The sequence below is a fragment of the Erpetoichthys calabaricus genome, chromosome 9 (assembly GCF_900747795.2).
Source record: "Erpetoichthys calabaricus chromosome 9, fErpCal1.3, whole genome shotgun sequence".
Classification (NCBI taxonomy): domain Eukaryota; kingdom Metazoa; phylum Chordata; class Cladistia; order Polypteriformes; family Polypteridae; genus Erpetoichthys; species Erpetoichthys calabaricus.
This window is the reverse complement of record NC_041402.2, coordinates 100,777,636-100,921,814: the sequence shown is the minus strand read 5'-3', so window position 1 is coordinate 100,921,814 and position 144,179 is coordinate 100,777,636. Positions and strand designations below refer to the sequence as shown.

The following is a 144,179-nucleotide window of genomic DNA, read 5'->3' as shown; positions in this document are numbered from 1 at the left end:
CATGAAGCTAACATGAAGAATGCACTCCAATGCAGGAAGAGTTCTCCATCTTTAAAGACTTAGTATTATAAAACTCTTCACTGGTTTCAAAATAAATCTGAACTTGAAATTGCCAATAAACAGCCAGCCCCTCCCATGTTACTTATATATATGTTTCTCTGTCTTGCTCCCTGTCTTCTATGTGGATATATACACAGATATATATTTCTATAGTCCTTGTGTTTATCAAGAATTTGTATTATTCTGTTTCTTAAAACAAGCATGCTTTAGTTACCTTAATAAGTTTAATGGACAGACATCCCTTCTATGGAGAAAGGTAAAGAAAATAAAGAGGGAGCCTTACCAAATTATTAAATATATTACTGATTTTGCACAAAGCAAAACTGATAATTAATTAACTGATTAATTAATGTCAATCAACCAATTATTTTTCTCACATCAATACACCATTTCCCACATTCAATTGATATCCCTGGAACGAGAAACAAAAATTTCTCATTTTCCTGCATTAATTTGGTATCTCTGGGCAGGCCAAGTTAAAATCTTTTAGTATTGTACAGTTGAGAGAAATTGCAAAAATGTTCTTATTCTAATAAATAGAAAAAGAGATCATTTACGCTTTTAGAATTATACAATGTAAAATAATTATGAAACTACGAAAATTAAAAACAAGTATTTGTTCCTGTTTTTTTTTTTTTTTTTAAAAAAGCAAAACTAAATGGAACACCTCAGGCAGAAGTAAAAATTAGGACAGTATTTAAAGATTTTAAAATAGTATAGTCAGGAATGATAGTGACCAGGCATGGGATTCAAACCTTAAAATGCTGGATTTATGAGGCAGTAGTTCTTGCCACTGTGCCAACAAGTGTGCAGATATTTACATTCAATCAGTCACTTTAGGTCAAGCATCATTCTTTTATCATTTCCATTCTTCTCTATCTCTTAGAAGATAAGCTTCTTCTTTTCCTTTTTACTTTAAACTCTGTGTATTCTAGATAGTACTTCTGGTAAACCCCAGAATCACATCCGTTGTAAGATGCTGCCTTTCTTCTGCCTTACATACAGTACATCAGCCTAGAACTTTCCTTAGTGTTATAAGTGCTCCTGTAGCACTGAGACCTCAGTGGCATTAAAATGTTCACATTTACAAGGCAGTTCCTCTTAAAGGTCGAACACTGACTTCCCAAACCTTACATTTAAAAGGGCAACTTGGACCAGCTTTTCCAGCTTGGGTCCATGCGGTATACCTTATTAAAGAGGATGTGTTCTGTCCTTTTGACCAGACTCCTTGGCTTCTGATACTCTGTCTTTCATTCTGTTACCTTTGAATTTATTGGTTCTGGGATGAACACTCCATGCACAGGGTAGAACACCCCCAGACAATGACTCCTGTCCTGAATCGTTATGATGATCTGCAACCCCTCTACCACTGTGGTCTTTGTTGTTTAATATGGGAATCCCTGTCTCCAAAGTCCAGATACACCTTGTTTTGTCTTGATAGAGTAATATTTTACTCTACTATCCCCTTTTGTATTATTAATATGTAGCCTCTGTCAGAATGCCTCAAATCTCACAGACTTACCACTGTTTATAAGGTATTATAGTATACAACTTCTCCCCACCTTTCCTTCTACATCTATAACTTCAGGCAATTAGGTGTGAGTAAAAGACAAGCAGGAGTTAAGTTACACATAAAATAATGTATTATTGATAATATTCATAAATAATAACAATATGCAAAGTACATTTGAGTATTGGCAGCCATACAACCTGATTAAATGGTGATGTATAGTTTCAGGCGGCACACAGACTTGTTAGTTACTTAATGTCTCTAGTTAAGGCATCATTTGTGGTCAGCACACCGCATGCCTGTTTCAATATGGCTGCAGAGCTGTGCTCTCCATTGTGTTGTCCTTTCAGTTCATCAGTTTGGTAAGAGAGAGAGATGCTCCTTCATCAGATGTTAGTAAGAGAGAGAGTGTGAGGTTAAGCAAGTAAATTTATAGATTCTCTGTCCAAACCCTAGAGCCAATAGGACATCATGGTACTTAAAAGCTTTTGATACAAGCCAATTCCAAACAGCCACTACTTCAGGCCAATGGGGGAATAGAACATCTTAACACCTGTCACCCCCCAAGACCATATGTTAAGGTAAAGCTTGGCAGTTAGGCAGCCTGGCTTTCTTGCGGGGGTTGAAAGACTTTAGCAGAGAAACACTCGCCAAACTGGTTTAAGGCACATCCTCCCCCAACACTGTCGGAAAATTCAAAGAGACCCATTCCTGGTGGGGGGAGGGGGTTGTGAACATGAATGCTTCTCACTAATGTAACACTAATATTACATTGCTTTGCCTAAGTTACAAATAAAGACATACAAAATATTTATCAATTTATATGCAAAATCTCACATCACAACACACCTGTTCTATTTTTCTAGCGCCATCTGAATGCCAGCCAATCAGCCTTTCAGAGTGTATTTATATAAAATGGCTCACACTGTTTTAGTTTCAATTTGCTTGTTGGTTGTTTCCATACCCCTCTTTTTCCTACATTGTATGTTTTCATCCCAATTTCTCTCTTTCTGTTTCCCTTTCTCCACATTTTGTTCTGCAAAAATGATCCAGAGTAAACTTTACTGTATTTTTAAAAAGTTGGTAATAAATTACCAAGTGATTCCTGGCATAATAATTATTTCAATTTTATGCCACAGTTTTTGTTTGCTGTACACTGTACATTGGTTAATAACTTTGTTGTAATTGTGACTGTTTTGTATATTACACGTGGGCATGACTTACTGTTAACAGATTTAGTATAAATTCATTTTAAACTTTTAATTTCAGAGAAATGGACAACATTTATTTTTATAGCACATTTTCATGCAAATGATGTAGCTCAAAATAAAATAAAATAAAAATAAGTTTAGGCAGTATTAAATAACAAAGAATAAAATAAGGTCCAACGGCCAGGAAGACAGAAGAAAAACAAAAAAAAAAACTCCACAGGCCTGAAGAAAAAAACAAAATCTGCAGGGGTTCCAAGGCCATGAGACTACCCAGCTCCCACTGGGCATTCTACCAAACATAAATAATCTAAATCAGTCCTCATGGTTTTCAGGCTTTACGTGGAAGAATTTGATGATGGTGGTTATGTGGACATCTGGCCTTCAATCCATCAATGTAGGGACTGCATGGCGCCTTGATAAGATGGTGGTGGCTTAGATCGCCAACACAGAAAAAACAGAAAAAGAAGAGCAGAGAAGGTAGGAATTAGTATGGATTGTGAAGCCATGATAAAATGGTAATTCAATGCATTAACAGTATACCAGGGTTACACTAAAATGTAGCTATGAGGAAGCCATGTTAAAATAATGGGTCTTTAGCAGTTTTTTAATGTGCTGCACTGTATTAGCCTGGAGAATTTCTGTATGTAAGCTATTCCATATTTTAGGTGCATAACAGCAGAAGGCTGCCTCACCACTTCTTTTAAGTTTAGCTCTTGAAATTATAAGCAGACATTCATGTGAATATCTAAGGTTACGATTTGAAGTGTAAGGTGGCAGACATTCCGAAATATAGGATGGAATAAGATTATTTAAGGTTTTGTAATCCATAAGCAGTATTTTAAAGTCAATTCTAAATGGTACGGGTAACCAATGTAATGGCATCAAAACTGGAGAGATGTGCTTAGATTTTCTTTTCCTAGTTAAGATTCTGGCAACTGCATTCTGCACTAGCTGCAACTGATTGATGTCTTTTTTGGGTAGTCCTGAGTGTGTTACAGCAATCTAGTCAACTAAAAACAAAAGTATGAACTAATTTTTCAGCTTCTTGGAAAGTTATAAGGGATCTAACTTTAGCTATATTTCTTAAGTGAAAAAATGCTGTCCTAGGACATCACATTAAAACATGGCGTATGGACAAAAGTAGAAATGTGCATACACACAAACAAATTCAAATGCACAAAACCATGCGTAAGCCAACTTCCATGCACTTCAGCTCCAAAAAGTAAAGTAACGGACGTGCATGCACCTGCTGTCCCACCCCACCTTCATCCAGAATTTTGCATATTTTAATATGCCTTGTCTCTTAGAATGTCAGAGGGCTGGGACTCTGAAGTGTGGAATATCCTCAATTGAGGAGGCAAAATGGTGGAGGGGTTGGCTAGGGAGAAGAGAAACAGAGCAAGTTACTTCTAAACTATCCTTTTTACCCCCACAATTGTAAGTGCAAACATAATAATAGGCTCCTTAGCCATAAAACCTTGCAATAGCATAAAATCAAGGTTAAAGTTAATTTATGAAACAATTCACTACTTTTATTTAAAATAAGAAAATGTCCTCAAAAGTTTAGAAGCAGTGTTTCTGCGACCAAATATTGAACTTTGAAGTAAGTTGCAATGTCAAAGGTCTCAATCATGATCTAAAGAGAAAAAAAAAGTATTCTCCTACCTTCTTCTTCTTCTTTCGGCTGCTCCCGTTAGGGGTTGCCACAGCGGATTATCTTCTTCCATATCTTTCTGTCCTCTGCATCTTGTTCTGTTACACCCATCACCTGCATGTCCTCTCTCACCACATCCATAAACCTTCTCTTAGGCCTTCCTCTTTTTCTCTTGCCTGGCAGTTCTATCCGTAGCATCCTTCTCCCAATATACTCTGCATCTCTCCTCTGCACATGTCCAAACCAACACAATCTCGCCTCTCTGACCCTCTAATGTACTCATTTCTAATCCTGTCCATCCTCGTCACACCCAATGCAAATCTTAGCATCTTTAACTCTGCCACCTCCAGCTCTGTCTCCTGCTTTCTGGCCAGTGCCACCGTCTCCAACCCATATAACATAGCTGGTCTCACTACCATCCTGCAGACCTTCCCTTTCACTCTTGCTGATACCCTTGGCCTAAATACTAAGACAGAATGTTTAAAGGAGACTCACTTAACAAGTAAGGACCAGTTTCGATTGCAAAGAAATTGGAGAATCTTTTCACTCCAGGTATATAAAGAAAGAAAGATCCATGAAAATTCTAGTAAAATGGAACATTTTAGTCTGGTCATTGATGAGTCAATTTATATATCAGACATCGCACAGATCATGGTGCGGTGGTGCAGATCTTCTTGAAGAAGTGTTCACACTTCTCCCGCTTAAGAGAAGACCAAACTAGATGAGAGGATATTTGCTTGACTCTGTTTCATGTTTTTAATGGGCTAAGAAATATAATTAACGCAAGTAAACTGGTATTGGTTACTCCATCAATCATTGGGAAGGAAAAGGGTCTTATATGATGCTGAATGAAGAGGCAGAGATAGACAACATTTTTGCATATCATGGCATTCTCCATCAAAAACAGTTATTTGTAAACTGAAAAAATGAAATCTGAAGGTGACAAAGGAAAGCGTAGTTAGAATTGTAAATCACTGTACATCTGAGGGCAAACACTAAAGTACCCACAGTTTCAGTATTTAGTTAAGGAATATGAAATGCACTATCACAACCTCATACTACATGCCAAATTTCAATGATTAAGATGAAGTAGTGTTTTATCAAGGTTTATTAATTTTTCTCCCAATAATCCAGCAGAGGGAGTGCACTGATCTGGCATATGACAATGATCAAAAATTCATACTGAATGTTGCTGTTCTCACTGACATCATAGGGCATGTAAATACACTAAATCTGAAGTTACAATAAAACAAAAATGTTCTCCCTGTTCTTGTTAGTAATGTTTTAGCTTTTCAGGAAAAGCTATTTCACTTTCAAGAACAGCTTCAAGAAGATGATCTTACTCATTCTCCACCCATGAGTTCCTGAGTAGGTCAGCTGTGTAGCACTACTTTCCACCTGGAGGAGTTCACCAATCATCCCAATGATTTGTGTAGTTGAAAATCCCTTTAGTACCATAGTAAAATCTGCTTTGGGGCTCACAGAGATGTTTGGTGTTTCAAAATCCAGATTTGAAAATGAGCTTATTGATTTGCAGAGTAAGTGCATTTTGCAACACAGTTTTGCATCCAGTGACTCATGCAGTATTGCATTTTTAGCAATGTACTGTATATTACAAAGTGCAAACAGCACAATTCCCTCACTGACAAGCACCTCACCGACTGTTTGTGTGCTGCAACACTTGGATATCAACCTGACATAAGGAAACTGGTCAGATGAATACAAACCCAGTCTTCACATTAGACAAGTTTACAGTGTGCGTTTTTCTATAGTATGATATGAAATGCACTTTAATGGGCATACGAGCTATCATTGAAAGTAATTGCAGAGTACATTTTTTCATTAAATTGCCACATGCTGTGAACATAACTAATCATAATTGAATTTTCATCAAGTAAAATATTTTACAGTTGTATAAAAAATTGTTTCAGTTAGACAAGAGGGAATGGTAATAAACATCCTGACTATACAGGGTGAGCCAAAAAAGAAGTAACACATTTCAAACGTTTATTCCACAAAAACACTACAAAAGAAAATCAATATCATTATGACACAAGAAAGGCTATACAAAAGAGATTTTTTTTCCCTATGTTTTAAAAATGATATCTTCAAGATGGTGGCCATCATTAGCTATAAACTCTTTGAGATGATTTCTGAGTGCTCGCATGACTCGTTCAACCATTTCAAGGGGAATAGCAGCGATTTTATGGCGAATAATGTCCTTGAGGGCTTCATGGTTTTGAGGTCGGTGTGTGTACACCTTTGACTTGAGATATCCCCACAAGAAAAAATTGTATGGAATGAGATCAGGCGAACGTGAAAGCCACCCAGCATCGCCACGCAGGGAGATCAGCTTCCCCAGAAACATCTCCCGCAAAACTTGCATAGATCTCTGCACCGTATCAGCTGTTGCTCCATCCTGTTAAAACCAGGCATCCACCACATCCAATTCTTCCAGTTGGGGCTGCAAAAAGTTCTCTAGCATTTCAATGTAACATTCTTAAGTGATGGTGACCATTGCTCCCCCCTCCTCAAAAAAGTAAGGCTTTCAATGCCAAATTCTGCAACAGTGCACCAAACTGTAACACACTTACTGTACAGGGGTGTCTGATGAAGTTCACAAGGGTTGGTTTCAGCTCAACAGCAAAGTTTTTCCTTATTTACGTAACCATTCAAATGGAAATGTGCCTCGTCGCTGCACATGACGATGGCATGTCAATGAACGGTTTGCAGAATATTCACACACAACTCTCTACGGCTCTCCCAGTCTCTCTCATTGAGTTCCTGCACTACCATTATTTTGCATGGATGGAAATTAAGGTTGTCATGCAAAATCCTCCTCAAATACATGTTGGAAATGCCAAAGGCAGAAACATGTTTGCACGCTGTCTAGGAGTGTGCAAAATTTATGCCTTACAGCTTGAATGTTTTCAGGCTTTCATACAGTCCGAGGATGGCCTAGAGATTTTCTGTTCAACTGTTTAAATTTAGCAACCCACTGAAGACTTGTTTTCCCATTTGGGACATCACCATTAGGAGGAAAATACGTTGCATAGTGATGATGGATTCGTTGTTTTTGAAGAATGTTTCAACAGCGAAAGCACAGTGCACACTGGACCAAGGCATGTTGCCAGTTGAAAACTACAAGGGATCGGCTATCAAAGGACGCCCACCCCAACCCACTCAGTTAACTCTGCCTCGCGCAATGACCTTGAGAAATGTGGTACTTCATTTTGGCTCACCCTGTATTAGTTTGGATTTATGGAGAGGCATGGCAGTATTCAAATATTACTTCATATTAGGAGAAATATGCAAGTCATTTAAAGGAGCAAAAGTGGATTGGATAATAAATTGTTAATAAGTCCAAATTACAGTAAAGTCTCAAATAGCTTTCACTATTATTTTAATCTGGATTTTTTCTTTACTCTCCATTTCAGATAAATGTTATTTAATTAAAATTATTCTTATCTAGTGATATGTCATTATTACAACAAGAGAAATCTTATGTTAGCTCACTTTTAAAGAAAGTGCTAATTGCAACACTTATTATCCTCTTCAATTTGGGATTGTTTTTTAAACTTAAGTCTTTAGGAAACAACTAACAAACAAAAATATCAGAAAATGTTTACGTGGTTTGTGTTGCAGCCCTTCAGTCAGGCTAATTCCCTGCTTTCAGCCCCTGAGATACATTAAGTTGAGTAGCACGGCTCTAAAACATATGGACAAAATTTATAATATTTACTTAATTTGGATTTGAGTATAACAATTTAATTCATGTGCATATATTGGGCCCAAACGTTTATTTGCATAGAGTGGTGTTTTTTTCTGCCTCCAAAGACAGAAAGCCTTCAGGAAACTATTTTTCTCCTATAGTGTATATTACATTGAACATATGTCAAAGATTTGATACTAATTGTCTGCATTTAACAAGTACATGGTAATATTCCTGCAACATAACATACAGAAGTGCATTTCCAATTCTATTTGCAAGGACTTTCATCAAAATCAGTGTTTAGCAGTGAGAAAGTCCTGTAGTCTGTACACTGTCTGAAAGACTTATTTTATTCAAAAAATGAAAAGTGATACCTGACATAGCACTATAGATAGGAGTTTCTACTTGAATAAACTAAATTTGCTTTTAAATAAATTTTGCCTTATATGCTTCTAATCCTATATCTTTAAATCTTTATACAGATTTTACAGCATTCAAGTGTGGTAATGTGCCTTACTGGCATTACCTAGGCTTAAATAAAATTTGTCAAGTGTCCTCTGCAGTGTTGACAGGCATTTGTTTGTAATAAAAAGTTAAAGTTTAGAGAAAGGAAACTTGCCTTTTTTCCTTCTGTATAGAATGCAGATGGAAGTCTTCTCTGACCTTATTAGCGCCTTTTGGAGAGTGTCGCGGTAGGTTTCGTGTAACATGGAGAGACAGCCTTGCCATTAACCGGCCGGGATGGCATTAACGGTTTTCCACTCTTGCGTGTGCCTCCTGCGGCCCCATAACTCCAAAAGTGTAAAAGAAAGGGTGAAGCGTCATAATATTAATTTACCGCGGTTTAGAAAAGGGATCCCATGTGTGTAGTTGTCTGGGCAGTAGCTCAGGGGAAGGACGTGGCAATTTAAAAGTGCTTACGGTAACTTAAAGCAGAAGCGCAGTTGCGTCTGAAAAGCCGGCACAGCTATGCGCGGCGCGCGCACGCGCCGGTTGCTTGATCTATTAATAGTGTTTTTGCAGGGCAAGAGACGCCACTTCGCGCCGACGAGTTCTCGTCATCGCGCGGTTATAGGGATGACTTAGTACAGCTTAATTGGTCGGCACAGGGGCGCCGAATATAAAAAGAACTCGTGGCCCCTAGAGCAGTGCTCCGCAACCGGTGTGCCACGGCACACTGGTGTGCCTTGAGCCGATACAGGTGTGACGCGGTCAAATAAGACAATTTTCTAACTAAATAATATTTCAACGGTCCTCCTTAGAAACACAATAACGAGAATACGTGCAATGAAATATTCGCGTAAATAACCTTTTAAAGGTTTCATAATTGTATGTGTCTTTTCTCTGAAATAATAAATCCCATCGCCTGGCGCCTGTCGCCTACGACGTAGGCCCTACGTAGTCGCCAGACAACTCCGTAGTATGCTTTGATAGGCAGAGCGCTCCGTGCCCTCACCTAGATTCAATTCAAGCCGACGTGTTAGTCGTGCTACGTCGCATTCACTCGTCTTGCGACAGTAGTTATCATTCATTACTATTAGTTGTGTTGCTGAATTGTGTATGGTTAACGTTCTTCGTGTGATTCATATTTAGTTTTATACCCCTTTAAATATGGATAAATTTTTACGTGGAAAAGATTCGTCTTCACGTACAGATGATGAAGAACCCAGCACAAGTGTTGCAAAAAAAACAAAGAAGATTGTGAAATGGAAGTACAACGAAGACTACATTCGATATGGATTCTCGTGGCGTGGTGACGAAACGGCTCCAAAGCCACAATGTATCATTTGCGGCGATCAGCTATCAAACGAGGCAATGGCACCCAGTAAACTAAATCGCCATCTAAATTCAAACCATCCCAGTTACGCCAAAAAAGACAAACAACTCTTGTGTTAATTAAAAATGATAAGCGGTCATTCTTAAAAGATCTTGACCAATAACTTCGGGTTGCGCTGTCAAATATTGAGCCGAATATAAAACTTTTGTGTTCATTGAAACAAGCGCAGGTATCACATTAATCAGTCATTATGTTATAATAATTATTAAGATTGCATAAAAGTAAATATAGTATAGTTTTTATGTATGTATACTTATAATAAATGTATACTTATAATAAAAAATGAAAATTTATTGTAAAATTTGTGTATTAAATTAATATCTATATATCGGTAGCGTAGCTGGAGATCATGTTGCCCGGGGCGGTGAAAAATTTGACGGCCCAAAGCTGAAAGCAATTTTTTTTGCGCCTCCTCAAGGAACAAAAAAAAAAAAAGGAATCTACCGTAGTTTGGACGCCCCTAAATAGCTGGCGCTCGGAGCGGACCACACCCCCATACCCCCCCCCCCCAGCTACGCCACTGCTATATATATTGGCTTTTGATGTGCCGCGGAATTCTAGGAAGAACTTTGGTGTGTCGTAGGTGAGAAAAGGTTGCGGAGCACTGCCCTAGAGGTTGGTCCCTTTCTGATTAGATCTTTCTGGAGAAAGGTACTCAGTAGAACAGCTTGGATTTACCAAACATTACGGCTTGTGCTTTGTTTTTTTGTAAATATTTGTTCTTGAAAATATCTCTGGAATATTTTTTATTGGAGGTATTTATTTGGGTTATGGGTTTTGGTGCACTGTTTATTTTTGTATATAGTCACTATTTTTGAACATCATTTATTTACTGTTTTTGTGTGTCTTTTGCGGTATTGAACTGTGTTTTAATATATAAATTCCGCAGGACATTATTTTTGTTGAGTGCACCTGTAAATAAAACTTCACTTTATTTTTAAAAACCCAACCCTTTTTGTGTCCGTGTCTCCCAGTCTACCATTATCATCCTGGTCACGCTCGGTCCCATTTACTAGACATTCAGAGTGTAGGTTGGTGTTTTTATTTCCCACTACACGGGGTGTCACATCAAGATGCCTGGGCACTTTGGAGGTTTGCCCACCTTCTCTATATACTATATTTGGAACTTAAGAGACTATATAGTAAACAAACAAATCTATCCAAGATAACAAATAAATGAGAGCTAGCAGAAAAACAATGGTAAAGCTACTATTTCTTGATAAATAAAGACCTTGAGTTCAATATCACTAATGCTATAAGTACTTCTGTGAAGTTCATAATATAATATATATGTAGGGGTGAAGGCACTGGACTTTAAACCACAAATAATGGTTCAGTTCTTTCTGTTAATACTTGTAACATATCCTTATTTTGTAAGCCCTCTTGGATAACAATTTAGAAAATATATAAGACTAATAATAACACATATTCAAATCTACAATTTTATTATTGTGCATTATTATATACAGCTACACATACACATAGGGATCCTGCAGATGAAGTCTCAGGTGAAAGCTTAATTGTCAGTCACCCCACAATTAGAATTAGAATTCCCTTCGCATTCATACATAGATATCCTTAAATAGATAATGGAGAACACATCTCAGAATATTCTACAGGAGTCTTTACTTACATAAATATCCTTACATAGTCAATGGAAATTTAATATGTCTCACAATATTCTATAGGAGTCTGCATTTATCACCAGTACTGACAAACATATGGGTGTCATTGTGACATAATTAAAAGCTCAACTCTTTTGGTTATGTTACCAACCAAACAATATGCCTTGCTTTTACCGCAGTTCTCTTTTCTTTTGAGTAGCGACTTCTTAGCCTTAATAAATCCTATGGGCAGGTAACGTGGTTGCCCCTATAGTGGTGTCTTAATTTTCAGTTTATTATTTCAATCACTTTAGATATAAAGGCAAAGTATAGAAATTTTAAAGCAACTTGGTATTTATTAAATGAATAATATTATCAAATAGAGCAAGGAATGTTAGAAAATAAGATTGATAGTAAAGTCTTTAGAAAAACCTTATGAAAAATGTCAAAGATTGGATGTGTCCTGGGCAGCTTTTGATCTAACAATCGATATTATTCATGAAATGCTCTCGCAAAAGTTCCAATGTAATGATAATGTTTCTCAGTCTCCGTTTCTGACATCACCCACTTCTGACATTATTTCTGTCATTGCTGCTTTTGGTCCCTTGGATAAGCCATAGTTATCTTAAAATTCCACATGGATTTTCTGGAGAGGTAATACTATACACACCTGATTGGCGAACTGTCAATGTAATGGATGTCTTCACTCAAACTCCTTGATCTTTTTATGCATGTCCATTTCCAATGCTATAAAGTAATCAATACAGCCTGAGGCATCATACTGGTCTTATGATTTCTTTATACAGATGTTTTTAAAGTGAGGTAAAATTTGAGAAGAGGAGAAGCTTTGATAATAATTACTTCCTTAAGTGTTAAGTTCATCCTGTCAATTTGAGCAAAATGTTTGTTTTAAGGTGATACAATTCAGGAAGTGAAGACACTTTGATATTAAGTGTCCTTGTAAAATTATGTTCATCTTGTTTGTGTAAGCAAAAAAATAAAATAAAATATAAAATTTTAAATCCAAGGGCCTCATGTATAACACCATGCTTAGAATTCACACTAAAACATGGCGTCCGGATAAAAGTAGAAATGTGCATATGCACAAAAGAATTCAGATGCATAAAACCATGCATAAGCCAACTTTCACATGCGTCTTCTTCTTCTTTCGGCTGCTCCTGTTAGGGGTTGCCACAGCGGATCATCTTTTTCCATATCTTTCTGTCTTCTGCATCTTGTTCTGTTATACCCATCACCTGCATGTTCTCTCTCACCACATCCTTAAGCCTTCTCTTAGGCCTTCCTCTTTTCCTCTTCCCTGGCAGCTCTATCCTTAACAATCTTTTCCCAATATACTCAACGTCTCTCCTCTACACATGTCCAAACCAACGCAATCTCGCCTCTCTGACTTTGTCTCTCAACCGTCCAACTTGAGCTGACCCTCTAATGTACTCAATTCTAATTCTATCTATCCTCATCACACCCAGTGTAAATCTTAGCATCTTTAACTCTGCTACCTCCAGCCCTGTCTCCTGCTTTCTGGTCAGTGCCACCGTCTCCAACCCATATAACATAGCTGGTCTCACTACTGTCCTGTAGACCTTCCCTTTCACTCTTGCTGATAGCTATCTGTCACAAATCACTCCAGACACTCTTCTCCACCCATTCCACCCTGCCTACACTCTCTTTTTCACCTCTCTTCCACAATCTCCATTACTCTGTACTGTTGATCCCAAATATTTAAACTCATCCACCTTCGCCAACTCTACTCCTTGCATCCTCACCATTCCACTGACCTCCCTCTCATTTACACACATGTATTCTGTCTTGTTCCTACTGACGTTCATTCCTCTCCTCTCTAGAACGTATCTCCACCTCTCCAGGGTCTCCTCAACCTGCTCTCTACTATTGCTACATATCACAATGTCATCAGCAAACATCATAGTCCACGGGGACTTCTGTCTAATCTCGTCTGTCAACCTGTCCATCACCATTGCAAATAAGAAAGGGCTCAGAGCCGATCCCTGATGTAATCCCACCTCCACCTTGAATGCATCCGTCACTCCTACCGCAGACCTCACCACAGTCACACTTCCCTCGTACATATCCTACACAACTCTTACATACTTCTCTGCCACTCCCGACTTTCTCATAAAATGCCGCAACTCCTTTCGAGGCACCCTGTCATATACTTTCTTCAGGTACATAAATATGCAATGCATCTCCTTCTGGCCTTCTCTATACTTCTCAATCAATACCCTCAGAGCAAACATCACATATGTGGTGCTCTTTCCTGGCATGAAACCATAGTGCTGCTCATTAATCATCACCTTCCTTCTTAACCTAGCTTCCACTACTCTTTCCCATAACTTCATGCTGCTTCCACATGTATGTCATCTGGACCAATGGCCTTTCCATTCTTCATCCTCTTCATAGTTGTCCTTTCTTCCCCATTGCTAAACCTTTTCTCTCTCTTTTTGTCTTCATTCATTGTGGACGAAAAAGGCACACTGACAGCAGGCAGATAACATTTCTTTAGTTCTCTTTATTATTTTACTTGGAGTCACAGTGAGCAGGTTTCAGAAGAGCAGGCAATCAATATTACATGACAGCGTCAGGGCTCTCTGAACCATTGTATATTGGGTGGGGCAGGTTTTTATACCCCTAGAATGCGTGATTTAATATTCATTATGAAAATGCAACAGTCAACACTTTATTATACACAATCCTTGAGCCCCTTCAATGCTCCTTTTGCAATTTGATTCCTTGGCTCCGTGTTATGGTATTCAGATGTAAACAAAGGGAGAACGTGATAAGGCAGTCTCAGTGTGGAAGCTTAGACCTTGAGTCCTTCTGACAAATATTTTTTCTGTTAGCTCAGCAAATCATGTTTTTAAAGCTTACTTCTGCTTAACTCCTTAGACAAGGATTAGTACAAGGGAACGAAGAGAACATTCATCTTCCACATTCCCTCCTTTTGAGCAAACAAAAAAAATACTTGATCAGGGGAGAGTTGAGCGGGAAAGGGTACGAGAGGGGGAAGGAGTGGAGTGGGCGGAGGAGTGTGGGGTGGCTGTGCTGATCTGAAGCCACAATCAAGGGTGCCATCTTTTGAAATGTGAGACGTGAATCCAGGCAGGCAGTCCCTCAACTTTAACAGCGTGTGGTGTTGACAGCAGAACTTGGAACGGTCCTCTCCACTGAGGGTGATGCCAATGTTTCCTTCGAGTATCTCTAACCAGGATCCAGGTGCCCAAAGGAATCGGGGAGTCTCTAGATGGGAAACTGGTCCTCCAGGCCTGATTAACCTGCTCGTGGACTTCTTTCAGGGAAGCTCGGAGACCTGTAAGACTAGAGAGAAGATCATTGTCCACGATATGCACTGTAACATTACCTATGACCATGCCGAGTGGCATGGGCTGTCCGGTCAGAATTTCAAATGGCGACAGCCCTAATTGTCGGTGTGTCCTCCCTCTTAATCCCATTAAGGCCAGAGGTAGAGCATCAGGCCAAGTTAAATTTGCTCACAGATTTTAGCCAATTTAGATTTCAAGGTACTATTGCATCTCTCTACTATACCCTCACTTTGAGGATGGTATTTGCAATAATAATGTATGTTAATTTGGAACCAAGTAGTCAATTTATTAATTACAGAATTCACAAAATGACTCCCATTATCAGTCTGCAATTTCTGTGGTATTCCCCATCTTGGAATGATTTCCTTTATCAAAGCTTTTGCCACAGTTTTGGCGGCTGTATGTTTGGAAGGGAAACTTCCACCCATCGGGAGAACACATCAACAATTACTAAACAGTATTGGTACCCCTTTGATGGTGTTAATTCAATGAAGTCCATTTGAAAGTGTTCGAATGGACCCATTGGGTTAGGTGTAACAGCGGGACTTACCTGAATACCCTTTCCTACATTAAATTTCTGACATACTGGACAATGTTTGCAGAATTGCTCTGCGTATCTAGAGAAACCTACTGCTTGCCAATGCCTCTTGAACCATTGCATCCTTTTCAGCGTGATCCAGTACATGTGCAATTCTTGCCATACCTGGAAAAGAAGCTTTTGGGAGGAAAGGTTTGTTATTTTGCTTATGGGTCGAGACTCCATCACAGAGGGATCCTTCTTTGGACCATTTTCTCTTTTCTCTGTCCGTGGCTGCACTCTGTAAAGAGATAATTTGATTGGGTCTTTGTCATCTTTCTGTTGAAATAAAGAGATGGGTGTGTTATTATAAGTAGCCTGTTTAGCAAAGTGATCAGCTAATTCGTTTCCTTTGCTGACAGGGTCCTGTTTCCCAGTATGGGCTTGACATTTAACAATTGCTAATTTTGATGGTTTGGTTATTGCTTCTAAGAGGGATTCTATTAGCTTTTGATATTGGACGGGCTTTCCAGTACTGGTCTGAAATCCCCGTAATTTCCATAATGCTCCATGATCATGGCAGACTCCAAAAGCATATCTGGAATCCGTATAGATTGTTATGATTTTTCCCTCTGACAACTGACAAGCTCGGGTGAGAGCTGTCTGCGCGCTTAAACTGGAAGAAATTCGGTTTGCTTCCAGCAGGTGGTCACCTTTGACCACTGCATAGCTGGTTGAAGATGTTCCATTTTCCAATCGTAGGTTTTATAACCTTAGTTATTTCATCATGACAGTTGTGGGGCTCTCCTTCCTCTTCAGTTGGAAGAAGAGTAGCTGGATTTAAGGTGGAGCACCTTTCTATGGTACCGTTTGACAACATACAGAGTACATTTTGATAGTGTATTGCCCTAGCAGTAGTGAGATGTCAGGTTTTAGCCTGTACTAAAATGGAGTGTACGGCATGAGGCACTTTCACCACTAGGGGGCTCATGAGCAGTATATCTGTACTGGCTAGCACGGCCTTTGTTGTAGCTGCTACAGGTCTGAGACAAGGTGGAACACCTGCAGCCACTGGATCCAATTTTTTCGAAAAATAGGCTATTAGCCTTTTTTTATCTCCATGGAGTTTTTAGAATTGCATTCATTCATAGTTAGAACTGCATTCATTCATATATATTCATATATATCCCTCCTTTTCGTCCACAAACAGAGTGAATGGACGAGAAATAGTCAGGGAGAGTAGTGCACATTTTAAATCACATAGAGCCTTGTCAGCCTGCTATTCCACTGCATGCAGCCAGATGGCAGCGTTAGCAAGATTTTGTAAAGGCTGTGCTCTTCCTGAAAAACTTACAATCAAACAACTTCTCAGGCTGCAAGCTGGTACTACTTTTAAATTAGGAATTCATCTTACCGTGGTGCTATACACGCTAGTTTCCAGATCATGAAAAAGTCTGTGGCGGAACTGGGTCAGCGACAAACAAGGAAACACTCATTTCCGTGGCGACCCAAGTTCCAGCAGCAAACAAAGACAATCCATTTCGGGAAACACACAGCACAACTCCACAACAAGAAAACTTTCCCATCAAAAGCTATGCGGCCACAGAGAATATCCCGACTTAACCTGTTGTTTTGTGACCGGTCTTGGAAGGTTTTGAATGATGGTTATACGGCCGCTAGAGAGAGCTCTTGTATCGCAAGAAATGTCATGACCTAAATATTTAACGGTAGTTTGGACTAACTGCATTTTTTTTTTTTTTTTTTCTCTCGACACTTTTTTTTTTATGGCCATTTTTCTCCTAAACACAATAGCAATTTTCTGAGTGTCATGTGCACTTTTTTCTTTCTTTCTTTTTTCTCAGTAGTACTACACACCATTATATCATCCACATACTGTATCAATATACTATCTTTATCTGGCCAGAATCCTTCTAGATTTCGAGCAACTGCTTGGGCTTCAGTGTATACCTGAGGCAAAACGGTCCATGTCCAACGACGGTTTTGGAAAGTAAAGGCAACAGAAAAGAAAGCTTTAGCAAGGTCAATAACAGAGAAATAATGGGCGGACGGGGGTATCGTAGAAAGAATAGTGGAAAGATTAGGAACGATAGGTGCTCTGGGAAATATTGCAGAATTAACTTGTCGAAGACCTTGGACAAGTCGCCATGAACCATCAGCCTTTTTAACAGGTAAAATGGGGGAGTTGACTGGAGAGTATTTAATTGGAATAATTGCTGCACGTTTCACGAGATCGGAATGCACGGCGGAAATGCCAGCTTCTGCTTTGGGAGACAGAGGATACTGCATACGGTGTGGGCGGAAGGAAGATTTTGGGAAAATCACCAGTGGCTCACAGTGTGCTATCCTTCCATAATCATTTTTCCCTTGGGACCACAGTGCTAAGGAAACATGGGGAACTGAATCTCCTAAATAGAAAACGCTTTGTGAATATGTGAGGTGCACTGAAGCAACAGCTTTAGTAGACAACAAAAATACATGGAATGTGCAAAGTTTCAGGGCATGTGCTGGAGGAAAGAAAAGATTCTAACCAAGGTGTGTCCACTTCTGTAGGGAAATACTGGGCAGTACAAGGCAGGGTGTCCGGGACTTGTAAGTAGGGAAATAGGCATGAGGGGAAAGAATGAAGGGCTTTCAAGAGGAAGGTGTGCGGGGAGATGTTCAGGGTCCAGGCTGCAAAAGAGGGCTTGGGGTGTGTAGTTTTGGCACAGGAGCTTAGGAATGGAGCAGCAAAAATCCTTGTTCAGTTAAAGAAATTGAGACTGACAATTAAGTCATAAGATCCCATCCCAGCAGTTTCACAGGGCACAAATGATTTAACAGAAAGCAACGAGTCAATAATGAAACTGTTAGTGCTGAGCTGTAATTGCAGAGGTTTTAGACCAGCAAAATATGAGGCTGTCCCGAGGCAGTAAGAACTTTTACTGTATCTTTCGAGGCAGGGACCTCTTTCAGCGCGTGTCTCCTGTATCCACTTCAAAGACAGTTTCTTTGCCATTAAAGTCAATAAAAGATCAGTTTCAGCATGACGAGTAAGCAAAGGAAACTGGAAAAAGTGGCTGGGGTCCCTGATAATTCTTAGGACCAAGGAATGTCATTAGGCTCAGGGAGAAGGGGTGACGGAGGCACTTGTGTGGGCAGTTGCGTCTGAAATGTCCAAGTTCACCGCAGCCGTAACAGGCATATGACGCTGGCGTCTGCTCCGAAGGGTTAGGCATCTGAGCGAAAGGATTATTAGGGTTTGATAAATGGAACCCGCATCCTCTTCCGCACCCTTGCCCTCGACCTCCAAAGAATTTTCCGCGTCCTCTCCCCCTAGCCTGGTCAGTTCTTCCAGTATAGTAATTTATTTGTGCAGCCAAAAGTTTAGTCTGTGTCTGACTCTTTTAATTTAGTCTGTCTGTCAGCATGCTCTGCATGACGCTTGACTTCCTCGAACGTTGCGGTCTCCCAGCCTTTTGCAGGATGTGCAGACTTTGCTTTGAATGTCACTTCTCAGTCCCGAGATGAAAGGAGGCACTGCGGCACGAGTTCTATCGTTTGTATTGTCTAGCCCAGAATGATTAGCCATCAGATCTTGCAATCGGTGAGCCCATTAATCCACTGTCTCATCTTTTTTCTGCTTAGCGGCTGAAATTAGTGACCAGTCTGTGCCCTTTTTATATTTTTCTGCCAGGGCTCCTTTCAAAGGCTCTCACTGGGCGAGGAAAGGACCTTCATTCCAACGCCAAGGGGCACCGTTATGATCACCGTGATTTACAGTTGCCCATGTAGTGCTCAGCTGTTGACGGAGCACCTGTGTCCACTCTGCAGCATTTGTTTTATACATGTTATTCAGCTGCTGTAACTGCTTCACAAATTTCAGTCCACCGACTGCTTTGGGATCAGGCAGTTCAGACACCACATCTTTTAATACTTGAATGTCCCAATTTCGGTGAATCATTACAGTAGTGGGATTATTATTGCCTGGAAGTTGTGTGGGATCATGTCGGGGGTTGGGGACTTCAATGAGGGGGCAAGAGAATGTTGAGCCAGAAGGATTAGGGGAGCCGAAGGGGGAAGTAAAACCACTCATTAGGTTAGAGCGGAGGGTCTGACTTCTCGTGCACTGGGAGACAGATGACTCTTCTGGTTTCTGCCATTGCAACCCAGTAGCACCTTGTGAATGATCTGAATTATCTTCCTCAGGGTCAATATGTGAGGACGGGTCATAATGATATTGTTCATCGTAAAAACCTGCTCCAGACGGTTCGTCTGTTAACAGGGGTGCAGTTGGAGGAGAGGGTGCAGGAGGTGGAAGCGGGGGAGTTTGGTAAGGAGGGTGTTGGACAGATTACGGAGTATAGGGGGTCTTTCTTTTTGGTCTGCTTTCTTTTACTTTCAGGCTTGGGCGCTGTCTCTATCTTCATTTTCTGCAACACTAGCAAAAATTCTTCCTTGTCTTTTCGTGTTTTGACTTCAGCAGCCAGCAGGTCGTTACGCCTCTGCACCGCTTGCAAGGTCCTATCTAACGGCCATCTGTCATCACTCTGCTTATTCCACTTCTTACATGCCTTTTTAAAATCCAACCCAGTCTGATTCTCTATTAACTTTCTAGGGGACCCGTCTTTCAATCCCGACGGTGTACTAGGAGCCTGGTGATTCTCTGAAAATAATCCTTCTAACATTAGGTTTTGAGGACCCTGGGGGACCTGTTTGACTGGCTTGCTATTTGTTTTTTCCATAGTGAGCGGCGGGATATCAGCAGAAAGTGACCCAACCCTCGTTTATTCTCCGTTCTACCCACTGTCTGCTCCTATCCCTGGATTTCAACTTCAGGTGACTTCGTGTCCGTTTATTCGAGTCACCTGAGTAACCCGTTGAGACAAGAGTATGACTAGACAGCAGATAGAAAACTCGACCTTCCCTTTTCCAAATTTCACACGTACTCTAACTGCCCCTTTCACCCCTATTCCTCTTTTATTTTAGGAGCGTGCCACTCGCTCCTTTCTACTCCATTTCACAAGGGGTGACTTACTAACATTCACACTGTGCCGTCACTCTCTATGAATCCCTACCCTTCTATGGTTTCGATACAGTATTTTCTCTATTCTTTCTGCATGCTTTTTTTTCTTCTCTTTTTTCTGCGTATACGTCTATTTCTCCCAGCACACCAGTCAAACCTACGGGAATCCCCTGAATCTACTTACCGCGACTCCTTCTGCCTACCTGGAAAAATCCTGTCCAGTTGCTTTTCGTTTCGGTCATGAGGAGGTCAGCGACTCCCCACGCAGGAAAACGCCCGAGGTAGGCCAGTCCTAACTTTTACCGGAGCTGGTCCTCGATCCGCGGAAATCGGTCCACTTGGACGAACCTGCTCAGGGAGTCGTCTGCCCGTCTCTTGCCCCACGGTCGGGCGCCAGAAAACTGTGGATGAAAAAGGCACACTGACAGCAGGCAGACAATATTTCTTTAGTTCTCTTTATTATTTTACTCGGAGTCACAGTGAGCAGGTTTCAGAAGAGCAGGCAATCAATATTACATGACAGCGTCAGGGCTCTCTGAACCATTGTTTATTGGGTGGGGCAGGTTTTTATACCCCTAGAATGCGTGATTTAATATTCATTATGAAAATGCAACAGTCAATACTTTATTATACACAATCCTTGAGCCCCTTCAATGCTCCTTTTACAACTTGATTCCTTGGCTCCGTGTTATGGCGTTCAGATGTAAACAAAGGGAGAACGTGATAAGGCAGTCTCAGTGTGGAAGCTTAGACCTTGAGTCCTTCTGACAAATATTTTTTCTGTTTGCTCAGCAAATCATGTTTTTAAAGCTTACTTCTGCTTAACTCCTTAGACAAGGATTAGTACAAGGGAACGAAGAGAACATTCATCTTCCACATCATCAACCTCTCAAAGTACTTTTCCCATCTGCTTGTGAGTACATTTCCATCTTTATCCTTTATCACCCTAACCTGCTGCACATCTTTCTTAACTTTGTCCATCTGTCTAGCCACTTGGTACAGGTCCTTTTCTCCCTCCCTCCTTAGTGTCCAACCTCTCATACAACTCATCATTCGCCTTTTCTTTGGCCTTCACCACCTCTCTCTTCACCTTACGCCTTATCTCCTTGTACTCTTGTCTACTTTCTGCATCTCTCTGACTATCCCACTTCTTCTTCACCATCCTCTTCCTCTGTATACTCTCCTGTACTTCCCAATTCCACCACCAGGTTTCATTTTCCTCCTTCCTTTGTCCAGATGTCACACCAAGCACCCTTCTTGCTGTCACCCTTACAACTTCTGCTGTAGTTGCCCAGCTATCTGGCAACTCTTCATTGCTAACCAGTATCTGTCTCACCTCCTCCCTAAACTGAACCTTGCAGTCTTCGTAGATCCTTGGCTCTGCCCTCACTCTCCTCCTCTTCTTGATTTCTAGCGACATCCTACAGACCACCATCCTATGCTGCCTAACTACACTTTCCCCTGCCACCACTTTGCAGTCTCCAATCTCCTTCAGATTGACCCTCCTGCATAGGATGGAATCTACCTGTGTGCATCTTCTTCCACTCTTGTTCGTCACCCTATGTTTCGCCCTCTTCTTAAAATACGTATTCACCTCATCCACGTCCATCTTTTTGGCAAAATCCACTATCATCTGACCTTCTTCATTCCTCTCCTGTGACACCATATCTACCCATTACCTTCACATCTCCTCTTTTCCCTTCACCAACATGTCCATTGAAATCCGCTCCAATCACCACTTTCTGTCCCTTGGGTACACTGTCCATCACTTCATCCAGCTCATCCCAGAAATCTTCTTTCTCATCCATCGCACACCCAGCTTGCGGGGCATATGCATTAACAACATTCATCATTAAACCTTTAATTTCCATCTTCATAATCATCACTCTATCTGACGCTCTTTTCACCTCCAAAACACTCTTGACATACTTTTCCTTCAGAATAACCCCTACCCCATTTCTCCTCCCATCCACATCATGACAGAACAATTTGAATCCACCTCCAATCCACCTGGGGCCTCATGTATAAACGGTGCGTACGCACAAAAATGTTGCGTACAAATGTTTCTATGCTCAAACTGCGATGTATAAAACCTAAACTTGGCATAAAGCCACACACATTTTCATGGTAGCTCAAACCCTGGCGTACGCAAGTTCTCTGCTTGGTTTTGCAAATTGGTGGCACCCAGCATCAAGGCAGTGCTACTGTTCCTGTGTGCTTACCCTTTCTTTTTTAGATCCACATCCCTGACATGGCTTTATCATAAACACTGAAACTAACTGCATATTGTTTATTAGTTTAAGGCATCTGATTGTAACTAACCTGTAACAATATAATGGTCCATGGAATAGCCAAATAATTCCAAATACCATAGCTGCTTTAACGTTGTTATTCTCACTGCACCTTCTTTTTCTTCTTTCAGCTGCTCCCGTTAGGGGTTGGCAGAGCGGATCATCTTTTTCCATATTACTCTCACTGCACTACTTGGAGAATTTACATCACTATATCTGAGTGGGGAATCACAGTTCTACAGCAGCTGATCAGAAAGAGAATTATCGGTATACAGCATCAAGCACATGCTGCTTCAGCTATGCTGCCTATTTGAACTGCTCTCACACGGCAAAAGCTTCAAAGGCTTTTCTGTACGGACCTCGCGGTTCAGAAACAGTTTCATCCCAAGAACTATAAATGCACTCAATCAGTCCATCTAGTGTTTCTTATAGAACTGTTTGTACTTATAAGTACAATTACCTCACTGTAAACTTGCACTACAGTTATAATATTGCACAACCTGAGCCACTTTATAAAGCGTGTATTTAAATATGATGACAATATCATTTTTAAGATGAAATGCAGCAAAATATGTTTATTATATTATACAGATAAAACTTTAACTTCATTTAAATAATCTATATTGTTAAAAATGTGAGGACATGGGGCCGCAGCGTTAGCATTCACGGATTGTTACTGCCTCGCACTGTATTCTTGCTGGTGCTGACGCGACACTGGAAGGATAGATGGATAGAATAATTAAACACGTAGTACGAAGATATTTCAATGTTCCTTAAAAGCTTTGAAGAATCAGCATTCTAAGCTTACATATGGCTTAGCGTCTATTACAGAGCTGACTGTGTGGCGATTGGGTATTTGGAGAAAGAAAAGTAAGGACAGGAATTGGGGGTTAGTACGTTTTTCATCGAAGGTCACGCATGGCGCAGCAAGCATCTTGCATGTGACATGAACAATCACTGCGCCACCGTGTTCCCATGTTTAATAATATGCTTTAACTCCTATCATCATGAAAATATCACATATACATCTCAGTATTTTAATAATTCAGAGAGCTGTAATATTATGAATGTAATGGATTCTGTGTCCTGTCAGAGGAAAAGAAAGCCCGGAAGCATGTAGTGATTTACACACATAGAGCACATAGGAGATCAAATATAAAACAAAGCATTTAACGTGCTACTTTAGTTACGATGGGATTTAAGAAACTAGTAAATTATACAATTTTAAGATGAAGTTTATGATGTTCTACTTTAATGACAAAATAAACTGTGATTAAAGTGGAAATTTTGAGATTAAATTTGACATTTCATGCTTTTTTCCCCACTGTGTGCCTTTTTTTCTCTGTACCCTAATATGCTTTCATATGACACTCAGATGGTGGGCTACGACTCGCCTTTCCATGGCGACTTTGATACGTGACAACTTCTTTTTTTATTTTGGGCACTGTGCGACTGTATGAACAGCGCCATCATCTGGGGCAGCAGGAATGAATTAAAGAAAGGAACTTCATTGGATTGTAAGCTTGTCCGTTAAGTTAAAACTTGCAACAAGAGACAAGTTTTGCTTAATATTTGTATTCATGGTTATTCATGTTTTAACACAGTATCTAGGTTTAAAAGAAAGATACAACATTGAAACTTGACAATTTTGTAATGGAGGCCCCTTGAAACTTTCACTAAAATGATCCTTTCTGGAAACTCATTCTTTGTCAAAGTAGGTTGAATATCTCCCAATTCATCCCCATAGTGTATGCCTTACTGTATTAAGCCTCTGTTCTCACAGTTTACAGAGTATTTTATTTGAAATAAATGTTTATTTTTGCTAGTAAATCACATTTGGGGGTGGACAACACACCCAGCTTTGTTCTTTTTCCTTCAGTATGATAGTTTTTATAACTTTGATAGCAGCCTTTTAAGTCCTAAGCTCATCTCAAAATAATAATAACAAGTAAACAAAAAGAAAATCTCTCTATTTATAAAAAAAAAAAATTTGGAAGGTTGGAAGGAGACGTGATTTTCTCAGAGAGACACTTTCATGTCCAGCGAGACGAGTCTTTGTGCCAAGAGATTTAACCACACCCAGGGTCGGAAATAAAACAAAGAGTAGATGACAAAGTAGAATGTATTCACTCATGGGCAGTTATACATTGCATTGTCATGATGTAATTCCAAACAAGGAATCAAAAATCAATGCGATACTGATGAATAGGTAAAAGCAAAAAGAGATTGAATATATGGACATAGGAGATATAACAGAAGTGCACCATGCGAGATGCATATCACGCAGCACGGTAGTAGAAGCAAGCTAGCAGCTGATTGAGCAAAGAGGAGGTAAAAAAAAAAAAACAATTTGTTTTCCATTGTATCACCATTTAAGAGGGGATTTTGGAGGACCGACCACGTCTTCTTGGGGTGCGTTCAGCCCCCCACTCCAAAAACCAAGAGGCAAATTGGCTGGCGCATAGCACAGGCCTAGTGGGGGGGGGGGGGGGGATGGGTCAGGGGGTTGCAAGCGAAGTGAGCAGGGGGCGAAGCCACCTAGTAAAATATTAAAAAATAAGAAAAAGTAATCAGAAATCTTTCTCTTACTGATACCACAAAACTGCACTACTCTCTTCACCTCCCCTTTTTCAGATCTCCATACTCGTCATCAGTGGGCCTTCACCCAAATGTCCTTATGGCCCAATAGATTACAGCACCATCTCTTGTCCTCTGAGAAGCCACTTGATGCACATGGACCTGTAGGGGCTACTGAACACACAGGCAGCAGGATCTATTAGGTGGTCTTCTAGCCTGGTATCCTCAGATGAAAAGAATCAGATGTGATACCATGAGGTGCCTTGGACTTGGAGAAAAATGAATACATAAATGGACAACAAGATTTAATTAAAGAAGCAATCTTTGTTAAATCATTGACCCCACATAGGAATTATTGTGTATGTTTCAATAGATAAAAAATTAAATAGTTTAATAGAGTTTTCTTTTGATCACTCCATACAAATGAAGAAAGAGTAATTTGAAATTTGTCATTACAGCTTCTCTTTCCATCCAACAACTGCTCATTATGTAATACTACAGATGCTGTGTCTAGTTATTCATCATGGTGGTAAGCTGCACTGTCTCACTCATATCTTGGATATCTCGATATCTGTTAATGTATTTGGAATATGAGAAGTGGTGCACATTGGTGGCTTGTATGGCAAGGTATCTATAATAATAAAAGGCAAAGCCCTCACTGACTGACTCACTCACTGACTGACTCACTCATCACTAATTCTCCAACTTCCCGTGTAGGTGGAAGGCTGAAATTTGGCAGGCTCATTCCTTACAGTTTACTTACAAAAGTTAGGCAGGTTTCATTTCGAAATTCAAAGCGTAATGGTCATAACTGGAACATATTTTTTGTCCATACACTGTAATGGAGGAGGCGGAGTCACGTATCGCGTCATCACGCCTCCTACGTAATCACGTGAACTAAAAACAAGGAAGAGATTTACAGCACGAGTCACACGCGGGAACGAAGGTAACTGACGTTGTTCACTGTCTTTTAATACTGTGTAACCATACATATTCACACATGTGCAATTAAACGTGTGCATTTACGGGGTGATTTCTCAGGCTTAAAAGCACGCCTTTTACTAAAAAGGTAAATGCAAAACTATTTTCAATCAGTTTATTGAAACGCTCCCGTTAAGGATTGCAATAACATATTCGCGAGATAAAAGAACGAAGTAGGGGGAAATGGAGGAACAGCCGCAAACAGCGAAGAGCAAAAAATTAATTAAACAATTGAGAACGGAGCGAGTTAAGCATACAAGCATGTTCATAAGGGAAACAAAGCACGGTGTAAAACGTAACTTTTAATTAAGTTTATAGAAACGCTCCCGCTGTGGATTGCAATAACATATTCGCGAGATAAAAGTTTAATGAGAAGACACGAGGTATAAACGAACCACACGCCGTGGCACAACGTTAGGGGCAACAGTTTCAACCATTCTATGATCTGCTTCTCGCAACTGAAAGACGGCACATGGCGGATGTTAGCTGACTTGCTGACCGCAACGTTAGGGGCTTCAACTATGGCGCTGACGCCATATCTCAGTGCCAACACTTTGCAGACTGTACTTAAAAGACACGCCCTCCTCACTGGACAGTTAAAAAGACCAATCAAACTAACGATGACATCAAGTATTACCCAATCAAAAGTAGGAAAGGAGGCATCTTCATAAAATGCGTGTGGGATGATTTGCATGAGACGCTGCGTTAAAAAAAAAATGATAAAAAAAATACGAGATAAATCCCGTCCAGTATTGATTCAAAACAGGACGCGCAATTTCATTCTCAAACGCGGCACGATTCCGTATTTTAAAGGACGGGTGGCAACCCTACAGTGCCAGGTAACCACCCATACAATCACATTGTGATTCAGACTAGGAATGCAATGAATGTAATTACCCCGATCTACATACAAGGCGAAAGTCTTGCAACATTCAAAGATGATGGTTTGGGATAAGTACACCATACAACATAAAAGAGCTTATGAAGCCTTGAACCGAAAAAAGCAAGATCTCAGAGATCGTAAAAAAAAAAATAGGAGGTAATGTCGTTTTACTCGCTGTACATTTTAGTCAAACATTACCAGTTATTCCACGAGGGAGACCAGCAGATGAACTCAACGCGTGTTTAAAATCCATGCTTCTCCCACGCTCGGTTATATGTCGCGTGTTCTCCGGTAGGTGCACCAAAAAATGTATACATTTAACCATGTAATGGGCAAACAAAAAATGAGGTATACCCGAAGGCACTGCAGTAGTACTTAATGTAACTTTACTTCTTAAATGTTAATGTTTTACTGTTTCATAATTTATACGCTTCTTATATGTTGTTCAAATTCTTTTATCAAAATACCAGTGACAGCGCAATGCACGATAACATGGAGTGAATACACCATACGCATCCGCCCACGGCTGCCCTGCTGTGCGCAGATACGAGTTGATTCTACAATAAAATAAAATAAACATAAAAAGAGTAAAACAATCATCACCCATAAAGCGTGTGTGTGTGTATATATGTGTATATATATATATGTTGATATGTGGATGTGTATATTTATATATCACCCATAAAGCGGATAGTACACGTGACGTACTATTTGTGTACCACATTTCAAGTGTATAGGTGAAACGGTTTGCGAGCTACAGGTCATTTAAAATCCTGGACAGACACACAAATTGCCACGGTAGCAAATTACAGAAGAAGATTTTACTGTTTAATAATTTATATTGGCCGGCACGGTGGTGCAGTGGATAGTGCTGCTGCCTCGCAGTTGGGAGACCTGGGGACCTGGGTTCGCTTCCCGGGTCCTCCCTGCGTGGAGTTTGCATGTTCTCCCCGTGTCTGCGTGGGTTTCCTCCGGGCGCTCCGGTTTCCTCCCACAGTCCAAAGCCATGCAGGTTAGGTGGATTGGCGATTCTATATTGGCCCTAGTGTGTGCTTGGTGTGTGGGTGTGTTTGTGTGTGTCCTGCGGTGGGTTGGCACCCTGCCCAGGATGGGTTCCCTGCCTTGTGCCCTGTGTTGGCTGGGATTGGCTCCAGCAGACCCCCGTGACCCTGTGTTTGGATTCAGCGGGTTGGAAAATGGATGGATGGATGGATAATTTATATTTATATGAAATGTGCTTCTTATATATTACTTCATATTCTCATATGATAATGATGTTAATGTTTATATTGATTTCTGTGTTATTAAAACTGCATGTATGTGTGTATATGTATGTATGTATATATATATATATATATATATATATATATATATATATATATACTAGCAAAATACCCGCGCTTCGCAGTGGAGAAGTAGTGTGTTAAAGAGGTTATGAAAAAAAAAAGGAAACATTTTAAAAATAACGTAACATGATTGTCAATGTAATAGTGTTGTCATTGTTATAACTGTTGCTGTCTTTTATATATATATTATATATATATAATATACACACACACATAAACATTTATATACATATACATATATATACATATCTACATATACACATCTACATATATATACACACATACATAAACACACACATAAGACTTACTGACTGAAACGGGCTTTCATTGACAATCATGTTACGTTATTTTTAAAATGTTTCCTTTTTTTTTCATAACCTCTTTAACACACTACTTCTCCGCTGCGAAGCGCGGGTATTTTGCTAGTTTTAGTATAAATGTAAAAGCGTGCTCAAAGTAAGTACTCCCGAAACAGAAGACCTGCAATGTGGGAGCCTGCAAATGAAAAAGGAAATTACATTTTCTGATTCCAAAAATTTAGTAATATACAGCCTACAAAGAAAGTTGTCAAGATTTTAAAATGTACAAAGGACCTTTATCTTTTTTGTATCTCAAATACTTTTGTTGTCATGCCTATGGAAGATTATTAGTATCAAAATTAACTGAAATCCGAAATGTTAACTACTCTGCAATGCAATGTATATGCATGTGGTGTATTTAATTTTGGCTTGGCCTTGTCAAGTCATAATTGAAGTTATATCAACAAAATAATCAATTGGTTTTCACTACAGCATGCAATTTTTGTTAAGTAAGACTCAAACCAATTTAAGACACTGCCAGAGAGTCCCACCCATTAACTAAGGCAATTTATAATAATATTGTGATCAATGGTATCAAATGCGGCACTCGAATCTAAGAGGATGATAACAGATAAACGGTCTCTGTCTGCATTTACTCACAAGTCATTTACTACTTTAACCAGTGCAGTTTCTATACTGTGATTTGTTCTAAAACCAGACCGAAGCCTCTCAAGAATAGCATATTTATTCAAGTGATCATTTAGCTGCGTAATGATGGACTTTTCTAGAATGTTGCTGAAAAAAGGCAGGTTAGAAATAGGTCTAAAATTGACAAAAACAGAGGAGTCAAAATTATTTTTCTTGATCAAGGGTTTAACAACAGCAGTCTTAAGCCAGTCTGGGAAGATCCCCATATCTAATGACGAGTTTATTATGTCAAGAATACTGTCAATTAGTATGTGAGATACTTCTTTGAAAAAGCTTGTTGGTATTGGGTCAAGGAAACATATGGAATGTTTCAGTTGATAAATTATTCTGTATCAGGGGTCTCCAACTCCAGTCCTGGAGAGCTACTGTGGCTGCATGTTTTCATTCTAACCCTTTTCTTAATTAGTGACCAGATTTTTCTGCTAATTAATTCTTTGCCTTAATTTTAATTGATGCACATCTTAAGACTCAGGCCCCTTAATTATTTCTTGTTTCCTTAATTAGCAACCAAACAAAAGGAAGACACAAAATGTACCAACACATAAACAACAACCTGCGTCCATCACACAATAACTAAAAATAAAGAAAGGTGAAGGCCTTAGTAATGTTGATCTGCTCAGGTCCACAAAACATTTTGACAGCGCTCTTAAAAAAGAAAATCAACAGTTTTGGAAATGTCTGTCATGGCAGAATGAGCAGCATGGAATTAAATAACGAGTTTAATTAGCAATGAGAATTGGCTTCAAATTAAGAAACTGAATGAAGTGAAGTTGGTTGGAGTTTGAGGCCCCAACTTAGTTGGTCATCTGTTGGCTCACTTCACATCAAATTTATGTTTAGGTGCCGTTTAAGGAAAAAAGAATCAATTCAGTGGCCAGAGTCTCAAGAAAAGTCAATCAAAATAAAGGGAAATAGTTAATTAGCAGCAAAAAAACCCAGCCACAGGGGGTGCACAAACCAGTGTATTTCTTCGTGCCAGTCCCATGCCCGGATAAATGCGGAGGGTTACGCCAGGAAGGGCATCCGGTGTAAAATTTTGCCAAATCAATATGTGGACAACAATACAAATTGGCCAGGTGGATCGGAGGTGGATTCAAATTGTTCTATCATGGTGTGGATGGGAGGAGAAATGGGGTAGGAGTTATTCTGAAGGAACAGTATGTCAAGAGTGTTTTGGAGGTGAAGAGAGTGTCAGGCAGTGTAATGATTATGAAGTTGGAAATTGGAGGTGTGATGATGAATGTTGTTAGTGCATATGCACCGCAAGTTGGGTGTGCAATGGGTGAGAAAGAAGATTTTTGGAGTGAGTTGGATGAAGTGATGAACAGTGTACCCAAGGAACTGAAAGTGGTGATTGGAGCGGATTTCAATGGGCATGTTGGTGAAGGGAACAGAGGAGATGAGGAGGTGATGGGTAGGTATGGTGTCAAGGATAGGAATGAAGAAGGTCAGAGGATAAAGGATTTTGGCAAAAGGATGGACATGGCTGTGGTGAATACGTATTTTAAGAAGAGGGAGGAACATAGGGTTATGTACAAGAGTGGAGGAAGATGCACACAGGTAGATTACATCCTATGCAGCAGAGTTAATCTGAAGGAATTGATGACTGCAAAGTGGTGGCAAGGGAAAGTGTAGTTAAGCAGCATAGGATGGTGGTCTATAGGATGACGTTGGAGATGAAGAGGAAGAGCGTGAGAGCAGAGCCAAGGATGAAATGGTGGAAGTTGAAAAAGGAAGACTGCAAGGTTGAGTTTAGGAAGGAGGTGAGACAGGCACGGGGTGGCAGTGAAAGTTACCAGACAGCTGGGCAACTACAGCAGATGTAGTAAGGGTGACAGCAAGAAGGGTGCTTGGCGTGACATCTGGAAAGAGGAAGGAGGAAAAGGAAACCTGGTGGTGGAATGAGGAAATACAGGAGAGTATACAAAGGCAGAGGATGGCAAAGAAGAAGTGGGATAGTCAGAGAGATGCAGAAAGTAGACAAGAGTACAAGGATATAAGGTGCAAGGTGAAGAGAGAGGTAGCAAAGGCTAAAGAAAAGGCGTTTGATGAGTTGTATGAGAGGCTGGACACTAAGGTGGGAGAAAAGGACCTGTACCGATTGGCTAGACAGAGGGAGTGAGCTGGGAAAGATGTGCAGCAAGTTAGGGTGATAAAGGATAAAGATGGAAATATACTCGCAAGCGAGGAGAGTATGTTGAGCAGAAGAGTACTTTGAGAGGCTGATGAATGAAGAGAACGAGAGAGAGAGAGAAGAGGTTGGATGATGTGGAGATAGTGAATCAGGAAGTGCAACAGATTAGCAAGGAGGAAGTAAGGACAGCCATGAAGAGGATGAAAAATGGAACGGCCGTTGGTCCAGATGACATAACTGTGGAAGCATGGAGGTGTTTAGGAGAGATGGTAGTGAAGTTTTTAACCAGATTATTTAATGGAATCTTGGAAAGTGAGAGGATGCCTGAGGAGTGGAGGAGAAGTGTACTGGTGCCGATATTTAAGAATAAGGGGGATGTGCAGGACTACAGTAACTACAGGGGAATAAAATTGATGAGCCACAGCATGAAGTTATGAGAAAGTGTAGTGGAAGCTAGGTTAAGAAGTGACATGATGATTAGTGAGCAGCAGTATGGTTTCATGCCAAGAAAGAGCACCACAGATGCAATGTTTGCTCTGAGGATGTTGATGGAGAAGTTTAGAGAAGGCCAGAAGGAGTTGCATTACGTCTTTGTGGACCTGGAGAAAGCATATGACAGGGTGCCACGAGAGGAGCTGGGGTATTGTATGAGGAAGTCGGGAGTGGCAGAGAAGTACGTAAGAGTTGTACAGGATATGTACGAGGGAAGTATGAGAGTGGTGAAGTCTGCAGTAGGAGTGATGGATGCATTTCAGTTGGAGGTGGGATTACATCAGGGGTCAGCTCTGAGCCCTTTCTTATTTGCAATGGTGATGGACAGGTTGACAGACGAGATTAGACAGGAGTCCCCATGAACTATGATGTTTGCTGATGATATTGTGATCTGTAGCGATAGTAGGAAGCAGGTTGAGGAGACCATGAAGAGGTGGTAATATGCTCTAGAGAGGAGAGGAATGAAGGTCAGTAGGAACAAGGCAGAATACATGTGTGTAAATGAGAGGGAGGTCAGTGTAATGGTGAGGATGCAAGGAGTAGAGTTGGTGAAAGTGGATGAGTTTAAATACTTGGGATCAACAGTACAGAGTAATGGGAATTGTGGAAGAGAGGTGAAAAAGAGAGTGCTGGCAGGATGGAATGGATGGAGAAGTGTGTCAGGAGTAATTTGTGAAAGACAGATATCAGCAAGAGTGAAAGGGAAGGTCTACAAGACAGTAGTGAGACCACCTATGTTATATGGGTTGGAGACAGTGGCACTGACCAGAAAGCAGGAGACAGAGCTGGAGGTAGCAGAGTTAAAGATGCTAAGATTTACACTGGGTGTGACGAGGATGGATAGGATTAGTAATGAGTACATTAGAGGGTCAGCTCAAATTGGATGGTTGGGAGACAAAGTCAGAGAGACGAGATTGCGTTGGTTTGGACATGTGCAGTGGAGAGATGCTAAGGATAGAGCTGCCAGGGAAGAGGAAAAGAGGAAGGCCTAAGCGAAGGTTTATGGATGTGGTGAGAGAGGACATGCAGGTGATAGGTGTAACAGAACAAGATGTAAAGGACAGAAAGATATGGAAGAAGCTGATCCACTGTGGCAACCCCTAATGGGAGCAGCCGAAAGAAGAAGTTAAGCAAAAACTGGTCACTAATTAAGAAAAGAGAATAAAAACTTGCAACCACAGTAGCTCTTCAGGACTGGAGTTGGAGACCCCTGTTCTATATAGATTGGGTAAATCTATCCTGGTGAAAACCTTTAATTCGCTTAAAATGGAATACTGGGTTTAATAGGATCAGTATTGGGGGATGTACTATACTATTTCTAATATAATTAATTTTGTGATTAAAAAATATAGCAAAAGCCTCACACGTTTCACTGGAAGTTTTTGGAGGCATTCCATTAAGTGACCTTGTTTTAGCAGACGATTAATAGTAGTGAGTAAAATTCATGGATTATAAGCATTATTTATAATTTTAGAGAAGCAGCACCGCCTCTCAAGATGGACTATGTTGTTGTGTTCTGTTATTTCAGCCTTCAATATTTCATAGTGAAATGTCAATTTAGTTTTTCTCCATTTACTCTTAGCTTCATCCATCCATTATCCAACCCGCTATATCCTAACTACAGGGTCACGGGGGTCTGCAGGAGCCAATCCCAGCCAACACAGGGCACAAGGCAGGAAACAAACCCAGGCAGGGCGCCTACTCTTAGCTTTCTGGCATGTTTTCTTTAAATCAGACACTCTTTCGGTCTTCCATGGTATAACAGTGGAGGAGGATTTTTTAACTGTCTTTTAAGGAGCAACTATGTCAGCAGCAGCTCTCATTTTACCACTAAAATTTCCCACCTTACTATTTACATTATTATCACTATTGTAGTAAGCTCTACAAACAGACTGGTTGCTTAAAATGTCAGCAAACTTTGAAGCTGCAGAAAAATCTAAGAATCATTTTTAACTATACACTTTTAATTAATTGTAGCTATCAGTATTTCTACATTATATAGTAAGAGAAAATGGTCTGATAAAGCAGCATTCATGATCTGCCTCACATTAACTTTTAATTCTTTAGTAATCACTAAATTAAAATGTGTGACCCCCTCGTGTGTTGGCTGACTAACATGCTGGCTCAAATCAAAAGAATGCAGGAAGTTCATTAATTCTTTTGCTTGTATTAACGATATGAAAATTAAAGTCTCCAACAATTAGGAACCTGTGATAGTTATTATAATTGACGCTAATTCTGAGAATTCCTCAAAGAAAGGCTCATTATATTTAGTAGGTCTATAGTGTCGAATAATGGGGCAAAGGGTATCAACAGGTGGAGTAAATATTTAATACATTGACATTACTTTGTTTGCATCCTTTGAACAATTTATTGTACTCACAACAACATATTTCTTGAACTATATGCAAATTAGAAACTTTGCAAAAACAAATTGGTTCAACTAACCTAATCTTTCATCAGTTTCTGTGATTGAAACTCTATTATCTAGTAAAAATGATGATTCAGGCAGCATCTCCAGACTTTATAATTTTATTGCAAAGAGTATACCCCTACATCTGGGGTGTCCAACTTCTAACCCCTTTCCTAATTAGTGACCAGTTTTCACTGCTAATTACCTTCTTTTCCTTACATTTTAATAGCCATGTTTTTAAGATTTTAGTCCTCTGAATTGATTCTTTTCTTCATTAAACAACAGCCAAACAGAAATGAGATGTGAAATAAGCCAACAGATGACCAGCTAAATTGGATCATCAAACTCTAACCAATTTGAGTCTAACCAGTTTCTTAATGAGAATGCAATTCTTGTTCTTAATTAAATCTGCTATTTAATTCCATGGCTTGTTGTTACTCTCATTCTGCCACAGCAGACATAGAAAAAACAGAAAATCAAAAGTTTTGTAAAAGTACACCATCAAATGTTTTGGTTACCTGAGCAGGTCATTTTTTCTGAGACCTTTACCTTACTTTATATTCAGACATTGTTATTTACTGGTCATGTGGTAGCTCATTTTGTGTCTCATTACTGTTTGGCTGCTAATTAAGGAAAAAGAAACAACTAAAGGGTCCCAGTCAAGTTAATGAAAACTAAGGAAAAAAATAATAATTAGTAGCAAAAACTGGTCACTAATTAAGAACAGGGTTTGAATGCAAACCTGCAACCACTGCGGCCCTCCAGGACTGGAGTTGGACACCACTGCCTTAAATGGTCTGAAGTAACTAGAATCGCAGATAAAGAACAGAATCCAGCTACTGAGGAGATCCACTCCTTGTCACCCTATGCAAAGCATGGTGTAATTCAGCTAACACTGTACATTGCACTCACTTAACTAGGACTATCTAAATAGGACAAGTCTAGAATTGTGAATAATGTTATCAGACAACTGTTTCACTTTTGGAAGTGCCCTACTCAGATCACACTGGGGAAAAATCTTTTGACTTACAACAATTCCAAATCCTTGAACAGCATTACTGATGCCTAATAGGACAAACATTTTGTCAGAATATCTTTTTGATATATTACACTACATTGCTCACTCAGTATCTTATTTTATCCTGGAAAATCCTAACCCACTTTCCACATTTTAGTAGGAAAGGATGTGTTACTTTACCTAATATTAGAAAAAATAAAAAAACATCTCTTCTCTACGAGGAGTGATCCAAAGGTTTTTAAAATCTAGCCAAATATTATTAATATTATAAAATTCACATGTTGGGCCTTGGTTAAACCCTTGTCATGTCTTAATATCCAAATATCTTTGTGGGATTTCTTCTTATTAATCACACAGTTCTCCGACTTGGGTAAAGGAGGGGTATGGAGATTGATTTCAAACACAAATGCCATAATAATGATAGTTAAATTAATCCTGTCTTATTGATTTTGTAAAATTACACTGCAGAAAATTACAGTTAAAGTAATGACAATTGATCTGTAAGGAAACTGATACTACAAAGTACCAAATTACAAAAGTAAATACTTCCTGTAACTTGTGAAATCATCTCCAATACAGAATAGCTAAAGTAAGGTGTTTCCTCAGCCAAGAAATCAGTAACAAGACCCTTTACTTTAATTCTTCCTTTGAATTGAATTACTAAACAGTTGAGCACTACAAGGTGCATTGCTGCCTCTTTGTGGATAGGAGAGAGAATTGCACCACTATCTGAAATAATTGTGGATCACGGATACAGCATTGATTGTATAATTCAAGCAACACGGCATTTAATTGAATTCAGTTATGTTGCAGTGGATGTTGCCTCCAACTTCTTGTGTCCATTTGGGGTTTGCATGTTCTTTCCTTGTTTATTTGGGAATCTAAATTTTATTCTGTATGATCAATACATTAAGAATCATTAAGGCTTCAGTGTTTACCTAAACAGATTTTAAAAAATAATAAATGGAAATTAACTAGGTGATAATTCTTAAACACGCTGTGTATAACAGAATGTAAAGACACACCCAAAAAGATGAATAAAGACAATCATCTATAACAGTCATGTCTTTGCATTAAATACAGTAATCATAAAATAGTCATCAAGACACATTGAAAAGACTCCTGTAAATGTCAGAGTGGTTACTATTGTGATACGTGATGTAAATTAACTAATGACTCTAAACTAACCAGCTTTCTGCCCTACGTTCTCCTGACAGTGGATTACCAATTTCCTGACAAATAGGAAACAGCAAGTGAAACTCACCTCTAGCTTCTGCACCAGACCATTTTCTTTTACTATTTAATATAGAAATAATGATAGAAAACATTCACGAGAAGCATATTGTTAAAAAACGCTTCTTTGATTCATCAGCAGCTTCAGAATTTACAAACATTCTAAGCAACCAGTCTGTTTGTAGTGCTAACTACAATAGCGAGGATAATGTAAATAGTAAGGTGGAAAAAATTAATACTAAGGTGAGATCTGCTGCTGACATAGTCGCACCTGAAAAGACAGTTAAAAAATCTTCTAGCATTTGTTATACCATGGAAGACCCAAAGAGTGTCTGATTTAAAGAGAACATACCGGAGAGCTGAGCATAAATGGAGAAAAACTAAACTAACTATCCACTATGCGATATTGAAGGTTAAAATAACAGAATACAATAACATAGTCTGTCAAAAACACATTACTTTAACATGGCTTTCTCATAACTTCATTTTAATTTAATCCTGATGCTCTGCATATTCAATTAATTATCATTAATATTCATGGTGGCTCCAAAATCCGTACTAACCCCTACTCTCTCTTCTGTTCTTTTTCTGGTTTTCTGTGGTGGCGACCTGCGCCACCACCACTTAATCAAAGTACCGTGATGTCCCTACATTGATGGATTAAAGGCTAGAAGTCCATGTGACCATCATCATCAAGTCCTTCCATGAAAACCCTGAATACAATGAGGACTGATCATTTATGCTAGGTAGAATGCCTAGAGGGGACTGGGCAGTCTCATGGCCTTGAACCCCTGCAGATTTTTATTTTTTCTCCAGCCGTGTGGAGGTTTTTTTTGTTTTTTCTGTCCTCCCTGGCCATCGGACCTTACTTTCATTCTATGTTAGTGTTCTTATTTTAATTCTTACTTTGTCTTTTTTCTTTCTTCATCATGTAAAGCACTTTGAGCTACATTATTTGTATGAAAATGTGCTATATAAATAAATGTTGTTGTTGTTCCACAATCAACACTCATTCCCCCCAATGAAGTGCCCTCTCTCCACTGCTCTTCTCCCTCCATACTAATGACTGCACCTCCAAGGACCCCAATACCAAACTCCTCAGATATGTAGAAGAAAGAAACATCATAAAACTAATCAGAAATGGTGCCAAGTCTGCATACAGAGGGGAGGCTGAGCAGCTTCTCCTTAGGTGTGGTCAGAAAAATCTGGATCTAAACACGCTCAAAACTGTCGAGCTGAGAGTGGACTTTAAGGGCGGGGGAGCCCAATGCTATCTCCCTTCCCCATACTTAATTTTTCTCAGTCACTTTGGTACATTTCTCTGATCAGAATTGAAATTTTCAAAACTACAGTATGTGTCCAACTTCCACATCATCTAGTCACTTGTGCAGATCATAAAAAGTAACGTCTCAATCTTTTGAACAAACTAAATATGTTTTGGTATAGTAATGCAAATGATTATGGACAATTGTCTACTGTTTTCTACATTATCAATTGCTTATGTCATGTTGAGCAAAATGTATTATACTTGCTCCATGTTGAAGAATCTTTCCCTCCAAACATTGAGCCATTAGCTCATTGCTTGTCATTAAATTGAATATGGTTGAACCAGTTGTTGTAATCTGTCAAGAATGTTTTCTGCACATTTCTATTAGACCTTTTCTGTAAAATTGTCCCAAATTGATGAATTGCTCTCAGGTGAATCTTGAATTTTACCAAAGGAGAGGGATGTTTGAAGCGTTATATCAACCAATGATCAACGAGTCAGGAAGAACAAGAGTAGCAAAGCTGTGTGGTGAAAGAGTAGGGAGGCAAAAGAGAGGAGGAGGGAGAGGACATAGACATGCTCTCAATAAAATAAGGACCACATTCTCAATTGCAGGCTTACAGTGGCTGAGGCTGTTTGAAGGGTGCAGCCGAATGTTGTGACAACAATAGTGTCTTCAATCATTCAAACATTTCTGGAAGTGCTGCCTGAAAAGGATCCGGGAACACGTGGAGTACTTTCAGGGACCCTAACAGCACTTCCGCAACACTTAGGAGTGCTGCTGGAAGAAGATCAGAGTGCACCTGGAGCACTAGAAAAGAGGCTGCCTCACTCTGTTCAGGGAGCCGGAGTCGGGAGGTGGAGGACAGAACTTACGAAGAGAGGAGTGGAGGCGGCAAAAGAAAAGAAAAGGAAAGAGCATTACTTGTGGGAGAATAGTGGGCATTGTGTGCTTTGAAAGGAAAATAAAATAAAAAGCGTGTGCTTTTGGACATGTGTCACAGTGCCTATCTGTGTCAGGGCTGATTTACCACAATGTACATATAAATACACACATGAAAGGAGGAAACCCAGCATCTGGTGATGTCCATGAGTTCAATACTTCAGGCTGTTATTGCCAGCAAACGGTTTTCAACCAAGTATTAGAAATGAACATTTCCAGTTACAGTGATCCCTCGCTATATCGCGCTTCGCCTTTCGCGGCTTCACTCCATCGCGGATTTTATATGTAAGCATATTTAAATATATATCGCGGATTTTTCGCTGCTTCGCGGGTTTCTGCGGACAAAGGGTCTTTTAATTTCTGGTACATGCTTCCTCAGTTGGTTTGCCCAGTTGATTTCATACAAGGGACGCTATTGGCAGATGGCTGAGAAGCTACCCAACTTACTTTCTCTCTCTCTCTCTTGCGCTGACGTAGGGGGGGTGTGAGCAGGGGGGCTGTATGCAGCTGCTTCCTGAAGGACGTGCTGCACGGAGCTTCGCATACTTAAAAGCTCAAAAGGCACGTATTGATTTTTTATCTCTCTCTCTATCTCTCTGCTCCTGACAGAGGGGGTGTGAGCTGCCGCCTTCAACAGCTTTGTACCGGCGGTGCTTCGCATACTTAAAAGCCAAAAAGCCCTATTGATTTTTTTTTTTTGACTGCTTGCTTTGCACTCCTTTGAAAAGGAAGATATGTTTGCATTCTTTTAATTGTGAGACTGAACTGTCATCTCTGTCTTGTCATGGAGCACAGTTTAAACTTTTGAAAAAGAGACAAATGTTTGTTTGCAGTGTTTGAATAACGTTCCTGTCTCTCTACAACCTCCTGTGTTTCTGCGCAAATCTGTGACCCAAGCATGACATTCTAAAAATAACCATATAAACATATGGTTTCTACTTCGCGGATTTTCCTATTTCGCGGGTGGCTCTGGAACGCAACCCCCGCGATGGAGGAGGGATTACTGTATTTAATTTGTCCAATTACTTTTGAGCCCCTGAAATGAAGGGATTGTGTTAAAAAAATGCTTTAGTTGCCTCACATTTTTATGCAATCGTTTTGTTCACCCCACTGAATTAAAGCTGAAAGTCTGCACTTCAACTGCATCTGAGTTGTTTCATTTAAAATTCATTGTGGTAATGTACAGAACCAAAATTAGAAAAAAGTTGTCTCTGTCCAAATATTTATGGACCTAACTAACTACGAGCAACCAGCTTATGAGCTGAAACAACTACTCTATAATTTTTTAATCAGATATTTCTCAGCCAATTTCATAAGGTGGATGTTGACTACAGTTGTGCTGGGTTTATAGAGGCAGAGCACTGCCCCATATCCAGGTCTTCGGAGGTCACATGGCCAGTCTTAACCAGTTTAGATACACAGACTGCCTTTTGACCCTTGTGTGGTACTGGCTGTTTTTTCCAAGGTTGGTGGGTAACCTGTTTGCCCTGTGCATGGTCTGTGTTGGGACAGGGGGGAGATGACAAAACAGTGCATGTGCATGAGACACTTGATGTTAAGTTTCTATTTAATTTCTCCTCCTTAGACCCTGATCTGGATAACCAGGTTAAAAGAAAGGATGGAGCCGACTCACCCAACTTCATTTTTTGTTCATCTTCTCTTAGCAGTGGCACACAATGCTTTTGGCTGCTACTCATACAGGAGTAACTTGTTAATTCAGCTACAAAGTGACCACATTGCAGTATCAAAGAGGTTATACAATTAACCCTAAACACTTTAGTCATCAATCTGAAAATAAATTACTATTATCAAATTCAGAGCTGTCATTACAAGTACAAATACAATCCCTCCCTGGAGTAAATGACCCCTCTCAAGTGCCTTTTAGAGATGAAAGCAGGAATGCAGTCTAGAGTGGCAGTAAGCAGGTGTGAATGGGCTAAAACTTTGGCAAAAGTGGTCAGAAGTGGGACCAAAAAAATCATCTCTACCTCAGGGGGAAACTATGAAGCAAGTCTTTTGATTACATTGATAATACCATTGTCTTGTCCTCGTACCTTCAGGACACAGGTGCATTATTCGCCAAACTCCACCACGGTTGCATCTCCATACCCATTTCTCTCCAGGTAGATATAACATCCCATAACAAGTTCAGAACAACATCTTTGACACTTAAACCCAAAAGACAAAATTATAACCTACAATTCTAAACATTTGCATTGGCCTGAATATAATCACTCAAAACGTCTCATATAGAGTGGTCTACCAAAAACAAAGACAGTCCTTATAATTAGTGTAAGAAAACGGTTTAGTGTAATTAAAATTCATTCTGCTCTAACACGGCCATTATAACACCCCAAGATGTCAAAATGATTTAAGAGAGGAGTCCTTCATTTGCAGGGATTTGACTGCGCTGTTCAACATTGCAAAGGTTGTTGGAATGTAGTACCTGAAATGATGCTAAAGGATGGCCTCAGCAGGTGCACAGTGGAGGACTTGAAAAGGATAACACTACCGTCAGTGCATGAAGGAAAAGTGTGCTGTTGACTTAAACAGATCACGTATTCAACAAAAAACATGAAGGTGTTCTCTTCAAATGAAAGCAATAGCCATAAACGTCAACTGCTGATTCCTGCCAGTTTTCTTTTCATAACAGCTAAATGGGTCATCATCAGTGTCTTGACGAAGATGTATGAGTAATGACGAATGACTGAAGGAGCCTACTATTTTCACTTTAAGTAGATGTAACTTAAGAAATTACTTGACTGAAGTGTTAAAAAATCATGAAGTGAATTAGTACAGCAGATACCAAATATTATTTTAAAATAAATTCTTCAACAACTCCACAGGAACACAGATGGAGAAAAAGGCAAATTTTATACAAACTTTGGAAAGTGTTTCTTCCCATAGATAACCGTTGACAGATGGAACACATTACCAAGTAATGTTGGGTAGACTTAATTATCTCAGAGGTAAATTTGACAGAAAGGAGGGCATTAAAATACAGAGTTTAAAGGTCTCTAAAAAAATTGATTAAAATAGCATCAGTTCTTGTCAAAACTATTAAATGTTAACACCAGTGCCCCAGTAATCCCACTGCAGAGCGAAATTGCCAATGGCGGCTTTTTTGTAAGTCAAACCAGCATTTAACCTTAAGAGCTTAAATTGATTGCACACTACAGAAAAATAGAAAATAAGACCTGCCCCCGCCCCCCCCCCCCAAAAAAGAAATTAAGCGATGCATGGCAGACTAACATTTGCTTCCTCCTGTCTGAAGTACTAATCACAATAGGATGATGTTCTTACTTGCACTGTACAGACTACCAGGCATTGGTCTGCCAGGAGCGGGTCTATAAATCTAACCTCTGAAAGCCTTAATGGACCAGGCTATGCACCAATACTCATCCAGAAGGTAGAAACTTTTCACACCCTAAGTCAACAGAAAATGTCATATCCTTTGTTAATAATTTGGAGAAAGCTACCTTCCTTCTTCACTAGATCTGTTTTGTAACCAATTCCCTATTTTCTAGGACATCCCCTCCATTATAAGGGGAATTCCAGTATCTGGACTGTAGAAGCAGAAGACCACATATAGTTTTGTGCTTAGTTTGAATCTGAGCTTTGCTGAAAAAAATGTAGTGTAAAAGCAACAAGTTAAATCCTGATGAAAAAAAATAAAATGTTAACTGATCGCTAACCTGCTTTTAGAGAAATTCAACAAATAAATCTATGAGGTCTGGCTTTCTTTCTCCTGTAAAGAGAGCGCATTATTTATGTTTAGTGGTATCATCTTTTACACTTGGATATAAAGAAATATACCAGTCTTCTGTAATCCTTGCATTATCAATAACTTTTACTTACCTATTACATGTCTAGTAACCTAGCTCCAAAAACACTAATTTATGAACACAAACATTCATAAACGAAGATTCTAGTAACATGACACACATTTTATGTGTAAAATCTCCTGCAAACCCCTGGTCTGAAATGATTCCATCTTCCAAAACTGCCTTTGAAACACTGGATATGGTTCACTCACTGAGATACAGGAAAATCTGGAATGACCCTCAGTTTTTATCTCTCTGTCATAAGGCATTCAAGTCAGACAGATTTCCAGATTCCACAGTCACTTGTCTATAATCACTTTGAAGGTCTAAGGTGCTCTTAACTCCAGCATATTTCAGAGCTACTGATTTATCATAGAATTAAATTAGAAAAAAAAAGGCTCTGTATTTTGAGAATGTGTGTCTCTATGATATCATATTCAAATACACAGAAGTTTTACTTTCCCCTTGTGGTCAACACTCATGTTTATACAGGGGTGTAATTTTTGGCACATTAAACTAATGTGGTTGTCCTCTTACTGGTTGTGCACACCAGTAGCCAGTTTAATACATACATGATTGTTCATAATTGAACTTTCATTAATTTTGACAATTCAAGACCTCCATATCTTTTAGTGTCCAAAAACGTTTACTATTTCAGTCAGAGCAGTGATGATGTTTACTAGTTAATTCTGAATTGGCATAATGTTTTAGAATATTATGATTCCATACAATTACATTATTCTCTCCCAGGCACCATTTCCAATGCAGGCAGAAAGCTTGACAGATTGACATTTGTGACCACTATTAGTCTAAGTATTTAAAACAAAAAGGACTTGTGCATTTACACAATAATTTAGTTAGATCTGCTGGTGGGGTTATCTTCAGTTCTAAATTTTTTTTTTTTTTGTTCATTTTACTTGGCTAGTGTCAGGTTTTCCTCAAGTTATATTTATCTCCGCAAATCTAGTTAAACCCAGAACTCTTGTAACCTTGGATCTTGACCTGAACATGTAATTGGTTATGACACATCTACTTTAAGTCATATTATTCATTTAAAAACACAAGAGTTGACTTATTCTCACAAAAATGCAGAGGTTTGAACTAGAATTTTCCTTCTCTCTCACTCTCCTGTAATGCGATTAATCGAAACTTGCATGCTTTAAAAGCCAAACATACATTAAAAACAAAAGTGAATAATTATATATACATATTGCACAGGCATTTCTGCATTTTAATGTTTTTCTATTTAAATATTTAAATGTAGAAGATAGTGTTCCAGGATTAAAGATGGAAACAAGGTTTATAAAAAGAAAAATTCTACTTCTGCAGAAACATGTAAACAAACTAATCTAGCACTATCATAAACTGCCTCAGGCTGAATCATTGCACAGCAATATTCACTTTACTATTAACCAAAAGAATCTGCATAATATACACAAGGAACAGGAGAAAAAAATCATTTTATTAACAATAGTTTAAAATCTAACTTTACAAGGTCATTTTAGACAGCTACCTGCTTAGCGAGGTTTGCCTGTGCTGTGCTTTCATCATGTAAAACGAACCAGCAAAGTCTAAATGTAAATTTACTGAGAGCAAAATGCAGCCCAAAATATTTTGCAAAAACTGTACAGATATTTACTCTGCACAATTGTCAAATGGTAAACAAATTTAACAAAAAGTCCACAACTTACACCAATCAAAACATATTTCCCATTTTTTTTATTTTAATATATAAGTTGTACACAACTCATTCTCATTTCTAAAAGCACAACAGAGGTAGACAAGTGTGCGCAGAAAATGTAAGAAACCATTCTGGGAGGCTCCTCAAGCACTATTTCATGTGTGCTTGGTTTTTTTTTTTTTTAAATAGATTTCATTCATTCCCAACAACCTAACCTGACAAGTTTCTCTTAAAAACCTCCCTAACTCTGCCCCGCCCCCCCCCCCCAAAAAATGTTTCAAGTAGTTGTTTTTTTGAAGATTTCAATCAACATGTATCATGTACTATTCTTATGTACATAAGGAACATAAATTTGATATTTGTCCATAAATGCCATATTAAGCTACTACTTTTTCAAAGTCCATATGCTTTACACTTGGGTCCAAAACCAGAATCAGTAAACAAACAACAGGGAGGAAAAAAAAAATAAAATTAAATTAAATATCTTTTTCTCCCCCTTCTCGTTTAGAGTTCATAAGAGGGTGTGGTCACAAACTGGGGCATGAAGCTGGTTGGCTCACAGCCAATAAGGAATGTTCTAAGATTCTTTTGGAATTTCTTAGCTAGTCCAAATGGTAAAGGTGTGCACATGACCTTCACTGCTGTGCTACCTGCAGAGAGGAAGACAGGAAAAAAATAAAATAAACAATAGTCCTAAATCTTAAACCATACATCCAAAATTTCAACACGGCTTTGTTGATTTTCTGTGATTCTGAACTGGAGTATGTTTTTCTGACAATAGGTAGATTGTTCAACTTTAGATTGTATGGTGTGACAGGAATTTCTCTAGGAAGGAATGCCAATCCACCACAAGGCAAAACAGCCAAAATTTCCCCAGCAAACAACGAAGTCATTAACAATGTTTAGGTGATCCTAAATTCAATCTAGCAGGCAATTTTTTCTGCAGCTCGTTCTAAACAGCTGTATTCAAAAAACTAATAAAAATTTACATTTAGCATCATTATTTCATTGGAATTTTTTTTTTTTTTTACTTTATGGTCTGATATGTCAATCCAAACTACAAACATTTCCATGACAGGTGAATAGAAGACAATAGTGTTTACCTGCTGTGGCTGAGCTTCTGTTCCCCGGCTTGCTAATCTGCTTAGAATGTTTCTCTCCGACATCTGCAACCTCACAGCAACAGGGGGAATTCTTGCAATAGTTGCTGGCAACCGTGTAACATCAGCCTTCATATCACTGAGTAATTCTTCTAATTGCTTCAGAACTTATTTATATATAAAAAAAAAAAAACAAAAAAAAACATGCAGAGGTTACCCCCTTTATTTTTGTAGGCAAAAAACATTCCAGAATCATCTTTTCTGGAAATCTCCACAGATTCCTCACCTTTATGAAGAACAGCATTTGCAGGTTTATTTCCAGCCATCGATTCCTTGGATAAGTGCTGGTGACTTTCAGCAAGGCACTCTACCTCAGCAAAGCGAGTATTCAGTGCCATAGAAGGGTGTGAGGGGTCCTCTGACATGTTCAAGTAAGCAGCACGACGCAGTTGCTCTTCAATCACAAGTGCTTGCTCCAAGAGCTTTAAAAATAAAAATATCCAAAATTAAACAGATTAAGGACCTCTTTAAATAATTTTAAGTATTAATGCTACAGTAAAACAAAAACAGGTCATACCACATGTTAGTGAAGTTTAAAGCATGCATCGGTTTATATGTCATTTCAGCCTGTTTACTTTTGCTGAACTGTTAGCCTAAAATTAAACCAACGGTCATTTAATTCATAGAGGAGTAGCCTTTCAGATTTTACAGGATTCTATAGGTTACCTCTGGGTGAATTGACTGGCCATGCGCATCCACACGCAGATGTGTGCGGTTCAGTCAATTTACTTGTTTACGAGTTTCGTTATTGCAACACATGCACTGCACTCCACTGGTGTATAAAAGGGCATATATGCAAGAAAAGGCGGGGAGGAGAGACAATCCAGAAGGTTACAATTAAATGAAACTGGTGAAAGAAGAGAGTGAGAGGTGAAGTAGTAAGTAGGCAGGCAGCTGGGATAGTAAGCCCTGTGGAGGAGCATGTGGTCGGCTTTAACTCTTTTAGGGCGGATGTCGACTTTTGTCGACAGGAGGGGTTGAAGGCGAATGTCGACAAAAGTCGACATCCAGGGATAGGGGGCGACAATCAGCTGTTAATGGCGACAAATCTCACTGTCACGTCACAGGCATTCCCTCTGTGCTTGGAGGAATGCTAGACTCGTTGACTCGGCAAATAAACATTGCGTGTGCGTGAGTTGCGAAATGTAAACAAAGGCAAGATGGCACAGACATGTGAAAAGGCAGCGAAGCAAGTGCAGAAAAGAAAACACTCGGCAGACCATGTTTTGCGCATTATCGCGGAGTCGGACTCTTGATTTTTCAGAATCGGACTTTATTGGCAGTGATCAGGAGATCGAGCAAGAGAGTTAGAAGCAGGCATCAGCTGATCAGACACCAGCCGATGCCGCGCCAGCGGATCTGCTGCCAGTTGAGTGCCTTCGCACAGCCGATGCATCTACGGCAAGGTTCGCATGGGATAAATACACAGACATTGATCCGTTGAGAGCCGATCTGGCTACCGGAGTTTACAAGACGGCATGGCTTGCTGTTGGACACGACAGATCACCAGCTGCTGTACTTCAGGCTGCTTTCTCCTGATGCTGCTTTTCAGCTACTGTCAGACGAGACAAACAGGTAGGCAGAGATTTTTTTTGAATCGCGGGCTGCGTTTGCATCGCATTCTCGTTTTTCAAAGTGGAAACTCACAACGAAAGACAAGATGAAGCGCGCTGTGGCATTACAAATAGAGATGGGACAGAACTGGTGATATAACTTCAGGGAGCATTGGTCCAAATGTGTTTTGTCCCCTGGTGGCTTAGGTACGTGCTGCTGCAAAGTTTTATTCACTTCTGTAATAAACAGAAGCAAATCCCATGGGGTGAGCCAGGCTATAATGCCATACATAAAGTTCATAAAGTTTCAGAAGATGAAAAGAGGTGACAATACGGTTTTCATGCAGGCAGAAAACTTGGTGGCAGTGGCATGGCACGATGGCAAATGGGTGACTTGTCTCTGTACAGTACACACTAACAATATATGTTAGAAAGTGCAGCAACAGACAATTAAAAAATAGGCACCAAAGCAACACATATTGTAAGGAGTGCAATGTGGCAATGACTGAAATTGGCTGCTTTGAGCGAGATCAGACTTTGCTGTGTAAAATGTATATGATATGTATGTGAAATCATAGACTATGCAGGCTCATACAACATGCAAGACAGTAACATTTGTCAAAAGTAAATATTTTTTGTTGATTTGATATGTTAAACAATTGATTTGTGTTCTTTTTTAAAAAATATTAGTTTTTGGAAAAATATTCAGCCGTGGGAGAAAAGAAACAAAAAAAAAATTAGCCCTAAAAGAGTTAAATTGAGATAGAGGGCATTCTGGCTGTGTGACAAAGTAGCAGGAGCAACTCAGTGTTCAAAGGGTGCTCCCAAATAAGGCCAAGGACAGGTAGCAGGAGACCAAGCAGAAAGGCTACATGTGGAGCCCTGCTGGGAACCTGGGGTGACTCATTACACATTGGCTGTGCCTGCTGTGAGGACATCTCCACAGGCGGCAGGATCACATGCAGGTTAAGCAAAGGAGATGTCAGATTTTGCACTGTGGTTTTTAGTACTACTAGAAGCAATGTAGCTCTTGCATTTTTTATTTTTTTTTCCACCCAAGATTTCTGCCTTTTGGGACTTTAAACCTTGCTTTAAAGGCTTATTTCATTGGATTTTAACCACCACTAATCACTTAATTTTATTTAATTTACCGAAGATTATTGTAATACACCATGTACTTTATAATAAAAATGTTCAAAGCACCTGCAACTTCTTCTTTCAGACTGTGTACTGTGTCTTCATTTGCCCAGCTCATCCCTGGTCTATGACTAACAATTGTTCTGGGTTCAGGCTACCAGGAACCATGGAGCCAACCCAGACAGTTGACATACTGTCTCTAGATTTGATCTCAATTAGTGCCGATTGGCAAAATTAGCCAAAGCTTTCTTTCCGTCAAATATGCCATGTTTCCTAGAAATTTGCCATACAGCCAGCTTAAATAAGCATTTTTCAAGCACCCCATGATGCTTTGCGAGGCCAAAGTGATAAAGAGTTGTAGCTGCCCTGCATAGAACTTTGACGCATGCCAACTATAAGATAGTTGACGAATTGGCCACAACTGGGTCAAAAGCAAAAGAGACTAGTGATGTGCACTGAAACCACCTCCTGCCACGGAACAGTGCTGCACAGTATTTTTCCCCCCATCTTGTTTAACCACACATTTCTTTCATTCCCAGTCATTTCAACCCCTGGGACTCTTCGACTGCTGTATATGGGACATCAGTGAACTTAAAGGTAAAAATATGTCTCAAAGCCAAAAAGTTTGAGAGACATTGGTATTTTTGATTGTCGAATGGAAATCTGGCAAATAAACTTGTAGCATTATTAGTACTGATGGATATGTAACACTGATTATTTTTGGCAACACGTGCTCAGGAGCAATCTGAAAACAAGCCTTAAAGGAGCCCTCCCCATCCCCATCAGAAAACAGGGACACTTAAGATAACTGCATCATTAAAATCCACTCGAAACTAGTTACCTTCCTCCTCCCCCATGGACTTCAATGCATTTCATTAAGTTTGAGAACATTTCTATAAGATCATCAAACTAGAGGCAAAGCAAATTCAGTCGAGTTCTCTCATCACTAATCTTGATCTAAACAGTTATCTATAATTAAAGGTGACATATAGTATCTCACAAAAGTGAGTACACCCCTCACATTTTGTAAATATTATATCTTTTCATGGGACAACACTGAAGATATGACACTTTGTACACTGACTACTTTACATTGTATCAGCTTGTATAACAGTATAAATTTGCTGTCCCCTCAAAATAAAACTCACAGCCATTAATGTCTAAACCGCTGGCAACAAAAGTGAGTACACCCCTAAGTGAAAAATGTCCAAATTGTGCCCAATTAGCCATTTTCCCTCCGCGGTGACATGTGACTCGTTAGGATTACAAGGTCTCGGGTGTGTTAAATTTGGTGTTATCGCTCTCACACTCTATCATATTAGTCACTGGAAGTTCAACATGGCACCTCATGGCAAAGAACTCTCAGAGGATCTGAAAAAAGGAATTGTTGCTCTACATAAAGATGGCCTAGGCTATAGGAAGAGTGCCAACACCCTGAAAATGAGCTGCGGCATGGTGGCCAAGACCATACAGCAGTTTAATAGGACAGGTTCCACTCAGAACAGGCCTCGCCATGGTCAACCAAAGAAGTTGAGTGCACATGCTTGGCATCATATCCAGAGGTGGTCTTTTGAAAATAGACGTACGAGTTCTGCCAGCATTGCTGCAGAGGTTGAAAGGGTGGGGGAGTCAGCCTGTCAGTGCTCTGACCATACACCGCACATTGCATCAAATTGGTCCGCATGGCTGTCGTCCCAGAAGGAAGCCTCTTCTAAAGATGATGCACAAGAAAGCCTGCAAACAGTTTGCTGAAGACAAGCAGACTGAGGACATGGTTTACTGGAACTATCCTGTGGTCTGATGAGACCAAGATAAACTTATGTGGTTCAGATGGTGTCAAGAGTGTGTGGCAGCAACCAGGTGAGGAGTACAAAGACAAGTGTGTCTTGCATACAGTCAAGCACGGTGGTGGGAGTGTCATGCTTTGGGGCTGCATGAGTGCTGCCGGCACTGGGGAGCTACAGTTCATTGAAGGAACCATGAATGTCAACATGTACTGTGACATACAGAAGCATAGCTCGATCCCCTCCCTTTAGAAACTGGGCCGCAGGGCAGTATTCCAACATAACGACCCCAAAACACACCTCCAAGACGACCACTGCCTTGCTAAAGAAACTGAGGGTAAAGGTGCTGGACTGGCCAAGCATGTCTCCAGACCTAAAGCCTATTGAGCATCTGTGGGGCATCCTCAAATAGAAGGTGGAGGAGCGCAATGTCTCGAACATCCACCAGCTCCGTGATGTAGTCATGGAGGAGTGGAAGAGGATTCCAGTGTCAACCTGTGAAGCTCTAGTGAACTCCATGCCAAAGAGTTAAGGCAGTGCTGGAAAATAATGGTGGCCTCACAAAATATTGACACTTTGGGCACAATTTGGACATTTTTCACTTTAGTGTGTACTCACTTTTGTTGCCGGCGGTTTAGACATTAATGGCTGTGTGTTGACTTATGTTGAGGGGACAGAAAATTTACACTGGTATACAAGCTGTACATGGACTACTTTACATTGCATCAAAGTGTCATATCTTCAGTGTTGTCCCATGAAAAGATATAATAAAAAAATTAAAAATGTGACGGGTGTACTCACTTTTGTGAGATGCTGTAATACAAGCGTACATCATTCCACTTTTACATTTTGTAGTCCATTGTATAAATTTGAAAATGAATGCAAATTTTGCATATGGAAAATTCCACCCCACCTTTATCACTAATGCCAAATACCTAAAATTAGCATCTGGTACAAATGATTAGAGCAACTTTAGAGAGGATCTTAGAGGAATCCGTCTAGTTTAAGCCACAGATATTTATCTTTGTGTGCTCTTTGTTGAAAAAGTGTGTTATTAGCATATCTATATACAAGTAGCTCTCTGGGGGCTTCAAAAAGAAGGTTACAGATCTCCTAACAAATTGAAATCAACATTCTACTGTCAACAAGACCATCTACAAGTGGACAACATTTCAAATAACTGCCAACCTATCCAGGCCAGGCTTTGCTGCATCAGGTCTTTATTTTATCACATTGAGCTTTAAACTCAACCAAGGGTGGACCTTAAACATACCAGTAATCAACCAAGAATTGACTGAAAACAAAGGAAATGAAGGACTCTGGAGTGGTCTTGATGCTGTGGGGGGAATTTTAAATAGGCTCTGCACATAGTACACCCCTCAAACATCACATAGCTGAAAGAACTCTGCATCAAGGGTAGGAAAAAAAGTTTCTCCCAGTCAATGTCAAAGGCTGATAGAATATTAAAAGGAAACATCTACTTCAGGATGCTTTTGACAAAGGGGGTTATATTATACTACAGCTACTAGAAACCAAGGATGAACTTAAGCCATTTCAGTCTGTGGAAAATTGTATCTGTTCATATCTGAATCACACTGTTTCATGCACCTATTTTTAAAAATCTGAAAAATCTGAAGTATACTTGGGATCGTTTAAAAAAAAAAAAAATACCTTGCTTTTTCAAAAAAAAAAAAAAAAAAAAAAGCTTGCCATTTATTATGTGGTAAGGATGGCTATATCCAACTTTCAATCAGTATGCTCTCTCAAAAGCACACATTACAAACATTGAGAATATTAATATTTAACCTCCTTGGCATTAATCTTGAGCATAATTCAGCCTCGAAATTCTATGCAATTATGATTATTCACGGACAGGCCCTGGGTGACCTGTAATGATATGCTTTATTGAAGTGTGTCTTAAAATAAGGGTAACAACCCATTTTAGGATGTGTAATATCTGAACATTGGTTGCACACAGTTTGCAGAACGACATGTAATGTGTTGCTGCAGGAAAGAGGAAACTGAAAAAAAATTTCTAAGAACCACTGCATTATAGTATATGTTAAGTTCTAATAACTTCATGGACAGTATTGTACTACCATCTGTTAAAAGTATTAACAGCATGCTACAAAAAACAAAACACAAAAAAACACACAAAGTGAAATAGATGAATGATACGACACTGTATGAACAAACTACCGTGATAAGCCTATTGAATCAGTCATGTGAAACTTCACCATAGTGCGACAGTAACTGCATGACAAATAGGCAAAGTAATTCCGTCGAAGTGGAAGGAAAGACTTTAACTCCCCTAAGCAATGTTCACAATGAGCAACTGTCAATGTTCATGTCAGATCACTAATCCTTGTGCTATGGTATCCTGCAATAGCACAAGGACTCTGATTGTGCAAGTTAGGTACAAATATTCTACACTCGTGTGCAAGCAACAGAAAAACACATTAAAGGTTTGCAAAGAAATACACTTTGAATGTCCTGATTGTATCATCATGCATTGTGTTGAAGGTGGTCCCGAAAAATCTCCTTTTAATCACCTCGCATACAAATATAAAGCCTCTTACCTTGAAACGGCGTGCTAAAAATTTGTTTTTGATTTCCAAGAAGTTTCCTCGATTCATCTCTCCTTTAAATGGCTCATTTAAAATGGCATATTTAGGATCATTCTGTATGTCTTGCCACCGGGCATATCCATGACTATTAGTTTAAAGACTCAAGGAAAAACAAAAAGTATATCTAGAACTGAACTCATTTTTATTCAATTGGAATTGTTACAGCAAACACATGCACATATCCTAGCTAACCAACTAATCAGATAGCTACATTTATATTAATAAACTAGGGGGCTTTGCCCCCTGCTCGCTTCGCTCGCCAACCCCCGTATTTGCTTTTCCGGATACACACTTTGAAGATTTTTTTTTTTCTTTGAATTGTTGCTATTTCATTAGTTTCACTTATTTCAGAACTTCTGTAAAAACAATATTTGTAATCTTGCGAGTCCCAATATGCTGAATCTTTTTAATCAGGTCAGGATAGGTTTCTCCGTTTGAAATTTCAGCACAGACAAAACGATCTACATCATCAGCATTTAATTTTTTTTTTTTTTTTTTTACAAAGTAAAAAAGCAAGTAGAGTTCTGCATTGGACTCCTGTCTGTAAAGTCGTGCTATTTTCCTCTCACAGTTCCAAAAGTACATGGGTTTACCAAGGTGATACCCCAGCTTTTGTCTAGGTTTTTGTACAAGGGCTAGACAGAACATTTTTGACTGGTGTAAATTTAGGTTTTTAAATAAACAGACAGATAAATATATATACATTAACAAAGTAACCAATAAATGCATTTGCGGTAAACTCCGTTTTTGAAATTCTCAAGATTCTTTATTTGTCACATGCATAGTTATAAAGGACAATACGCAGTGAAATGCATCCTGATCTGCTTATCAAAAACTGTGCAAAGTTAGAAGAATATCAGTTAGATTAACAAAAAGTCATAGATCGAAAGATAACAGTATAGTAGAACATAATAAATAAGTAAAATTATGTGAATAAAGTAGAATTAAGTGTTAAGGTGCAACAGTGTAGTAATTATTGTGCAAAACCTAAGTTAGACTGGTGCACAGTTAAATGAGGCAGTTTGCGCTACTGCGATCTTTACTTTTTTATATTTTCTAATTCTCCTACTTTCATATCCTTTAATTTTCTCCACATGTGTATAGCGCCGTTTTTTTTTTGAGCCTTTCTAATTTCCCTGGTTTCATAGTCTCTAACCTGCTCTGCCATGTGTTTATCGCCAACGTTTGTAAACGTCTCTATAAAGTTCTACTTTGTCTTTTACTCACTGTCATTTAATTCTGAGCCGGATTGGGCATGCTTTTTTTCCCCAATTCCACTTGTTCCAGGTTGATAATTACTTTCCTTATTTTCTGAATTTGCACCTTGATTATTCTTTTTGGCTCTTTTTTCTGTCCTACGCATTTGAGTCTTTTTTTCTCCGCGCTTCTTCGTTTAATCGTCGATGTTTCATTTCTACCCTATTCATTTCTACCGTAATGACCTTATACACTTTATATGCACTGAGAGCCCTGGAGCTGTGTGTGCTGCATGACAGCCTTTACACTACTGGTTTATTTTTTTTGATATTGCTTGTAAGTAGGGTGTGTCTTGCAAGACTCTTGTTCTATGTTCCCGTGAGACGCTCCGTGGCAGGTCTCTTTCGTCTCGCGGGTCTTTAAATTATGTTCCGAGAAAGATCACGTATCGTAGACTATCAGGACAGGGGACAGGATTTCTTTTTATAATAGATAGAAAGTGGGCTAAAAAGACATTGATCAAAATGTAATATTTGCTTACTGTAGCACAAGGAATTGTCCTTAGTCCAGTAAAGGTTGAATACAACCATCTGAAACAACATATTCCAAACTTCAAAACCTTTTCAGACAAGCATACAAAAGGGGTAAAGTATCTTCCCTCAACCTTATGGACAATATAATGGGCTCTAACATTTCCATCTTGCATTTGTTCTAAGCACACCCCCATTTACTTTTCTTCACATCATGAAGTACTAAACAGTAAGCTAGGTCAAATTTTTGTAAGAATATTCCCCCCCCCCCCAACCCCACCAGTGGTGCTTATTAAACCAGCCAGTTTTAAAAATACTTTTTAAAATCCATTGAATGTCTATCTGGTGGAATGCCTGCTAGGATTACAATTACTTATTTATTTATTTTTTTTGCAATACCACTCATTCAGTACTATGGCAAGAAAGGATACTTTATAATCCCAGCAAGGAGCCAGTAGTCATGCCTGCGATGCCAGATTTCATAAGTTTTTTTGGTAACTGTTGCAGCACGTTCTTCATTTTGCCACAATGAGTGAAGCTCTGTAAGATAAAACAAAATATTAAGGGGTATTCATGCAAGACTGCCAACACTGGCCTAAAAGAGCATATCCTAAAAATTCTAGTTATTAAAATATTTAGTAAATAAAGAATAGATTACATATTTAAGTAGAAAGGTAAAACATAATAAAATACCTGTAAAGCCTCCATCTGCAATATTGAACATAAACCTCTGTTTTACCACTTTTTTCTTTTCTTCACTTGGTACATTAACTGATTCACCATTCTGCATCTTGACTTCCACTTTTCCATCTGTTTTCTCCTCTTGCTTGGTCTCCTCTTTCTCTTTATTCTCTGTTGTTCAACAACACACAAAATGATAAAAGGCTCCTGCTGATGAATACCATCAAAACATACTACTGTAAAGCCAAAACAGACCCAAATAATTACTAACACCCCATACTTAGATAAAAATGCATAGTAAAGAGAGCAAATGACTTCTGCTTTTATTTTTTTTTTTGTGTTTATACTATACTTTACATAACATAAAAGAACCAATACTTCTGTACCAAGTCCACACCATTAATTCTAAAAACTTAACAGTACCAGCCTTATTATAGTATAAGAAATATTGAGCCAGAGTCTGTAATGTGCTCAGGTATGAATGCAAAAAGACAAATTACTTTGAAAGGCACAATCATACACGTGAAAAAGGTAAGTAAAAACATGTCATGTACATTTATTAAATATCACTCTTTGAAGTTTTTTTTTTAAAATTAGCTATTGATCCAAATATAAATCTTACAAATAGCAAATATTCTAAACCTAAAACAGACTAACAAACCAGTTTTTAACAGGATGTTGTTTTTAGAGTTTGATTAAATTAAAGTATCCTGTATAATCTTGGAATTCACGAACTCAATTACACTTGTTGCACTGGGGAAACCCATATGTCTACCCATAACTAGCTTTAAGCCCTGTATTTTAATATTTCTGAATGTCAATACATCTAGTAGGAAAACTACAGTTCTGGGAAAATGGTTGAATGGAGAAAATGGGTAGAACAAATAAACTCGACCCAAAGAAACACCTGGGTTATGATTTGAATCCTGCCTCTACAAGCTGAAAGGCATTCCATTTACCACTGCATCGATGCACGGTGTGTATTTTTAAGCAACAAAGAAACTTGAATTTTTTTTTTTTTTTAATTGTATTAAGTGGGAAGAATCATAATTAGTTATTGGGTCTTTAAGAAATGAAAAAATAGTGTTAGGATCGTCCCCTAACCACAGGTATAAAGTTATGCTTAATCAGGGAAACCACTTAAAGCACGAAATCAAATATCTGACCAAGTTCCTTAGAACAAACTAAGCATGTCCATGTAAGCATACGGAGTATAAAGAAATTTAACATACTCCTTTTAAAGTTAGCTACAGATCTTTGAAAGCTAACTTTACTCTTTCAGGGTGGTTTCCATGATTACCTATCACACACTTACCCTAAAGAAAAATACATCCAAAATAACAGTATATTCATCAGTTAGCTCCAAAGGGATTAAAATAAACAAAGTTTTCCCAGAAACTTGTACATATAGCTGTTAGTCTATTGGAAGCATTTGCTAAGCTTAAAATAGTTTTTCTAAATTAATGGTTGTCACCTAAACCTAAGTGCCTGTTGCCAAGTTTAAAAGCAAAACCTTTTCATATGTACATAAAATAATAAGGGGTAGATTTCACATTTGTGTATATGAAATGCAACCTTAAGACCATTCCTAGAATGCACACTTGCCTTTCCTGTCCTCGGCAGAAGGGATGGAGTCATTTTTATCAGCCTGCTTTACATCTTTCTTCTCTTCATCACCTATAACCCAAACAAAACCCAAAAAAATTCAAAAAAAAGAATCAGCCAGCAGCACTCTTGTAAAGCTGGTTGCATAATGCAACGTGCCCAGGTTTGAATTTGTCTAAGTCAGAAGGGCAGGCTCTGTATGCAGGAGAATGTTCATCTACAAGTACAACTCACATAATGCAACAATGAGGAATAAGGAACACTGGTGTTTTGGACCTCACAAACAGAAAAGAATGTCGTCATTATGATGTCTCGCGTTTAACGTACCACAATAGAATGGGGGGGGAGAAAAAAAATAAAGCAACACACTGCAACTGAACTTGCTGTACCCGTTAACCCTTTGTACAGCACAAGCTCCATCAGGAAGCACATGATCCCGGTAGCTCGTGAGCGACGTGTTGGAGACCCCTTGATTAGTAGAATACAAAACTTTCATATGCAAGCATGCCGTGTTAAATGTTTTTCTGAACATTATCAAATGACTATAAAAGATGTTCCTGTTATGGCCGACATCCTTATTAAAATATAGACATTTTGCTTGTGAACCCATATTTTTGATCATGCTGTGAAAACCCTAACACACTACAAATGGTAGGGAAAAATGTGTTCAAATGAGCTTGCAAAAACTGGTTTCTTCCTTCTGCTTTCTCTTAGATATTAATTTATGAGCTCTATTTAGAATAAATCAACTTTCAACACTCTCCTGTCAGCTAGTATTAAGAGTCCAGTCTTGTAAAGTAGTATATTGGAGTAATTAATGGAATTTAAATGACAATTTAAGTAAACTGCATGTTCAGCTTTAAATTTGGACAGAAAAATTGACAAAGAAATCAAACATCTCCAGGAAAGCCAATCTTTGCTGCTGGCCATCAAATGGAATGCATTTAGTTTTTTTTTTTTTTTAATGCTACACTTTATATCGGCTCACTCTGACATGGAACAGCAAAACAGCCATATTGATAAACCCAAAATATTACCAATTTCAACACCATTTCCATCAAACTGCAATTTTATCATAATTATACCATTTTTTTTTTTTTTTTTTTTTTTTAAAAAGTTGGTCCAAAATGTCAAAGTTCTAAATGAAAAATACAAAGATTTATTACAATTCACCCACATTCACTTTAACTTATAAAAATAGACCAGAGGTGAAACTTTCTTACCCTTACTATCAGTCTGCATGGGTTCTTCACCTGTGTCTTTTTCCTGAGAGATTTCAAGTTTAGAGTCTCCAGTTTTCTCAGTTTCCTTTTCACATTCGGAAGTACTGCTGGCCCCATGTCCCTGTACCTTGTCAGGATTTGCTGCAGGTCTTTTTTCTTCTTCATTAACCATCCCAGAATCCTAAAAGTAGTGCAAATTATTGGTGAACTTGTAGCACAAATATATGTACGTTAAATACATTTTATAACTATCTGGCAAAACTTTTCCACTAAAGGTTCTGATGATCCAACCCAAAATATCTTTTACAATCTACAGCAAGCTACTTTCTTGGTTTAGTAAAGATCCAGACACTGTGAAATCAGTAAAATGATTTATAGCCTGCAACAGAATCACATGAAATATCTGAAAATGTTTTCCGTTTGTGCATTAATGTGGTCATGAAAAACATTGCTAAATAAAATGATAAGAGGGAGAACCTGAAAAGTTTCTGGGAATTTGTTGGTCAGCCTTACCAGTACCATCTGTGGCCAATCAGTATTATATTACACTACCTCACCCATTGTGCTCACCTCTAGATTCAGTTCGTAGTTTAAATGCACCTCAAGAGATTAAGTAGACCTCTCACAAAGATTGTGCAACTGTCGAGAAAGCTGTGCTCCTGTCACACATATGTACAGTACTTTAAACACTTACTAAATGGAACAACACTCAAGGCAATTAAGTAATGTTAAAACTTACCTCTGTCTCTGAAGGCTTGGGCTCTTTGTTCTCCAGTTCACCTTCCTTTTCATTTTCTTTGCCAGCAGAAGACGTTACCGTATCTTCAACTCTTACAGATTCTTCTACAAAAAATAAAATATTTTACATTGGTAACCCGGGGGGAATAATTTTTTCCTAAAACTCCTTACCAACACCAAGTACTTCAGTAAAGAGTATAGAATAAAGTTGAGTCTCAATACAAGTACTTTAATTAAAGGAAGTGATGCTAGGTTTTTAAACAGAAGGTTACAATGTCCTATTCAAAGTGAATCAAAGAATATCAATACTATGATTTATGGAATGAATTCTAAATCACTGCAATTACTGAAGCTTGCATTCCTGCACTAAGATTACAGAAGCTTGCCTATAGTTATTCATTTATATTTTTCTTTTATTTTATTGGCTTACGTAGATACACTGCCTGGCCAAAAAAAAAAGTCGCCACCTGGATTTAACTAAGCAAATAGGTACGAGCCTCCTATTGGATAATTACTGCATGGGCGATTATCTTTCAGCTGGCAACAAGTTATTTAACCCCAACTGGTGCAATGAGTTGCTTCTCATTTCTTAAACAACCATGTCAAAAGACACATCTCGTGGTCGTGGAAAAGATGTTTGTCCATTTGAGAAGGGTCAAATCATTGGCATGCATCAAGCAGAGAAAACATCTAAGGAGATTGCAGAAACTACTAAAATTGGGTTAAGAACTGTCCAACGCATTATTAAAAACTGGAAGGATAGTGGGGACCCATTGTCTTCGAGGAAGAAATGTGGCCGGAAAAAAATCCTGAATGATCGTGATCGGCGATCACTTAAACGTTTGGTGAAATCAAACCTTAGAAAAACAACAGTAGAACTCAGGTCTATGTTTAATAGTGAAAGTAAGAGCATTTCCACACGCACAATGCGAAGGGAATTTAAGGGATTGGGACTGAACAGCTGTGTAGCCATAAGAAAACCACTAATCAGTGAGGCAAACCAGAAAAAAAGGCTTCAATTTGCTGGCAAGCATAAAGATTGGACTCTGGAGCAATGGAAGGTCATGTGGTCTGAGGAGTCCAGATTTACCCTGTTCCAGAGTGATGGGCGCATCAGGATAAGAAGAGAGGCAGATGAAGTGATGCATTCATTTTTCATCAAGATCTTGCATGATGGGTGCAACACTGGATGGAGCTAAATCTTGTGACATTGCAGAAGCTTATCGAAACAATGCCACAGCGAATGCATGCCGTAATCAAAGCTAAAGGCGGTCCAACGAAATATTAAGAGAGTGTGTGACTTTTTTTGGTGGCGACTTTTTTTTTGGCCAGGCAGTGTATGACATGCTTGTTGTATGTTACTATATTGTTCTGTGGCTTTCTCAAACGGTTTTTACTTCCATTAGCTTATTCAGTCACAAAGGTGCATCTCTTTGGAATTTGATATATTTTGTACTTGTTTATATTTTTTAAATTAAGAAATCGGATGACACACCACCATTTTGTTTGTCTCATAGAGAGTTTGAATACTCTATGTTCATGTGCTATTCTGGATTAAGATTATAAAAAAAGGCTTCCCAGATGGAAACTTCATGTCCTTCACAAATGAGGCACCCCATGGGGACATTTGTGGTAAATTTGAATTATCCAAATTAGTCAAGCTGTAAGGCAACAATTACCTCTCATTTTATTTTTTCCTATAAAACAATGAACTCACCCAGAAATGGCATAATGTGGTAGTTTTGTATTAGAGGCAAGATGATTCAAGCTTAAAAAGCAAGCTAAACGCATCACTGTCAATCAAGTAATTTTTCAGCCGATCAAGTGGCAAATTCAGAGGAAACCAAGATGCCAATTGTAAATTCACATGAACAGAATCAAATAGGACTCATTTTTAGGGTGTTTAAACATCTACTCCAAGTAATAAAACTGAGCATTTCTTTCAGTGCCTGCCTGTAAATTATGAGCACAGATCTCTTAGTTTTAGCTCCAGTGTGAACACAGTCTAACTAACTTCTATTTTGCAGCTCATGTCCGATTTTTCTGGTTGACTGTTCAAATTAAATTTTGCCAGCAACCCAAATATAACATGTGTACAGGTTATCTAGCTCGTGGGTTTCAACAGTAGAAGGAAATAAAAACTATTTATATGCTTATCCTTCATGAGGCAAGATCATGAAACTCCACAAATGAATTTTGGGTTCAGTTTTTTTCTCCCTTTTCTAAATAACATGATGTTAAGATAAAAACACTAATGCCTGCAAACATACAATTCTGAAAAAGATTTTATTGTTAGGCTGTACCTTAGTGATGTGGCTGTATGGTTATTACTATGTATGCCGGGGAGGGGCTAGGGGGATTAATGTCAGGGTGAGGGTTTGTGAATATGAGTGAAATATTTATGTATTAAGATGGCAGTAGACAGCCACATAACAAAAAAGAGATTATGCCCCAGAGCCAGGCATGTGACCATCATCCACCTTGATCGACAATGCAGAGATATGGCGAAGAGTGATGCAAAAAAACAAAAAAAAAAAAAGTGTTCAGATGCAAGTTGCACCTGTCTGTTTCAGATTTAGTACTACATCCAATATATAAAAAGAATAAAAATACTGCAGAGGTAATCCAGAGGTTTTGGATTCTTTTCTGCCTTAATATGTACCCTATATCTGTTCCATACATTTAGTAATTTGTGAACGACTGAGCTGCTGGTGAATAGATGATAGTTTGACTAGAGCAAAGCATACAAAAAAAAATTTAGAACAATATTCCTTTACATTACTAACCAAGCAGGTTTAAGACTTGTGGACTTCTGCCAAATTTCAACGGCTTACTTTACCAGTATTTACAGCCAAATAATAGCACTGAAAGTTAGGTGGTGCCATACTGCCTTTTGCTTCAGCTTTTGTGCAATTGTTTTAAATCACAATGTTAGAGAAGAGTCAAACTTTGCAAAGAAGGACTTGTTGATGTATATAGAGACGATTACACTTTTTAAAGCATTACCTGTGAGATATTGGGACAACTTGCCTATTAACTAACCAGATAAGCTTTACAGGCCGGATAGAGTGGTCTTCTATTATGCCCTTATGATAGGTCTTTCAACTAATAAAATTATTTATTTATATCCACAATTTTGTCACCAATCTGCTGCAGTTTTGTTTTTCTTTTTTCCCCTGAAGACAGCCACTTTCTAAATTTCTACACCACTTGAATGTGGCATTTGTAAGTACTTGACTCCACTGAGAAAGTTGTACAACAACTGATTTCAGGCTGAGAGAAGTAATAATTAGGGCTTTTTAGGAAACTAACGAAAAAAATAAAAAGCTAGGTATTTAGACAGGCTAAATAAAGAGCAGGTTAAAATTATGACAAATTTCTAACACGGAAACACTGGATGGCCAGTTATAACTAAAAAACAAAGTCATTTAAATACAAATAATGTACATAACCTACACAAGTGCTGAAAACATTTTCTCAACAAATCTATTGAGCAATATCAAGTGCTTCATTTTCTTAGGGAAAATGAAAATATAACCAGTGCAACAACTCAAAAAAGAAAACAATGAAAATAAACAAATGTAGGCAAACACATAGAATTGCAATACATCATGATTAATCAAACAAACTAGTAACACTACCTATAAAATAAAGTAATATTCATGCCTGTAAAGACGATGTTCAAACTCTAATATTGCCCATTCTTTTTAGATTATCCTGCATACGAAGATGTTGCTACAACCTCTGGAGAAAGTATATTGCAACACTGACATTTTTTTTTTTTAACCCACTAGTCAGAGAGTGGTCGAGCCAATGTGAATTACAGGTCGTGCTCTGCAATAAAGCTATATGTTTTACATACAAATGCACTTAATCTACTTCATGAAATTCAGTACTTTCATCAAACCTTTAGGAGTTAACTGCAATTACCAACAGAATTACCTGTGCTGGATGTAGTGGTGGCCGGAGTATTTGGTTGAGTATCTCCAGGGGTACTGGATGTTGGAGTTTTAGGGACAGGAGATTCTGATCTGGCTGCCTTCTTGTTCTCTTCAGCCTCCATTAATTCAGGCATACTCCATTGGCCATTGACATGCTCAAATTCCTGGACCTGTAAAATTGGTTAAACAAATAAAAACCAAAACACAACTCAATTGCCAAGCTGCTAAGTGCCAAGTTTGCATATTAATTTAAAGGATTGAAAAATACCTACAACCAGTGAGATGCACATGCAAGATTATAAAATATTTTTGAAACAAGAGCTGGATTATAACAATACCTTCTTGCGTATAAGAGACATAACTCCAATCCTGGTTAATACATGCTGCCTAGACAAGCCTTCACGAGGAACTCCATCTGCAAAGGTTTCTGCACCATCGGCACCTGGCTCACATAAGTGTCTCATGAAGAGAGAGACATATGCCCTATAAAAATATTCATAACACCTCAAGGTAACTATATATTTTGTCACAAATACGCAGTTTATGAAACTTGTTTCTGATAACATCAAAAACTATTTTTTCCCTTTCATTTTGGGTCATACAGTTTGTTTTGTACTGTCGTGCCTTTAAGACAATGTCCAATCTCTTGGGACACATCTCCTATAAGTGACAGTATTTCTCTTTGTCTTCCCTAGCAGCACCATGCAATAATAGCAAGGGCTCAGATAAAGAGTAAGACAAATTACACCTAAAAATACAAAAGTATATAGGTAGGTATGTGGGTGTTAGATGCACACTAAATTACGTCATTTATTAAAACATTAAAGCAATCCTTCAAAACTACGAAGTAAACAAGAAACTTTTAGAACAAAATAAGCAACACATATCTATAAACAATAAACATTTAACAATTAACTGAAAACAGAGCCATCACTCAAGACTACTTTGTTGGCACTTTGGGCAGGTATCAGCTAAAGGGTAAGAAAAGGTTCCAATCTCACTTGAACTCCTTTTCAGATTTTCCTCGCAGATCTCGGACCAACCACTGGGTTGTGAAAGCATCTTGAGGTGGCATTCCATAGCGCATAATTGCATTCAAGAAGGCCTTACGTTGTCGGGCATTGAAACCAAGGACCTATGTAAAAATATTTAGGAAATACACTTAAGATATCATTGCTCAATGTTAAGCTGTGTATGAACTGAAATAAAACAGCAGCATATTTGCCTGAATATAATTATTATACATAAAAAGCCAACTAGTAAACCCCTGAACTACCAGAGAATTAATCACCCAAGGTTACCAATGATTTTCATTACAATATTTGTTTATAAAGTATAAAAGCCTTGGTAAAGGGGGGGGGGAGGGGAAAAAAAAAACACACAAAATGAGGACAAATTAAAATCCAGGGATTTAGAATTTGCAAAAACAAACCGATATTTGCATTTTCCAATCCACTTTTAACTAGTCTATGATCCATTTCATTATGGGCGACAAAATTGTGCGATTCTGGTCCAAATTTGGATCTTTGCATGTTGTGGGGTACTGGAAGGCACTGCTACACCCTAGTCTTTCTGGAAGCATAAAAAGCTGTTCTTAAAATTAGCTCTCTGCAAGTGCAATTCTGTGTTTTTAAAAAAAAAAAAAAAACAAAAAAAAACAACACACTTTCTTACAGCTTAATGACATCAGACCAGGAACATGGGTTATGACTGGATATATTAGTTCACAAAATAATTTGCTAAGGGGAATAAGCTCCTACATTCATTAATAAAATTAATACATTATTAATATAAAAAATATGGCTGGTATTAGTACACATTCTTTATTAAATTCACACTCAAAACCATCATCATCCCAAATTGCAATCTGGCTCTCATTCTGAGCTTAAATACACATATTACATGGTCAACAATCTCTGCAAGGTGAACGAACAACAGAATAAAGAATACTAAACCCCATTAATAAATCCACTTTACCTCAATGTTTCCTCCAACTCTTGCCAGAAGAGGTGGTAAGGGTTTGTCCTTATCATTCCGCAGACCCTTCCTACTTGGTCTTCGAGAATCTAGCAAAAGAAGCAAATTAACTTAAGTAATCATCGGGAGAAAGCCAGTTTGACTCTTTGGACTCTTGCCCCCATTTTTCATAGTAAATAATTACCCGGTTTAAAAAAAAAAACCACTACTGCTATAAAAGACCATTTGTTCCTTTAAAATAGTGTGCTGCATGGGGTCTGTACATCTCTCTGCCTGCAAGAACAATCAAATTTGGGTAGTGCAAGCTCCTGACTCATTTGAAAACGTACAACTTTGGACAGGGTCGATTAGAAGGGCAGGGTTCTATGAAAAAAGCATATTTCAGCTCTCAAAAGCTACCAGTCATTCTTTCCTATGTCTTGTGGATCATAAGAGAAGGCAACTAAGCTTCAAGATCTGCCTTTGCTTGTTGTCACCTATGGGATCACCAACAGGAAATCAAAATGATTGACCTTTTTCTCCAATCAGATCTCTAAATTGTCCTGGTTCTGCCCTTTCAAACAAGGTACAGTGGGTCTTAATGGGTGACTTGGCTGTGCTTACAAAATTCCACTGAAACAGAGAAATGAACATCTTCACACGTTTGCAGCAACGTTTTGAGAATAATGAGGTCTACAAGAAAAGGGGGCTGGGTAAATGTCCAAGCCAAGAAGCTTTGAACATTATAATGTATAATGAAAGTAATCGATATGAAGTACACCCATTTGAGTCTTGTATGTAGGACTCTCTCGGTTAGTGTTTCTTCAAGCACAAGAATAAAGCAAATGGTGGGTACATGTTTTCACCACATTATATATAGTCTCTCTCTCTCATAAATATATATATATTTATACACATACACACACTAGAATGATTAAGATGAACCAGCGTAATTCCTACCACTTACAGAAGCTACTTTGTTAAGTGATCAGAAATGCTTCCTAGGATTGCAGGGAAAATGTAGAAAGTGCAGATGAGATAACAGCAGCAACAGTACAATTAACCAATTGTCAAATTAACAGTACAAACTGGCACTGCAGATTGTATCACAATTTTTTTTTATCTTATGTCTAAGTTTAGCTCCAGAAGACTTTCTAGAAATAAAAACAGAATGACTTAGAGTACACAGCAAGAGTGAAGAGTGAATAAGCACAATGAAGCACACCACAGCACAGAATATACTTTTTTTCTAATCTATGCCCACCAATAGAAAGAGGAAGAGCAAATGAAGATTAGCAAAACTTGGAAATAGTATTGTAATACCATATTAGTTTTATTACACTAAACTATTCTCCTTAATATTTTTCCTGCAGCACACATACATAACAAACAAATCTTACTTTCTTGGCGCTCATCAAAATCTTCATCTCCTTCCTCTGATGCTACAGAGTAATCGGACTGGTTGTCAGATTGGTCATCCTGCCAGTCTGCTATTAAATGGATTAGAAAAAAGGAATGTCAATATAGAGAGTTAAGTGCATAAAGGATATAGCCAAAAGTTTATGCAAGATACCGTTCAAATACGTATACATACTCGCAAACAACTCTTGACCCAACAAAACCAGCAAAGCATTTCTCCAATATCCTAATGTTCGGGTTCACAACTAGATTTAAAATCATCCTCTTAAAACATCATCAGAGCCATCTTACTAACACTTTTCAAAAGACACTGCGATTTCTGCACTTCTCATTTTAAAAAAAGAAAAAACACTAATCAGTAGAATTATCACATTCTGAATTGATATTTTGAGGCTGCATCACAAAAACAGACTTTCCACTAAAATTATACATATAGATGTATTTACTTATAAAAAATAATATGCTGTGTTTACACACAGCTTAAAAATGGAATTGGTTCCAAGGAAATGGTTGTAAAAACACTACACATTTATGGTTTCAATGTAGCATTAGCAAATAGTCACTGTACCAAACAAAAGTGCACAACACAAACACTAACTTACAATGAAAGCACAGCATTAAACAGTTTATGGTACTCCACTCACCACGATCCTCTTGTGAGCCATCATTGTAGTTGACTTGCTTGCGAATACGCTTTCCCTTTCCAAGGTTCCTGGCTAAGTCTTCCTGCTGTTGCTCATAGTGGTGACGCAACAGTTTCTCCCAGTAATCAGGATCTACACTTTCTTCCTGTTTGATTATCTCCCGTTGCACCTCCTCTTCTTCCTAAAAGAAACAAACACATATTGTTAAAACAAACACTTGCCCATACTCCAAAATCAAAACTTACTTGCCAAACAAATGATTGATGTTTCACTATTATTTTTTATTTATTTATTTTATACTGGGACCGGAAAATATCTGAAATGGGCAAGAAAACAAGGACTCACCGCCTCTTCCTCATCTTTGACTACATATTGCGCCACTTTGAAGGAGCTCAAATATTCATTCATGCTCTGTATTTCTGTGTCATCTGTTGCATCCTGATTCCTGTCTAGCAGTCGCTCAATTGCTTTATCATCATAATGGATAACACTGCTGTCTTCACCTTCCTTATTCTCACCTGGAGGACAAGGTAGCAATTAATTTGGGAAAAGGAAAAAATATTAATAACCTTTTATTTCTGCACTTAAATAGTCATTTGAAATACATACACATTTAAAATTTACACTGGTATAAGTAAACATGAGACAGAGAGAGAGAGAGAGAGAGAGAGAGAGAGAGGAGGAAAAAAAAGAAAAGACTTCCAGAGTCTAATTAGTGCCTATTTGTGAGTGGGTATTTCTCTGAACTTCCAAGTAAAGCAGCAAAATCTTCCAATTACCTATTTAAAAAAAAATTCTCATTGACATTAGGTCTGGTGAATTTTCAAGAAATCTGTTTCAATCACCAACTTTTTCTTTGACAGAGGGAAAAAAAAGTATGCTCCAGGAGCTGACCTGGAAAATTGAATCTTAGAACTTGTCTAAACAGAGACCAAAAGCATCCTGGAGAAATTATATGCCAACTTTGCTGTTCTGCCAGTTGTATTGCTTTGGCAAATTGGGAGACAAAGCATGTAAACATGAATAATATACAAAAAAAAACATCTCAGCTCTGGTGTCTAAGAGTGCAGTGAGTGTATAATTAATGGTCAGCCGTGATAACACACACCGCAGAGTATGCGTCAATGAGAGTTCAGTGAGATGTTCAGATACTTTGGCCAACTCATCAACATGCACTGCAGTCAAAGGGGAAGGAGGGAATGAACACTAAAAGGTGCAGTGGGACTTCAAGTGTCCCTGAGGGCTAGGGATGCACCTGCCAACAGTGCTGGATCTATTGTGACCAAAAATGTGACCCAAGCTGTGAAGCAGTAGTGCTAACCAGTGTGCCTCAATGACCAAATACAGTATAAATACAGAATGATTTTATACTATATTCAAGGCATGGCATGTTTCGATTTTCAATTACACATTAATATTCACTTTCTTTAAACTAGGTGTCTCCAACCTTCCTAGCACAATACCTGTGTTAACGTATCACTCACACGTACCACTAGTCCATTACCTTTAAATGCCAATACATAATCCAATATTACAGAAAGTTTCATTCACTTGCATTGGGTTATATTTACTTTTAACACGTGCAATAAGCACTCTGCACATTCAACCCACAATTATATATGTAGTATGGGTCTTTTTAGGAGGTAGTTTATTCTAATCAGAGGCTTGCTCTCTTTTAGATCAGATGAGAGTACCATTGCTCTTTGCAGTTCAAAATCACCACCCCTACTTTGAGTGTCACTTCCACAAGGCACTGGATTAGTTTATAAATGTGATTGTCACTGAGCTGTTTAATTGCTCCTAAATAGTTTTAAGCAAAATTCACTCATGGTTATGTCCAGATGTATATACTCTCTTATACACCTGGCTCTGTGAGACTATGCATAGCCAATTATTTTATAATTAATTTTATAACTAATTCTAAAATAAATTTTAACAAAGGGCAATTTGGAGAATCCCAATTATTTGGAGGGGGTGGTGAAAGATATAATTAGCAGCTAAATAAACTAAATTTTCACTAATGGTTTCACCATATGTGTCATTTTAGTACCAACCTCATAATGGATACCTACAATGTAAAGAAAGTCACTTCAAACAGACAAGAAAACTACATTATTTCAAAAGTCATTAAAACTATTAAAATTTATCATATGAAACTTGCCTTCCCCAGTGTCATCTTTAAATAGCTCCTCTGTGCCAAATTTTAGAATGTCATCCAACTCTTGTTTAGACATGGATCCAGTCTTGGAACCAAGGCCAGGCCGTACAACCAGATGTGTCAACATCATCTTTTTCTTTGCCACCTGGGTGATGCGTTCCTCCACAGAGGCTTTTGTCACAAAACGATAGATCATCACTTTTCTATTCTGTCCAATTCGGTGTGCACGGCTAAATGCCTTGAAATAAAATTTAACCAATTATAAATTGATCCAGAACATAGATTTATATAGGCAACATACTTTAATCACAATGTCTATTCATTGTACAATTAAATGGTATTTCAATTTGAAATACATCTTGGCTCCTAACCTAGCCATGGTTATACCTGTATATCATTGTGAGGGTTCCAGTCAGAGTCATAGATGATCACAGTGTCTGCTGTTGCAAGATTGATGCCAAGACCTCCAGCACGAGTAGACAACAAAAAGCAAAACTGTGGGGCTCCTGGAGCTATTAAATAAAAATAACCAATAAATCCAAACAATATTTTCTCAGTCAAACAGTTAACTAAAAACTCATCCACCTATTTTTAAAACCATCACAGCACAGTGCACTCACAAAATCAAAGTTCTACCAGGTATACTAAATTTAACGTTGATTTCTTTTAAATACAAGAGGAAAACAGTGCATCCAATAAAACCCTTGGTGGATATGGAGAGACACAACATAAAATGTCAACAATGGGGTATGAATCAAACACTAGTGCTGTTGCCTCATAGCTCCAGTGACTGTGCTATAGTGCTGCTACAAACTGAAGTTTATAACATTTTGAAAAAAGATGTGAAAAATATACCTGTCCAGTTTTATTCACATCTCACATAAGCAAGTATCAACTTAAGTTCACTATTTCGAGGTACCTAAAAATTTCCAAGATATTGGTACTGTTTTGTGTTTCAGACTTACCATTGAATCGGTCAATCGCCTCCTGTCGCATTCCCCCTGTAATACCACCATCAATACGTTCATACTTGTAACCTTCATGCTCCAAGAAGTCTTCTAACAAGTCCAACATCTTGGTCATCTAAAACAAAGATGTTAAATTTTAGTTTCAATGTAGAATAAAAGCACTACTGCCAATTTATTTTATATCTGTACCTGTGAAAATATGAGAACTCTGTGTCCACCTTCTTTCAGCTTTCTCAACATTTTCTGAAGAAGAAATAATTTTCCTGCAGCCTTTGTAAGTGCATTGCCATCAAACATGCCATTAGGCATCTTTGGTGCTTCCTGCAATGGCATAAAGAAAAAAGAAAGTGAAGAATGAACATTCAAAATACATGCACAAGACAGTTTTACTCGGTTGAAGAAACAAATCATCATGATCAGGGACAAGTCGCACAAGAGAAGACAGATCGTGCAAAGCTGCATTTACTTACTTACTTCTTGGGATGTCACAATATCAGAATTTTAGTATTCAATACCAATACCAGTGAAATTTCACAATATTCAATACTGTGGCAAAAACGGAAATCCCATTCAATATTTTTTTAAAAAGGTACCTCAATTATTAAAGTGAACAATATGCTGACTTTCTGAAATAAAATTATTAAATATAGATACTAATACATTTACATATTTGGCCAACATATTTACTAGTAGGTGAAGTGACCCACTCATGGTCACACACCATCAGTAGCAGGATTGGAACTCGCAACATCTGGGGGTGATGTCGAAAGACTGTACCACTACACTACACTTCCTGTGAAAAACTACACTGCCACAATTTATAAAGCTTTAAAATAATGGAATACCCATACCCAGATTGTTGGCTATCTACTTAAATAAACTAGAACTGGAATACAAAGCTGTGTTTTAATTATGTGTGATGGGTATGGAAATCCTACAGTGTAACAACAAATCAGGAAAATTTTATATAGTCTTGTGGGGATTTCAGCATAGGGTTTATAAAGTAGGATAACATGTACAGTACTACCTAATTACTTACTATGTGCACATTCCAAATTTATTCTGACATTCTTTCCAGTAACTGAAAAAGACAACTTACTGAACATCCATCCATCCATCCATTTTCCAACCCGCTGAATCCAAACACAGGGTCACGGGGGTCTGCTGGAGCCAATCCCAGCCAACACACAGCACAAGGCAGGGAACCAATCCTGGGCAGGGTGCCAACCCACCGCAGGACACACACACAAACACACCCACACACCAAGCACACACTAGGGCCAATTTAGAATCGCCAATCCACCTAACCTGCATGTCTTTGGACTGTGGGAGGAAACCGGAGCGCCCGGAGGAAACCCACGCAGACACGGGGAGAACATGCAAACTCCACGCAGGGAGGACCCAGGAAGCGAACCCAGGTCCCCAGATCTCCCAACTGCGAGGCAGCAGCGCTACCCACTGCACCACCGTGCCGCCTTACTGAACATTAAAATGTAAATATCATTATATCCATACTTTAACATTAGTGAATTCTAAGATAATTCACGATATTTTAAACAGATATCCTGAAAAAAAATCCATAGCCTCTGTTCCTTTCTCAGGTCGATCTAGGACTTGATTAAAGGAACCAAACACTTTTGCTTGGTACTGTATCTATCCCTGACCAAAACATCTTACTAGTTGCTATTAGCAGGCCAGACATGTCAATATTTACTTGAACATAAAGATCCCTTATTAAAATCATCTGTTCTACACAACGGTATAGCATCATTATCAAAACTCACCATTGCAGCAACTGGAAACAGGTAAGGGTGATTACAGCATTTCTTTAAGTCCATCACCACATTTAATAAAGAAACTTGATTTCCTCCGCCTCTAGTATTGAGGGCCTCAAAATTTCTTGTCAGAATAAATTTGTAGTATTTCCTGAAACAAAAACGAAGATACTTTTATCAAAATTCGACAATGATAACATATTGATACTGTACTGAAGAAAAATCTCACTTCTGCATAGGGCTAAGTTCCACGCGTACGATAAGTTCCGTCTTTGAAGGCATATTCTTGAACACATCAGCCTTCAACCTTCTCAGCATGTGTGGGCCTAGCATGTCATGCAGCTTTTTGATCTGATCCTCCTTTGCAATGTCTGCAAACTCTTCTAAAAAGCCTTCCAAGTTACTGTGAAAAAGGAGTTTAAAAAAAAAAAAAAAAAAAAAAAAAAACAACTTTCTTTATAAAAGGTAACAAATTCAAAAGGAGCAATATGTAAAACACAGAAACAGACCTGAACTCAGATTTATAAAACTTGCATGTGCCCAAAAAGAGGCTTGAAGTGTACATACGGAACTTTCCAAGCAAAAGTTGGTACTGTATTTATAAAAGAAATATGACAGAAGAATGTGCGTATACAGTACTTATGGTAGCTCTGACCTATTTGTAAGCAGCATTTTAAAGAAGCTGGGAAATGCAGTTGATCAAGTAGAGAAATGCAGCTAACCAAGCAAAATTACGACTCACATATAATAATTCATATCACAAACCCCTGTTATAATGTGCATTGACTTGACCAACATATGAATCCTCAAAAGTTATGCATATGATGTATAGACTCAATTGTAGAACACTTTTAAGGGGGGACAAAGTTGCAGATTTGCACCAAAAATTTTTTTGGGGATTTTCGTCAAGTTTGTATCGGCTACCTGTTGTCACTTCTAAAGAGTAGAAGCCAAGGAGCAGTAAAAACCAAGAATGGATCCACTCACTACATACAGAAAAGCTCTAAATCTCATGCCCTACAGCCTGTTCATAGTTTAATGGTTTAACAAAACATGGATTGTTTCACTGCTTACGAAGGAAATAAGCTTTTAGGGACTGGTTGGATTATTTTACCCGTGACAATGACTTGCTTAGGAGCAGATTTAAACTTTCAAGAGACCTTCACTTGAACTATGTGCCCATGCATTAGAAAGAAAGACCTCTTGAAATCTGGCTAAACCTGTTCACATACAGGTTTTCAAAATGGCTGGCTTTCTGGCAACAGGCACCTAACAGAGGGAAATGGTAGACAGGTGAGGAATATCTCAGCAAAGCCTCATCTCCATCATGCCTGCTGTGCTCGAAGCCATAAACAATTGACAAGATGCTACATTCAGTTTCTGCATTCTCTAGTTGCACATGCCAACATAGTAAGGAAATCTGCAGCACTGTTTGGCTTTCCGAATATAAATGTGGCAAATGAAAGCATTAATATTGCAAAAGTGTACCTAGTGAGAATGCTACAGTTTTTAATACATTAACTCACAAGTCGCCTCTGATGCCAATAGGAGGCTGGCAAAAGGTCTTGGCTTGGATAGCTGTGTCAACCCAAGAATCTTTTGTACTGAAGCAAACTAGCATTGATCAGATGTCTTACTGAAGTTGCTGTACATGATCCCTGGGTTGTTGGTGAAGTAACTGGCTGAAAACGTTGTTTCACATGGCCTATAACTAATTTCATATAGCCTATTCTATTCACTGTAGCAGCAATCATGTCAATACATGTGCCAGGTAATAGTGGCTACCCAACCAGACACTGGCCTCTTACTCCTTTGGGTTATGTGGGTCTGGAAAAGGCTTAATATTTCAATATATAATGCTGTGAGTGGCATAGAACTCATTAAATGCAATTGGCAGCACCTGGATGTGTCAGGTGGGAGGCTGCTCTACCAGCCAATGAACATTTGTAGCATCATAATTACACATGTACGAGGTTTATTAGCATAGTCCATGTATGGTTGCTCCAAGGTGACACTAGCGCAATTTGATGCACGTTTAGGTAAGCACGTTTACAATGTGATTATGATTTCGAAAAGTAAATTGATAAAAAACCTTTGTACTGCAGGTTTTATAAATCAGACTTTTTGGGCATATGCATTTTCCTGTTTTTATGGCATGCTCACATTTTCATGCAGGAATCAACACCACGTTTTATTAAGACTGCAGGTGCCAAAATATATTTTAACGATAATAATAATATTTATTATTGTTATTAATAATAACACTTACTTGAATCTCTCAGGAGTCAAGAAATTAAGCAGATGAAATAGCTCCTCCAGATTATTCTGCAAGGGAGTTCCAGTCAACAGCAACTTGTGTTGCAGAGGATAATTGTTTAACACTCTGAAAAACTGAAATGCATAAACAAGAAAAATGATAATTGTATGGTTTGCACCTAATCTTCATACAGATTCTGTGCTACAGTATGGTACTTACAAAGATGTAAAGAATTGATTAATAATCAGAAATTTTGATTAATTAGTACTGTATATGGATATCAGAATACATCAAATATTCTTGCTAATGTTGCTAGAACATTAATGCAAATACTGGTTGACTTGGCACATATTTAGGCAGAGAAAACCGTGAAAACAGTTTTATTTGAAAGAAAGTATTTTAAAAAGCAAAATTAAAATATTTAAATTTTTTTTAGCAGCAAATGACAAAAAACACGGTATACTACCCACTCATTATGTTAACATCACCCTTCTACATTTTACTGTGTTATTTCAACATCCTCATAACAGAAGGAATCGGGAGCACATGAGAAAAATTATAGAATAAGCCTCCCATCCATACCACTGCAGGAATGTAGGAAGCTTATTTACAAAAAGTAAAATGCTACATGAATATACATCGATCTGGTTGGTTGTCATTTTCTATCAACCGCGAGAATGCAGAACATCAAATACATGTGGAAGTAACATTGTGTACTGCTATAAAGAACATCATCCATCTTACACATTGGGAAGTGTCCTAAAATGTCTCAGTGCACACCTGCGTGATAATAGAGAAAATACATGGTGCCACACACTGTCCCAAGTGCCATGGAGGAAAAGTCCTGTGCTGACTTAGAGAGCATAGTCAGGTTAATGCAAACGTGCTACATGCAGACAAATGAAAAAGTTATCAAGTACATATTTTATTATATTATATATATATATATATATATATATATATATATATATATATATATATATACACACACACACACACACACACACAGTAATCCCTCGCTATATCGCGCTTTGCCTTTCGCGGCTTCACTCTATCGCGGATTTTATATGTAAGCATATTTAAATATATATCGCGGATTTTTTGCTGGTTCGCGGATTTCTGCTGACAATGGGTCTTTTAATTTCTGGTACATGCTTCCTCAGTTGGTTTGCCCAGTTGATTTCATACAAGGGACGCTATTGGCAGAGAAGCTACCCAACTTACTTTTCTCTCTCTCGCGCTGACATTCTCTGATCCTGACGTAGGGGGATTGAGCAGGGGGGCTGTTCACACACCTAGACGATACGGACGCTCGTCTAAAAATGCTGAAAGATTATCTTCACGTTGCTCCCTTCTGTGCAGCTGCTTCGTGAAGCGACATGCTGCACGGTGCTTCGCATACTTAAAAGCACGAAGGGCACGTAATGATTTTTGATTGTTTGTTTTTATCTGTCTCTCTCTCTCTCTTTCTCTGCTCCTGACGGAGGGGGTGTGAGCTGCCGCCTTCAACAGCTTTGTGCCTCGGTGCTTCGCATACTTAAAAGCCAAACAGCCCTATTGATTTGTTTGCTTCTCTCTCTCTGACATTATCTGCTCCTGACGCACACTCCTTTGAAGAGGAAGATACGTTTGCATTCTTTTAATTGTGAGACGGAACTGTCATCTCTGTCTTGTCATGGAGCACAGTTTAAACTTTTGAAAAAGAGACAAATGTTTGTTTGCAGTGTTTGAATAACATTCCTGTCTCTCTACAACTTCCTGTGTTTCTGTGCAAATCTGTGACCCAAGCATGACAATATAAAAATAACCATATAAACATATGGTTTCTACTTTACGGATTTTCACCTTTCGCGGGGGGTTCTGGAACGCAACCCCCGCGATGGAGGAGGGATTACTGTATATATATATATGAAATAAAACAATGAATAAAATTTTAAACTAAGCTATTAAAAACGGATGAATATACATCAAGGGGATACTACAGACCATACCATGCAACAATCTGGTCTCTACAATTAAACTGCAGAGAAGAGCTAAGAAATGCTCAGGGAACTTGGACCTCTTTATCCTGGAGTAGACAAATCGAGCAGTGAACCTGATCTAACTTCTCAAGAAGGCATCAACAAAAGTGGTTCCAGCTAAAAACTTCAGTTAAAGCACTGAACCACATACTATAACATAACTGCAAAGTAGGAAATGGGCGGCAAATTACAGAAAGAAGTCACCGCATCCGATGTACAGATGAGATATTGAAAGAACTTTGCTGGATGGACTAAATTGTGCCTCAAAAGATCAAACAAATCAAAGTTTGTTCCAGGGAACTCAACACTGATAAAGATGTGGTTTGACCTTTCTTTGTGGAAAGAAGCTCAAGAAGGCTAAGAAAGCAAATAATCTATTATGCAAGGTGCTGACAACAAACACACTGCAGCACTGGTTCCCCAGATATTAACTGACAGAGTATCTTTATTCAGCAATGCAAAACTGAGCCAATTATGTGAAATTATCCCAAATGTTGCTGGGTCTTGCTCATGTCCTAGTGCATCCCAGGGTTAACCACAACAACATTAAGAAAAATCTTCTTAAGTGTTCATGTAATCAGTTACTTATCTACTACACGACAAAGAAATAATTACATCAGCATGTTTAACAAAAAATACATAACTCATGATATGAAGTTAAATCTAACTCTGGATTATAGTAATACCACTGATCTTAAATACTTCACATATCAAGTGACAAAATCAAAACCACACATACCTTCGACTGATTGTTTTTAAGTCTGTGGGCTTCATCTACAACAAGGCATGCCCAGTTAATGGATCCCAATACTGCCATGTCAATGGTTATCAGTTCATACGAGGTCAGTAAAACATGAAATTTTACAGCTGCTTCTTTCTGTTGATGCAGAACAATTTACATTTAGTAGAGAAAAAAAAAAAAAAAAAAGAGTTGATGCTGGATTTAAAAGGGCATGCTTTATACTTGCAAGCTAAAAGTTACTTATTTTCACCTTCATTCTTGAGGCTTTCTTTCCTCCCTTAATGGCATTATCTTCAAAAGAAAATTCATTCTCTCTGATAACTGCACGACTATCTTTATCTCCAACGTATGTTACAACATACATGTCTGGTGCCCACATCTCAAACTCACGTTCCCAGTTAATAATGGTGGAAAGAGGTGCACTGACCAAAAAAAGGCCCCTTGGAATGACCCTGCAAAAGAAACACTTTTGATCGGAAATGTTGGCGAGAGGGCAGGGGGAATAACATACACACCCACCATCTACACAAAACATTACCCATTTCTGGCAGAAAATACATTATACAATCTCTCTCTATTGATGGTATACTCACTTCTTTATAGAGTGAATAAAGAAACACTGCTGTCTGAACAGTCTTTCCAAGACCCATTTCATCAGCCAAGATTGTATCAGTGCCTTGTGCCCAAGAAAATCGTAGCCAGTTAAGACCTTCAAGTTGGTATGGATGAAGTGTTCCTCCTGTAGAATCCAAGTAGTCTGGCTGACGCTCAAACTTAATTGTGGGCTATCAAATGGAAAGAAAAGTTTCTAAACTAAAACGCCTAGTTTAGTTTAAATTCAGTGACAGTGAATACTTATTCAAAACATCAAAGAGTATCAAAAATATCAAAATGTTTCACTCACATCAACAACTGGATTTTCAGGAGGCCTATCCAGTTTGCGAACCTTCGTTTTCAACTTCAGCTTTTTAGGAGGTTTCCCATCTTCACCCATCATCAATTCTCTGTAAGGAGACAAATCACGCTTTAATGTATGTGAAACATTAATTTATTAAATCTTTAGACAATTGTCAAGCTATAAATGATTAAATACACATAATACAAATACAAGGACATAACATTCTGCTTAGTATTAAACCTCTAATGATAATGCCATTCTTTCAGTGTTATTGAAGTCTTTCAGTTTATTACATGACATTGGAATTGAAGTAAGTGTTTATCTTCAGCATAAGTTATCCTTTTCAAAAATGACAAGCACAGCCACGTTTATACTTTTTTTTTTTTTTGGTAAATATAATTTAAAATAGGAAAAAAATTGACAAACCCCTTCCAAATTTTCACTATTGGGAGGAAAAACATTGACAAATCCAACAGATTTAGGAGAATACATTGCAAAGACATGGATTCAGCATCAGCATGTTTTTCATTACAACATTTTTCACTCAAAGCACAATGAACTATATACTGTATCTGGAAAAGAAATAAGTAAAAATAAGAAAGTTATTCACACGTCCCACTCTATACTAAACAAGTTCCTGTCCAGAATGAGGCAAAGTAGCACATCACATTCCTTGGCATATTACTAAGCAGTTTCCTGCATGCAGTTCATACATTCACTTCTCCCTGATGTGGCCTTCGTTGGAGTTTCATCCATCACTGCTCCCAGTACAAACACATACATGAGTGAAATGAGCTTGAGTCAGAGGAATCTACAGACACACCACACTCCACAGTGTTTGTGTTTTATTGGCTTGGTGTCCTTTGCCTTGCAGAACTCATTGTGAAGTATATAAAAATTTAGGTTAACAAAAAAATATCAATAAAATGTACAATACTATTCAGGGTTCTCACACTTTTTACCAGCAAAATTCCAAAACTTCTCCACTGACTTTTCCATAGCTTCTAGCCAAATAGTATTATCTGTGACTTAATTTTTGCACTTCATCAATACATTTGCCCTTACAACTGCTACAAAAATAACGTAACAGGTTTGTGGGATTAAGAACATTGCTAGCTAATATCTTTAGGCTCCTGCACTGCAAATCTTCATCTCAACTCTTGAACACATGACTGCACTAAGGGATTAATAATTTGTAAGTATTGGTAACAACCATGAACTAAAACATGAGGAAAGACTTGAACAGTGTAAGGTCAAACATGGTTTAACTTTGGGTAAACAAAACAAGATGGAGGGGACTTCAGCAACTTATTTTAAAAAAGATCTTCATGGACGACCTGATTTAACTCTCCCTTCACTAAATCTATATTCATCGTGAAATGCATTCTGGGGAACAAAGTCCACATGGATCCTAAGTTGATCAACATCTTGCTCACAAATCAAACACTTTCCAGTCAGCTGGGCACATCCATGGATAATTGGACACTATTATTCAGTCCAATCTTTGTTTTGGTGTTGGGCAATTTTTACATAGCTAGTTTTCACTTCTCCACTATTCCAAATACTCATGTGCATATCCATTTGTTTGAGCCGAGTGTTTAAGAGTCTCAAACTGTACAGAATACCCACCTTGTTGTTGCGAGATCTTATAACAGTAATAAATGCAGTCCATGACTTTTCCAAAACTTAATTATCTGATAATTTTTCAAAGCTTTTCCAGGTCTGGAAAATTTTCATTCTCCATTACTTTTCTAGGATTTCCATGACTGTGGGAACCACGTATATTACAATTGTGTGGTGGATGGTGGAATACTAAAGTTATTCATAAAGTTATTGTACCAAAGAACTACTTTGTGGCAAGGAATATTCTTCAGAGCTCACAGTCCATCATCACCCTTCACTCTCCTTTGAAAAATGTCTCCTGAATGGGACTTTTGCTGCATTTATAAAAATTGCACATGTATTTTTGAAAGTAAATGCAAAAACTTCAAACAGAAATCTTTGGACCTTCTATTTTAATAATGCATCACATGTCTGACCCGTCTATAGGCCTACCCACACTATTAATGCAGAGTAAGCAAATATGCATTAGTTTCAGTTAAGAAGCAAAAACAATGCTAATCTTGTGAATTTATGAAAAACTGACCAGTAAAGTCAAATTTCCTGATGAATTAGACCAGAAAAAAGTGATGTTAATAATCTGCAAAAGTATAGACAAATACAAAAATATACTCGGATAACCACATTTAGTTCCAAAAATAGCTACTAAAGCCCTAACTAAGAAGCAAGTGCATCCAGACAAAATGTGCAAATTGTGAAATGCTCGTTTCAATTAATGTACTTTTATCTTTAAGTTAAATTTTTGTGTATGTTGCCAAGTTCTGAGATAAGGTGCTCTATAAAACATCCAGTATACAAAGTTTTGTTAAAATACAGTTAAGCCTGTTCCATTAGAGTCCTTTTAACCAATGTTTAACTTTATAAAACCTTCCTTATGACAGTTTTTTTTCCCCTCTTTGGCTATTCTATTGCTTCTGATGATCAGCAAGCACACTGCAGAAATATTAAATAAATTCGACATACTGCACCAACAGATGTCTGATCCTTGAATATAGTTGTATAAGAAGATGTCCAGACAAAATTACCAAGTAGAAAAGCTACCAAATACATTTGCTAGGTGAATCTTTAATTTTTAAGTTAGAAGGCATCAATTCTTATTCACCTATTATCCACTATTTTAGTGCCACAAACAAGTGCTGAAGATATAAATCTTTATAGAAGTGATGACAAGTTTTGATAGGATTCAACAAAGACGCTACATTTTAACTACTACCAGATATCAAACATATTTTGCATGGTCTAGGCTTCTTTATATTTCTCATTGACAACAAAAACCACCCTAGAATATTCTGAAAATATAAAAAGGGCATAGTTACAAACCAGATTGCATAGCATTCTCAGGCAACAGTGAAAATTAAAAATACACAACCACCGATACTAACCTGTGGTTCCAATAAGTCTGTTTGTAAGTGTCAAAGTCTGGAATATCCATATCTTCACTTTCCCATGTAGACTGGTCATACGGAAGTTCTCTCCATTTAATCAGGTAGTGAACACTGTTCTTTTTATCAATGCTGAGTATAAATAGATATATAAAAAAATTACAAGTTTTGATTAATGGCTAGACAATTTTTCTTGAGAATACTTCAATGGAACAGAAGTTAAAGCTCTGAATGCAGTCAAAATCTAGCAGTTTAGGACTGCAAAATCACTTTCTTGGTTATTCATATTATGTATTGCTACTATAATCTGAAGAGTATTAGTGGTTTATTTCTGAACAATTGTTTACAAAAGACCACATTAAAGCTTCAAGAAAAAAAAAAAAAAAACATTTAATGTTCAATATTTTTACATATACCTTTTACAAAAGACTGCAATGCTTAATTAAATGTAATGACATTTGTAACATTTCATTGTACTGCCTCTAATAACTGTTTTCATTAATGTTAAAAAACACCTGTTGGACCAGATTTCAACTTCTATACGTTGTTTACTGAAACTTACACTTAACAAAAGATTGCACTACATTAAGTATTTGCATTTAATGACTAAAATGAATACATACAGAACTGCTACTTAAAATGTTTTAATTGAGTTACACGATATACTGTATTAGGTATCAAAAACTATCATATTTCAGTACTTAGTATTAGTTGGTATCAGGAAGTAATGCATAGATTTACAGCCGACCTAGTTGAGGAGATTCATACTTCTGGCCAAAGGCTATAGGTGAACAGTAGGGTAATAAGTGGTCTGAAAATTGCCAAAACCAGCCATAGCAATAAATCTATCAAAATTATTACATTACATGGTCTCATATGTTTGACTCTTAGAGAGTTCTTTAAGGTTTGCTTTTCATCTGCACTGCTCTCAAATGGTTAATTCTTAGACAAATCGGCCCACACAGCCTTTTTAAATTCATGGACGACTGTCTAGCAGCAATTGGAAACCACCCTGTTGGTAAATGTGAATGAAGGTCACTTAGGAAATCTGTTTCCCCATTTCTAAGTTGACTCGCTGCCAAACTAATGATGGCAACCCATGCTTCACCCCTTGAGTTGAAAAACCACTTCCTTACACAGAGCAGGCATGCAGACACAGACTTGGAAGATTATAGCTTATGCTACTCCATACCAGCAGTTAAAGTATGCCTACCAGTGACAACATGGCCTCAACTGCAATGAACCATGCACAACTGATATACTGCAAATTTTAAATGAGAAAAATTGGCCAATCCTAAATGGAGAAAAAAATGCTCAAAATACTTCTAGTCCAGGCCCTTTTGGACTAGGGTTACTCAACCGTTAAAGACACAGTTGAGGGCCAAAATTCCACAGTTGAGTTGATGTTAGATGCTGCAGATATTCTACCAGACGGTTGTGGCGAGCACCCTCTTCTACGCGGTGGTGTGCTGGGGAGGCAGCATAAAGAAGAGAAACGCCTAACGCCTGGACAAACTGGTGAGGATGGCAGGCTCTATTGTAGGCATGGAGCTGGACAGTTTGACATCTGTGGCAGAGCAACGGACACTGAGCAGGCTCCCGTCAATCATGGAGAATCCACTGCATCCACTAAACAGTATCTCCAGACAGAGGAGCAGCTTCAGCGACAGACTGCTGTCACTGTCCTGCTCCACTGACAGACTGAGGAGATCGTTCCTCCCCCACACTATGCGACTCTTCAATTCCACCCGGGGGGGTAAACGTTAACATTATACAAAGATATTGTCTGTCTGTATACCTGCATTGTTATTACTCTTTAATTTAATATTGTCTTTATCAGTATGCTGCTGCTGGAGTATGTGAATTTCCCCTTGGGATTAGAGAAAAGCCAAGCAAAATGACACCTTTTATTGGCTAAAAAGATTACAATATGCAAGCTTTCTACATCTTGCCTGAAGAAGGGGCCTGAGTTGCCTCGAAAGCTTGCATATTGTAATCTTTTTAGTTAGCCAATAAAAGGTGTCATTTTGCTTGGCTTTTCTCTACATTCATAATGGCTAACACGGTACAACACCCTAGTACCCTTGGGATTAATAAAGTATCTATCCATCCATCTATGTAACTCAATGGGTTTATAAATATAAGAGAATGCCTATTTTCTGGTTTGCGATTGCTGAAGTTTAAACCTTTTTTTGTGCAGTTTAAGGAAGAAGCTTTTTGATAAAGAACTCCAGAAGATTATTTGCCCATGTAAATGAATTTTAAAGAAACCAGGTGTTTATCTTAGCCAAGTTATTCATTTTAATCCGATTATGTGTGTGCATAGAAAAGGCACTCAATGATATAAAGAAGTAGACACACTAAAAATTTCACCCAGGGCTATGAGCACAATAAAAGTAACTGAAGGTAAAACATCCAATGATCTACAAGCCTTACTAGGCATCACTGGAGCAGTCACATATATATCAACCCATTAAAAAAAACCTACACAGAAATATCATCTATGAAATTGTTGGAGGAACACAACTTTTCAGGATGGGGAAGAGTCTAACTAAAATTTGTAAGAATATACTAGGACAAGACAGAAGAGGTGTAGAAGTCTGTTCCGTGAACAGAACAACGTAAAACAATTTTGATCACAACAAGAGTGCCCATTGTTTACCTCATGGTTAAATACCCAACACAAATAAAATTTTATCCTCTCCTCGCATGGAGCAGTTTTCCATACTCTGGCCCAGGGCGACTTGTCGTCATTGAGGGAATAATGAATTTTGAGAAATACCATAGAATTCTTGAATATTAAGTCATTGGTTTGATCTCCTGCGGTGGGTTGGCACCCTGCCCGGGATTGGTTCCTGCCTTGTGCCCTGTGTTGGCTGGGATTGGCTCCAGCAGACCCCCGTGACCCTGTGTTCGGATTCAGCGGGTTGGAAAATGGATGGATGGATGGTTTGATCTCATCAAAATAAAAATAAAATAAAAATCTAAAGCAACACGTCAGACTGATAACTGGCAGTAAGAAGCAAATCTGTGACGGGTGTGCTGCTGAAAAAGATACCACAAGTCACTAGCTGAAACTGGTGTGTGTGGGTATGTATATATATATATATATATATATATATATATATATATATATATATATATATATATATATATATATATATATTATATATATTATAATAATTTTCAATTCTTATAATATTACAAGTTGACTCAGACCTTTTGGTTTTTACTGCCTAGTAACTGCACTTACCATTGTGTGTACAGGCATATGATGCAAGTAATTGTCTAGTTTAACTTTACCATACAAAGGAATGGATCAGCAGACTTGAAACTTTTTCCAGTTTTGGAGGCCCAAATTCAAAGAGAACTCGTATGTGAAGACCATGACTGGAAAGGACTCCACTTTAGACCATGGAAATAATTTTGCTCTATAGTACTTTTGGGTATAGTTTAAAAGGTTCTTGTTGTCAAAGACCACCTACAAGTAGCCAATTTCAATGCACTCCTATTCTTCCTTATCTTCAACTCCTTCCACAAACTGACCACCTTTCCAAATTATTCCCTCCGCTATTCATGGAACATTTCCAGTTATGCTAATATAACTTTTTCTATATACACCACTATACACTCACCTATATTTATATAAAATAGTTTATATAATCTGTTATTACAAAATGCACATGAATTTCCCATCCAGGAGTTGTCTGTGGTATTCACACACACTATCAACTGTTCAGACAGTTATTCAGGTTGCTTGTTTTTAATTTTATGGCAGTGGATATCTAGAAATGTGCAATATGCCAGTGTCTACCTTGAAATACATAAGTAGAAAGCCATACCTATGGTTCAGAATGTGATGAATCATCATCCACTCAGATTTAATTCCAAAACGGAAATAACGCTCTTCCATTTGAGCATAGAGTGGATCTTTATTTTTTCTCTTTGAACTCTTGTCATCATCACCTTCACCTCCAAAATCTATGGGTGGAGGTTCATCCATATCATTCTTGCGCTGATAGTTTCTGAACATCACCTGGCAATGAAGTTCAAGCTGAGGGGAAAAAAATGTATATATTTCAATATTTTGCAATGACTTAGTAAATGGAATCAGAGTTTTAAAGAAAACCATGACACATTCAGCACTGACAGGAGATAAGGCTGAAAGACCAACCTGCAATTCAGACACCCATGAACAATGCCAGTAGGACATGTTGCTCCACTTAACAAAGAATTCTCTTTCTGGACGACCTGCCAGTGGTTTGGGATCTGGACCATCATTAGAACCTGGAGGCCGAGGAACAGGAGTTGGAGGAGGAGGTTCTCCCCAGCGCCAAGTTAAAATTTTTTGCACTTTGCCTTTCATAGGTGGACACTTTGATACATAACAGAGACAAAAAGGTATTAGATAAACATAAAATGTATCTAGGTTCAACTGTTTAATTTTTATATAAAAATATTACATTTTCTATACATACACATATACGCACAGATATGTAACAACAGCAAGTTTAATTCTTTAAACTAAGGCTGATTTGTTTCACAGAAGCAGATATCTGCACAGTTCCTTCTGCAGTATGGGTGTAATGAGTGCTAGCACGATGCTTTTCACATTGAAATTTAAAGTATCTAATTTTAACTTATCTTCTAGTTAGTACATGTCAGAGAAGAAACACACTTCAGTAATTAAGTTAACAACAAAGCTACATCAGCCAGGATTCAATGCTTATCTTATTTGCTGGAACTTTTAATTAACTCACCGTACAACGTGGACAGAGCCATTCCCCATTGGGGATTTCTGGCAGAGGTGGGTTCAAGCAATGAATGTGATATGATGAAGGACAGGCATCGCAACAAAGCAATTCTCCCCCATCTTTGCATACTCTACAAAACTCCATGTGATGATCATCCTCTTCTGCATTTACTTCTTCATTTTCCTCCTCCACTTCAGAATTATCTTCTTTTGCTTCCCACTGGACTCCTTCCTTTTCCTAAAATTGAGACATACAAAAATTGGTTTAAAAAAAAAATAAATAAATAAAAAAAATAAAAATAAAACGCACGCACATATAAAAGATAGATTTTCAAAATATCTGAAACAGCGTAGTATCCACTTACACAGTGTGGACAGCTCCATTTGCCTTCTGGTGCCTTTTCCATATCTGGATCCAAACATACCATGTGGTAAGCTCGAGGGCAAGTGTCACATAAAATTATCTCTCCTCCTTGTTGACACACCTCACAATAGTCTTGATGGTCAGTTTCATAGCCATCACCATCCTCTTCACCTACAACCAAATGAAAGACTGAAGTTAAGAAGTTGATGCACTTATGTGCCCCAAATATAAAACTACAAAATTTGCTTTTTGATTTAATTTTGTATACCAACCTGAACCTATACTATGCAGTTAGAAACAATTTTCAGTATGAGTCATTTGTTATTACTATGCAATTTAATCTGAATACAGTGTTTCCTCAAAGTCGGTAACAGATGTTATAGAATTGCAAATGTTATAGAAGTACCAAACCTTATTATCTAGAATCTTGTCACACAATTATTGTTCCTTAAAATGTCATAACCACAGCAGTACCACATACTACATACAAATTTTGTGTAACGTGTCAACATTTCATTTATCTGTATAAAACTTGACAGTGTGAGGTTTTGCAATATTTAAACCAATAAACCTTAAAATAATGAAGTGATGTGTAATGGCCATATTTAAAGAATATATCCCCTACTTAATTATACAACAGCTGAGATTTATTATATATGGAGTGTAATAATACACATCTGCTAATAAGTCTCAACTTGGGGGGGGGGGGTTAATAAAGCAAAATAAAAAAGCAATTGAAAATTTCTAAGTAATTTAAACCATTACCTTTTTTTTTCTTGCGTATTGCTTTTGGTTTTTTACGACTTCGGCTGCTTCGACTATTTGAGCCATCAGACACAGAATAACTGTTCATACTTCCATCATCAAAATCAGAATCCACATCTAAATCATCTTCCTCACTCTTGGAATGTAACAGATGCAAATTAATGTTATGAAGGACAAAAGCCCATCTTTTAAAAATACTTATAACAAATAAATATATGAACTACCATAACAGACATGAACAAAACATCAAAAAAATGAATAACACTCACCGAAGAACGTTTACGTTTGCTTCCAAAGCCACCCAGTTTTATTTTCAATGGTGCTACTTTTTTAGCTTTAGTTTTCTTCTCTGGAACTTTAGGCGGTGGTTTAGGTTTACGACGAGCATTTGGACCTAAACAAGTGAAATGGTCTTGTTTTGAAAAATAGTTTTAAGTAACTAATTAGCAATCATTAAACCATGAAATAAAACTTAAATCTAACCTTTTCCTTCCTTTGTCTTGGCCTTTCTCAGGGGCTGCTGGATTTCAGGAACTACAGGCACAACTACTGCAGGTGCAGCTGCAGAAGGATTAACTCCCTCCTGATTAGCAACCATACTCTCAACCACTGCAGCCACAGCAGCCGCTGCTGCGGCTGCTGATGCTCCTGAGCTACCTTTCAATGGATTGTTTGTGCTGAACTCTCTCCACTTCGCTCCCAAAACCATCATCATCTTTGAAACTGCAATCTTTGGGTTCTTTGCAGCAATGAGAGGTCTGAAATTAAATATCAAAAAAGTTAAATCTAAGAAGAAAACTGGAAGGAAAATCACTATATCCAAAAGAAAAACAACTTTCATTACCTAACAAACTGACTGAAGGCTTTATAGTTAGTAAGTGTACGGTAATCTTCTTCAGAAAAAATATGATCAATATCTTCCATTCCCCAGTCTTCCAGCAACTGAGCAGATGTTTTGGGCTCCTTATTACAAGACATAAAAAAAATAAAAAAAAATAAAAAAAAATACATGGACAGAAAAAGGTTAGTACTGGATGATAAAATGGTGACACATAACAATTCACTCAAATACACCCTTACCCAAACCTCCAGAGCACAGCAAATAAATACCTTAACTTCATGCATCTGCATATTCAAATTACTATAACTGATTTTTTTGTTAAATCAAAAATACTGATATTTAATAATGGAGTCTTCTACTCTTCTAGGAGATTGAATATTCATGAAGTAATGCAGCAATATGTTACCAACCTATTACATTACTTTTACATACACTGATAAAAATATATCAAAAACCTTTTATAGCAAGAAAAGGAAGTTTTACTTCATTACTCAAATGTACACTATTCCAAATAACTGAAATATAAAGCAAAATGTAAATTAATTCAAAATAAATACATTCTTAAAAATCATTTACCTTGGAATCATCATCGTCATCATCATCATCTTCTGCCTCTGGTTCCTTCCTCTTTAGCTTGCTGCCACCTCCACCACCTCCACGCTTTTCCTTTTTAACGGCCAGTCTCTTTTTTCTCTTCTTGCCTGGTGTGTAGTCACTACCCTCGCTTTCTGACCGTGGTTCTTCCTCTTCCTCACCAAAGTCACCTCCCTCTGGAGAGCTGATATCCATTTCCTAATGAACGATAAAGGAGTTGGTAATAAAATCTGAAAGTATTCTTATAGACTAGGTTTAAAAGCATTCATATTCACTTTCCTCTTAAGCTTATTTCTTGTTAAGTCTGCCTCCTGCTACTTATTCAAAGAAAAATCTGAAAAGACCTTGAAACTTAAATTCCCGACAGCTCCAATACAAATTAGTTTGTTTAAAATAGAAGATGAAAGGCAGAGTTAAGACACCATAAACTAAGTGACCAGAGTCACGAGCACCATTTGAGCAAAAACATACTACTTACATGACAATATGCATACAAACTACAGATATGACCAAACAAGTGCTGTTTAATTTAGTTCACAGCATGAAATTACTGCTTTTCAAAGTGTGAAATCTAAACATTTTAGATACAGAATGGATAAAAATGGGGAGAGGTTTAGTCAAAAACCAACGCAATCCTCACACACACACAAATGCTTAATGTCAAATTTTAAAATGAGCCCAAACTTAAAATAATCATGATAAGAAAAAATGCTCCAGTACAAATTATCTGCAACACCGCATGATACAGCCATCAAAATTTGATGATAACAGAACATCACTTTTTTTTTTTTTTAAGCAAGGTAAAATCCATAGATTACCTGAGGTGGATGGAAATTCAGGACATTATAAAAACCATGTAGTTAACAATTACTGCCATTTCTGTTTACAATTTTAATGACTAAATGATTAACACTAGAATCCACTTCATCAGTGATTTTGTTTTGCAAATGTGTCAATCAGCTAGTTATCCCATCCCCCACTGACACAGCTGAAGTTCTCCCAGCTCAAGTGTATCTGGGTGTGAGGTGTCTGGAATTGTATGGGGTAAATAATATATCGTTATTTGGAATACATATGTTTCATGTGTGATCCGTGTCTAACACGATCTGGGAAAATGTAGGATGACAGTAAATGCAAGGCTAGAAATGTTGAACACAACTAAAACAAACGTTTTCCATGTTATATTAATAAATAAAAAGCTGAAGTGTATAATGTGTGAAGACTGAAATCCAAAAATCAAATACGCTTTCACAAAACGTATAACAAGTGCACTTTTATTCAAGAATATAACCAAAGAAAATCAATTTACATGTTGCTGTCAAAGTAAAAACACAAGTCCAAATATCAAATCGACAAAAAGTCAACATGTCTGCTTGGCTGGTTTAGAGGTAAGAACTGCTGCCTCATAATCAAGATGTTGCGGGTTCATGCCCGGGTTCTCCCCATTTTGAGTACTGAGCTGCTATTATTACTATATTTATTATATATATATATATATATATATATATATATATATATATATATATAAAATCCCTATGTGCGTCCAGGTGTCCGTGTGTTGGTGTCTTCTGATGAAGTGCGCATGCGTGGGGCACGGTGCGATGCGCGATATTACTGTCAGAGAAAGTTAGAGGCGTTTTACGGAAATACAAACCAGTATTACTGCGAGAGGAAATTAAAAGGTACACAATACAGTGACGCATATTACAGCCACATACAAGCCAGTATTACTGTCAGAGGAGATTAAAGGCATATTACCGACGCGCACGCCTGTATTACCGCCAGAGAAAATTAAAGGTATATTACGGACGTACAAGCCAGCGGACGTACAAGACGGTATCCTTCAATAAGGGCACGCACAGGCATCCTTCAATAAGGGCGCGCACAAAAAGGCGAGCCTCAATTAGGCGCAACGAATAAAGGCATATGTAAATAAAGATCTGCACCTTTGTTGCTCTTCACATATTCCAGAGCCATTTGAACTAAATTAATTACGAACGCCTTTATTCGCCGCGCTCAATTGAGGTCGCCCTTTTGAAGCTTGCCTTTTTGTGCGCGCCCTTATTGAATAGAGCCATACAAGACAGTATTACTGCCACAGAAAATTAAAGACACACAATACACGGCGGCAGCCCACGAAGAACGGTCAGCTCAGCAAGTAAACCTCAACAAAAGAAAGGCTGAAAGAAAGAAAAATACGACCAACAAAAAGAATGAGGTCAAAGTCCCTTGCCATTTAATATAGACTGTTCCTACTAATGTTTATGCACTACTGTTCTAGCGCACTAAATGACTAGTTGAATAATAAAAACCATACATTTGATCCGAGTCTAACACCCTGTATACATTTTTGCTACCTGTAACAGATACGCTTAAGGGATATAAGCAGGCACACAAATGCTGGTGAATCATGCCTTCTTGGTATCTTGTGGTCACTTGAATTTTTCCTTATTCAGTTTTATTCCTGTATAAAGAAACAAGTGTGATTTTATCCCTTTGTGAAAGTGTTTAGTTTATATTCCAGTAATCACCTGAATGGCATCAAATCGGTCTCTGCCTTTCTCGCGCATGCACACACATAATAGCATTTTCATGCATTGGGTATTTGAAAAACGCTATGTCATTTAAACATTTCCACCCATTCTTGCCCACTTCCCACATTATGGTCCATATACTCCCATACAACTGAGAATGCAGACAGACTTCTTTTTGAGCACATATACCCTCAGCATGGACGGCACGGTGGCGCAGTGGTAGTGCTGCTGCCTCGCAGTTGGGAGACCTGGGTTCGCTTCCCGGGTCCTCCCTGCGTGGAGTTTGCATGTTCTCCCTGTGTCTGCGTGGGTTTCCTCCGGGTGCTCCGGTTTCCTCTCACAGTCCAAAGACATGCAGGTTAGGTGGATTGGCGATTCTAAATTGTCCGTAACGTGTGCTTGGTGTGTGGATGTGTTTGTGTGTGTCCGGCGGTGGGTTGGCACCCTGCCCGGGATTGGTTCCTGCCTTGTGCCCTGTGTTGGCTGGGATTGGCTCCTGTAGACCCCCCGTGACCCTGTGTTCAGATTCAGCGTGTTGGAGGATGGATGGATGGATACCCTCAGCATGGTACTGCCAGATCTACATACTAGCATGGAGTATTGCTCACGTACTAAAGTGACTTTAGCTGCTGGTGGAAGTTCATGTCCCATTTTATTTACGGTGCAGCAGTCTATTAGTTAGCAAAAGCAATGTGAACAAGATGTCTGTTACAGTCCTGCCTTAGGTCATAAAGCTTATGGAGCCATTTCTGGACAATCTCAGAATGTCTTTCTCCTATTGGATGACTGGGATCTTTTCCTAAATAAGGAGTGACACTGCACATGTGCTTTGTCTCCCAATCTGACGCAATCCAAAACTTTATGCCAAATTTGTCTGGCTTGTTTGAGATTTAGGACAAGGGACAAGACAAGAAAGGACAAGGGACCTTGGTTGGAAACAGTTGCTCAACAATAATATGTTGCCCTGGATTGAAACTTAGAACAGTTGTCAGCAAAACGTTGCCAGATGTCAGAGATCACTGCAGATCCTTTTTTTTTTTTTTATAATAAATTTAAACACTTTCTGCACAGGTGCCTTTGTTGTCAAAGTGCAAATGCTGCTTGATAGTCTGATAGTGGTCAAGGGGCATCGCATTTTTGATTGCTGGTAGAACAAATAGTTCTGATCAGGCATCAACCACAGAACAAACTATGGTCATCGCTGCTTTTGTGAAAAGAATGGGGATAAATGCCATCAACTCAGAGTGGGAGAGGCAAGTTTGTTGTACTACATGAACGAGGCAGAGTAAATAAAACTGAAAAAAGGCTAACTTTTACAAGTAGTAAAGATTTACAAGAGGTGTTACCGATATAAGTTTTTATTATGCAATAGTAATAATAGCAGCAGTTCACTACTCAAAAAGGAGAGGAAACCCGGGCTTGAACCCGCAACCATTTGAATACGAGGCAGCAGTTCTTACCTCTGCACCAGGCAAGCAGATGTTTCGACTGTCAATTGATATTTGGGTTGGGTTTTTACACACTGACGGCAACATGTAAATTGAATAAATTTTTTTTTTTCTTTGATTATATTCTTGAATAAAAGTGCAGTTGTTTCATTATACCTTTTGTGGAAGTGCATATTTGATATTTTGACTTCAGTCTTCACACACACAGTTTCCGTCAGCATTTTGCCATTACTACTATAACATGAAAAATGTTTGTTTTAGCTGTGTTCAACACTTCTTGCCTCACATTTTCTGTCATCTTACATTTACCCAGATGGTTGTAGACATGGAACACACATGAAATGCATGTACTTCAAATAACGATATATTATTTACCCTATACAATTCCAAACACTTCACTCCTAAATAAACACTCTTGTGCTGGGAGAACTTCAGCTGCACGGGGTGGGGTGGGGGTAGGGAAGGCTGAGATGGGGGGGGGGGGGGGGGGGGATTGGATTGCAGGCTGCTTCAATCGGCACAGATTGATACATTTGCAAAACAAAGATGGTGATGAGGTGCAAAGGAATTTAAGGTGGTCCGGCATTACAACTTCTTTTGTAGGCTTCAGGAATTCTAGTGTAAGAGATTGTGACAATTTTTTTTTTTTTTTTTTCTTCGTAAAATCAATGTGGACCACAACCAGTTTACATAGTGCCACAACTGTTACCAGTTAGTATGGTTTATAGACCACAGGATGTTATTGAACACTGTTGTACCAAAAAAATCTGATCACCAGGCTCTTCCTACAAATGGATTTTGGAGTTCCAAACTCTAGCAGACTACAGTACTTCCAATTGTTAGAATTAGTTCCTCCACATGTATGAACAACACAGGAAAGCCCACAGAGTAGTATGCCAAGCCTCATGTTGTAATCTTGGTTAAGTAAGTTATTTATAAACACCTTGACAGCTCAGAAAAGATTGACTTCTGACAATTCAAGGACCTGGCCATAAACTTTAGGCAAGACTCACTCACCTATATCTGAAGAATGCTACAGAAATGTCAGTAGCTTGCCTATCTTACTCTCTTCATCGACTGCCTTACATCTTGGTAAAGCACCTTTTCAGTTCGGAAATGCAACGCACTGAAGAGTGTGGCGAAGTGATCACAGAATATTACTGGTACACTGCTTACTTCTATAAAGGATGCATAGCACAAAATGCTTTAGGAAGGAAAAAAGGTTTTATTAAAGACCCTAGCTATTCTGCAAATACACCTTTTTCCTCAGTTCCACATTCCAGCAAAGGACAGAAGATCACTGGCACTCAATTAGATTTAGAAACAGATTTTATTCACAGGTCAAAGATTTTAAACTTAGACTAAATTTATTAGGGTGACTAATTGACTTTAACATAGGAATCAAAGAGAAAGTAAATGACCATCTGTCTGACATGCTGTTTTCATCCACAGGATCCCATTAGGGGTATGTTCTTTCTATTTTACATATACTCTTGTGTTACGCTAATGGTTGCTGCAGTGAAATTAAAAAACAGGTTAATGTAAGCCTACTTAATGAGAATAAACCAGTCGTGGATGATAGATGATTTTGATAACCAGAGTGAAAAGTGTTTTCTGCACCTAAACATTACAAAAACTAAATAATTGATATTAGATGATTTTTTAACTTGTCGAAGAATGGTGTTTCTTCTAAGACCAGGCAATGCGAGATGTTGAAATTTTTTAATATCTGAGGACAATTAATAGACTCAAAGCAGATTTTTAATGAAGAAGTTGTATGCAAAAAGGGACAGCAATACAAAGTCTTTTTTACAGTAAGTCATACCATTGTCAGTATTTTACAATTCTTGTACTGAATCCGTCTTTACTTATTTTGTGCTGGCCTTGCCATCTTAATGTCATCTACAAAAATAACTATAAAATAACAGTTTTAATGGGTATAGTACTCCATTATGGCAACCCCCCCCCCCCCCCAAGAATTACAACAAATGTTATTTTTTGGTCATTTTGCATATGATACAGGCAGCAAAGCATTGATTTTGCTCATATCCGCAATAAAATTAATTCTAACAACATAGGGCTGCACAATCTCTTAAAAGTTCACACTGTCATTTCAAAACACTGACGATCAACGATGCCGTCACAAGGTTGGAGCACGGGGTGTAAAGATAAAGATACTTGTGGATTATGAATAATTAGCTGCTCTACCCATGTACAGTGGAAAGCGCTTATACAAGGGGAGGGTGGGAGAATAGTGCAGAGGCATTTTAACTCAGAACATAGTAGCTTTGTATGTTGATATTTGACAATGTTATCATGGTGATTCAAAGGCGATTCATTCCAGGTTCATTTAAAATTGCTACAAATCATAACGCTGTATTGGCACAAAACTTTTAAAATTAGATCTGCCTCATCATAAAATAGAACATCAGGAAACTAAGTTACCAATTACTTTTACTCACTCAAAACACGACATTCTTAGTTGTACCCTTTCTACCATCTTTTGTACAATAAAATCAACTTGGCTTGCATTACAGGAAAAAAAATTGCACTGTGTGTTTGATCATGGCCTGGCTATTGCACATATTTTGCCTTTTCTTATGTGTGATAAGAACATGCCACAAAAAGTACAAAAAGTCAAGTGTTCATTTGCATTGCGAGTTTACATGTATGATATGCACACAGGACAGTGGCACTGGATACGATATATAGTGTAATCTGTTTATTTCAGACTTATCTTGTATAACCGTACAATTACATTCCCATTGTAGCAACCCTATGCGTGGTCAGGGGTAGAAAGGATATACTTGATTGTGGAAAATAAAAACTCTTCTTTAAAATAACAAACATTTAAAAAACGTGGTTATAGCTTAACTATTTACATCCCTGACAGCTACTTCTCCAGTGTTATGGCCATGGAGAATGCCCAGACTGTTGCTCTGGCATTTCGTTCAGCACCAAAGCACAGCTTCCCTATTTTGACTTCTGCACTTTTCCTCCTTTTAGTCACATTTGTTACTTGTTGACAAGTGCTCAGACTGTTTTTAGGGGGGGGACGGACGACCAAAGGTTTTAATTTGAATAGGCTTCATGTCCACTGGTCCTCTTGCTTGCCAGTGCCAAAAACAAATGCAGAATCAGCCACTTAAGCTTATTAACGTGCCACAGCCAGGCTACTAAATTATTTGCCCGCTTAAAGTGGAAGTAAAATAATAGCAGTACTCTCTTTAGACAGTGTATGACTTACTTTTACTAGATGGCTCCCCTTTACAGGTCAGGGCATGTGTATAATGAGATACTGAATGAAGGGGGTCCACCTGAAGCTTCAAGAGCTTCAGGTACTGGCCCACTTGAAGTACTACAGCAGCTTTATCCCATTCAAACTTTGTGTGATGAAATGATCAGTCTGTCTTCCCTAACTACAATGTACTTTTGCTAAACAAGCTAAACATGAGACAGTTGCAGTTTGGCACTTTACAGGAAACTTCTGCAAATGCTTGGAGCCAATCCGTGATTAACAATTATCAGTAACCATCAGCTCAGCTCTACTGGACATCGGTCATCTGTTAAAATTAACCACGTGCAGATTACAGAAGTCGATTTACAAAGTTTAAAGAGTTTCATCCTGAGCTTTATTTAGGTTCCCAGCAAAAATTCAACTGTAACTACAACCTACAAAATTTGCCTGGAAATCCCATTCTTATGAAAGATATGAAGGGAATGAAAACATTTATGAAATAAAGATTTTAATCAAAAAAACAGGTTTTAACAGCACAAGTTGGATCAATATGACAGAAAAGTTACGTTTTTCAAATTTTAGGATCTGCTGTGGCAACCTTTAAACTTCCAGAATACTGACGAACTATAACGGATAATAAAGGGACTCTTGTAGGAGGTTGGGATAATTTTTTTTAATTTATGAACAAATTCATTTGAAAGAATACACAAAACTCATTTATTTTCTTGGTACTGTGGGCGAGATAAACAACAGACTTGCCATTCAACAACCACCCCAAAAATGACTGCTCTAATATTAAAACAAAAGATATATTGTTTTATGTATAAAGATTACAGAATATGGATATATGCATGTTTATATAAGCACCGCACAATAACTACAAATCGATGCAGACTCTCTAATTGGGAGGGCACAAACAGGTTTTTGCTTCTAAATTCTTGTCCAAAGAAACATTTATGACTGGCTTTTAAATGATTTTTGCAAGATACCTGGTATGTTAGCTGGTAAAAAAAAAAAAAAAAAAAAATAATAATATTCGTAGTTTCTCATAACTAAATGCTTTGAGCATGGGAAACACTATCTAAATAAACTGCACTATTTGGTACCATCTGGTTTCTCTCAGCTTTCATTTTTTAGATATGTTTGTACAGAGCTTTAGACTGTCCAATTTTACAGAGAGTTGGAACCAGTGGCCATGAGCTTAAAGAAGCTTATGTTTTCACAAATACAGCTTTCCTATGAAATGCAGAACCACCTTGTCAAGATTTACCCGACACACAAGTTTCAACTTACCATCAATAAACATAAACACATATACGAGGGCAATCCCAAAAGTAAGGTCTCCTATTTTTTTTAGAAATACAAACAACCGTTTATTTTCTATAATGTTTACATCATTTCAAAAGTTAAAGACTTACTTGTTTTTCTACATAATTGCAATTTTGGTCGATGCATTTTTGTAGACGCTGTGGTAGTTTTAGAATGCCCATGTCATACCAGTTCGCCGCCATGTCCTTCAGAAAGCGATAAAACTTATCATTCACCTCTTCGTCGGAGCAGAATCGCCTTCCGGACAAACGTTCTATCAACTTAGGGAACAGGTGGTAGTCACTGGGTGCCAAGTCCCAACTATAGGATGGGTGGGTGGGTGGGTGGGTGGGTGATGAAGTTCCAACCGCCGATCTTTACGCATGTTTTCCTCAACCTTCTCGACGGTCTCGTCGGAAATTGACGGTCTCCTGCGTGAACTTCGCACTTGGCGGTAGCGTTCAACGGGAGCTCCATTTTCAAGGGCTGCCAAGCCAAGATTGAGCAGTCTACGTCCCCACCACTTTGGAGACCTTACTTTTGGGACTGCCCTCGTACTAATGGATTTAACTGGTTTTACCCAGACTATAAGGTTACAAGCATACTTGGGCTTTGTATGGTTCCCGACATCTTAAGTGATGAAGCAGTTCTTTTGCTTGAGGTCTTCATGGCCAAAGGTTTTATTACACCAGCACACGTGGAATAAGAATATGCACTTTGCTCAGTTATCAGATCAACTATACCTTGCAGTGGCCACAAGTACTAAAGATACAATAGGTGCTTTCCCAACATTGAACATTATTCAGGAACCAGGGAACTTCTGTAGCATTCCCACCATTGGAACTCAAGCCATTTGTAATTCCTGGTACATTTTTAGCTACTCCTACTTCATAATATGTACTTTTTGATTAACCGGAAAATATTGTGGGAGGGGCTCAGCCGAATTTTGCAGATTAGATGACCACAAGTGCTGGCGTCATTTTAGAAATCTATTTAGTAGTTGGATCTTTGTTAGGGGAGAAGATGGAGCGCTGTACTTAACTCCCTGGTGTGCCATGCCATGCACTGTTATCAAAGCAATAAGTAGGGTTTCAGATGCCCCCCCCCCCCCCTTTTTTTTTTTGGGCCTTTCTCTCAATTCCCCTTTCCCCCTCAACTCCATGCCAAAAGGAGCAGCTTATAATTCCGCTGCAAGATGCCTGTGGCTTATACTGGTTTCTGTTTGTTGAAAAAAAAGATAAGTAAAAATGAATCTGAATGGTGGCTTGGGGTTAGCTTTAAACTCCAAAACAGACCTATTTACACATGGCAGAGAACAGTTTAGTTTACACACAAGTGTGCTCATTTCCTATTACTGGCTTGTACAAACCAGAGCTACACTTAAATATTTATCACTTTTAGTCTATTCTATTGGGATAAAGAATGCAGTTCCGTAAAACGAACATCAAATGAAACCTGTGAAACAAACAACTTGCCTAATATACACTTCTCTTATATTTCTACCCGAAACACCACTGCCTTTAAATAAGAAGAATGCAGACATTTTGAATGCAGTCAAATTAAGTGCAGATTCACGTTACTCTATAAATACTTAAACACAAAACACAGTTATGGGCGCCTGGACACTTGAAAGTGTCTACAACCCTGTTGCAACTCAGACATGAACAAATTGACATAAACCCATGAGAACACATTCTTTCATTTTAGATGCAACATTTGTAAAACTCTTAATTTCATAAAAAAAAAAAAAAATAATGTAAAAGGGAGATCAACATACTGCTCTGCACATCACCAACCTACCTGTATGAAGATAAAGCCAAGCTCTCAATGGTTACAATTATTGCAACCATACAAGCTCACTCACCTCAAACTTTATATACAGTACACAATTACTAGAATCCCTGGTAAAGAGGAGTAAAAAAGTTAAAATAAAATTCATTTTGGTGAATTGGCTGAATCGCACACTAGAAGATAAAAAAAGGGGAAAAAAAAGAAGAAAAAAAAAATCATAAAACTTTTGTTGAGCTAAATTCTATCAAAATAATTCCACATCGAGAAGTTATTTTTAACAAAACAAATGTGCCATGATTACTGGCATCTCTGCATTTAATACTTTACACAACCTACATTTGCCAATAAAACAGCACCAAGTCTTCCCCTAAAACATCTTATAAGGTTGGAGAATATACAACAGGGAATCAGAGACCATTCCTCTTTACATTCTTCAAATCACCCAGGGTCTTGGGTCCTCTTTTGTGCACTCTCCTCTTCAACTTACCCCACAGGTTTTCAACGGGGTTCAGGTCTGGGGACTGACAGCGCTATGGCACAAGCTTGATTTTGGTGTTTCTTTAATCATTTTTGTGTTGATTTGGACATAAGTTTTTAATCACTGCCCTGCTGGAACATCCAATGACAACCCAGTTTTAATTTCATGGTAAAGGCAGCCAGAATTAATTTTAAAATCTCCTAGTATTCCATGGAGTTCATTATGCCATGTTCTCTAACAAGGTTCCAAGGGCCTTTGGAAGAAAAACAGCTCCACATCATCACAGCCCACACACCAACAATATACTTGTCAATTTTCATTTCATTTAACCACAGAAGATGGTCACAATGAAATTTCCAGTAATGTTTACCAAACTCCAAGCACTAATATTTATAGGTAAATGACAGGGAAGGTTTTTTTTCTGGCATGCCTTCCAAATAATTCGCTGCCTTAGAGGTGGCACGTGATGGTAGTTTTAAAGACTTGGAGAAAACCAGAAAACAAAAAAACCAACATAATTTTGGGGTCACAAACAGTGATCCTCCGATTTTTGTTTTTTTAACCTCTCCTACCATCCGGTTTACTGTGGGGGTTTCCAGGCAGGTTGGTAATGGTTACCGTTGATTTGAACTTTTTAATTATTGCCCTAACTGTAGATATGGGCATTTTAAGGTGAATAGCATTTTTAATGGCCTTTTCCTTGACTTATGAAGGTCAACACAATTTTCTCTCATCTGAATTGTGTGTTCTTTTATTTTACACATGTTGATGAATAAAGAAATTTGTCTTCTGTTCCACCTCATATTTATACCCCAGTTTAACAGGCAGTCATGGATTAATGTTTCAAAGTTTCAAAAACACTCATCAACATAAAAGGAGGAAAGAGATGGGAAAAAATACACTTTGCTCTTAATTTCTAAGGGTGCCAATAATTGTGCCACATGGTTCTATTAAAAATAAGTACTACTTGATGATTTTTTTTTTTTTTTTTACTGAAAATAAACTTTAATTTTAATTGTTTCTCTCCAAATGTTTTCAGTACAAGATTAAAGCAATTCACCAAAAGGTGATTTTGTTTAGAACCTTTTTTACTCATCTTTACCAGGGGTACCAATAACTCTGGAAGGAAATGTAGGACAATAAACTTTTCTTATTGTACTCACAATGTGTTCAAACATAGAAAAGCTCGGAGGCTTATGTTCTTAGTGTGCTCATGTTATACTCTCCAGTACCTCGGTCTCCAGTGTTCCCTCTCCTCAACGGTATATTTGCAACTACTGTGCAATGAAATATTTAATGACCATAAGACTGGATGTTAGGATAAATGTAAGAAACAAAACATTTCAATATTTGTAAAATTTCTTCATTTTAATGTTTTCATACAGTACATTTCTGATTTTCCTTATATTGTTACAAAAGCTTTAAATCACAATCTTAAAGTGCCCTTTTAAATATCAGCAATGCTCATTTGCCTAGTATGGCAAACACGTGGACAACAGATTAGACTGCATCTTTAGTGGCCGCTGACAATGGAATACTACACATAAAACGATAAGTCATGATGAAAAAAATATTGTGGTCACCATTATTACATTAAAATAATCTGTGGCATTATTATGTGTACTTTTAATAGGGAGACCAGTTACTTCTCCCTTAATTAGGTTTGAAAGTAAGTAAAGTTTTGCTGGCTCACAGTGTTCACTGAAATATCACCTCCTTTCTCAAACTTTCAAGCATCCCCTCACAGAATCTTACCTGGCACTGGCCCTATAAAGTACCTGTCTACAGTAAAGTATGTTAAATAGAAAATACAAGTTGCCTGGCTACAAATACAATACATACTATGCTGGTGAATGCTGCAATATAAATACATCATACAGAAGGTGAAAGAAACAGAAATAACTGATGGATGCATGTAATAACCTGATTGAGTGTACAAAAGTGATGATTTTGTGTGTGTGCGTGTTTTTTTTTGTTTTTAAACTGGGTACAGGGCGGCACGGTGGTGCAGTGGGTAGTGCTAGTGGGTTCACTTCCCGGGTCCTCCCTGTGTGGAGTTTGCATGTTCTCCCCGTGTCTGCGTGGGTTTCCTCCCACAGTCCAAAGACATGCATGTTAGGTGTATTGGCAATTCTAAATTGTCCCTAGTGTGTGCCCTGAGGTGGGCTGGTGCCCTACCCGGGGTTTGTTTCCTGCAAGAACAATTAAAGGGCCAGTAAAAATCTATTCAATGGCTAGGCCTACCTTAGTAGCTGCTAAATGAACATACATTTTTAAGCTATTATTAAAAGGAAACATGTAGTCTATATAGTATCAGAAACGGCAATCAGGCAAAAACTCTAAATATATTGGCCTACAGGCATGTCACAATGACATTAAAACAGCAAGTGCTTTTTATAAGAACTTTCTCATTTCCCTAAAAGAGGAAAGAAAAAAAAACACACACCAAAAAAACAACTCTAAAGAACATGAAAAATAAAAATTGAAAAACTGACTAGAAGTTATAGAAAATACTCTACCAAGCAAGATATTTTTCATGAACTGTGTTCTTGATCTAATAGTAATAATAATAATAATACTTTACATTATATAGTGCTTTTCTCACTACTCAAAGCACTTTTTACATAGTAAGTGGAAAGCCTCATCAACCATCACTAATGTGCAGCACCCTCTTTGATGATGCAACGGTGGCCATTTTGCACCAGTACACTCACCACATATTAGCTATTAAGTGGTGAGAGGGAAAGCCATTTAGATACAGGGGATGATTAGGGAGCCAGAATGGACTAGGCCATGGTGGGCAATTTAGTCAGGTCATCTGGATTCACCTTACTCTTTATAAAGGATGCCCAGGGATCTTTAATGACCACAGAGAGTAAGACCCTCCGTTTTATATCTCATCTGAAGTAGGATGCCATTTTTACAGCAGAGTGTCCCCATCATTGCACTGGGGCATTGGGAATCACATTCAAACCACACGGTAAGTGTACCCTGCTTGGCCTGTTCCAGGAGCATCCCACGCTTTTCCTGGTAGGTCTCCCATCCAAGTACTGGCCGGGCCCAAACGTAGCTTTGGGTAGAAATCCCGTTTTGAGGTGTATGTGGTATTGTGTAGTTTGTGCACTAAGCTAATGGATTTTTATTAGTATATAAAGATGCTACAAATTAAAAATACATTTAAATATTTTTAAATAAGTCACCAATAGGTCTCTCTGGAATTTTTTTTTTGTTTAACCCTTTAACCGCCAACTCCCTAAATATTCCCCATGCCAGGAGAAATCTGAACAACTTTCGTTTTTTTACTTTACATTTATTCAAGCAGTATTTACCTGCTGAAATACTTCAAATAAATGGTCAATCAAAGGACGTAGCTTGAACAAGCAGTCACGGTTTGGATCTTTCTTATCTGGCTCAGATAACGGGCAGCAGTCCCGTTGAGATGCTGGGGATACACCCACTCATCGCCTTCATCCGATGCATCGTCATTCACAGTATCATGCAGCGCACGTTGCTGATCATCATTGTCGCTAAAATCTTCTTCAGAACTGCTACAATCATGATCAGAATTATCGTCCAAAATCGCCTGCAAAACCTCACTTGAAGTCAGTTTACGTTTCGCCATATTCACAGCTTTCACTTTCGAATCACGTCACGTGAACGGCCAATACAACCGCAGAGTTGTCGAAATACAACGTAGTAATAATACCCACGCCAAACTGTCAGTTATACTACGCGCCAGGCATTCATATAACCACAGGCAAATGTGCCGGATAATTCCGGCAGTAAGGCGTTAGCAATAACGCAACGATGCCGGATATATCCGGCAGAGGGCGGTTAAGGGGTTAAAAAAAACAAACAAAAAAAAACAAACAAACAAACAGAAAACTGGTCTTTGAATGTGCATCTACACCTGCTCCGATTGAAGCCAGACTAATTATGGCTTTTGACTTGAGATTTTAACTATTAACTGTGGAAAACAAGCAACTCCAAAAGAGTATGTACAGTGATCCCTCGCTATATCGCGCTTCGCCTTTCGCGGCTTCACTCCATCGCGAATTTTATATGTAAGCATATTTAAATATATATTGCGGATTTTTCGCTGCTTCGTGGGTTTCTGAGGACAATGGGTCTTTTAATTTCTGGTACATGCTTCCTCAGTTGGTTTGCCCAGTTGATTTCATACAAGGGACGCTATTGGCAGATGGCTGAGAAGCTACCCAGCTTACTTTTCTTTCTCTCTCTCTTGCGCCGACTGTCTGTGATCCTGACGTAGGGGGTGTGAGCAGGGGGGCTGTTCGCACACCTAGACGATACGGACGCTCGTCTAAAAATGCTGAAAGATTATCTTCACGTTGCTACCTTCTGTGTGCAGCTTTTAAGTATGCTGCACGGTGCTTAGCATACTTAAAAGCTCAAAGGGCATGTATTGATTTTTTTATCTGTCTCTCTCTCTCTGCTCCTGACGGAGGGGGTGTGAGCTGCCGCCTTCAACAGCTTTGTGCCGCGGTGCTTCGCATACTTACAAGCCAAACAGGCCTATTGATCTGTTTGCTCCTTTGAAGAGGAGGATATGTTTGCATTCTTTTAATTGTGAGACTGAACTGTCATCTCTGTCTTGTCATGGAGCACAGTTTAAACTTTTGAAAAAGAGACAAATGTTTGTTTGCAGTGTTTGACTAACGTTCCTGTCTCTCTACAACCTCCTGTGTTTCTGCGCAAATCTGTGACCCAAGCATGACAATATAAAAATAACCATATAAACATATGGTTTCTACTTCGCGGATTTTCTTATTTCGCGGGTGGCTCTGGAACGCAACCCCCACGATGGAGGAGGGATTACTGTAAATGGACAAAATTACAAGAGAGAGAAGTGATTTTGAAATAAAAATAATGAATATAGTGTTTTTGTCACAGCAACTTTACTGAATAAATTAAAAAAACATTTCTTGGACCTGCATTTTGAATATTTCTCAATGTATGAAAGCATAGTGCATATTATGTGGCTTCACATTGATTCAGTGTTTAGATTCACATTGTGACAATGCAACGTATAACTGCCCGTGAGTGAATATCGTTTCTTTCTCTCTAATAAACCAACCGACTTTTTTGAAAGTGTGTCCCTGTGATGCTGTCATAGCAAAACCTATTCTCACAGAAAACTAAACGTTTTAATACGAATGGCATATCAAGATCTCCTTTAGTGTCTAATGTTATTTGCAGAATATGTAATACATTACCTTTCTTGTTGCCTGTTAAACTTTTACATGTTAGAATTGTTCGACCAATTTTTAAAACAACTAATCTTGTTCCATTGCAAAGTCCATCACTCATACATACAGTAAATTGCCCAAGAACATTACGATACATCCTTCTTTCAACAGTAATTCATCCAGTGAAAGACCGGACAGTGTTAACACTTGTAGATATTCCACGAGATATTGTAAATTGATGTTTTCATCTTCCGCACGATCACCACCAACTGCTTCAGCAGTCTAATGATACGAATGTAATCAATCTGCAGTGTAACCAACCAACAACTTTCACTTTAATTCTTTTGACTTCATTTCTCGCTGCCATATTTAGATGAATGGGAGATTCTAAACTGGATCTTCATAAGTATGTGTGTTCATAAGTAAGCACTTTAATGGATTGGTTAAGTGCCGGAGTGCACCTGATGACCATGGTCTTGTTTGAAAATAGTTAAGTAGGGCGTGACTTGAAAAAATCTCATGGCAAAAGTCTCTGTCTTGCGTGACTTCCAAAAACTCACGTCTCGTAGCAGGATAAGTCTTGTCTCATCTCGTCCCAAGATTTTTTTTTATTATAATAGAAAGACAAAAAGGATGGTAATTGTAGGTAAAAAAAAGAAAACAACAATGTCTGCCATAGTGCTGGCACCATAGCCACTCTTCCCACAAAGTGAAACATTCTATTCTCTTACAATTGTTGTACTTGCATATGTGCATTACTACTTCATTAGCTGATTTTACAGGGCACAAGGCCAAAAGAAAGAAAACACCTCTGATAACAGATGTTCTTCACACATTAATTTCCTTGTGGAACACTGTGTAGAAGCAGATGCAACACCTTAAAATCTGGAAAATAAGGTTCTATAAATTCAAATGTACACTGTCAGATTTAAATGAAATGTATAGATTGTCAATTCACATAGAATGTGTTAGTATACAATTCACAACAATCTACAGACTGATGAGCAATACCTTATGAAGCTGCTCCTTTGTTGATTAAACATGTCAAAAGTATAATGCACTACTGGAATCAAAAGGGAATCAAATATTATTGCTAATACTGTGCATTTTTTTTTTTAATGCACTTTGAAATGTGCCTGTGTCAGATGTAAGAAAAATGTGTATTTTTTACTTCAAAAGTGGAGAAAAAATAAATAAATAAATAAATAAATAAAGTATTGCTACTACCTCAGAGATTCTGTAAAGTTATAGCTTTGGTTTTTTCTTTAAATACATTTTTGATGTGCCTATGTCAGATGTGACCAAACTTAAAAGGGCAACAATGAATAAACATTACTTGTTTTAAAATATATTAAAATTGATTTAAAACTTGTCATTACAGGCTGCTTACTGGCCGCTGAAAATGTCTGGCCAAGTTAAATTTCTTGGTTTGAAAATCTGGCCCAAATTAATTTGTAATTGGATAGCCCTGCCTTATCTATACAGTATTTTATTTATATATATATATATATATCTATATATATAAAAAATTCTTTTCGCGTTTGAAACGGAAATTACGTATGACCACAGAGGAACAGGAAAAACATGATTAATAAACCTGATTCTTGCCGAGAGAGCGAATGGTGACATAGCTCTGGCTGTAGCATCATCGGGAATCACTTCTACATTATTAAATGGAGGCCGTACAGCACATTCGTCATTGCAATTACCATTAAACCTCGCTCACGACGAAAATCCAATTTGCAACATACACAAGAGCCCTGGAAAGGCAAAAGTCTTGCAACATTCAAAGATAATAGTTTGGGATGAGTGCACCATGGCACATAAAAGAGCTTATGAAGCCTTGAACCGAACAATGCAAGATCTCAGAGATCCTAGCAAAATAATGGGAGGTACTGTCGTTTTACTCGCAGCAGATTTTCGTCAAACACTACCAGTTATTCCACGAGGGACACCAGCGGATGAACTCAATGCGTGTTTAAAATCCATGCTTCTCCCACGGTCAGTTATATGTCACGTGTTCTCGGGTAGGTACACCAAAAAATGTATACATTTATGCATGTAATTGGCAAACAAAAAATGCAGTATACCCAAAAGCACTGCAGTAGTACTCAATAGCCAGGTTTCCATCCAAGGAGTTTTTGCGAAAAAATATTTAGCGCTTCAAATTTTTTTACCGATATAGCTGATGGAAATGCTAATTATCGATAAAATGTTGTACATGTCAACATAATATTTTTCCGTTTAACTTTAGCGCATAAATTCCATATCGATACTTCAGATGTCGCAAAAACTACATTGGAAACACTTTTTGTCGGAAAAAAGGGCTTTAGCGCAAATAAATGTGTCACATTTTCATCACGTGCAATCAAAACGAGAATGGCGGAGCGGTTCTCATGGTCTGATGAAGAGAGTTTTTTTTTGATTAAACGTCGTTATTTTGTATTAATTCAAATTTCAGTTTTAATTAAAAACCTTAAGGGAAGCAGGTTAATTCAGTTGTTATCGCACTGAGAAGGGATGTTGAAAGGTAGGCTCACCTGTACAGATCCGATGCTGCAAACACAGCTGCATCATGGGCACTTCCAGGAGTGCCAACGCAAATGTCTCGTATCATGCACCTGTCATTAACAAGGGCCTGGAGAACAATAGATGGCCACCCTTTGCGATTAATGTAATCACGGTAGCCTTCCGTCGGGGGAAGAATAGGCACATGCGTGCCATCCAGCGCACCGTAAATCTGTGGCACAAGATGCACCAAGGAATTGCGGTATGCAATTTCATTGGCCTCCGCTACAGTCGGAAGTCTGATATAACGCCGCATTAAATTTTTCTTTAATAGCGGTGCACACAGCATATACACATCGATGGACGGTAGTTTTACTAACCCCGAAAGTTTCTCCAACTACTCTATACTCGGCGCAGGTTGCCAGCTTGTAAAGGGCGATGGCAATCCGCTTTTGGGTTGGAACCGGTGGTCGGTGGCAACCTGTGATGGGCGCAACATCAGGACTGATGAATCCACACAACATCTCAAACGTTGGCCGTGTCATTATAAAATGTTGCAACCAGAGATTTTCTGTGAAGTGTCTCTCCACCACCTCCTCCCAGAAGGTCTTATTCCGTCGTCTCTCCCATACCCGTGGGTTTCATCGCACTGGGGTACTTTCTTCGAGCTCTAGGGCTATCAGACAAGCAACTGCTTCATTCTGCTGTCGTCTTCGGATATTATGTACAATTCCAATTATTTGTGAAACTGAAACAACAGTAAGCTGGCAAATTTCAAAAAACTGTCTGAATAATCTCTCCATTTCTTTGTTTCTTTGTTTAGTGGAGGGGGTGTAACGTGGAAAACAAAAGGTAGATAATTTGCGACATACACAAAATTATGTATGGAAACGGCTCAAGGGCAGATTTTTTTCGCGATACAACAAAAGTTATGCGACAGTTCGTTTTGGGGGGGATGACGTCATCACGCACACCATTTTATCGATAAAAAGCCAGTTTGATGGAAACAGGCTGGAGACAGCAAATTTCACACATTTTTTTTACTTATATTCTGTTTGTCGATAACAAAACGTCGCAAAAAACTGGATGGAAACTTAGCTAATGTATCTTTACTTCTTAAATGTTAATGTTTTACGGTTTAATAATTTAAATGCTTCTTATATGTTGTTAAAATTCTTCTATCAAAATATTTTACTGTTTAATAATTTATATGCAATGTGCTTATATATTATATCATATTCTCATATGACAATGATGTTAATAATATGGTTTATATATTGATTTCTATGTTATCGTAAATACTCTGTTGAAAAATAAAATTGGCAATTAACAAACTTATTTTATAAACATATTTTACTTTTTTCCCTTGCACTCAGTGAGCAAAGCCACTGAGTAATCAGCTAGTATCACTATAATGAAATTGCTGAATACAGCCTATTTCATTATGTTTCTGTCTAACTTTTTCCCTAAAAGTTGTTTCATTATAGTGACTTACATTTTCAAAATCCATCCATTTATCCAACTGAGGGTGTCAAGATACCAGTGTATTATGAGGCACTATGTCAGAACCACTATGGGTGGGACACCAGTGTACTGTGAATCATTCTCTCACTCCCACACCAGGTCAAAATTATAGTCACCACTTAAGCTATACTTTCAATCTTAGAATACAGTAGGAAAGTTACTATTTCCAGAGGAATAATACAGAAAAGTGGGCTACATGAAAAATCCACAAAGACAGGGACTCATGAATTAAACTGTGAGGCTGATTTACTATATGTGTCACCCATGTTTGAACTAGAATATTCCACTACTGAGGAAATTCTAATGTTAACATGCAACTGGATTTAAGCAGAGTTTTTGAAACAACCAGCTACACAATAATAAAGACTTGTAAACTGCATAAAGTGCTGTTTAGTTTATACTTCTCAAATTAGTTTACAATGTGAACTGACATGAGACAACAGTACTCCATCTTTACATTCAGAGGAGTATGGTTCCCTCAGTGCTCTACGCTGGGTCTTTTAGATTCTGCAGCTTCTGTCAACATAAAGGGATCCCCCTAATTATTTCAGTATTTAAAGTAATTAAATCCTTCAAAGAATATCTGTAATGGAGGAGTGTTAACTTTAAAAAAAAAATCTTAGCATTTTATTAAACTTAACTCCAAGGGCTAGCATATTAGATGTCTAAAAATAATTGGAAAAGTTTGAATGTAGCTCCACCAACTGCATATACAAGATGTACTTTATCTAGAGAGAGGGAAAAGCTATTGCTAAACCACTCCCCCAACCAAATGCTGAACTAATTTCTTCAAGGTTTTTTAAAACCCATGTTACTTATATTCTGCAGTTACATTTAAATTCCACACTAAGGAACATTAAAAGATTATTTTCTTAGGTCTAGACATTTAACTTCCAGTTAAGTTTGGGGCTAACATAGAAATCATCTTTCACTTTAAGGCAGACCAAAGGTATTTAGCCCCTTTTCCTTAACAGAACTCAGTTCTGTATTACGAGTAAAAACTACAACTGCACAATACTAATGTTATATTTCTGTATTCCAGAAGTGTAACAGAATGTAATGAACAATGATTTTCCTGTCAGTGTACGAAATACCAACTGACATCAATATTTAAATCTGTGCTCAAGACTGACCAAGTCTAACATATCCAAACACTGATTGGGTTATCCACATGACAACTACATATTTTTCAAAATGAAGAGCTCCTCAATCATTTCCTCTTGAGATGCTGCTGTAGCACTTGATATCATTGTGTTGCCGTGAAGGAAAGCAACCAGTTGGCCTAATTAACATACAATTAGACAGACAGACCAGACAGATAGCTATAGATATAGATAAAGTATCCTATTAATCCCAAGGAGAAATTCACAAGCTGCAGATGAACTATGCAATCAAACTACATTTGTTTAAAAAAAAAAAAAAAAAAAAAAAAAAAAAAAAAAAAGGTACAATAGAGGATATCAAGCTAAAAATATAAATACAACCCAGAAGGTTGCAAGTGGACAATCATGTAAAGAGGATTCCAAAAATAATCTTGAATGTTTGACAGTTTAACCTGCAATGCAAGCCTTAATGAAATTAAAAATATGTAAGTGACTAACTCAGCCAAAACAATTGTCAACTTATATCTAGCATAACAAGGCATATTGGGCTTGTGGGGGAGTAGCACACATCACAAACAATTAAGAACCTAGATGGGCACTTACCAGCTAAGACTGGGTCACTAAGCTTAGTTCCAAATTTAAGTTATGTTCCATTTCTTAACTACAAACCAAAACCAGTGAGGATGGACTACCTTACAACATTGTAACAAACAATTCAAAGAAAAAAAATGGAATTCTTTGTATTAGAAACCAGTCAACTATCTGATTACAGACCAGATTAGCATAATGCATGCATTCATGCATGCAACAAATAACCCCAATCAAATTAGGCATTTCTCAGTATGGCAGAAAAGTGGTATCAATTCTTATGTTTCAAATCATTTTGCCAATCCAGAGCAGAAGAAAAATATCTAAATCTTGAAAGATAGAAAAAGATTTTTGCTCACACTCCATATGTAGGTGAAATCTATTCAGATGCACAATTATTTCACATTACATATTTCAAAAACTAAGCATACAAACTGAATGATACTGTAGTATTATGCAAAAGCATATAATCTTTAGGAAAATACATCAATACTGCACTTTACAACTTTGAGCTAGAACAAAGTACAAAGACTAGGTTAAATTCCTGAAGGATGCAAATTTAAAATGACTAACAGAGGATAATGCTTGCAAGGAACAAGTTGAATAATATTTTGAACCTCATTCTGCAATAAATGTAATCAGTCCAGCATAATAAGTTGACAGTAAATACATAATCAAACTTTTGCCTCAACTTATCAATAAATCCCAATGAATAATTAATGGATGTAATGGCATCTTTATTTTGCACATCTTCAATCAATGACTTTGATTAGGGTGTGGCTGTATAAAGTGACTAACCTACTAATCAAAATTACAAAACTTTCTTTGCAGTTGTCACATTGACGTGATTTCTAGTGCTGTCTTAAACTAATTAATCTTTGACATAACCGAAATAAATTGTGTATTCATATGTCTAGTTTAACTGACATGCACTGCAACCCTTTCTGGTGTAGGATAATAAAGGTTCACCTAAAGCAAATTTTTAAAAGAAAAAGAAAAGCTGACTGTCAAACGTTTACTAGTTCAGCTTTATTTAAGTATACCTCTTTTTTGGGTCTCTTTGTTTTGGGTAACTTTGTCTCTCTGAGCTTTTTAGACTTCTTTTTCTTCTTTAGTTTAGGAGTATCACTTTCTGAGAGCTCTTCGTCCAGGTCGTCGTCATTCTCTGCAGGATAACAGCACAATGTTATTATTACTATTTTTAATTACAAGCTACATTTGAACGATCGACATTATTCACATGCATCAAGGTAGCATGCACTACGAACTAAGAACACACAAAGATTGGTCAACGATCAGTAAACAAAAGTTGCAATCCCGTCTTTTAAGAGGTTGGAAGGAACTTCGCTACAGTAAAACATTATTATTTGGAGACCGTCAACAAACGAATATCTCTGCTAACATTCTAAAAACATTGTTATTTAAAGCAGTCCACAAAGATGTCAGGTTTATGATTCGACGGCAAATGCCCACGTGCTTTTCGAAACCCACAACAGAAGCAGACGTAACGCCGCTTCTGTAGAAGAAACGCGAGAGGCGTGCGACGGCGGGGTTCTGACGTCTGTTCCCAGGCGGCCTTGGGCTCCGGAAAGTCCGCGTCCACCCCCGCCGTTATAAAATGGAGGCCGTGCTGCCTCGCGCCATGCTCGAGACGCTGGCGGCTACCTGAGCTCTGCCAAATCCCACCCGCGGTGCGCCAGCCCATAACCATGATAAAGACTTTACGCTGGACAACACAATATGGCCATTAATGGTGCAGCTCGGCAGGTTTCTGCGATTCAAACAATTTTCACAGGGCCAACGTCTACGATTTAAATATATACATTAAGTCCCTCCTAACACCATTATGCCTGAAAGGCCTCAGTGACCTTAACCTTCAAGCTGTCGATGCCACCGCCTCCAACCCCCCCCCCCCCCCCCCCCCACTTCGGATTAAGACCATTCTTAGAAAGAGTCAAGGAACAAATATCCATTTTATATATCCAAGATTTCTCGTGATTAGTGTGCGTCTCAATATGGCATTAGAATGTGCATCAAAAGAGGATTGACTTTGGGACAAACAAAACAAAGTGACAGGGTCAACTCTGAAAACCATGGCATCCTTAACAGCGCACAAAGGAGAACTATCAAAACACTGTGCATAATGGATCTTGCTTAAAGGAGTTGATCAAAGCCTGTATTCTGACTCCATACTTTCAAATCACTTGTTCAGCAAACTCTGTATCTAACTTACTGAGCTCTGTTCAAGAAAAAAATCTGTCTCTGACAAGTACAGCAGAAAACTGGATTTGCTTGCACTTCTGACAACTGTTGAATTCAAGTCCAGTCACACAAGCCAGGTTTGTGGAAATACTGTAAAAATGCAGGGATATTATTTCAGCAATATTGATGTACAGCCTGTTAATGATGTTTAATACGTGAACCACTGTAAAAGCCAAAACAAGTTTTAACAATGCCCAAGCTCATCTTCTAAAAGCCCTGCTATACTGTTATCCAAGGGACCAAACGTACTTTAAAAATGTATAATTTTTTTAAACGTGGGAAAACACATTTTCCAAATTAAACGTTTACATTCATTAACAAATATTTGCTTTGAAGCTTTCAAGATGTATAAAGGCGCAATTGTCTCTTAATGGATGTTGGATATAAATGAAGGCTTCCAGAACAAAATCAAAACACAAGAACCTCGTGGGTTAGTCGATTGAGGTATTGGAAACACACACATCACTATGCGAATTTTACTTCTGTCAACAATAAATTATTCTGAATAAAACTGAGCTCTCACTGTTGTGATAACTTGTAGAAATCAACTGAAGGCATTTAGTGTCTGTAAACCATTGTGACTGACGGTCTACTTGACAACAACGATACTGTACATTATTTCTTTATCGAGAAGAACTTAGTTCTCCAAATATATTTGTAAAAGGCCAATAATGTAATCTTAAAATAATAAAATTTGGGGGAAAGAGTGTTGCGTACATTTTTGATTATTAGTGCTAGACTACAATATCTAAAGTTATGATGCATTATAAACATACGGTGGGCGGCAATTTGGGTGAATCCAAATTTGGCGGAAAGTAATTACCGTCAAGACAAACGTGGCAGAGATAGGTACTCCGACTGTGTGAACATCTGTCCGTCCCCATCGATTTCCCGCATCAACTGCATCCGTAGAACCCCCAACCCCTCCCCCCCCCCCCGAACAAAACCGGGAACCTCGCACTGCATTTAGCCACTGGCTCCTTCCCAATTATTAGCCGGACAATGAATAAGAAGTGCAGCTAACAGACGAAGCATCTGCTTCTGTATCGATTCCAATACAAAACGCATGTGTAGGTCAACAGAAGAGGAGCCGGGCCTACTGAAGCAACTACCGGCTTCTTAATGACACCGGCTTTTCTTACTCCCACAGCCCCCACTAGCCGTATACAAGGAATACGACGAAGTGCTTAGTAGTTCCCGAATAAGTAACGCGTTGCCGTTTTAAAAATAATCATTAAAAACACACACACACAATACCCTTTAAATTTGCAGAACATTTAAATACGAAAGACAACCAAGATCCCCTGCGTCCGCCAACCCAGTCTATTACTTCTGGATTCAGGTGCGCATGCTTGAACAATAAGTACAAAAACAAAATACAGATGTTTTTCGTGATGTTCTTGGGATTAATGAAAAATAAATTATTGTATTTTCAAGAACACTGTATATAAAATTCTTCGTTCCAAAATAAAAATATACGGACAGTAAATACAGGAGAGTTTCAAATGCATGTACCGGAACTTAACGTAAGCAGTAAAGCTATCGTACCTGCTTGCAGTCCTGAACGGTCCTCATTTTCACAGAAGTCCTGGATGTCGTCCTCGCTGCCCGACATTTTCTGCCTTTAATCAAAGTGTTGCTGGGTTGGTGGTGGTGAAGGGGGGGGGGGAGCAGAAAGTGAGCGGGAGGGGGTTCTTTGTTTTAAAGTGCCCGTCAGCAAAACACTAGAAATCGATATCAGAGGAGGAAAGTAGATACAATAAAACGTGCTCCTCGAGAAGGCGAAAGTGTTAACTTAAAATAAGTTTTCTATTTTTATATTTTAAAATAAAAATGCCAATTAATTCCCCACTCTTTCAAGCGTTCTTTTACCGCTTTCCCGTCTTTCGTCCCTGCGAACAAAACCTGTTAATTTAACTAACAGGAGTCACCATCATAAAGTGCAAGCCGGTCTCTTCAGCGAGTAGCGTTTTTCTTTTCCGAAAAGACTTGATTATCTAGATTTTATCCAAATGTTCGGCAGGCGCGTGTCCTCTTAGGCCCAGTTGACGTCTAGAAGCCGGCTTATGAAGTACATTTCCTGGAAGGCGCAATTTGTGCCTCGTTCCCTTTTATTTTTCTTTCATTTCACCCTCCGTGATACTCGCAGTAAACTGGAGTTTCCTTAGGTCAACTGTCGCCCTGCCCGATGTGCACCTCTGCTCACTCAGCCCGCTGTATAAGATGGCTCCTCTCTCCTCTCGGCCACCCCCGCCCGGACCCATACACAAAGAAAAGGGGGTAGAAAATGAGAGAGGCAGACTGAGTGAGAAGAAAAAAAAGGGAGCAGGACATCCCATAATGCCCCCTCCCGTCTTGATGTTGCCTTGGCGACGGCCAGGCCATAATAACCCACCCTCTTTTTTCGGCCCTAGCAACTGATGTTGCCAAGGAGATACACGGCCCAACAGCCCATAATATCTCCACTCACACTTTTGCATCCCATAATAATACTTCACCTCCTGTTAATCACATGGAGTCAAATTCACTAAGAGCACACCATAATACCCCAGTGTTCCATGCATCAACTGATATCAAGCATCCAGGCCTAGGAACAGTCCATAATAATCCTGACTGAGGCATATAATGAGCTAGTTTTAATTGTGTCCCTTTGTCAACTAGGCAAAACATGTCTGATTTAATAATGAACATGACAGGCATCATAACTCTCCCCAAAATGCAAGTCCATCAGGTATCATTCCAGAATGCAACAATCAACTCATGCCTTTTATAACTTGACATTATACATCTTACACCTGTCTACTGGCTTAAAATAGGAAATTGGAAAAATGCAGCATTTTGCTAATAAATCCAAGATGCCTTATTAAACAGGTCCCTGTGTTCCAGTTTTGTGATGTTATCCTCATAATCTACAGTCCTGGCCTGATAAGGACATTGTGCATTAAGACAAATACAACTTCCAAAAAATAACATAGTGACTACTATTTTATTCATATAGATAAAACTGTATACTTGTGAAAGTTCACGTTTGTTCTTTCCTGAAATATTTGGTCCCCAATAGCACTAAGAGAGGTTCAGTTAATACTTTTAATAATCTTCCATGACCTCCCAATACTTATTTGGATAACTGCATTTCTCGATCAAGCTATATTATTAACATTAAGGAGAACTGGAAAAGAAAGTTTTAGTAGGGTCATGTTTTCAAAACCAACCATTTTTTACTTGTCCAGGAGTAAGTTTGTTGAAAATCAACTGGTGTTGACAACCAGCTGATCATTTGCACAGTTTGTTTGAGATCATGTCAGATGGTTTCCAAAAGCTCAGCCTTCAAAGATCTCATTGCTTCTTGGTTCTATCAGCTGTTCTCATTAAATCACAGTCTTATTAAGTCTTATTGTAAGGTTGTGCTTGATCTATACTCAATCTCAAGATCACAAGTTGGTTTATGCATGTGTTTCAAAGATAACCCAAAGGCAATTATACTTTCCTTGCAACTTCAGCTGTTTATCCGTAAAATAATTTGGTACAAATACTTCAGTCTCTCTATTTAGAAACAAATTTGGTTTTGCACTTTTAAAACCAACTGAATCATTTATTACATGAGCTGGTTATGACAGAAAATCATTTCTTTGTCAATAATTAAAAAACATCATGGCTTGCAATAAATTCTCAATTTCCAGCCTGTTAAGTATTTAAATATATCCAATTGTACTTTTTATAATGATAGGGTAATAAATCTGTGTGTGGTCTTTTGTTTAGCACATGTATTTTTGATTATGGCATACATTATAATATATATCATTGTTTAGATACCAACCATATTAACAATACTTTGCATTAGCATGTTTACTTAATATATAGGTTTCTACCCTTCACCTGAATCTGCAGGGATAAGTTCCAGCCCACCATGACCCTAAAACTGACTAAGTGGGTTAAGAAAAATCTAAATGTATGGATTGATGTGTATACAGTATATAGAGTGCAGAGTAAACATCTATATATACATTACATTATATGTATATATAGATACTTTATTAATCCCCAAGGGGAAATTAATTGTGTATATATATATATATATATATATATATATATATATATATATATATATATATATATATATGCATATCAACATTTATTATCCATATTTGTACATAGCTTACATTTATATTTAAATATCTATATAGATGTGTTTATTTATAAATAAATATATTTATAAAAAAAACCACATATAATTAACATTCAAGCATACCAGCTTTCTCTCTGATTTAATCCCTTCCCCCACATTTCTGTATATACTGATCAAAGCTAGATGCATTAACAAGCAATCTATCCCATACTACCTTGCCCTCTGACTCCCCTATCCTTTGACATCCCATAATAATAACAGCCCTCCCAGCTCAGCCTCCCTGAACCCCCTCCCCCACCCCCTCCCCACACACCACTACACAGGCTGTGTAGTTACTGGAGACAGAAAGACACAAAGCGGGCCTCTGACATCCCATAATATGAAAGATAATCAGCCCCACCTAACTTTGACTCCCATCCCATAATATAAAGCACACCCCCTCCACATGTTAACATCCCATAATAAGCAGTCTAGAAAAATCCCATCCCATAATGAGCAGTGCTGCTTCTTCTATCCCATAATAGTCACACTTACAAACTGTAATTGTTTGGCTCGTTGTCGATCTAGGATGTGTACCCTGCCTGGTACTCTGAAAATTGACCAGCATAAGGCTGCACAGTTTAAATTTTACCTACAATAACCCCTTTAAGTCTTGAAAGGCCTAGCTCAAATGACATCTGCAAAGACAGTACTAGTCTGATTCTGTGGACCATAAGAGCAGCCAAGGAATCTAGTCTTCTGTGTGTACACTGTATGATGCATTTTATAATCTAAAAATAACATGTGAGTTTTTTGTAGCTGAATGGGGTTTGGCCCTGTCATGAAAGTGCATATTTACATCTACAAGTAGTAGTGTTTTGTAGGAAGACTGCTGCTATTAAAATTAGGTCAGATATGCCTTTGAATTAAATACTCATAATTAATAAACTTGCAAATGGGACTTTTTAATTTATAGGCATAGCTAAATGTAGTTGCATAGTGTTTTATGTGGGGCTTCTTTGAGTTTCTGCTCTTGCCTTCATCAAATCACAGTATACCTATATGCACTACGTAAATACATTACACTTACACACACACGCCCACACAAAACCACACACACACACTCACCACACACAGCCATTAAACCATTAACCTTGGTTGGGATCACAAAAGCAGAAATCAGTCCTGGGTGACCCTGGAATTTATTATATGCCATAATGTAAAAACATTTATATGACACCAACATTTAAGTTTGCCACTTATATATACAGTATATATATATATATATATATATATATATATATATATATATATATATATATATATATATATATATATATATATGGCTTATCTTTTTCTATATGTGATTGCTTTGATATGGTATACAGAATAAGATGTTCATGTTCATTTTTCTTTCTTTATTGCTAATATTTGTATATAAATAAATAAATATGTGCAAACTGCATGTGTGTATATGTGCATAATATTATAAAAAACTGGGTGTCAAGTTGATTGTCTCCTGTGCACATGCTCTCTCTTACTCTCTTCTTTTTTCCTGCCATATCTGAATTAGTATCTTTTGCCTCACAGTTGAAAATGGAGGATGGCAGCTGATACAAAAAATTAAATAACTGGGTCCTGAAGTCAATATAGGAATCAATTGATTGTCACATGTGTATAGTTGCATAGCCAGTAGTGCAGCCCCACCACAAAGTCAAGAACAAAGAAGAAACTAACTGCATTATTACTTTATTAGCAACTACATTCTTTAATTTAATATTATTTATTGTATCAGTATGCTGCTGCTGAAGAATGTGAATTTCCCATCGGGATTAATAAAGTATCTATCTATCTATCTATCTATCTACATTAAAGTACCCTGAAACTGTATGGCTTTCTGTAAATACCTGCTTCAACAAAGTAACTTAGTTGCCTGTTAGCTCACTTTACTGCAAATGATTCATATTCCATGCTTGCACATCACTGTTCCCTTTTGAACAATTTCTGGTTGAGGTACTTTACAGGATGATGTTCATTCTCTTTTAAACCTACTCACAGTTCTGTCTCAGATGCAATTATTCCAAGAGAAAAGGGGAATATCTAGTAATAATAACTATGGGGGCATATGTAGGGGTTTATTTTAAATCTATAAATTGCATGGTCAGCTTCAAGTGTTGAAGGTAAATTGTGAGACAACATGTCTTTTGACCTTTGGAGTTGTCCCTGACTTAGCTGGACTGTTTGTCTTGGAAAAGAGGGAAAGGAGCATTCTTTAAGAACCTATGAGACCTAAGAGAGCCTTTATGTGGTTTTTTTTTGGATGATCTCACCCAGGTTATACATTTTGGACTCTTGCTTCCATTGAGCCAAACTGACAATGCCTGTGTCTTTTAAGGTTTATAATCCAGTAGGTCGTGAATGTGCTCTACCAAAATTAATGAAAAGAATGATCATTTGCAGAAGAAGTAGGTGGTCAGAGTCAGAAAATGTCTTAGCAAAGACAAAAAACAAAGTCAAAACAACATTCCAACGGATCCTTAAAATAACCTTCTTTAATTGCCCTAATGAACTCTTACCATTGTCGTTTGATCTTTCGAAGTGAATCTGTATACTTGGATGCCTACAACTGTGCTTCACCAACTTGGTACTGATGTGTGGTACTTTTGTTTTGAAGTTGCTTGATGATAAAGGAATAGGTCCGTAAGTAGTTTTCTCTGATTCATTTTTCCTTTGCATGGGAGGGCAGTTAGAAACACATGGTGCATGGAGACATCATCTTTATGAATCCTCCTGTTACAGCCCCAGAAATTAATGGCTGTAAGTTAATTTTTTAAGTGTTTGACATACTACAGTATATTGATAAATATTATTGTCTTAAGTAAGTTTACATTTTGTAGTATTTCATGATTGTTCTGATAATGTAGTAGATGTATTGCTGTGTAGCTGTTGATTGAACGTCTGTAACAGTTAAGTCTAATTGCTGTTTTTTCATTTCTATACTGTTTCATTCCTGTTCATTGTATTCATATGTATTGTGGAAACTTAATTAAAGAAATATTGACACTCATTTCCAGACTTTAGATTACTGTTTAACTTGCTGTTTATTCACATCAATACTTAGGAAGTAACATGCAGAGAGAACAGTACAATGAAAAGCCAAACAGACAGAGGGCACAGAAGTTAGGAAAAGACATATATTTGATACTAAAATAATGCAACCCCAAATGAATAAAAAGGAAGAAAAGACTATCAGACAGCGGTGGGCTGGCACCCTGCCTGGGGATTTGTTCCTGCCTTGCACCCTGTATTGACTGGGATTGGCTCAGACCCCCGTGACCCTGTGTTAGGATATAGCGGGTTGGATAATGGATGGATGGATGGATGGACTATCAGAGACTGTGTCTAAATGCACTTCTTCCTTCAAATCTTCAGCAGTGCTGCTGCGAAAGCCAGAGATGTAGCTTAGGTTGTACATGACAAGATGTCATTTGCAAAAGGGGGGATATTGTAGTAATAAAAAAAAAACAGAGAGCAAGACTGTACATGTAAAACACCATTCTAGAGGCAAATCTAGATGGTTTAGAACTTAGAAAAAGAAGCTGCTGCTTCTCTTACTGAAGCTGAAGTTTTAGAAGCTGCAGCAAGTACAGAATGTAAGAAACTTTCTCTCACCACAGACTGTCCACTGGCAAGCTGAAGAGTATGTTTGAAACAGACTCAACTTGGCACCAGTTGCACTGCTTCTCTTCTGCATAGCTCACCATCTCACCTTGCAATGCAGTCATCATCATTCATAGAACATGAAGACTCTTATGGAAAGTCCTTTAAGCAATGTTCATGATAATATTGTTACCTCTAAGGCACACAGATGGACACATGAGAGTGGAAACCCAGTAACATTTGAGCAGCATACTCCTCTACCATGAACCTCTCATTGCTTTCTTCCATTGAAACCCCTCATGAGGGCAGTTTGTCTGTTCTCAGGAAGCTAGTTTATGCCACACGTCAGAACTCACCTCATGCCTGTCAAGCTTAAACTGCAAATATGATTGATTTTGCTAAGAATCTGGCCTACAGAGAGTTTCTAAACACAGGATTCACAAGTGTAATGATCAGCCAAAAAGTTTCCAAGCATGACCGTCCTCCTTTCTTGGCACTATTATATCTAATAGCCAGTGAAGAATTAGATCTTTTGGTAAAATTACTTGGAAAAGAATCATCCAACTGCATTAAAAGGGTTCAATTTGTCCATATTATCAACCCTCATGCTGTTCTTTGGTTGACATGGACGAGACTCCAATCGTGTTACACTGCACCAGAGGTGATTAAAAACTCCCTATTTCCTGCAGTTTTCCACACCTGTTTTTCAAAACAAATATAAAACTCGAGAGGCATGGTGATCTCCTCATGGAGTTGGTATCAGCCAAAGAAGATGGATCCTGGATCCAATACTTCGTGTGGGAATAATCCCATAATTGAGAAGCTGCCTCCAAGCCTACAAGAGAAGTGGATCCCTGCCGGTTCCTTCTTCACTAATTTTGTTGTCAGTGAGTGCAGGGCAAGGAATGATTCTGGCTTCATTTTGTCAAATAGCAGCTGTAGTCATATCCAGAATGAATGGCCCCTATCAAAACATGATAGTTTGAGGGCCAATATATCTAGTAATAAGACAGAAGTGTTCTCTTCAAATAATTCAAGCTTAACAAACACAGAAGATGCAGAAAAAAGGGTGCAATGGTCCAGCAAAGTACTGCTCAGTCCACAATAAATTCTATCTATTTGCTAAATGTAGAGTTTTCAAAAAATAAATGCAAATACAGAACATAAGAAGCTTCTATAGGAATACAAGAAATATTTCAGGTGCTGTTCTCTGACTCATTTGGCTAAGAAATTTCAAGTAGCTTTAAAATGTAGTGAGTGAGAGAATGATTGACACTGCATAACTATGTATCCAGACACCACTGTCCCATCTTTCATAGGTCACAGGATCGAATCAGACACTGAGTGACAAGAAAGAATTCCTCCAGAGGTAACTTAAGTCTATGGAGAAGGCCTCTCTCCTTGAAACTGTTCAAAGATATGCTTGTTATGGGTTTACCCCACAAAGTCAAACAAGGAATGCTCTTTCAAAAGCTATGTTATCCTTGAAGATCAACTGGCCAAATCTGAGTTCTTCCAGCTGCCTGGAATCCAGGTTAGCTTGATGCCATATCTAAAGAAGACTTGTGTTTGTGTTACAGTGATGACTGACAGGAAAATGACTGCCTTCCAGATTGAAGCAATGAATGATAAACAGTGCTTGGAGCTTTCTCCATGTATGAAATGTAATGAAATAATGAGTTATGGAGCTGAGATTCCTTCACTAAAGGCGGCCCTTTTTATTGAGCACTTAAGACTTGTTGCACCTTACGTACATCCCTAAGCTGGATCCAGATGCTCAGATATTAATCTTTTTGGGAAGAGACATGATAAGAGTACACAAGATGAGGCATCAAATCAATAGACTCTACAATGCATCCTTTGCTCAGTGTTTGGATCTAGGATGAGTAATAGTGGGAGAGGTTTGCATTGATAAAGCTCACAATCGAGCTATAAGTGTTTTTAATGCAAATGTATTGTAGAATAAATCTTTTCTTTTTCCTTGCCAGATATATGTCAGAGTGAAAGAGAAACCATGCTACGGTGGGGAGTCAAGTAATGGAGTCTTTATTAAGGTGATCAAAAATGCAAGGCAGAGGACCAACTTGGGTACACTGTATTTATGAAAACTGAAAATGACAACAAATGTGCCATTTCCTTTGAGGACAAGCTCATCTTATTGATGATGAAAGAAGAGTTCTGTAGAAAAGAACAAAACAGTTGGATTGACCCCTTGCCTTTAAGATTGCCTTGGCCAAAGCTTCCATATAGCAGATAGCATGCCTTTTCCTGGCTTACTTCACTAAAACAGTCTCTAAACAAAAGGCTTGGAATGAAAATGATTTTGAAAATAAGGATGCTGATGAAAGACTTCCAGTCTAAGAAAATAAAGAGTTCAGGTATTTGCCAGTTTTCGGGGTGTATCACCCACATCGTGCACAGCAATGTGGCATCTCTCTCAACAGCATCTTCTTCTCTGGCACTGACTGTCAAGGTTCTGGAAAGAACTTGTTGCAATGATTTCTGTTATCCAACAAATGTTCTATGACTTCATAGTTTGGAAGGAACTAAGGAACTAAGACTTCTTTGGTACAAAGATAATGACCTAAGCAAAAAGATACAAGAGTACCGCATGGGTGTGCATATTTTCAGAAAAAGCATTTTCTTGTTGGTAGCAATTTATGGTCCTTTGAGGAGCTGCACATGAAGATGAGCAGGAGTATGGATGGGCCTGATGCATGCTATTTTATCCAGAGGGACTTTTATGTAGATGATGGACTCATGCCTCCCACCAGAATTTGAGGTTATTAACTTACTAAAGAACACCCAGGTATCACTGGCAAAGTGGAAACTAAAACTGCATAAAATTGCCTCAAACAGCTTTATAGTTATGCAAGCCTTTCCAGCTGAGGGACTGGCTACCGGAATAAAGGACTTAGGGTCTTGACAACAAAGCTGTCCCAAAACAAAGAAGCCTAGGTATATACTGGGACATTGGCACTGACACCTTTCACTTTTAAAAGTGTCACGCCTTTTACTCTCTGTGGGGTGCTCTCTACCAATTAACAGCCTCTTTGACCCATTGGGACTGGTGGCACCAGTGACAATCTGTGGCAGAGCACTGTTAAAGTGATTGCCTTTAGAGGTGTCATGCCCGAAGTATATGAACTTAAGTAACAAAACATCTTTTGCTGCTTATCCTTTCCTGCCTGTACTTTTATCTGTGATACACTATTAATTGCTTCTTATAGGCTCTTCTTCAAATCATTGTTTTCTGTTGTAGGACTTTATGCATGCATCAATCTTCATGGCCCTTCTGCCATGGCTTGGACAACTGTAAATTTAATTTCTTTCATTTCTCTCACCTCCTATTCACTCTTTCCTCAAAACTTTTCTTTGCCTCAATCATTATAACTCTCTCACTATATCATATACAGTCATTTCATAATGTGATAAGTTTTTTTCCATGACTAAAATTTACACTCATCAGTCATAATCTTAGATAGCTGTACACTATTTATCTACATCACCATTCTACATTCTGGTCATACAATCAGCAAAAATGACAAACCTAATAGAAATACTTTTTGTGGAAAAATTTTAGGATTGAAAAATTTAATTGTCATTAAAATTGAGTAAACTCTCAATTGTGTAAAAGTTCAGCATTCATTAGTTTTAGACTTAGTAGATGTTAATAGATTAAATAGTGAGCTTTTAGTTACTTACTGGTGGAGCATGTGGCTCTCCGTTACGATCCTTCAGAGGAAATGACTAGACTTGTTTATGATGGTATTTAATCTATTGTTTGTAGTGAACACCAGCTACAGTAACAATTGATGTTGGAATGTGGTAAAGTCATTGGTCTTGTGTAAATTCGGTTTGGAAGTACATTTGTTCTCCGTGAACTTGTCTGCCCTCTGTCTGTGGCATTTATTTGTCTTCTTTTCAAACTTGTCTCCTATTTTTAATCACTGGAGCATAAGGATTGTCAACGTTGATGAAATCTTGTAGAGTTTGGAAGCAAATGAGAGGAGAGATGTCTTTATTTCTGGCCTAATAAATTTGTTGTCTATGCACATCATTAGGATCTACATGTTAAGAATGGCATAAGCTGGAGGTTGGTCTTTTAGGGATATAGTCCCTCCAATATAATGATAAAGTTGATTATGAATTTTAAACATGTAGGCACCATGTCCTGGGATATCATCCACAGTGGCTGCTATTTTTGCAAAATATAAGGAGCTGTTGATACTGCATATTTATTGTAAATACTAATACATTGCATTTCTTGAGGAAATCATAATGTCTTTGGTAGGTACATTGTGCTCAACAAATGTAAATGTACTCTGTGCCATAATGTCGTTGGTCTTGTGTAAAAATGGAGAGGAAGTACGTTTTAAAATCTTGCACTAGTCTGTCATCTGCCTGTGCATGTAGGTTTTCTTCTTATTCAACTTGCCTTTTTTTTCCTAAAATCTAGGGTGTAAGGGCTGTCTGTCTTAATGAAATCCTGTATTGTCCTAACTGAATTATGAGAGATGTCTGTATTTTCATGCCATGATAGTACTTGAACAGGCATGTACATGATAAGTTGTTAAACATGTGTGATGTTTCTTTTTTTCTCCCATCTCAACTCATGTGAAATGTATGCACCAAATGTTGTCAGTGAAACCACTCCTGCTTTTCTGGATTAATGCTGAGCTGAGGTAGCAGACCTTGTTGTTTTTCTTGGTCAAACTGATGTGTATGACTTAATTTTGCAATGGGAAGTGTAAGTTTGCCCAGGAAACTGTCAGTGTTTGTTGTGGCTGCATTCTATGTCCGTTAGGTGACTCGAGTGTCATTAACTTGTGTCTTGTATCTCACTGTTTGCAGTGGACGCTGGTGTAGTTGTGGCTGTGTCATTGAGGCTTTGATGTTTGTCATGGTGAGTGCAATGCATGTCTGTGCCGCTACTTGCAGTGTTGAGGGACCCGAAGTGGCCACTTCATTGTGCTCCATGTAGTATGTTGTGTTTCCTGACAGCAATACCATGTGCATGTCGCATCCCTGCTCTTCCATTCTGCTTTTGTGCAGGACCTGTGGCATGATATCGGTTGTTTTTTTCATGTCAACTAAGTCGAGGCAACTTGCCACATCTATGCTCACTGGTGAGAAGGAGTCACATCCCAATTTTGAGCCCACCGTGTGCCAGACGTCCAATTCATGGGTCGTGTTGCATGTGCCATAACATGAGCTGTTGATTCTAACCAAGATGAAGCTTTAAGGGCCAGGGGGTGCACACATTTTTTGTAACACTCAGACAACCATTGGCATTTTATGAACAGTATATTGTTAAAATATGCTGTTTTTGATTTTGATAGTCTGTGATTAACCCTGTCTTGCTGTCTTACTGCCTCCTAGACCTGAAAGCAAGGTGTTTCAACCATCTATAATTTATGCAATGTCCCTAATAAAGTAACCTAAACCAAAGACTGTCATTAAACATTCTTTTTAAAAATGCCATAACTTGGTGATACATAGAAGAGACAACTACCAAAATCCAGGCCATGGATGCTTTAAGACTAGAATTTCATTCAAAAACAAAAGTCAAAGGGGACCCAATCACTTCACGTTCTAACCTTTTACACCTTACTCTAATCATGGAGCCATTTAAAAACATAAGGACAGATTCAGTCCAGAGGAATAGTCTTCAGTGCAAAACAATCATGAGATACCTTTCAAATACTTTGTCAGCATTTAGAGCTAAGGTATTTGTGAAGAGGAGGGTATGTCTCCACGCTTGAAATCTTGCCAAGTAAGGCACTGACATAACAATGACTTTATTAATTTTATCAGTTCAACAAACAAAAGAAAAAATAAAGTACCAAAATGACAGACAATAAAACTAACAAAGGTTTGCCATCCCATTAAGCTATGATCAGTTATTTGGAACCCTGTCTACCAGGTGAAGTGGCTCATCCCTTTCCCCACCTCTTAAATATCACCAAAATACTCTCCCTTCTGACTTTCACCTCTTTTATGTTTTGAACGAATGTCACTACACTCTTGGTTTGAATCCTACCTGGCAGGGAGAAAATTCTTTGTTAGTTTTGGTAATTACAACTCAAAGACACATGATATCCTATATGGTGTTCCACAAGGCTGTATCCTGGGTCCGCTGTTCTTCTCAAGCTACATGCTTCCGTTAGGTCAGATTATCTCAAGGCACAACGTGAGCTACTACAGCTATGCTGATGACACACAGCTGTACCTATCAATAGCACCTGATGACCCCGATTCTCTTGATTCACTAACACAATGTCTTACTTGTATTTCTGAATTGATGAATAATAATTTTCTAAAGCTAAATAAAGACAAAACTGAAATTTTAGTGATTGGCAATAATGGATAAAATGAGGCTATTAGAAACAAATTGGATGCATTAGGATTAAAAGTCAAGACAGAGGTAAAAAGCTTAGGGGTAACTGATGACTGTAATCTGAATTTTAAATCACATATTCATCAGACCACTAGGACAGCATTTTTTTCACTTAAGAAACATGGCAAAAGTTAGACTTCTTATATCATTGAAAGATGCTGAGAATTAGTTCACGCATTTGTTTTCAGTCAACTAGATTACTGTAACGCACTCCTCTCAGGACTACCCAAAAAAGACATAAATTGTTTGCAACTAGTGCAGAATGCAGCTGCTAGAATCCTAACTAGGAAAAGAAAATCCGAGCACATTTCTCCAGTTTTGATGTCACTACACTGGTTACCTGTGTCATTCAGGATTGACTTTAAAATTCTGCTTATGGTTTATAAAGCCTTAAATAATCTTGTCCCATCTTATATATCGGAATGTCTGACATCTTATATTCCAATTTATATAATATATATTCCAATAATATATTTTCGGGGGGCGGCACCGGTGGCACAGTGGGTAGCACTGCTGCCTCGCAGTTGGGAGATCTGGGGACCTGGGTTCGCTTCCGGGTCCTCCCTGCGTGAAGTTTGCATGTTCTCCCCGTGTCTGCGTGGGTTTCCTCCGGGCGCTCCGGTTCCTCCCACAGTCCAAAGACATGCTGGGTTAGGTGGATTGGCGATTCTAAATTGGCCCTAGTGTGTGCTTGGTGTGTGGGTGTGTTTGTGTGTGTCCTGCGGTGGGTTGGCACCCTGCCCAGGATTGGTTCCCTGCCTTGTGCCCTGTGTTGGCTGGGATTGGCTCCAGCAGACCCCCGTGACCCTATGTTCGGATTCAGCGGGTTGGAAAATGGATGGATGGATATTTCCGGTTTCTTTGTGGTGGCGGCTTGCGCCACCACCATCTACTCAAAGCACCGTGATGTTCCAACATTGATGGATTAAAATCCAGAAGTCTGCATGACCATCATCATCAAGTCCTTTCCGTGAGAACCTTAAATACAAAGAAGACTATTTCATTTATGTTAGGTAGAATGCCCAGAGGGGACTGGGCAGTCTCGTGCCTGGAACCCCTGCAGATTTTATTTTTTTTCCTCCAGCCGTCTGGAGTTTTTTTTTGTTTTTTCTGTCCTCCCTGGCCATCGGAACTTACTCTTATTCTATGTTAACTAATGTTGTCTTATTTTAATTTCTTACTTTGTCTTTTATTTTTCTTTTCTTCATTATGTAAAACACTTTGAGCTAATTTTTTGTATGAAAATGTGCTATATAAATAAATGTTGTTGTTGTTGTTGTTGACAACACTTTAGCTCTATGTGGTTGCACTAGCACATCAGGACACTTACTACAAGATAAGTTGCACTGAAATATAATAACATAATATATAATGATAACATCAGCAGCAGCAGCATTGTCATTTTTTTTCTAGTGAGGGTCAAAGTAGTAACATACTGAGCTGGACTGACGAGTCCTTCCTATTCCCTCCTTCTCCTCTGCAATTTTCTCTTAGGGAATTTGGAAGATATAATCCTTAAAAATGTTTTTGGTCTGCTCAGAAGTCTTCTTGAAGTGGGCCACACCTAAGTATATGACTCTTCTTGATCTACAGAAACAACTGACCTACTCTATTGCTAAATTCCAGCAACCCTGTGTAGGAACCTCATTTCAACTAATTGTATCCATAATCTATTCTTTGTGTTACTAACAGAGCTGTTGATCATAGGGGAGGATGGGAATGTAGACTGGCATTTTCGTCTAAAAGTTTAGTATCACAGTCCAGTACAATATTCATAAAACTGCAGCTATAGCACAGATCCATGTGTTAAACTCATGATCATCTTTACTCCCACTCATGAATAAGAACCCAAGGTGTTTCAACCTTCTCATGTTTTGCTGATACAATTGTTATGATCCAAAACTGAATACATTACAAACCTCTGTTATTCCTTGATATCCTGTTCATAAAATCATGAACAGGATAGGAAAGTCCAACATCCACATTAAATGAGGACAAGTTTATGAGGTTATGTTATGCACCATGCACTTCCTGTCACTTGTCTCTAGCAGCAGCATCTTAACTATCAACAAAAAGCTGCCAAAATGGCAACACCCTTGAAAACAACACAGCACCACTATAGAACTGAATAATATAATCATAACCCCAAAATAAGGTTAAATCAGAAAATAAATGAAAGAATTGGATCCGACATACTCAGCCTGTTAAAGAACCAAAGAAATACTTTGGAAGATAAAAGGAAAGGCAGAAATAATCTCTCTATTATAATAAAAAAATCCTGGGATGAGATGAGACTTTTTAGCCTGGAATGAGACGTTACTTTTTCAGAAAGATACTTTCATGTCCCACGAGACAAAACTTTGTGCCAAGAGATTTAACCACACCCGGGGCTGGAAATAAAAGACAAAGAGTAGATGACAAAGTAGAACGTCGTAAAGAATTCAAAAACGTTGGCGTGATACACATGCACAGCAGGTTAGAGATAATAAAAGTAGGCCTACTAAAATTCAAAAGTCTCAAAAAAATGATAGTAAAGATCACATTAGCGCAAAAAAACAGTGAAATAATGGAGCAGCGAAAAGAGATCAAATATATTGTTCAGATTTAAACTTTAAGTTGGAGACTTGTAGATTGTCTAATTTGTGTTGCCATCAGGGAAAAGTAGAGGTTCTTCCCAATGAAGAGGCATATTCGTGAGAATTGAAAGATTTGTTGTTTGGTAAAAGTGAAATCCACATACGTGAGCGGTAGAGATGCAAAATGGCTCAGGCTGGGGGGTTTGGCGAACGAAGTGAGCAGGGGGCAAAGCCCCCTAGTTTTTAAAATGAACATATAATGCAATTCTTTTCTTTTGAGGCATTAGGGCATTGCTGTTAGGTCTATGGGCTTCAAACCCTGAGGTTATATGTTCAAGTCACAGTACTGACACTTGTGACCATAAGCAGGATACCTCAGCAGTCTGTGTTGCAATTAGAAAAAAAAAATGTAATAAATTGCATCTCTCAAATATTGTAAGTTGTCTTGGATAAAGCTGTCAGCCAAATAACAAGTACTGTAATGATAACTTAGTCAGATCACAATCCTTGCATGTAGGATCAAAAGCTTTCTGAAAATCAAAATAAATTATGTTATATGCATATTTCTGATTGTATGCTTTTGTTACTACATCACATAATTCCAGCATATTAGTGAAACAAGATCTCCCCATCTAAAACTATGTGAACTGTTCACTAATACACATATTCTGCATGTAATATTTGATCTTTTCCTAACTGCTGCCATTAATTTACAATAGTATAAGCTAACCAGCTTATAGTTACTTGAATAGGCCTGACCACTGTTTTTTTTTTAACAAGACAACATAGATCTTTTCCAATCTATAGTGACTTTTTGAAAAAATATGGGGGGTATGGGAACCAAATGCTGGGGGTATGGGACTCGATCTCTGGGTACTGGTATTTATTTTATTTAATGTATTAATTTATACTTGGGTAGTACATGAATGGAGCGCGATAGAATCTTCGAGAACATTCAACATTTCCTGCAAATGCTTGTATTTAATTTTACACGTGTATATTTACTACAACTTTAATTTTAAATTTAATACGTTTTAATCCATCCAACCATCCATCCATCCATCCTCTTCCGCTTATCCGAGGTCGGGTCGCGGGGGCAGCAGCTTGAGCAGAGATGCCCAGACTTCCCTCTCCCCCGGCCACTTCTTCTAGCTCTTCCGGGGGAATCCCAAGGCGTTCCCAGGCCAGCCAGGAGACATAGTCCCTCCAGCATGTCCTGGGTCTTCCCCGGGGCCTCCTCCCGGTTGGACGTGCCCAGAACACCTCACCAGGGAGGCGTCCAGGAGGCATCCTGATCAGATGCCCGAGCCACCTCATATGACTCCTCTCGAGTCTCAGCTCCTTTTTCACCACGACAGACCGATGCAGAGCCCGCATCACTGCGGACGCCGCACCGATCCGCCTGTCGATCTCACGCTCCATTCTTCCCTCACTCGTGAACAAGACCCCAAGATACTTGAACTCCTCCACTTGGGGCAGGATCTCACTCCCAACCCTGAGAGGGCACTCCACCCTTTTCCGGCTGAGGACCATGGTCTCGGATTTGGAGGTGCTGATTCCCATCCCAGCCGCTTCACACTCAGCTGCGAACCAATCCAGAGAGAGCTGAAGATCACGGCCTGAAGAAGCAAAAAGGACAACATCATCTGCAAAAAGCAGTGACCCAATCCTGAGTCCACCAAGCCGGACCCCCTCAACACCCTGGCTGCGCCTAGAAAATTCTGTCCATAAAAGTTATGAACAGAATCGGTGACAAAGGGCAGCCCTGGCGGAGTCCAACTCTCACTGGAAACGGGTTCGACTTACTGCCGGCAATGCGGACCAAGCTCTGACACCGATCGTACAGGGAGCCGAACAGCTCTTATCAGGGGGTCCGGTATCCCATACTCTCGGAGCACCCCCCACAGGATTCCCCGAGGGACACAGTCGAACGCCTTTTCCAAGTCCACAAAACACATGTAGACTGGTTGGGCGAACTCCCATGCACCCTCCAGGACCCTGCTAAGGGTGTAGAGCTGGTCCACTGTTCCGCGACCAGGACGAAAACCACACTGTTCCTCCTGAATCCGAGGTTCGACTATCCAATGGACCCTCCTCTCCAGAACCCCCGAATAGACTTTTCCAGGGAGGCTGAGGAGCGTGATCCCTCTGTAGTTGGAACACACCCTCCGGTCCCCCTTCTTAAAGAGGGGGACCACCACCCCAGTCTGCCAATCCAGAGGCACTGTCCCTGATGTCCATGTGATGTTGCAAAGACGTGTCAACCAAGACAGCCCTACAACATCCAGAGCCTTGAGGAACTCCGGGCGTATCTCATCCACCCCCGGGGCCCTGCCACCAAGGAGTTTTTTGACCACCTCGGTGACCTCAGTCCCAGAGATGGGGGAGCCCACCTCCGAGTCCCTAGGCTCTGCTTCCTCATTGGAAGGCATGTTAGTGGGATTGAGGAGGTCTTCGAGTACTCCCCCCACCGACCGACCCACAACGTCCCGAGTCGAGGTCAGCAGCGCACCATCCCCACCATACACAGTGTTGACACTGCACTGCTTCCCCCTCCTGAGACGCCGGACGGTGGACCAGAATCTCCTCGAAGCCGTCCGAAAGTCGTTCTCCATGGCCTCCCCAAACCCCTCCCATGGCTGAGTTTTTGCCTCAGCAACCACCGAAGCCGCATTCCGCTTGGCCTGCCGGTACCTATCAGCTGCCTCCAGAGTCCCACAGGACAGCTTGACGGCATCCTTCACCGTTGGTGTCCACCAACGGGTTCGGGGATTGCCGCCACGACAGGCACCGACCACCTTACAGCCACAGCTCCGGTCAGCCGCCTCAACAATAGAGGTACGGAACATGGCCCATTCAGACTCAATGTCCCCCACCTCCCTCGGGACATAGTCGAAGTTCTGCCAGAGGTGGGAGTTGAAGCTACTTCTGACAGGGGGCTCTGCCAGACGTTCCCAGCAAACCCTCACAACATGTTTGGGCCTACCAGGCCTGACCGGCATCCTCCCCCACCATCGGAGCCAACTCACCACCAGGTGGTGATCAGTTGACAGCTCCGCCCCTCTCTTCACCCGAGTGTCCAAGACATGTGGCCGCAAGTCTGACGACACAACCACAAAGTCGATCATCGAACTGAGGCCTAGGGTGTCCTGGTGCCAAGTACACATATGAACACCCCTATGCTTGAACATGGTGTTCGTTATGGACAATCCATGACGAGCACAGAAGTCCAATAACAAAACACCACTCGGGTTCAGATCGCACCCAATCATGCCCTTCCAGGTCTCACTGTCATTGCCCACATGAGCATTGAAGTCTACCAGCAGTACGAGGGAGTCTCCAGAAGGTGTGCCCCTCCTCGAACTGCCACCTTATCCCCCTTCTCGAACCGCCACCTTATCCCCCTCCTCAAACCGCCACCTTATCGTGGTGAAGGGGTTTGCGTGTCCCAATGATCCTAGGAGCTCTGTTGTCCGGGGCTTTATGCCCCTGGCAGGGCCACCCAAGGCAAACTGGTCCTAGGTGAGGGATGAGACAAAGTGCGGTTCAACAAAACCTCCTATGGTGAATGAAAACTTTGGACGGCGTTTTCCCTCGCCCGGACGCGGGTCACCAGGGCCCCCCTCTGGAGCCAGGCCTGGAGGTGGGGCTCGATGGCGAGCGCCTGGTGGCCGGGCTTGCACCCATGGGGCTTGGCCGGGCACAGCCCGAAGAGGCAACGTGGGTCCCCCCTTCCCATGGGCTCACCACCTATGGGAGGGGCCAAGAAGGTCGGGTGCAGTGTGAGTTGGATAGTGCCCGAAGGCGGGAACCTTGGCGGTCCGATCCTTGGCTACAGAAGCTGGCTCGTCTGTCAAAAAACGGAAGTGGAATGATTCATATGTTGGTTTTGGCTTCACCTGTGTGACAAAACGAGATGGAACTGAAAGACCTCAATGCATGATTTGCAATTTCGTAATGAGCAATGGAAATTTGAAGCCATTAGGACTGAGGGAACATCATGAAAGCAAACACAGTAATCATGTTGGTACATCGATTGATGCTTTTAAGTTGAGAAGAGTTCGTTATGATCAGAAAGCAACTCTTTCATCATATGGGTTTGCTGCTCCCGGAAAACCTTTTTTGGAAGCCTCCTACAAAGTTTTGTACATGATTGTCAAAGAAAAGAAGCCCCACACGATTGGGGAGACCCTCGTGAAACCTTGTACTCTGGAGATGGCAAAAATCGTGCTGGGAGAGGATGCCGCGAAGCAATTGAGTCAGGTGTCCTTGTCCAACGACACTGTACACCAGAGAATTAAAAACATGAGTCAGGACATAATAACCTAAGTTGTCAGCGAAATTAAACAAAGTCCTACAAAAATCAGCATGCAGATTGATGAATCAACTGACGTTTCAAACCACAGTCAATTGCTTGTATTTGTACACTATGTACACAAAAAGAACATCAAGGAAGAGTTTTTATTCTGTGAACGACTCGAAACAACAACCAAAGCAGTTGATGTATTCAAGTTGATCCAATCGTTCTTTGATTGCCATGAGTTGGCATGGGATTTGATTGGGTCTATTTGTACAGATGGAGCTCCTACTATGATTGGCAAAAAATCTGGATTCGTTGCCATGGTCAACGAGAAAGCTCCACATGTGCTCTGTACATACTGTGTTCTATATCTCCAAGCTCTTTTATCCAAAACATTGCCAAAGAAACTTAAAGAAGTGATGGGGATACTTGTCAGCTTTATTTGTGGATGTGCATTGAACCATCGATTATTTAAAAAATTCTGTGATGTTACTGTACCACACAGAGGTACGTTGGCTGAGTCGTGGCGGTGTTTTCATGAGTGTAGTAGAACTTCGGAATGAAATTCTCGAATTCCTCAAGCATCAACAATCCCCCATAGCTGATCATTTTGAAAATGAACATTTTATTGTTAGCCTGGGATATTTGGCTGATATTTTCAGTCTCCTCAATTATCTGAACATATCAATGCAGGGAAGGGATGTGGACATTGTTCAAGCCAGGGGAAAAGTTCTTGCATTTGCAAGGAAATTGCCTATCTTGTCGCTGTGTTGAAACCGGAAACCTGGCAAACTTTCCAATCCTTGACAATATCCTTACTGGAGATGATAAAACACTACCTGTAGAAATACTTCAAGAAGTCAAAAATCATTTGGAAGTTCTAAGTTAAAATTTGAGGGTTATTTTCCAGATATTGATGATCTTAGCATGGAATCCGTTTGGATACAAAACCCTTTCTCGTTTGATATATCAAGATTGGTAACGATTCAGCAAAGGATGATTTCATTGACTTCCAAGAAGACCCAAGAATGAAAGCTAATTTCAAAAGGGCAGGGATGAATGTCAAGCAGTTTTGGTGTGAGCAAATCCCAGTTTACCCAAGCTTGGCAATGAGGGCAACTGATGTATCTCTGTGAAACAGGATTCTCTGCATTATTAAATCTGAAATCAAAGTGGAGAAATCGACTTGATGTATCAGATGACATGCGAGTAGCTTTGTCCGTAACTGTACCCCGATTCCATGCTTTGATTGCACAAAAACAACAGCAAATATCTCACTAGATTAGTGAAAGTCTGTGTTATGTGGTTGAGATATTGAAAAAACTTGCACATTTAAGATTGTTTTCTTCTTTTGTGTAATATTCAACTGTAAGAAGTAAAATTATTGCTTTATAATCTGAAACAGGTGAATCAAAGTTATATTGTAAAATAGTTGTAGCTGTTTGTATATTTGTCATTTTTTAATTTTGCTTGTTATAAATAAATATGATAGAGTTATCAATGCTTATGATTTTATTTCATGTTCTCTTCCTAGCTATCCATATCTAAAGTACAGTAAATTCAAATTGACATATCTGGAAATCACACTGGCAACTAATATAAGGAATGGTGATGATTATTTTGACAGTCAAGTAAAGGGGGTATGGGACCATATTGGACAATCCATTGGGGGTCTGGAGTCAACAGATTTAAGAACCCCTGCTCTAACCCCAAAGTTTAAGAAACCCTGCTCTAGAGTAAATGTCATCTGGTTCCAATGATTTGTTTAATTTCAGACTTTTCAGGCAAAACAGCTATTCTCTCTTTCTCTCTCTCTCTCCTCAAATTACAGAGTCCCATTAGAATCATCTTTTTTTCAGTGGTGGGAGGAGAATAGATATTGAAGGACTCACACATGGCTAGTAATTCCAAATGAAATATATCTGGACCTAGGTATGAACCTTTACCTCAAGACATCTAAAACAGTAACAACACCACTGCTGCTAGGAGAGGCCTTTGACTCTGCAAACTCTAATTAGACAAAATAGGTTTCAAGAAATTGATTGATGGGTGGCTGGATTATTTTTAACTTTCAAAATTTCCAAGCACCCCATTACAAGCACCTTCCAAAATAATCCTATAAATCTTTAACTGCTGGGAGGTTATCAACTTCCATTTTAAGGTTGCTTTTTTAATGCTGATAAAAGACACAGAGGCTCTGTTACTGCTGTATTATCTGTTGTGAATCTTAGTTTTGACTATCCTAATTATGTTTTTGCTGTTTTTATGTATTAATTTATTTTTTAATTATGTTTATATTTTTAGAAATATTTTCACCACACCACCATTTTGTAATTTTTATCACTGCTATTTTATCCTGCTTTACCAGGAGTATTGTGCTGTTGGCAATGACATCCTGGCACTACCATATCACTGCCAAACATTCAACACGGGACATCACTGCCGTGCTGCCAAGTTATTATGGCAGTGTGATAGCCTCCATATTTAAGTTTATCAATTAAAAAAAAGAAATTGTGGTGTGCTGGTGCATTTAGTTGTTTGAATTTTCTCAGACCTTTTTCTTAGATGAGGGCGGATAAGGAGACATTTGTTAGAGAAATCTGTGAGCAAGTGACACAGCATCAACAGTCTAGTGACCCACGTTCTGCTTAAAGAGGAATCAAAGCAATACAGACATCTGAATCTGTTCCTTGGAGAGTTGCAGTCAGGGCGGGTGATGGAATGGTTCTTACAGATGTTGCTGCAATTTTGACCCATTGGGCTGGCTACTTTGAATAGCTGTTTAAAGCTGATCCTTCGGCTAAGACGTTCGACAACTCTGGGTCCATGGTTTTTGAGGCTGATCCTCCAATTAGCTGTGAACCACCCAGTCTCATTAAGATTGCACAGGTGGTGAGCCAGCCAAGGGTAGGGAAGGCTGCAGGAATCTGTGTTATCTGCTGCAGGAATCTGTGGTATCTGGGATGACCTTCTCCAGGCTGGTGGTAAGGCTGTCCTCTTTGCATTGCAAGCAAATTTTGGTTCCATTTGGGAGATGGGCATCACCCCAGCTGATTGGAAAACAGAACTTATAGTCCTTAGTTGGAATGGGAAGGGTGATTGCCTGGATTGTGGCAACTACATGGGGATAACACTGGTCTTGGTGTCAGGTAAGATCCTTGCTAGGGTCATCCTCAATAGGATCCATGATCATTTCCTCACCTACCAGCGACTGGAGCAGTTTGGTTTTATACTTAAGAAGTCTACCATCGACTGCATCCTGGTACTGAGGGTTCTCATGGAGTTCAAATGCAAATATCAGCTGAGTTTCTTTGTAGCCTTTGTCGATTTTCGCAAAAAGAGTTTGACTCAGTTGATTGAGCTGCCCTGTGGGACATCCTGTGATCTTTGCGGAGTCAATAGAGGCTCTTACTGGAGCTCTCGAAAAACTTAGTGAGGAGTTTGAGTGTCTGGGTTTGCAAGTGTCCTGGATAAAAACCAAGATTCAGGCCTTTAATGACGTCTTGGGCACAGCCATCAGCAGTGTGTCTGTCAGCAGAGAGAGTGTTGACATTGTCGAGAGGTTTACTTACCTTGGCAGTGACATTTATGCCTCTGATGACTCTTCCTATGAAGTCAGTAGACAGATTAGGAGAGCATGGGGGGGTCATGAGGTCACAGGAAATGGTTGTGTGATGCTCCCAATATCTTTGCAAAAGGACAAAAGTCCAAGTCTTTAGAGTCCTGGTACTTCCTGTTTTGCTATATAGTTGTGAGACATGGACACTATCCAGTGACCTGAGGCAAGTATTGGACTCCTTCAGTACTGTATCTCTTTGGAGAACGCTTGTGTACCGTTGGCTTGACTTTGTGTCGAATGAGCGGTTGCTCACAGAGTCCCAAATGAGGCACATTTCCTACATTGTGAGGAAGTGTTGATTACAACACTATGGCCATGTGATATGATTCCACAAGGTTGATCCAGCTCACAGGATCCTTTTTGTTGGGGCTGGCTGCAGCAGATAGATGGTCATTTCTTGGGGGTGGGACTAGACTGTGTGTCTGTACGGGAGGTTGCCAAGCAGGATCCTGTTTCGTTGTGTAGTGGGTGCAGAAACCCATTGTACCACTGCATGCTACCCAACCTGACCTGACCTGACTTGCCCTGACCTAATATTAATTCTTGATACTTCTATCATTAACTTGTGATATCTCTAGCATAGAGGATGAAGGTGGGGATTTAACTAGTACTGAAGAGGGTTATCTAGTAGTCACATGTTTGTTCTTCCATGTCTTTCCAGTGAGAACACCTTCCACATAAGCCACCAAACCACCAACCAGTGATCAGGTGACAGCTCAACACCTCTCCAAAAACATACAGATTCAGATCCAACAATATAACTACAATGTTGACCATTGACCTTTGCCCAAAGGTACTCTTATGCCAGATACCCTAATTAGCAGCATTGTATTTGAACATGTTGTTTGTAATGAACAATCCATGCCTAGCACCAAAATCAAGTAAATTTTCAGCCATGATATTTGGATTAGACAGGTTGTTCCTCCCAACCATGGCCCCTACATAAACATTAAAGTCTCCCAGTAGATGGTGCCCTTCAGTGTCTCTAAAAAGGCAAAATACTCAAAATGGTTGTTTGGGACACAGATGCAAATAACAAAGATTTCTTCTCTGCAACACACTTCATTTTGCAATTTTATAGCCTAATGGAACAAACTATATCTTTACAGCACAGAGCCAAAAGCCTGTGGATATTTCCACATCCACACAAGGCAATCTGTGGCAGTTTCAGACCAGGAGATGGACACTGTAACCTTATGAAGCTGCTCCATTGCCAAGCCTGTATCCTTAGTAACTACTACAGACCAAATTTAACAAAAGTTTTTTTTTTTAATAAAAAAGTCAAATACCATCAGAATGTTCTTAAATGAGAGAAGCTTCTTCAGGAATCAAAACACAACTTAGGGAGTTATAACCCCCCACTCAAACTGAAACATAAAAGTTCCTTTACCAGTGGCTAAATTATCTTAAAATTAAAAGCCAAACTACTCACTCCTGAAATGTCAGATGTGCTTTGATGACAGCCCCCCTTTGTCTTCTTTGGTACAGATCCATCACTTCATCTTTCCCTCACCCAGACTCTCTGATTGAAGATGGTAGGCCCTTTGAAAAATGGCATGGTTATGTAACCAGACACCAGATGGAAGCCCATAAACATACCAGGGTTCCTTTTCTTAGAGCTTCCTCCAGTGGCCAATGATAACTCTGCTCCTGGGTTGTTCCATAAAAGCACATATTCAATGAACCCTTATGTACATTTGACCAATATAGGCAGCTGCATTTTGCTGTCTTTGTGAACTGGTAATATAATATTTGATCTCCTAAACACCTTCCAAAACTCTTTCTTTCCTGCTGGAACATTACCCTAAAGAAGCACTATTTGAGAAAGGTTAGAACACATTGTAGATCATCTTGCAAGCCGGTGATCTCTTACGTTGCCCTTGATTTAGAAGTCCAGTGTCAATTTTGTGTGTAGAGGTGAGTCCAACTATATTTAACATGCATTTCCCAACCTCCCTCATGAGGTCTGGCTCCTTCCCCTTCCAGAGAAGTAAAGTTAAAAGATCCCAAGGCTTTTAATTGCCAAGGTGTGGAATGCCTGCGTCTGTCCCACCTATGTTGTCTTTCACCAGATTGGTACTGCACCTGAACTTCATTTTTTGCCTTGTGGATGGTGAACACAAATGACAGCTCCAGAGAGCATTTTTGGGCTGAACCCAACTGGACTACATGGATTATCTTGAAATCAGTCACTCACCAGTGATGCACCTCTAACTATACTTTTTGCACAACAATCTAAAATTGATTAAACAGATTACATTTCTTTAATGCTAGATTGCCAGCAGCAAAAGCAGTTTGGTTTTTGTCCAGGAGTGTCATTTTGCCAGCACTTGAGGAGAAAAACCAAAACCAACTGAAAATACCTGCCACACAAAATACTAATTATTTCCATTTATTTTATATAATTACATGTTCCAATAATTTATATTAAAATATGCCTCTACATGCATTTTCCTCAAGAAATCTTAAGTACATTAAAATAAGAACAATTTAAAGAAAAAAGAATAAGAAACTAAAAAAGCAACTTTAAATTTAACTGAATTAAACATAATTTGGAAAAGAAGAGATTTTACCAGGTTCTATGCAAAAGTTGAAATAGCAAAACAGAAAGAAGAAAATAAACCATAAATAAGGAAAATAGCAACCTGTTATACAAAAGTATCCTAAATAAGGAGATGAAATAAAAATAAAAAAATAAAGAAAAGCTTTTAAAATCACTGAACAGGGAGAACCCACAATTCTTAATTCACTAAATTATACCAGATATCTCTAAATAATGCATGCAAAAATCCCCAATATCCCAAAGAACTAAAAAATATATTATTTAGAGAAGTTTGATGTTGATGGTAATGAGCACATCAGTAAAATCAACTAATGCCACTTCAGAATGCAGATGCCTGTAAGGAGTTAACATCTTCCTCAGGTACCAGAATACCTGAGATCCCTGGCACAATTTGAAAAACCATCATTAATGGCTTCACACCGAATTGCAAATGATTAATAAATACTAAGAAACAGGTTGAGGAGCATAAAAAAAGAGTGAAAGGAGTGGAGCCAAGGGTGAGACACTGGCAAGAACATAACAATGAAGATAAAGTATAAATGAATACAGAGGGCAAACTCATGTAGTGAGATGAAACAGAATCTCTGGAAGTTATTGTGAGATGCGAAAAGACCAAGTGATAATAACATGAACCAGATTTCTAGTCAGTGCCAGGCAAAGGACATACTCAGAGATCAAAAATATAGTGAGTGACCAAATAACTGGGGCAAATCAAAAATAAATGTCAGAGTCAAAAAGAGATAAAAACAGAAATTAACCTAGCACTTGGCCTACTTGGAAAAGGAAACTAATGCTAAAGATTAATTTATGTTTATCCACAAAACGATAATTTCAAATGGAGCCACAGCCAAATTTATAGATGTCTGGTGATGTAACAAACATGACAATCACAGTCATGTGACCCACCTGCTTTGTTGCATAAACAAAAAATGGGATGAGATAAAATACATTCTTAAATGAGTCCCAAACAGCAGGAAACCTTCGAAAATGAGTTCTAAATAAGAAGTAACCCAAAAATAATGTGTTCTATGAAATATAAAACAAGTGCAGCACTGCTGCTTATTATTAGAGCTACCAAGGATATCATGCTTGAAGAAAGGAAAGATGCATAGAACTTTTTGATGTGTTTTGACAAGATGGACACAGCATTTCAAAAGGAATCATTGGTTCAATAAATAATTATGGAAAGACCATCAGAAGTAAACCTTGGGAGAGGTTTAAAACCAGCCAGGGACCCATTGAACTTAGAATGAACAGATAACCAATGGCAACAGTTCACTTGTCAGGGAGGTACAGAGACTAGTGGGATAGGGATAGGAGAAGAACAGGATTTGAGCAAGGTATTTGAAGCACACTGCATTTGGGACAGTGGTCTAGAAGAAAGTCACTCCTCTTAAAGACATAACCTTGAGTATTCAGACTCGGGAGTATTATGAGCTCCACAATTTAACCCTAACATATTCACCCTTTCCTTCTGTGTTTTCCTGTTTTGATTACTTTCAGCACTGGGGTACTTTTTGTTGCTTTTAGGGCACCATCCTTCTTTTACTTTGACTGTAATATATTCATAAATTGTGTAAGGCATTCTGAGCTTATCCAGTCCTAACTGTGCTATAAAAAATATTAAAAAATCATTTAAAATTTTAGCTGACATTTTCATAATCTGCTCAATTTAATTCAGGGTCAGGGCAAGCTGAAGCTTATCTCCTTCCAGCAACAAGGATCAGGTCAAGCATAAATCCTGGATGGAATAAAATGCATGGTGAGTATATGCAAATATGTTCCCACAGACACACAGACACAACTTCAACCTGCATATCTGTAACATATGAGAAAAAAAACAATCTCTTGAGGAGCTCACAACCAATAATAAAATATCTCTACATCTAAAGCTGATCAACACAGAATTGAAGGTTGACATAGTGTGCTGGATGCTATTGTCATTCTAAAGTTGTAAATTGCCCAAGTGCCATTGTGGTTTTTTAATTTCTTCAGTCATAAATTTTGCATTATACTGAGTATAATCTGTTAAATTCCACCCATACAGTCATTTGCTTTACTCACATTTCAGATAACATGTTGCAAAATTACACGATATATGCTTATTTTCATCAACAAGTGCAGCACTTGATAATTGACAATTGATAAAAAATATACTATGCTGTACATTAATTTCTGAAATCACGTTGTCAGTGTGATTTTATTATTTAATATGTAGTTGCCTCTCATGCATTTTTTGCATTTTTTGACATCTACATGAATTTCTTTTGTTAATTGCTGTTATCACAATGCCATTTCATGTCACATTTCTCTGATTGCCATTGCCATTTTGTGGTACTGTTTTACGGTTGTGGCCTTATTTTTAGTCATGACAGCTTCTCGTTGCTATAACATAGCCAACAGAGGTGTTGCATTTGACATCCTTGCATCATTTATATAAAATGGTGGTCAATCACTCAGTTACCCTATCTTGGAATCAGAAGTACCGATTTCAATGAATTTTTGCAATCATAGTTTAGACAGAGAAAGACATAGATTAGGGCTTAATATTTTGACACAGATTTTTTTAGTACTGTTTTGGATTTGGGGGTCATTTATTTTTTTCTCTTCAGTATTTTATTCATTGCCTTTCCCAAACAAAACTGATCTACACTTTCCTGGTCCATCCCCTCAAATATTATGCCTTTTGGCCAGTCTCTTATCAATAGACATAACAGTAATTGTGTTTGTAATTTTCAATATTATTAATTTATAAAAATGAACAAATCCAAATTATAGCTTATTTTAAATTTAATACGAATTTCAATGTATCAATGAAATTTCCACACATTATTTATTAACAGTAATGATGTGCAAATGTCAATATTTATGTCACTGTACGTCCATTTTGTTTATCTTCCTTACCCATACTGAGTATGCAGATAGATGTTAAGAATTAATTACCACAGGGTGGTGCTGTTATTTACATGAGTCTGCTTCACAACAAAATGCAGTGTATCTTTCCAACCTGGTCAGAAGCTCATACGTTTAAGTACTTTTTATGGAATAATCATACCATTTAATTAAGGAAAGTCTGCTACAAAAAATTTGAGTAGGATCTTGTGAAAGTATTAAAGCCTAGAGCTGTACAGTATATATGGTGCCTTGGTACTCAATGACTTGGAACACAGATTAGATGTTTACAGATCCAACACCAAAAGGAATTGGATTCCTATTAACGAGTGGTACCCTTATTTGATCTGAGATGGGTCAGCCATGGATGGTCTACATCAGCGTTTCTCGACCTTTAAGTATTTGCGATCCGAGTTTTCATAACAGTTTTAACGTGCCCCCCCCTAACGTTTTTTTGAAAGGACCCCACTAATGCCAATTTGTTCTTTTTTAATTAATGATATATCATAGATGCATATTTTATTATACCTGCTTAACTTTTATCAACATTTATCTAACTCTATATTTATTTTTCTAGTATCAGAATGTAATTTAAGTTAATTTGTTTTGGTTTCAATAGATGTATTTTTCATATTTTTGATTCTTGTTTTTTTTTCACATCTTCGTGCCCCCCTTTTTTTTTTACTTCGCGCCTCCCTAGGGGGGCCCGCCTCACAGATTGAGAACCACTGGTCTATATAATTATTAATCTGGTGTATCTCAAGAAAAGCTAAATAGCACAATGTTTTATGGAAGATGTACACAACTTCTCAGAGGGTGTGCCAGTCTTGCTGACTGCATTTTCTGATCTTATCGCTGGACCATGTCAATTTAAATGACTGAAATCATTGGGCATGTCAAATTTAGAAACTATGTGATGTCTTTCTAGCACAGTCTTGCTCTCCCCTTTTTCTGATAGCCAATACTGTGCTACCTGTTATAACCAGTGCTGTTAAAGGGTATGTCAAGCTCACCAGTAATCTCTGCCCTTTTCTTTTTTCCATTCTGCCATGGTACATAAAACATAAGATATTATACAGACTAGCTCCTCTTCTGTTTGTGAGATGCAAAATATATATGCATTATACTTCTGGATAAGCATTCATTGATTGTCAGCACTCATGGATCATTTCATTCTTTCTCTTTAGTACTGTATTTATTCCTTGCCTTTCCCATACAAACTGGTCTTCGCTTTCCTGGTCCATCCTCTCAAATATTTTAGAATTGACCCCTACAAGTAAAGACAAAATCAGGCTTGTTTAATTTTGTCAGGGTGAGTTGGGGACTAGTTGGAGTGAATCATTATGTATCAGTAGGTCAGATTCACTTTCCTTCATAGGAGCATGCCACTGGCTACCTCTGACTTGGTAAAATTATGTAAATGAAGGCAGGCACTAAAAATCACTCGATAAATCATCTAATGTGACATGGCCTTAAATATTTAGAAATTACAGAATTTCATTGAAGAATCATTTCTGCATTTATGGAACAACGTTAGTCATTCATATGCTTTGGATATCTCCTATTGTATCATTAAGGGACGCTCAGCCACAAAACCAACATGATGCATAAATCTGCCAGGAAAGAAGAGTTTCATTTTTTTGTATTCTTCACAAGTTTCAATGGATCTGAGAGTTAGGAGCTGGCAATAAAGTTAAATACGCCTGTAGATATAGACTTGAAGTTGTCCTTTAGATTAACAGGAGATGCCCATGACCAATAACTCTAAATGTTACCAAGCTGAACTCACCCATCATATACTTTTTCAGCTTTGCCAAATTATATGAATGATAAAGGACGCTAAAGTACACAGACAAAAAATAACTTGCAGATTAATTTGAAAAACTAAGTACAACACATTAAATGCTTTTTCTTTTTTAACATATGTGGACATATCAAGATTTGATTTTCATTTAAATGGTAAGAATTATAGAAGGTGACATAGCATATAAAAAAAAAAATTTTGCATGTGTGTAAAGTAAGTCTACCTCTACATTTATCACTAGCTCAAATACCTAAAATTAGTATCAGGTGAATCACATCATGGACAAATGATTAAAACATCTCTGGAGTGGATCTTGGAGAAACCTGTCTTATTTAGACCTCAGACATTTAGTTTGGTTTGC

The 144,179-nt window shown here is 38.5% G+C and overlaps 1 protein-coding gene, 1 non-coding gene and 1 pseudogene across 2 annotated transcripts; 1 reads left to right on the top strand and 2 right to left on the bottom strand.

Annotated features, from left to right (window-relative positions):
- Positions 1-44,589: 44,589 nt before the first annotated feature.
- chd4b (chromodomain helicase DNA binding protein 4b) lies at positions 44,590-114,211 on the bottom strand. Its single transcript, XM_028810042.2, is given in 40 exon segments — positions 44,590-45,224; positions 45,678-45,841; positions 45,961-46,156; positions 52,788-52,920; positions 54,994-55,102; positions 55,256-55,414; positions 56,849-56,920; positions 58,072-58,252; positions 58,811-58,914; positions 62,752-62,920; positions 63,089-63,233; positions 63,752-63,885; positions 64,728-64,816; positions 66,107-66,196; positions 66,770-66,950; positions 67,115-67,287; positions 68,931-69,165; positions 69,315-69,439; positions 69,893-70,010; positions 70,085-70,216; positions 71,680-71,821; positions 71,900-72,073; positions 73,940-74,061; positions 76,688-76,825; positions 76,941-77,123; positions 77,125-77,142; positions 77,284-77,475; positions 77,595-77,694; positions 80,591-80,722; positions 84,433-84,644; positions 84,765-84,965; positions 85,351-85,581; positions 85,709-85,878; positions 86,473-86,608; positions 86,742-86,866; positions 86,956-87,230; positions 87,317-87,435; positions 87,890-88,105; positions 110,681-110,802; positions 113,448-114,211. Coding segments are annotated over 40 exon segments (5,799 nt in total). The 5' UTR covers positions 113,515-114,211; the 3' UTR covers positions 44,590-45,209.
- LOC114658316 (small Cajal body-specific RNA 11) lies at positions 63,360-63,491 on the bottom strand. The gene has a single exon (XR_003717363.1). It is a non-coding gene; the product is annotated as a small Cajal body-specific RNA 11 (non-coding RNA).
- Positions 114,212-120,397: 6,186 nt separating the features above from the next.
- LOC114657594 (protein ZBED8-like) lies at positions 120,398-133,729 on the top strand (annotated as a pseudogene).
- The last annotated feature ends 10,450 nt before the right edge of the window (positions 133,730-144,179 follow it).